The sequence below is a fragment of the Macaca fascicularis genome, chromosome 4 (genome assembly GCF_037993035.2).
Source record: "Macaca fascicularis isolate 582-1 chromosome 4, T2T-MFA8v1.1".
NCBI lineage: Eukaryota > Metazoa > Chordata > Mammalia > Primates > Cercopithecidae > Macaca > Macaca fascicularis.
Window position 1 is genome coordinate 169,899,338 of NC_088378.1, and position 142,482 is coordinate 170,041,819.

Sequence of the window (142,482 nt, forward strand, 5' to 3'; positions counted from 1 at the left end):
TTGTGCAATCAGAAGTGACCGATGTGCATATGTTTCCACACACCTCTCTGATGTCTATGCCATCACCAAAAATATTCAGACTGCAAACCAGGAAATGCATTGAATGGCCACTATTGTCCTTATACTTCCGTTTAAGGACACTCCAGGCCCAACGTCTCAAGGCCTTTTAGGCTAGCTTCCTTCAAACCTCAAATCTTGGTTACTCTCTAATTTAACTTTTAACCCTTTTCCCATTTACCCTGAGAACACTCGCCAGCAGCACTTCCGGCTGCAGCATTTACCCTAAGATAACTTTGCCAAGAAAGACCTTGGTTTTATTATTACTTTTGCATTTCTCTGGCATATTGATGTTGGAAACAAAAGACATTATTCTATTTATAGCATTCTGTTTTTAGTAGTGGTATTTCCATTTACAAAATATAGTAATCCTTGATCGCTAAAAATGTCAGAGCCTAGAAAACGTAGCATTCCTATGCGTGATGTTAACATCATTAAACGGCTGTTGGCCGAAGACTCATGTGATGAATCCAATTTTTCTAAAATAGATGGCTCAGATGATTCCAATGATTCTGATATTAGGTCTGTTTAGAAATAGAACTTCAAAAACAGTTTTTATATTTTCCTTCCACATTGAAAATCAGTCAGATTTGCTTTGGCCTCAAAGCATGTGTTTATGTAAAATTAAATGAGCACTAGCAGCCAGCTGTACTTTCTTTTCTTTTCTTTTCTTTTCTTTTCTTTTTTTTTTGAGATGGAGTCTTGCTCTGTCGCCCAGGCTGGAGTGCAGTGGCCAGATCTCAGCTCACTGCAAGCTCCGCCTCCCGGGTTCACGACATTCTCCTGCCTCAGCCTCCGGAGCAGCTGGGACTACAGGCGCCCACCACCTCGCCCGGCTAGTTTTTTGTATTTTTAGTAGAGACAGGGTTTCACCAGGTTAGCCAGGATGGTCTCGATCTCCGGACCTTGTGATCTGCCCGTCTCGGCCTCCCAAAGTGCTGGGATTACAGGCTTGAGCCACCACGCCCAGCCTGCACTTTCTTTTCTAAATGGAAAAAAGGATTAATAATTATTATTTTAAACATATGCTAGGTATACCTCTCTTAAATGCTGATCTCTAAGACTCTCTAACAACTGTCATTCTAGAACACAGTCAGCAGATGACACAGCTAGATCTTCCGGGCCATTGAGAACGTGAAGGCCAGCCCACCCCTGAGACCTGACTGAACCAGCCTCAACCTTACAATGAAGGTTATTCCATCCCTAACAGCATTGAAGGACAGATTTTGTCTGTCTGAAACAATGAAAGAATAACCACAGGCTCACAGTTGCCAATTTTTTACCAATGACTTTGGCTTGACCAAACTTTAATTGGGTTTTTACCCATAAATCCCAAATGTTGCCTTTCATGCAAGCACTCAGAGGCACACTGTCTTCCTGAACAGCTCAACTGCAAAATCAGCTGAATATAGAGAAAAATATTTCCTGTTGAAGAGACCTGATTTTGCCACCTGTCTACTATCCATTTACCCTCCTCCATAACAAAGCTTCTGCAAGTCCTGCTTACCCCACCCTACTAAAGAAAAGCTCTATCTAGTTAATTTTGGATGCACACAGGTTAATAAAACCAGAGCATTCTCTGTATTTCAATAAGCCTTTTGATTAATTTCTTTTTTCTTTTTGTTTTTTCTGAGACAGAGTTTTGCTCTTGTTGCCCAGGCTGGAGTGCAATGGTGCAATCTCTGCTCACTGCAACCTCCACCTCCTGGGTTCAAGTGATTCTCCTGCCTCAGCCTCCCGAGTAGCTGGGATTATAGGCACGCGCCACCACACTCGGCTGATTTTGTATTTTTAGTAGAGACGGGGTTTCACCATGTTGTTCAGGCTGGTCTCAAACTCCCGACCTCAGGTGATCTGCCCGCCTCGGCCTCCCAAAGTGCTGGGATTACAGGCCTGAGCCACCTTGCCCGGCCTAGTTTCTTTTTATCTAAGTCTGAATTTCCTTTTTTTTAAGAGACAGGGTCTCTCTGTGTTGCCCAGGTTAGATTTGGACTCCTGGGCTCAAGCAACTCTCCCACCTCACCCTCCTGAAGAGTCGCAAGTCCAGTCGGAGGCCATTGCTCCCAGCTTGGATTTGTATTTATTTGACCACAGGGTCATCTGACGCCCACAGGCGAGGGTGTCAGATAAACTCCCTTGCTCAGGCACTGTCTAGACATGATGACATATACCATGATGCTCTTGCTGCCCATCCCCAAGGCAGCAGGTGACAGCACTGGGTGGGGGCTATAATTACCAAGCCCAGCAGGGGAGGCAGCAGCCAGACTGGTGCACGGGTGGATGTGGTCTCTTTGAGAACCGCCATGTGGCCCATACAACCTCCCTACTGCAAATTCACAGTGGAGCCAGCGCCCTCACCATGGCCAGCTCCTTCCACTGCCACCCAGGCGCCCTCCCAGGCTCCTGCTGCCCTTCTCCACTCAGTCCCTCTGGTGGTCAGTGCCAGCATGTAGATTGGTGGCATAAACCTGCACTGTTGCAGGGGTGCCTGGGATCTGTATCAAGAGAGCTTGATCCCTGGAGGCAGCCACAGGTGGGTCCCCCCTCTCCTTAGTCCTGCCACGACCCGTCAATCATCCCGGATGCAGTGGCATTCAGCCCTGCCTGGGGTGACAGAGCCTCCCTGTACCCCTTCTCGATTTCTCTACCCTCCCCACACTCTCCCTAGAAGGGCATCTGCTGTGCCCCCTCCTCCTCCAGGGCCCCTCCCAGCCTTTCAGTCTATCGCCATAATATGGCCGATGCTCTGCAGATTTTCAAGCCCCTCAGCAGCGGCTGCTGCAGGAAATAGGGGGTGCAGCTCTTTGCTCTCTGTCTAGCACTTACTGTCTGACCACAAAAGCCCCTGTTCCAAGGACATGGGAGGAGGACAAGGCCATCCTTAGTGACATTCAGGATGCAGAGCCATGGTGTGGTTCTTGTTTCATTTCAGTTTTGGGAGGTCATCAGTGATGAGCATGGGGTCGACCCCACAGGCAGTTACCATGGAGACAGTGACTTGCAGCTGGAGAGAATCAACGTGTACTACAATGAGGCTGCTGGTGAGTAGCAGGATGTGTGTGCCCAGGAATCCTTGTTTTCCATGATGTGGGAGATGAAATGTCCTAGGAACATGCACGTGACAAAGGCATGCTTCTTGCATATTCATTTCAAATGCCAACTGCTGGAAAAACACGCTTTATGGTTACCTAAGGGTCCTGCCTGTTTGCCACAGTTAAGCACGCTCAGGACCTCCTTTTTCTTAAAAGCAGAAAATCTCCTGTTCTCCTTTTGTCTCAGATGCTGGAATTGAATGCTGCTGTGAGTCCATCCCTAAGCACAGGTCTGAGTCAGTTCTCATTCCCCACAGGTAACAAATACATACCTCAGACCATCCTGGTGGATCTGGAGCCTGGCACCATGGACTCCGTCAGGTCTGGACCCTTCGGCCAGATCTTCAGGCCAGACAACTTCGTGTTTGGTATGTAGTCATGATCACTGGGAACTGGCCAAATGACACCTTCTTCCTAACAGCCCTGCAAAGCACAGTTCGTAGTGTTCAGTGCCAAGGTGACACTGTGTCCACAATGGCCCTGAATCCTGGCCTAGCTCCACACAGTCCACGGGTGGTCATGGCTCACAGATCAACGCCAGCCTGCAGAGGGCTGCCGCAGCCCTTCCGTTGCAGAGCAGCCTCAGACTGGAAGGAAGAAAGAGCAAGGAAAAGCTTCAAGCCAGGCTTCATAGGCTATAGGCAACTTCAAAGGACTTCAAAGAGTCAGGGGCCAAAAGCACAGGTTATGACCAGAGCTAGACAGATGCTGAGGCCACCTTCTCTCCTAGTCACACTGCTTTCACCTTGCCTGTTTAATTGTACTTGAGTATAAAGAGAATGCCTGTTAAAAGTGTATGTATTTCAGAACCAATTAAGTTTTCTAACCCTATCCTCTTCCTCAATCAATGGCCTCAGATTTGCTAAACTTCTAACTTTATTATGATCCCGAGTGTTTTTGAGAGTTACTGACATACAAAAATATTTCCGGCCAGGTGAGGTGGCTTACTCCTGTAATCCCAGCACTTTGGGAGGCCAAGGTGGGTAAATCACCTGAGGTCAGGAGTTTGGGACCAGACTGCCCAACATGGTGAAACCCTGTCTCTACTAACAATATAAAAATTAGCTGGGCATGGTCACAGGTGCCTGTAATCCCAGCTACTAGGGAGGCTGAGGCAGGAGAATTGCCTGAACCTGGGAGGCAGAGGTTGCAGTAAGCCAAGATTGCAATGCTGCACTCCAGCCTGGAGGACAGAGCATGACTCCATCTCAAAAAAAATACAAAAAAGAAAAAGAAAAATATTTCTTTAGGTAAAAGAAGAGTATTCAAAAGAGAAGAATCTGCCAGTCTAAGACTAGTCCTACCTTCTCCTCTGTAGTCAAAATGACATGTTTTAGGCAGGCCAGAGCGGAGCTGGGAATAACTGGGCCAGAGGGAGCCGAGCTGGTTGACTCAGTCCTGGACGTGGTGAGGAAGGAGTCAGAGAGCTGTGACTGTCTCCAGGGCTTCCAGCTGACCCACTCTCTGGGGGGCGGCACCGGGTCCGGGATGGGCACCCTGCTCATCAGCAAGATCCGGGAAGAGTACCCAGACCGCATCATGAACACCTTCAGCGTCATGCCCTCACCCAAGGTGTCAGACACGGTGGTGGAGCCCTACAACGCCACCCTCTCTGTCCACCAGCTGGTGGAAAACACAGATGAAACCTACTGCATTGATAACGAGACCCTGTACGACATCTGCTTCCGCACCCTGAAGCTGACCACCCCCACCTACGGGGACCTCAACCACCTGGTGTCGGCCACCATGAGCGGGGTCACCACCTGCCTGCGCTTCCCGGGCCAGCTGAACGCAGACCTGCGCAAGCTGGCGGTGAACATGGTGCCCTTCCCGCGCCTGCACTTCTTCATGCCCGGCTTCGCGCCCCTCACCAGCCGGGGCAGCCAGCAGTACCGCGCGCTCACGGTGCCTGAGCTCACCCAGCAGATGACATGCCCTTGCCTAGCATCCATACGCTAAGAGGAGAGGGCGGGGAAAGTGAAATGTTTCGCAGCAGCTGCACAAAGAACCAGGACAGCTTCCTGTGAGTCGCCAGTGCGCTGAGGCTCTCCAGTGTGTGAGTCGCCAGTGCGCTGAGGCTCTCCAGTGTGTGAGTCGCCAGTGCGCTGAGCCTCTCCAGTGTGTGAGTCGCCAGTGCGCTGAGCCTCTCCAGTGTGTGAGTCGCCAGTGCGCTGAGCCTCTCCAGTGTGTGAGTCGCCAGTGCGCTGAGCCTCTCCAGTGTGTGAGTCGCCAGTGCGCTGAGGCTCTCCAGTGTGTGAGTCGCCAGTGCGCTGAGGCTCTCCAGTGTGTGAGTCGCCAGTGCGCTGAGGCTCTCCAGTGTGTGAGTCGCCAGTGCGCTGAGGCTCTCCAGTGTGTGAGTCGCCAGTGTGATGAGGCTCTCCAGTGTGTGAGTCGCCAGTGCGCTGAGGCTCTCCAGTGTGTGAGTCGCCAGTGCGCTGAGGCTCTCCAGTGTGTGAGTCGCCAGTGCGCTGAGGCTCTCCAGTGTGTGAGTCGCCAGTGCGCTGAGGCTCTCCAGTGTGTGAGTCGCCAGTGTGATGAGGCTCTCCAGTGTGTGAGTCGCCAGTGTGATGAGGCTCTCCAGTGTGTGAGTCGCCAGTGTGCTGAGGCTCTCCAGTGTGTGAGTCGCCAGTGTGCTGAGGCTCTCCAGTGTGTGAGTCGCCAGTGCGCTGAGCCTCTCCAGTGTGTGAGTCGCCAGTGTGCTGAGCCTCTCCAGTGGTGACATAATCAGACCTGCATCTTCCCAGCCTTCAAACAAGAACGACTAAATGAGTGAGAGCTTCATTGGCCTTTGCATTCAGTTCTGAATCCAGTGCCTCTCTAGATTACAAAGTATTTAAAATCCTGCTTCATGGTGGGTCCAGAGAGGGACTGGAAATGCTTAGCTAGTGAGGAGAGCACTGCTGCAGCATGAAAATGACAGGAATCTGAATGGCAGTGCAGAAGACAGACGTGTCAGCTAAGGGGACACAGCAGGACCAATCGCTGAAGGCCACTGTCAGTAGACACAAGGACTTTCCCATCAACCTTCTTTGTAGCAGACACTGTTGGACCCACTCTGTGCCTTTGGCCATGGTTTTTCTCAGACCTGCCGATGGCTTCTTACTGAAAGAAACTGTGACCTGCCCCAGGGCTCATTTGTGCAGCAAGGTAAACCCCTTTGGAAAGAGGCCCCATTTACTGACAGACTGGAGGCCAAATAGCGAGTTCCCGTCCCCTCAGGCGGGGCAACGCCGAGTGCAGTTCTGCCTTGTCTCTGACAGATGCCCCTGGGTTGAACCCTTGCCACCTGCAGCAGTAACCTGTCCTGAGGCAGCCCCCTGGCTTCCTTCTCCTTCTTGGCTCTGTTCCCTACAGCACTTCCAGCGCTTCCCAGGACAGACACTGCCCTCATCAACTTCCACTCAGATCCTAGCCTCAGGGTGTGCTTTGGGGCACCTGACCTACATCACTCATCAAAGAAGAAATCGTGTACTAGTTTGCTATTGTAACAGGTTACCACGAAGTCAGCAGCTTAACACACCACCTCACAGTTTCCATTGGTCTTGGTCTGGTCGGGAGTGCAGCAGGGCTGGGAGGGCTGCACTCATCAGGAGCTCAGGGGCCTCTCCCATGCTTGTTCACATGCTCAGCAGGGTCCAGGTCGTCAGGGTCATAGGCCGAGGTTCCTGTTTTCTTGCTGGCCTTTGACCAGAGGCTGCTTCCTGCTCCTAAGGGCTGCCTTCTGTTCCCTGCCACGCGGCCCTCTCCGTAGCAGGCTAGCTGATCCGTCAAGGTCATCAGGAAAGGGTCTCTACTGCTTCCAAACTCGAATATCCTTTCTGTCAAAGTGTGGAGAAATCCTCTTCTTCAGAAGGGCTCAAGTAATTAGGGGAGGCCAATGAGATCATCTCTCTATCTGAAGGTCTTGGAAACTTAACTGCATCTGGAAAATTCTGTCACAGCAGTACCTAGATTTATGCTTGATTGAACAACCGGAAAAAGGTGAGTGTTGTAAAACAAAAATAAAATTCTAAGGCCCCCCAGCCATCTGAATGGAACCCTCCTCTCAGCCGAGGTCTTTCAAAGTTAACCTGAAAAACTAATTCAGGCAATGATGGGAAGTGGGAGCTGGACATGTCTCTACATTCCCTCCTCCCTTTTGGAATTGCTGATAGAACAGACTCTCAAGTCTGATGAGAAATATTTACAATCTATTCTCTCTGAGGCCAGCTACCTGAAGGCTTCATCTGCATGATAAAACCTTGGTCTCCACAACCCCTTATCATAACCCAGGCATTCCTTTCTATTGATAACTCTTTCAACCAGTTGTCAGAAAACCTTTGAATCTATCTATGACTTGGAAGCCCCCCTCCCTCCAGTTGTCCTGCCCTTCCAGACCAAACCAATGTATATGTTATATGTATTGATTGATGCCTTGTGTGTCCCTAAAATGTATAAAAGCAAACTGGACCCTGACCACCTTGGGTACATGTTCTCAAGACCTCCTGAGGACGGTCTCATGGGCCATTAGTCACTCATGTTTGGCTCAGAATAAACCTCTTCGAATATTTTACAGAGTTTGACTCATTTTACCAACAGTATATACCATGAGCCCGGTGAATCTTGGGCCACCTTAGAGTCCTGCCTGCCCCAGAGTGGAAACAGCACAGCCTCTGGAACAGGATGAAGCTGCGTTCCTAAAGTAAGTTATGTTTTTTACTTCCTAGTTATATGGCCTTGGGCAAGGATTTTAATCTCTCTGAGCCATAACTTCTTTGTCCCAAAAACGGTGATCATGGTGGCCACTTCAGAAGGGTATTATGAGGATTAAATGAAATGCACATGTAAATTACTCGTCACATGTGTGTGCAATAACTAGCTCTGTAAGAGCACCTTGTCAAGGGAGGTGTTCAAGGATAGGCTATATAACTTCCTGTCAGGGATTCTGCAAAGATAAACCATGATAATTTTGGAATATCTTTTAATTTTTTTTTTTTTTTCGAGACTGAGTCTCCCTCTGTCAGGCTGGAGAGAAGTGGTGTGAACTCGCTCACTGCAAGCTCCGCCTCCCAGGTTCACACCATTCTCCTGACTCAGCCTCCCGACTAGCTGGGACTACAGGCACCTGCCACCGCGCCAGGCTAATTTTTTGTATTTTTAGTGGAGACAGCGTTTCAATGTGTTAGCCAGGATGGTCTTGATCTCCTGACCTCATGATCCACCACCTCGGCCTTCCAAAGTGCTGGGATTACAGGTGTGAGTTACCGCACCCGGCCGGAATATCTTTTAATTTTTAAATCTACAATCTTTAGGTTCTTTACAACCAGGAAAAGTCTGTGGCTCCATGTAAACATTCTTGAAAGAGCTTTTCGTCAGAAAAAGGGCTTCATTGATTGGTATTCAAGTATTTCCTTGGGGCCAGGTGCAGCGGCTCACACCTGTAATCCCAGCACTTTGGGAGACTGAGGCAGGAGGATTACTTGAGCTCAAGAGTTTGAGACTGGCCTGGCAACGTAGTGAGTAAAATGTTCTTGTATTGGTTCGAACCCCGAGAGTGCGCCAACAGAGAACACGAGGCGGTTTGGAGCCACACACTGTTTTAATGAGTGCCTGGGTGCAGGCAGGCTGAGGCCTAAAATGTCCTCAGCACCAAATGAGGACAGGGCAGGGGTTTTATAGTCTCTTGTAAACAAGAATTGCGTCAGTCTGATGTAACTGCTCCGTGGTACCCGGATAGCCTCTCTCGGTCTTCAGGGGATACGTATCTTCCAGCCAGCTCTCGTCCTGCTTCTACTATCTTGCTGACACACACTCTGGCACAACGGGCCTGGCACCTTGGGACTGGGCCTGGGAAGGGAGGAGTTATTCATTCCTTTAAGTTTTCAGGCCTCGGGGAGAACCTTTCAGTGAGATCTCCTCTCTACAAAAACTAAAAATGAGGCCTGGCGCAGTGGCTCAAGCCTGTAACCCCAGCACATTGGGAGGCCGAGACGGGCGGATCACGAGGTCAGGAGATCGAGACCATCCTGGCTAACACGGTGAAACCCCGTCTCTACTAAAAAAAAAAAATACAAAAAACTAGCCGGGCGAGGTGGCGGGAGCCTGTAGTCCCAGCTACTCAGGAGGCTGAGGCAGGAGAATGGCGTAAACCTGGGAGGTGGAGCTTGCAGTGAGCTGAGATCCGGCCACTGCACTCCAACCTGGGCGACAGAGCGAGACTCCATCTCAAACAAAACAAAACAAAACAAAACAAAACAAAACAAAACAAAAACTAAAAATGAAAGTATTGGCCCGTTGTGGTGGCTTGCATCTATAATCCCAGGTACTTGGGAGGCTGAGGCAGGAGGATCACTTGAGCCCAGGAGTTCAAATTTGCAGTAATCCATGATCATGCCACCACACTCCTTCCTGGATAACAGAGCAGGGCACTGTCTCTTAAAAAAAAAAAATTATAGGCCGACGGCAGTGGCTCATGCCTGTAATCCCACCACTTTGGGAGGCCAAGGTGGGTGGATCATCTGAGGTCAGGAGTTCAAGACCAGCCTGGCCAATATGGTGAAACCCCGTCTCTACTAAAAATACAAAATTAGCCGGGTATGGTGGTGCATGCCTGTAATCCCAGCTACTCAGGAGGCTAAGGCAGGAGAATCGCTTGAACCCAGGAGGTGGAGGTTGCAGTGAGTTGAGATCGAGCCATTGCCCTCTAGCCTGGGCAACAAGAGTGAAACTCTGTCTTAAAAAAAAAAAAAAAGTGTGTCCTTAGAGTACAGAATTTAAGGGGGTGGAGCCTGTTTGCCCAGTATGGTGGTAGGAAAGTGAGAGGTACAAAAGAACTCTAAATCAAAGAAAATGACCAAGGTGAGTCTCAGTCATTTTAGAGGTTTATTTTGCCAAGGTTGAAGACACACTTGGTGGGGGGGATAAAGAACACAAAACCACGGGAACCTCTGTGATCTGTGCTTTTTCCAAAAAGGGTCTGGAGACGTCAATATTGAAAGGAGAAAGAGTGGCAGTGGGGGAAAGAGGAAAGAAAAAATGGTCGGGTAGATAAAAGGAGAGCATTTCACTGAATGCACATTTTACGTCTGAAAGGAGGAGGTAGAAGGCCAGTCAATTATGCATTTGTCTCAGTGAATCTGCAGTTTTACATTAGATAAAGTAATCACAGGGTACAGGAAGCAGCCAAACATGCATTTGTCTCTAGCGAGTGGAGGGAGGATCTAGTCCTGTCTTTGTCCTTTACCTATGAAGATGAGCTGTGAATTCACGTTGTCAGGGTGAAATTCAACAGAACTGTTTTAGGCTAAAGATCTAGGGACCTACATGGAATTTCTTCGTGGGCAAATCACGTGGAAGGTCCCCTAGGGAGGTTTGTGGCCTTCTATCTTTGTAGCTATCTACTTAGGAACAGAAGGAAGGCAGTCTTTGCACGACTCAGTTCCCAAGCTTTTCCCTTTGACTTAACAAGTTTGGGGCCCTGAGATTTTTATCTTCCTTTCACAGAACAAAAAGGAGATGTAACCACCCTTACTTACAATGTCACTGAGGACTAGTCTGGATCAGTAAGCTAAATTTACAACTGCAGGTAGCTACAATGGAAATCTCTGTCTCAGGCTGGGCTCAGAGTACCAGCAACCTAGGTTTCTCTGAGTCAGCCCTGCAGGGCAGAGGTCTCCTTGTAACCCACCTCTGACATATACATCCTAGTCTCTTGGTCCTGCTTCCCCATCAAGGCCTTTCAGCCAGATCTGAGATTGTGTCACAGATTCTGATTCTTGCATTAATCTCTGGTCATTTTTAGCAGCTCATTTGTTGACTCAGCTCCGGAGCCGCTCAGCCTCTGTCCTCACTCCCTCGTCTCATCCTCAGCCTGGGCGTTCCCCACCATGGATGGCCTCAGCCTATGCTGTTTTCAGCTTCATTTCTCGAAGGTCAGTGTGATATTGTGAAGTATATGTTCAAACTCGTTTTCTGGCATACAACTCCTAAAATCCTTAAAGTCTCCAAAGTGATATCTTTTTATGCTAATGAGTCAGCTGGTGGCTGGCAGTCCCTAGATAGCTTCAGGACGGGGCTGGTCACTGGAAAGACCATGGCATGATCAGAGGGTTGGGACTTTCAGCCCTATCCCCCACCTTCCCTGGAGAGGAGAGGGCCTGAAGCTTAAGTTGATCACCAGTGGCTAATGATTTAGTCAATCAGGCCTACATAATGAAGCCTCCATAAAAAACTAACCCAAAAGGACTGGGTTTGGAGACCTTTAGGTAACTGAAGATATAGAGGCTACTGGGGGTGGGGCATGTCCTGGGAGGGCATGGATCCCTTGCCCATACCTCACTCTAGGCACCTCTTCACCTGTAACCTTTGTAATATCCTTTGTAATAAACCAAGAAATGTAGGTGAGTATTTCCCTGAGTTCTGTGAGCTGCTCTGGCAAATTAATTGAACCCAAAGAGGAGACCCTGGAATCCCGGATTTACAGCCAGTTGGTCAGAGGCACAGCCTGGCACTTGCAGTTGGCATCTGAAGGTGGTGGGGAGAGCCTGGGGGACTGAGCCTCACCCTGTGGGATCTGACACTATCTGCAGGTAGACGGTGTCAGAACGGAACGGAAGTCGAGGACAGCCAGCTGGTGTCTGCTGCAGAATCGATTTCCTGCTTGGTGTATGGGGAAACCCCCCTACACGCTGGGTCACAGAAATCTTCTGTGTTGGGTGTTGTGCCGTGAGAACAGAGAAAAAACAATTGGTGGTTTTTCACTCATAGAGTCAGTATTGGCCTCTCAATGAGATCCACAATGCCTCATTAATTACAAAACTATCCAACCTTAAACGGTATCTGTAAATTATGTCAGTATGCAAGTATTCATGAGTTAGCAAATTTTGAATTTTGAAAGACCAAGTACATAGAAATATCCAGTTGTACATTGCCTCTCTATCCTATCATGCACCCTAACTCTCCCCTCTTCCCTAACCCATGTACAGCAACCAAGTTGCTCTTGGCCTTGAGGCCCCTGAGGGTCAGTAAGGGGAATGACTGCCCGCAACCCCTGACCACCTACCCGATTTCCTCCCAAGGAAACTGGGCATAAAAGGAGCACCTCCCCTTCCCCTTTCCACATTCGCTGCTCTGTTAAATTGCCCTCAGAGGGTGTTTCTCCTGCATATTTGTCTGCATCTTCCTTAATCTTCTTCTTTCTTTCAGTTATTAAAAAAATTCTGGGCGGGCCCAGTGGCTCACACCTGTAAGTCCAGCACTTTGGGAGGCCGAGGCCGGCGGATCACTTGAGGTCAGGAGTTTGAGATCAGCCTGGCCAACATGGTAAAACCCTGTCTCTACTAAAAATACAAAAGTTAGCCAGGCATGGTGGCACACGCCTATAGGCCCAGCTATTTGGGAGGCTAGGGCAGGAGAATCGCTTGAACCGGGGAGGCGCAGGTTGCAATGAGCTGAGATGGAGCTATTGTACTCCAGCCCCGGGGTCACAGCAAGACTCGGTCTCAAAAAAATAATTCTGCCCATTTCTTCATAACCAGAAAATGATACTAAAAGTGGGTGATGAATGGAGCCAGCTGGAGCTCTGGAGGTCACTGGCACTCTTTTGGAGGAACAGTCTCAAATCATATTAAACATGTTTCATTTTCTATTTTAGCTTTTTACATTAATTATAATTTATACATTACAATATAAAAGTTGAGTTGTCTTTGACTAATTGACATGATATATTCTATAGACATTTAAATTAACATTCATGGCCGGGCGCGGTGGCTCAAGCCTGTAATCCCAGCACTTTGGGAGGCCGAGATGGGCGGATCACGAGGTCAGGAGATCGAGACCATGCTGGCTAACACCGTGAAACCCCGTCTCTACTAAAAAATACAAAAAATTAGCCGGGCGAGGTGGCGGGCGCCTGTGGTCCCAGCTACTCGGGAGGCTGAGGCGGGAGAATGGCGTGAACCCAGGAGGCGGAGCTTGCAGTGAGCTGAGATCCGGCCACTGCACTCCAGCCTGGGCGACAGAGCGAGACTCCGTCTCAAAAAAAAAAAAATAAAATAAAATAAAAAATAAACATTCATTTTACTATTGCAATTTTCCTTTCTTATTTTGGAGTCATCAGTACCCTTATACCCCCCACACCCCAATTCTGATCTCAAACGTTTTCTTAGGTCTGGAAAACTAATTAGCACTGTGCTTGTGGTGACTAATGGTAAAACTGACCATGCCGGGCAAACTTGAGGTAATGGAAGGAACAAATGTTCTTCCTAATTAAGAAGAGACACAGAATATATACATTGGCAGCCAGCCATCGGTGGCATTTCATTAACACTAGCAACAAAATGTGGTGGCATCAAAAAGTAAATTTAACAAAATTAGCCCACCCCCCATTAAAATGTTCCCTATTGTTATTTTTGTACTACAGGGCTGTTAGGCGAAGGCGGAGGTTGCAGTGAACCCAAATCGCGCCATTGCACTCCAGCCTGGGTGACAGACCAAGACTGCACCTCTCAAAAAAAAAAAAAGTACTTTGATATTCTCTTATAGCTCCAAAAAAAAAAAAAAAGGCACGTCCTATTTTGAGCGCATTTCCCGCCTGGTATTTCATGAATTTGTGGGAATGGTTGTTGCTCCCGCTGCAAAGGCCGTCCGATCTTGACACAGAAGCTCAGGCCGCCCCGGCGACGGGCAGGGTGGGGCGGCGGCGGCCTCCAGGCGGAACCCGGGTCTTAGGGCGCGACGAGGCGGGACTGGCAGGGCCTCCAGGGGGCGCAGCCCCGCCCTCCCTCTGCGCCGCAGGCCCCGCACCCCAGGGCCTCTCCCGCCCGCACGAGGCCCCGCCCCGCCCCGCCCCGCCGTGCCGCGCTCTCACTGCGGGGAGGCGGCCAAGCTCAGCCTTTCCCGAACCGCCGTTTGTCTAGAGCGTGAAATGGAGCGGGTCGCGCGACCCGGCGCTCCGGAAGGAAGAAGGCAGCGTGGTGGCCCCACCCCGAGTCCCTGGCAGCCCAGCCCCGGCGAAGGGTGAAGAAGCCTGGGTCCAGAACTAGGTGGTCAGGGAGTCAGGCAGCAGGAAGCCACGGAGCCGGCTCTCCCGGGTGCCTCGCGCCGCCCGGCGCCGCCCAGCGCCCTCTGCCCTGGAAGGTGCAGAGGTGGGGCAGAGGGACCCTGGACCTGCAGACTTTCGGGGTCTGGGTGGGGGCAAGAGCGTTCCGATGGCGCCTCGGCTCGCGCTTAGAGATCCTGCGCCCGCTCACGCTGCAGCGCCAGCCTCGGGATTAGGGGCGAGGAGCGTAGTGCGGAGCTGGGTACAGAAGAGCGTGCGGCCGGAGGAGACCGCAGTCTCGCCGCAAGGGAGCCTCGTAAGTGGCTCTGGAATTGAGTCCTGATTCATGAAGAAGAGCTCCAGGGATGGAGGGGAAGGAGGGAGAAAAAAAGGGAGGGAAGGAGGGGGGAGAGGACGGGATTAACCAGTTATAATAGCTAATATTTATATAACACTGGGGCAGGTGGTATTGTAAGTGCTTTCACATATTCATTCAGGCTTTATCACAACCCCAGGAAGCGGGTACTATTATTACTATCACTTTGCAGATGAGGCAACTAAGGCAGAGCGAGGTTAAGTAACTTGCTGAGGTCACGAAGCTAAGAAGTGACAGAGTGAGGATTCGCAGCCAGTCCATCGACTCTAGGCCCTGTGCTCCTCAGCAGTCAGGGAACACGGCAGGAGGGCACTGAGGTAGGGACATTTATTCCAGTCCTCTAAACGGCCTTAGTCACGGGAAGCAGAGATGAGTTTGCTCAGATAATTCAGTATGGTCTGGACACCTCAGATTATGGGGACGATGATAGTTGGGAGTACGTTACATGTTTTTGAGAATTTGTGAGATTATGTCTAAGTCATAGCATAAGAAGATATAGTATTTTCTTCATTCTTAATGTTGAAGGCAAAAAAAAAAGTTATAAAGGAACAAAAACATCTAAACAGCCCATGAATAGGACAAACAAAAAGGAATATAATACATCAAGCATTAAAAAAAATCTCGAGAACAGTGGGAAGATACACTTGTACTCTTTAGTACTTTCTAAGTGTTTCTAATTTTATAATCAGACAATATGTATATAAGATATATGTATATATAATTGCTGTGTACATTGTATTTTTTTAAAAAATTTTTCGGGTATAGCTTAATGAGAATTTGACATCAAGAATGACATCTTTGAGACCAGCCTGGCCAACATGACGAAACCGTCTCTACTGAAAATACAAAAATTAACCGGTCATGGTCGTGCGTGCCTGTAATCCCATACTCCGGAGGATCGCTTGAGCCTGGGGGGCAGAGGTTGCAATGAGCCCAGATCATGCCACTGCACTCCAGCCTGGGCGACAGAGACTCCATTTCAAAAGAAAAAAAAAAAAAAGACATCTTCAGTTTTGAAAGGCCCCAGATTGACACTTGTAATATGAATGTCACATTCTGGGACATAGCCCATCCCAGAAAGTGGCTAAAAAAACTTCTGTATATTTACTCTGTATTATTATAGTCATCTGAAAAAAAAAAATTGTAAACTTTGGTGGGGTTGATATTTTAAAATTAAATTTAATTGGAGTTCAGACTTTTATTTTAGGTAACCTTTTGAAAAGGTTACATCCTCTTACATGCTTTGAACAAAATTCTTCCATCTTCATAAAGAGATGCTTTTATTTAAAAAATAGCAGACAGGGGCTACAGTGGATGAGTTTCATGGGAAAGAAGTTGGAGCGGAGAGTGCAGCTAGTTCCCTGGGCCTCCTCTGAGGGCACAAACAGGATGCAAGACTGTTCCATACGAATTTAGACAATTGTGTTGCTCGGATGGTCCTTGGGTTTTCGTCATTCTGCTGAAGAAACTGGTGTTTTCGAAATTCCAGGACTCTTTTACTTGGACCAACTAAATCTGTTTCAACTAGATCATAATTGTCACCCTTAGAGATGGCATCAATGAACAGTAATGATACCATCATAGCACCACATATTCACAGGGTACTTTTCACTAGAACATTCTTGCCAGGACCCTTCTTGTTGGGCCCTCTGAAGCAGGAGGCAGGAAGGGCAGGCAGAAGGGTAAGAGATTATGTCCTTCTGTAAAAGACAGATGTGGCTCAGCCTCCTACCAGGAACACATTCTCTAGTCTGAATTTTGTCATTACACCTGCCCTTCCCTTCCCCTCCTGCCCCCCTCCTCCCGCGCCAATGATGCCTTCAGGGTAGGGGTGGCTCAGACACTGCGCGTGGCATCCTGTCTAAAGCAGGAAGTGCCTTGAGGCTGGAGGAGGTTGGTTCCCTTCCCCTTCCCCATCCCCCGCCCACCCAACAGCCAGTGGAGCTGCTCCTCTTTAGACACCGAAAAATGGATGAAAGGGGAGCGAGTGCTCCTCAAAAGCCTATTCTAGGGAAGGGGAGAATTAGCAGGCTCCATTTCGTCTGTTATCTGCATCGGTGCTGCACAAGGTGGAGTTGCTTAGTGACAGCAAGGTGGGGTTGGGGATATCTACACTTGCCGCGAGGGAGGGGAGAACAGGAACTCACAGCCTCAGATGAGTCACCGTAGGCAGGGCAGGCATTATTTAAAACTCCGCGTGTGAGTTTGTCTGATTATACACTAACACACATCACGGGCGGCGCCGAGGGAGGAGGGCGCCAGAGAGAAGTAGTCTGGGCGTGAGCTGCCAGGCAGGAGAAGGCTGACTTGGGCAGAACATTCACTGCCAGCCATCCAGAGCAGACAGTCAGGTGCCTGGCCTGCGCCCATGAGCCCTGCCATGGATTTATTTTCTGTGCGCTCACTGATGTCCAGTTCACAGACAGTGCCTCTCAGCTTCCCAATGTAAGAAAAATCCATTTCCATTCTTCAGATATGGTGAGAGAAGCTCAGAGAGGTGCAGTGACTTGCTGGAGGACTGAGCTAGGAACAGCAGAGTGGTCACATGCTCCACAGGCCAGGAAATGCCCAGCTGCTAGGGGTCCCCGTGTCCCCAGTGCTGTCCCTTTCAGGTCTCATCCTCTGCTCCTATTTGGCCTCAGATTTCACGTTGAATTAAAACACAAAGGCCAAGAAGCAATTATCTCCGGAAAAACCTTTTCAGAACTGTGTAATGAGTGAAGGTACCCCAAGAAAAGCCATTCTCTGGAGAGGTTCTGGAAGGCTCCGGCTGGTGGTGAAGAGCCAAGATGTGGGAGGTGGGGTGGAGGTGGGGAGAAGGTGGAGTCCAAGCTCTGGGTACCTGGGAGCGGCATCCGAGGGACAGGCTGTCCACTGGGGGCCCAGCAGCAGGGAGAGGGGAGACAGGAGGAGAAGTTCTAGGAAATCTGTCCCCACCCTGTGAAGAGGCACTAGGCACCTGCCTACCTACATGCTGGGAGGATGCTGGGCACTTCCTAAAGCTGGGGTGATTAAGACCTGACTTGGCCTAAGAGGCTACTCATAGACATCTGGCTTTATTTTCCACCTCCGATACAGACCAGCTATTGAGGTGGCAAGTAGGGTGCACATTAAGAATGACGGCATCACCTTGGGTTTTACCAAGGCATTTTTGCTCCATAAACTCAGTGTGCTTTCATATATGGCTTCTCATTTCCTACCACAAAGCCAGCTCCAGGGCATCTGTAATTATCATCATTATATAGTCGGAATGTGCTGGGAACCAAAGGCAGTCCCCAGGCCCCTGTTACCTAGTCCACTGTGCAGGGCCATCTTTGTGAATAATTAAGACTAGTCCTTACCACAGCCCACCCAAGCCTTTAAAACTCACCTGGGCTTTCTCTTTGTACAAAGACTTTAGATTCCTTCCTTTACTAGCTTTGTGACTGGTCAGGTCTTTCAGCCTCGCTTTCCGAGCTATGAAATTGGGGTAGTAATAATGCTTACCCCAAGCCAGTGGTAGTCAACAAAAATATGCATAAGTGAGCAGCAAATGGAAACCAAGTATGTAATTTTATATTTTCTAATCTCAAAACAAGTCATTTAACACAATGTATCCAAAACACTATTATTTTGATAGATCAATATTTAAGAATCAATAATGAAATATTTCACATTATTTTAACTTACTGAGCCCATAAAATCCAGTGTATACTTCACACTTAACAGCACATCTCAGTTCAGACTACCTACGTTTCAATGTTCGGCAGCCACCATGCCTAGGGTCTACGGAACTGGACAGCCTAGCTCCGAAAGCTTCCCTGAGGATCAGGTGACCTAAGGGGTGTAAGGGGCAGGGCCATCAGCTGACACATCAACGTGGCAGATATATTCCTCCTGTCTTTCCTCTCTGACACACACACACACACACACACACACACCCGCAGAATTTTCCACATTTAAAAGGCCTTTACAAGGACGCAGGAGCCCAAAGCAGACATGTGACAAATCCAGCCCTTTTCTAGACCCCCCAACTCCCACCCCAGACCAAGCCATCTTCCTTCCCTGTAGGGGCGAAAGGGCGCCCACCCTGCCATCCTGCCATTCCTTTCAGGCAGCTGCCCGTCGGCTCCCCGGGGCTCCACACTCCTCTCCACGCTGCCCACCGCCTCCCAACGGCGCCCTGGCCCCTGCCCAGGATGCGGGAAACCTTTGCTACCCGCTGGAGAGCCCAGTGCAAATGGGTCTTCAATTTCCAGTTCCCCACTCCAAAGGGTACTCGACACCTCTCCCCGCCCCCTAGGAGGCGAGGACCCTGTTCCGAGGCAGCCCCTCCCCCTGGTTCCGGGGCCCCGGTCTCCAGCCCTCCTTGAGGGTCCAGAGTGGGCGGGGCGGGGTGGGGACTGCGGCGTAAGCGAGGAACCCAGTCCCAGGGGTCGCCCGCGCCCGTGGATCCGGCAGGGGGCTGCGGCGGGGTCCGAGGTCCGGGCACCGCGGTGACCGCGGGACAGCGGGGCCGGCGGCCCACCCCAGACCCAGCGGCAGCCGCAACGGGCCGAGCGCCCCCACACCTCGCACCGCGCCCCGGCTCCCCCTCGCGGTGCCGCAGTCCCAGCCGCACCACCCCCGCGGCCGCAGCCCCGCCCGTCATGACGTCACCGGGCAGGGCGGGTCCCCGGGTATAAAAGACGGAGCTGGGGGGCGGCGGCAGGTCTCCGCGCAGCTAAGCCCGCCTGTCCACGCCGCGCACCGCTCCGAGGGCCAGCGCCACCCGCTCAGCAGCCGGCACCATGCGCGAGATCGTGCACATCCAGGCGGGCCAGTGCGGCAACCAGATCGGCGCCAAGGTGGGTGCGCTGCCGCGGAGGGACCTGGGGTGGGGACCGAGGGTGCGGGCTGGGGCTGGGGCTGGGGCTGGGGCCGGGGCGGGGGCGGGAGGCCGCGGCGACCCCGGGCTGGCTGGGTGGCACATTCCGCGGCGAGGCCGCCGGGCGGGGCCCGGGAGGCTGCATGACCCGTCAGGATGCCCGCAGCGCCGCAGCTGTGCGTGCGTTTAATCCGGGCCCTTTCGATTTCCCTGGGACACAGCCCTTCTGAGGGACGCGGTTGGCATTCCGCTGGGTGTATTTGTCTCAGAAGCTTGGGTCGGGGCTACGGTCACATTTATTGCGCTAGCTTCATATGAATTTAATTTGTGTATTTATCTCTACGGTTTGAATGAAAACATGCAGTGTCACTGGACTGACAGATGTAACAGAGGCTTCCCTTTGGGTCGTACAGGCGAGGGTGTTAGATAAATTTCCTTGCTCGGGCACTGTCTTGACATGATCACATACAACGCGATAGTTTTGCTGCCAGTCCCCGAGGCGGCAGGTGACTGCGCTGGGCGGGGGCTGCAATTACTGACCGCTGTGTGGGAGGCAGCAGAGGGCCTGGTGCATGAGTGGGGGCGGGAGCCAGTACAAGGACGTGGTCTCTTTGAGAACCGCCATGTTGCCCACCCAGCCTCCCCGCCCCCTCCCTGCCGCAAATTCACAATGGAGCCAGCGCCCTCACCATGGCCAGCTCCTTCCACTGCCGCCCAGGTGCCCTCCCAGGCTCCTGATGCCCTTCGCCCAGTCCCTCCGGTGGTCAGTGCTAGCATTAAACCTGCACTGTTGCAGGGGTGCCTGGGATCTGTGCCAAGAGAGCTTGATCCCTGGAGGCAGACACAGGGTGGGTCCCCCTGTCCTTGGTCCTGCCACGACCCATCAATCATCCCGGATGCAGTGGCATTCAGCCCTGCCTGGGGTGACAGAGCCTCCCTGTACCCCTTCTCGATTTCTCTACCCTCCCCACACTCTCCCTAGAAGGGCATCTGCTGTGCCCCCTCCTCCTCCAGGGCCCCTCCCAGCCTTTCAGTCTATCGCCATAATATGGCCGATGCTCTGCAGATTTTCAAGCCCCTCAGCAGCGGCTGCTGCAGGAAATAGGGGGTGCAGCTCTTTGCTCTCTGTCTAGCACTTACTGTCTGACCACAAAAGCCCCTGTTCCAAGGACATGGGAGGAGGACAAGGCCATCCTTAGTGACATTCAGGATGCAGAGCCATGGTGTGGTTCTTGTTTCATTTCAGTTTTGGGAGGTCATCAGTGATGAGCATGGGATCGACCCCACAGGCAGTTACCATGGAGACAGTGACTTGCAGCTGGAGAGAATCAACGTGTACTACAATGAGGCTGCTGGTGAGTAGCGGGATGTGTGTGCCCAGGAATCCTTGTTTTCCATGATGTGGGAGATGAAATGTCCTAGGAACATGCACGTGACAAAGGCATGCTTCTTGCATATTCATTTCAAATGCCAACTGCTGGAAAAACACGCTTTATGGTTTCCTAAGAGTCCTGCCTGTTTGCCACAGTTAAGCACGCTCAGGACCTCCTTTTTCTTAAAAGCAGAAAATCTCCTGTTCTCCTTTTGTCTCAGATGCTGGAATTGAATGCTGCTGTGAGTCCATCCCTAAGCACAGGTCTGAGTCAGTTCTTGTTTCCTGCAGGTAATAAATACGTACCTCGGGCCATCCTGGTGGATCTGGAGCCTGGCACCATGGACTCCGTCAGGTCTGGACCCTTCGGCCAGATCTTCAGGCCAGACAACTTCGTGTTTGGTATGTAGTCATGATCACTGGGAACTGGCCAAATGACACCTTCTTCCTAACAGCCCTGCAAAGCACAGTTCGTAGTGTTCAGTGCTGAGGTGACACTGTGTCCACGGCAGCCCTGAGTCCTGGCCTAGCTCCATGCAGTCCATGGGCGGTCATGGCTCACAGATCAACGCCAGCCTGCAGAGGGCTGCCGCAGCTCTTCCATTGCAGAGCAGCCTCAGACTGGAAGGAAGAAAGAGCAAGGAAAAGCTTCAAGCCAGGCTTCATAGGCTATAGGCAACTTCAAAGGACTTCAAAGAGTCAGGGGCCAAAAGCACAGGTTATGACCGGAGCTAGACAGATGCTGAGGCCACCTTCTCTCCTAGTCACACTGCTTTCACCTTGCCTGTTTAATTGTACTTGAGTATAAAGAGAATGCCTGTTAAAAATGTATGTATTTCAGAACCAATTAAGTTTTCTAACCCTATCCTCTTCCTCAGTAAATAGCCTCCGATGAGCTAAACTTACTTCTTAACTTTATTATGATCCCCAGTGTTTTTGAGGTCGCTGACACAGAAAAATATTTCTTCAGGTAAAAGAAGAGTATTCAAAAGAGAAGAATCTGCCAGTCTAAGACCAGTCCTACCTTCTCCTCCATAGTCAAAATGACAGATTTTGAAATTCCTTATGTTTTAGTGTCTAATGTTCACTTTCCCTCTGGCAGGCCAGAGCGGAGCTGGGAATAACTGGGCCAAGGGCCACTACACAGAGGGAGCCGAGCTGGTCGACTCGGTCCTGGACGTGGTGAGGAAGGAGTCAGAGAGCTGTGACTGTCTCCAGGGCTTCCAGCTGACCCACTCTCTGGGGGGCGGCACCGGGTCCGGGATGGGCACCCTGCTCATCAGCAAGATCCGGGAAGAGTACCCAGACCGCATCATGAACACCTTCAGCGTCATGCCCTCACCCAAGGTGTCAGACACGGTGGTGGAGCCCTACAACGCCACCCTCTCTGTCCACCAGCTGGTGGAAAACACAGATGAAACCTACTCCATTGATAACGAGGCCCTGTACGACATCTGCTTCCGCACCCTGAAGCTGACCACCCCCACCTACGGGGACCTCAACCACCTGGTGTCGGCCACCATGAGCGGGGTCACCACCTGCCTGCGCTTCCCGGGCCAGCTGAACGCAGACCTGCGCAAGCTGGCGGTGAACATGGTGCCCTTCCCGCGCCTGCACTTCTTCATGCCCGGCTTCGCGCCCCTCACCAGCCGGGGCAGCCAGCAGTACCGCGCGCTCACGGTGCCCGAGCTCACCCAGCAGATGTTCGACTCCAAGAACATGATGGCAGCCTGCGACCCGCGCCACGGCCGCTACCTGACGGTGGCTGCCATCTTCCGGGGCCGCATGTCCATGAAGGAGGTGGACGAGCAGATGCTCAACGTGCAGAACAAGAACAGCAGCTACTTCGTGGAGTGGATCCCCAACAACGTGAAGACGGCCGTGTGCGACATCCCGCCCCGCGGCCTGAAGATGTCGGCCACCTTCATCGGCAACAGCACGGCCATCCAGGAGCTGTTCAAGCGCATCTCGGAGCAGTTCACGGCCATGTTCCGGCGCAAGGCCTTCCTGCACTGGTACACGGGCGAGGGCATGGACGAGATGGAGTTCACCGAGGCCGAGAGCAACATGAACGACCTGGTGTCTGAGTACCAGCAGTACCAGGACGCCACGGCCGACGAACAGGGGGAGTTCGAGGAGGAGGAGGGCGAGGACGAGGCTTAAGAACTTCTGAAATCAATCGTGCATCCTTAGTGAACTTCTATTGTCCTCAAGCATGGTCTTTCTACTTGTAAACTATGGTGCTCAGTTTTGCCTCTGTTAGAAAAATGCACACTGTTGATGTAATGATGTGGAACTCCTCTAAAAATTACAGTATTGTCTGTGAAGGTATCTATACTAATAAAAAAGCATGTGTGGAAAACCTTGTGGTCTCTGCTCTCCCTTCAAGTAATTTTTATTCTTTCTCTAAATGCTTAAGTATAAAGTTTCAAGGTTTAACTTGGTACTGTTTTTATTGTGGTAATCAAAGTTTAATAGCAATGTAGGATTTCTGCTTTAGTATTTTAATTAATAGCATTCCTGCCCTTTTAGTACAGAGCCATGAAAATACGTATTTTGTTCGCCTTTACTGGCCCAAAGTATTCATCTCTCAAAAGTGAACCAGGAGTAAAGAGGGATATGGGGTAAAGCAAACCTGCTTCTATCTGCTGCTGGTCTGGACATCCTATGATCTTAGAATTGAGGACCTCAGGCACGGACTCTCCCTACTTCTCTTTGAATATGATAAACACAAATAAAAACACAAGTGAAGCTTGAACCTCTCAGATAAAAGGTACAGTATAAATTCAAGACGTCTTAAAATCTCCAACATTGACACTACACATTCTCCAGGTAAAATTTATTTGAAAGTAAATTATGGCAGGAATTCACCTGTTAAGACAATGGTATAACCTATCACAACTTCATATTAGAAAATCAGATTTAATTTTCATAGCTATGAAATTTAATTTTCATAACATAGAAGTTAGAGGCTTTATTCCTTTTTTTTTTTTTTTAAAGACAAGATCTTACTCTGTTGCCCAGGTTGGAGTGCAGTGATGCAATCACAGCTCATTGCAGCTTTGAATTGGTTCAAGTGATCCTCCGCCTCAGCTTCCGGAGCAGCTGGGACCACAGGTGTGTGCCACTTCGCCTGGCTAATTCTAAAAAACTTTTTTTTTTGTAGAGCCAGAGTCTCCCTATATTGCACAAGTTGGTCTTGAACTCCTAGGCTCAGGCAATTCTCCCGCCTCAGCCTCCCAAAGTGCTGAGATTATAGCGGTGAGCCACCGTGCCCAGTCTGAAGCTAGAGGCTGGTTTCAGTATGTCATTGTTCTCATCTGGTCAGGATAAGATTGAAGGGAGGGGTAGAAAGTTTCCAAGGCGGAAGGTTTCAAAGGCATCATGGTAACAGGCAGCAACACGATGAAGCCCCACGCGAAGGAGCCACCGAGACTCCAGTGCGCACTCTCACTGCAGGAAGCCTTCTGCTAACCTGTTGAAATCATTTGCAAAACGCAAATGCAGGTTGTGTTTGCCTTCTGGCATCAAATGCAGCCTAAAAACAGGAAGAAAAAACGCTTTGCGTCAATGGCACACCATGTAAGAACAAACCCCTCACTCTCCCCAACACTTCACAAACATCTAAAGTGAAAAATTGCCACATTTTCCCCATGAGCACTATCGAGGAGAAAATGGAACCCATCAGCCTTCTAAGAATACAGACAGAAACGTGAAACTTGGAGTTTATGACGACCCCTGAGGCTGACTGTAAGGCGACGACTTAACAGTAGCAGACACATATTATATTTGGAATTGAATCACGTAACAAATGGTTTGACCAGAAAAAGACTGAGAGTTGGGGAGGTGATTTGGTGGTTACTCTAGAAAAATCCATTTTAATGAAGTTGATTTTAAGAGAGGTTGGTAAGATGATAAAAAGAAGAAATGTCCAGAATGCACTGGGCTGGAGCAGGTGAGTTTCTTGGGCTGTCAATGTAGCGGGCAAGTGCAAAGCAGAATGCACAGCCGCCCTCAGCCTGCTGCTCAACGTTCCAAATCACCCTTCCATTTTTGGATTACTGAACAAATCCATCTACATACAAGCCGCCAGACAAATGGCTGTGAGGGTGGTGAGCCCACGCCAGCAGGCCTGTGCTCCAGGAGCCGCTGCTGCAGCTGTCACGGCTCAGCGCTGTGGCAAACACACTGTCCTCGTAAGGCTTCTTCCTTTCAACAGGATTGTGATAAAATGGGACAGGTTTACAGTTTCCTGAATAAATGCAGCCTTCTCTTTGTTCTATATTTGACTTATTAGCTACAAAAGTATAGAAACAGTAAAAGTGTTAAAGGTTCTAGGATGAAAGCCTAAGTTCAAGCCACTTTGTCTACAATGATAACTAGACATTAAAAGGACAATATTGGGGCAGAATGCGTTACCATGTTGCCGAATTTTTTGACTTTCAATACTTGGGGACTGACAGCTCAGAACCTCAGCAGGCTCCAGGGAGGGACTGTGGGGCAGGGAGCTGTCCTTGGAAGATGCTGGGCCTCTTCCAACTCAGCCACCACATTGTGGGTGGGAATGGGGTACCAAGAGAATCAACTTGAAAGGAAGACATATTGTTGGGACCTTTCCAAGGGCCTTGGAAAATTAGTAATGCTATTACTAACAACCAGAACATTCTAAATTCAAATTTAACACTATTCAGAAAAGAAGGATGAGTTGCACCTACCCCAAAGATAGGATCCCAGTTGCCTACACAAGGAACAGGGTTTGCAGGGACACTCAAGGCCTTTGTTTTCAGGAAACAGGAAAGAACCAATTGCCAAGGATGCTGAGAGGTCACAGAAGGTCACGTATAGGCTAAATTGCATCCCGTAATCTGCACTAAGCTGGATTGGGAGGCAGGGAATCCCCAGCCTGCCACACGTGAAGTCCTCCTCTGTAAACAGCCCAGCCCATCTGGCTACGATTTGTTGGTTTCCCACAAGGAAGGAAGGAGACCCTCGCTGTGAATCCTTTCTTTTTAGCTGTTCAGCACTGTCTGCACTCTTCCTAATCTCTAGATCTTGGGGAAATAAAAATTAGGTTCCCTTCATTAAACTGTGGGAGACCTGCTCTGAATGCTGGATGGATGAATGGACAGATGCACAGATAGACAGAAGAGAATATGAAGACAACTGTTCTCCTTGATATCTTTTGAGGGTCATTTCAAGCTCCTTCGCAGCCCTTGCCTCCCTTAGGTCTGACCCAGGTTTCACTGCACGGAAACTCTACTGTGTTCCTCTTTGGGAACAGGACCACGAGAGACCATCATGAATATCAGCTGTCAAGGCAAGGCAGGAGCTCTGTAGCTGCCCTAGATTCTCACCCAAAAGGATGTAATCACATGCTTTGTGGAGAGTGCTTTTCAAACAATAACATTCTCCAGAAAAATGAGTACGAAACCCCCCACTGCTACACACATGGCCGAGTGGGACATGAAGGGGCTTCAGAGGATGAACACGAGTTCCTCTGCCCGGGCAGGTTCCTCATTGCATGTTGCACCTTCAGAAACAAGACATGATTCCAGATATTTTGAGGAACTAGAAACTAACCCCAAGATAAATGTATGGGTCACTTTACCTCTGTCGATACAGCTCTTTTAAGTCAAAATGGCATAGGTGAGATGCTGGCCTCGTGACGCTACCTTTCCTGCCCCGCCTGGAGCCCTTTTCATCTTTAGCTGAACTTTCTTTTTTTTTTTTTTTTGAGACGGAGTCTGGCTCTGTCGCCCAGGCTGGAGTGCAGTGGCCGGATCTCAGCTCACTGCAAGCTCCGCCTCCCGGGTTTGCGCCATTCTCCTGCCTCAGCCTCCCGAGTAGCTGGAACTACAGGCGCCCGCCACCTCGCCCGGCTATTTTTTTGTATTTTTTAGTAGAGACGGGGTTTCACTGTGTTAGCCAGGATGGTCTCAATCTCCTGACCTCGTGATCCGCCCATCTCGGCCTCCCAAAGTGCTGGGATTACAGGCTTGAGCCACCGCGCCCGGCCATTTAGCTGAACTTTCACCTGTAACTCAGGGAGTTAGACAGTAACAAGGCCACAAGTAATGCGCTGTGGCGTGTCTTCACCTTGGATCAATGTAACAAAACTTGATCTATGAATCCATAAAGTTGTCAGTAAGTCTGTAATCCGTAGAGTGCCAGTATTTCACACTTTTGTTTTAACTGGAACCCAAAGCAGGCCGCTGGATCTTTGCACAGCATATCTTCCAGTGTGAAACTGGGCAGCAACATGGATATCACTTCTTCAGGCATTCCTTCTGACACCATCCAAACCTGGTTGCCAGTAGCCCCTTTTTATTCAGAAACTAAATATTGTCCTTTTTCATTCTGCTTCTTCTAGAAAGCACCATCTAAGAAAAAGGTACTAGACCAGGCACGGTGGCTCACGCCTGTAGTACCAGCACTTTGGGAGGCCGAGGTGGGTGGATTACTTGAGGTTAGGAGTTCAAGACCAGCCTGGTCAACATGGTGAAACTCCATCTCTACTAAAAATACAAAAATTAGCCAGGCATGGTGGTGCATGCCTATAATCCCAGCTACTTGGGAGGCTGAGGCAGGAGAATTACTTGAACCCAGTAGGCAGAGGTTGCAGTGAGCCAAGATCCTACCACTGCACTCCAGCCTGGGCAACAGAGCAAGGCTCTATCTCACAACAAACAAACAAACAAACAAAAAGGTAATGGTGGGCCAACCACAAGCTCCTTGCTGCTGCTGAAGCTGGGGGCTGCCTGGCTGGACAGGCTCTCCTCTAGTTAGGGCTGACCAGGCATTTGGGGATGGTGGAGGCAACAGCTCACCGAGAGCTCCTTTTCGCAAATGCGACCATCTCTCAAGCAGTAGACACAAGCATTAGATGCAAAACTGCCCCGGAGGCTACCTTCTGGGCGGTGTGTCGGCTTAAAGGGGGCTGCTAGAGGACCCTCGGGCTGCTGGGTTGGTGCTTTTAAGTGGTGTGTGGAGGACAAAGCCTTTCCAAGTCTGCTGTGACTGTGGGGACCTAGTCAGGCCCTGGACTGCAGGAAAGCTTTCTTCCTCTGACAGTTGGATGTAAACTGGAGGCATCATCGCGGGAGGAAAACACTGGCTTTATGGGGCCAGGACATGTTTTGTCTAACCAGCACAGAGTCCGAACTGACAGGCTACATCCATCTCCCTGAGTCACAATTCCTCATCTGGAAAATGCGGACAGTCACAGAATCTACCCCGCAGAATCATTCTGAGGATGAAATGAGGTAGTAGATTCAACGTATGCAGCATAGGGTCTGTGGGTACGTGGGAAGCTTAACAAATGTCTGCTGTTATTTTATTAGTGTATTTGTATTGCACTTTACAATGTGCAGAATTCCTTAAGGTGTTAACCTGTGCGGCACATTAAACAATGACTGACTCAGGGGAGCACAATTAATCTACATTTGTTGGCTAACACAACACCTCCAACTGCAGGCTTCTTCTCTTAAGAGTGGTTTTAATATAATCTTAGGTAAGATTTGTCTGGAAAGGTTCAGACCACACTGTTTGAAATATTAATACAAAGGACTCAACTTGATAAGCACTGGCTAATTCTGTGTGCAGTAAATCCTGTCATGAGCCCACAAGCAGTGTCCGGAGCTGACGGTTTTCCCTTCCACCTGAGCAGCAGCTGGGAGGAGCTGAAAGCAGCACCTGGGAAGAGGAGGGCTGGGATGCCAGTGGCGGGGAACTGTCACCTGGGGCGGTAGCAGAGGAGCGGGCGAACCACTGCGTCCAGGCTGGAGGCAGTACAGAGCGGAAGCTGCAGCCCTGCCTGCCGGCAGCGTCCACCTCCCCACCAGAACCTGGCTTCACTTTTCTATGGCGCTGAAAATGAACCATTGTCACTGGTGTGAATCTTTTCCACCTAAGCCAATTCATTTCACTCCACCAAGCGGTAAGGCTCCCACTGGCCGGCCTGGGAGGACTAGGGCCGTCTCACCGCCGGCGGCCAGACCCGAACAGCCAAGGAACCTGCAGAAAGAGGTACTTCCTTCCGTTCTGTGGTTCACACAGAGGACAGGGACTGGCCACTGCACAGACATCCCAGCACACCCTGACGCCTCGCTGCCAGCACACCCTGTGTGAACCCAACACAAGGCCCAGACCTTTGTAGAGATGGCATCTCTCAGCCCTTCACCCTGTGACTGTACACTTTGTGTCAACTTGACTGGGCTACAGGGTGCCCAGATATTTGGTCAAACATTATTTCTGAGTGTGTTCATGAGGGTGTTTCTGGATGGGTTAGCATTTGAATCCATGGACTGAGTAAAGCAGAGGCCCTCCCCAGTGTGGTGGGTCTCCTCCAATCTGCGGAAAGCCTGAGTAGAACAAGAAGGCTGAGAACAGGGAATTCCTCCCACCTGGTGGCCTTCAATCTGCGATGCTGGCTTTTTCCTACCTTTGGACTCAGGCTGAAACATTGGCTCTTCCTGGGTCTCAAGCCTCCTGGCTTTCACACTAGAACCACACCATCACCTCTCCTGGCTGTCAGGCCTTCAGACTTAGACTGGTACCACACCTTTGGCTCTCCTGGGTCTCCAGCTGGCCAACTCACTCTGCAGACCTTGGGACTTGTCAGCTTTCATACTCCATGAACCAATTCCCTGTAATGAATCTCTTTCTTTCTACCTATATATACATACACACATATATGTATTGTTGGTTCTATTTCTTTGGAGAACCCAAATATGCCCATATACCTACACTAATAATGGTGTTGTCTTAGCTATTCAGGAGACTGTAATGAGCCGTGACCACACCACTGCACTCCAGCCTGGATGCCTGGATGATAGTGCAAGACCTGTCTCTTAAAAAAAAAAGAGAAGGCCAGGTGCAGTGGCTCACACCTGTAATCCCAGCAATTTGGGAGGCCGAGGCGGGCGGATCACAAGGTCAGGAGATCGAGACCATCCTGGCTAACACAGTGAAACCCTGTCTCTGCTAAAAATACAAAAAATTAGCTGGGTGTGGTGGCGGCGCCTGCAGTTCCAGCTACTCGGGAGGCTGAGGCAGGAGAATGGCATGAACCCGGGAGGCGGAGCTTGCAGTGAGCCGAGATCGCGCCACTGCACTCCAGCCTGGGTGACAGAGTGAGACTCCATCTCAAAAAAAAAAAAAAAGAAAAAGAAAAAAGGTATGAATAAGGAGCCACATGACCTCAGATAGGTGAGTGAGCAACTGGAGGGGCAGGCAGAGGCAAGGAAGCCTCACCGAGGAGCTGCCTGAGTCCTGGCCTAAGGGGTGAGCACACACCCAGGCAGGCAGAGGCAGGGCTGAGGGGTGGCGAGTGGCTGCAGGCGAGAGGCAAGGGGCTCATCATTTGCAGCCAAGTCTGACACCCAGAACCAGGCATCTGGTTCCTGAGATCCGAGCACCTCCTCAGAAGCACTGTGATGGGCTGAACTGTACCCCTCATATTGATATGCTTAGATCCTGACTCCTAGCATCTCAGAGTGTGACCTCCTTTGGGTAGGCCCGCCACCACGCCCAGCTAATTTTTTGTATTTTTAGCAGAGACAGGGTTTCACCATGTCAGCCAGGATGGTCTCGATCTCCTGACCTTGTGATCCGCCCGCCTTGGCCTCCCAAAGTGCTGGGATTACAGGTGTGAGCCACTGTGCCTGGCCTTCTTTTTTTTTTTTTTAAGAGACAGGTCTTGCGCTGGTTCATGGGTGTTTAAAGAGGTAACTAATTTGAAATGAAGTCATATGAATAGGTCCTAATCTATTACGACTGCTGTACTTATAAGAGAAAATCTGGACACAGGAGGCAGAACGGCAAAGCCTGCTGTCACCGCTGTCGTTTGAGCAGCTCTCACTGTGTGTTTCGTATCTCAGACTTCGGCGTAAGAGCTTGTTAGAGGAAGGGCTTCAATCGACTAAAAACACATGTTAAAACCACTGAGCTTGAGTGATCTCTAAGGCCTCTTTGCTTAAAATAAAAATAAGCGATTCTTATTTTTCTTCTACCACAAAGAGAGGAGAGAAAGAGAAAATTAACATAAGCTGGAGGCAGACCTGCTGAGCAACTCCACCCTTTGTTCAGCCTCCTTCTGAGGCAAGAAAGGCAGTTTGGTGTTTGCTTTACACATAATCTGTATTTCTTGGTAAAAATCTGGGAAGGGATGTCTGTGCCTTTAAGTGTTTTTTTGTTTTTTTTTTTTTTTTTTTGAGACAGGGTTTCGGCTCTTGTTGCCCAGGCTAGAGTGCAGTGGCGTGATCTTGGCTCGCTGCAACCTCTGCCTCCCAGGTTCAAGTGATTCTCTGCCTCAGCATCTTGAGTAGCTGGGATTATGGGTGCCCACCACATCTGGCTAATTTTTGTATTTCTAGTAGAGACGAGGTTTCACCATGATGGCCAGGCTGGTCTTGAACTCCTGACCTCAGGTGATCTGCCCACCTCGGCCTCCCAGAGTCCTGGGATTACAGGTGTGAGCCACCGCGCCTGGCCTGTGCCTTTAAGTTTAATTAAAAGTGTACCTGGCAGCCGGGCATGGTGGCTTGTACCTGTAATCCCAGCACTTTGGGAGGTGAGAGGATGGCTTTAACCCAGGAGTTCGAGGCTGCAGTGAGGTATGATCCCACCACTGTACCCTAGCCTGGGTGACAGAGTGAGACCCTATGTCAAAAAAACAAAAGTACCTCGCAAGGCAATGAAATATCCAGTTCACTGGAAGCTTGCTACACCAAGTTGTTTCCCTGCTGTCAGATGGCTGTCAGATGTGCACACAACACAGTCGGGTTTTGGTACTCAGGGAATCTGCCTTCGTTTTGTGGATACCAAAATAAACCAACCACATTCTAGGTAGGCTCATGCCCAACATAAAGGGCTCTTACAGCAGAGGAAGGTAATAAGTAGAAAATACAAGCCAGTTTTCTTCTCGGCTCACTGCAAGCTCTGCCTCCTGGGTTCACGTCATTCTCCTGCCTCAGCCTCCTGAGTAGCTGGGACCACAGGCGCCTGCCACCACCATGCCCGGGTAATTTTTTGTATTTTTAGTAGAAACGGGGTGTCACCATGTTAGCCAGGATGGTCTCGATCTCCTGACCTCGTGATCCACCTGCCTTGGCCTCCCAAAGTGCTGGGATTACAGGCGTGAGCCACCGCGCCCGGCGCTACAATCCAGTTTTCGACAGTCATTGCTAATAACACTTTATACTCCACCTATTTCCTCCACAGAATATTGCTTTAAGAAAGTGATCTTCCATAAAATAGTCTACCAAAACAATTAATATCTGCATAGTAAGGGTGGTTTTCTCCTATACTGATGTATTCTGTTGCTAGGAGATGGGCTTAAATTAAACTTTAATTCCTAAATTAAACGTTCTTGTAGACTGACTTTAATTGAACCTGGCTGTTTAAGGGCACATACCACATTTACTATGTATGTCACTGTGAAAAACCTGTCATTTCTGAAGCTGGAAGACAATTAACCAGGTCACCTGGTATCTTATTCTGGGCACGTTACCATCGTACATATTAAGAGAGAAGTGGCAGCTGTACTATGGTGGAAAAGCACCATATTAGGAGAAAAATCTAAGATTCATTATTTACTAGCTATGCAGCCTTGAAAGATTGCTTAACATCTCTCAGCCGTGATTTCTCACCTGTAAAATGGGTAATTTTTTTCATAAGTGTGTCACAAACTATAACTAGATACTATGTAAAAAATACCTTTAAAAATATTAAGTGCTATATGGAGACACCACTTTGCACACTGCAAACACACACAATCAAAAGCACAAAAACTGAGATTGCACAAAAAACTTTTACAGGCTGGGCGTGGTGGTTCATGCCTGTAATCCCAGCACTTCGGGAGCCCGAGGCAGGCGGATCATGAGGTCAGGAGATCGAGACCATCCTGGCTAACACAGTGAAACCATGTCTCTACTAAAAATGCAAAAATTAGCTGGGCGTGGTGGCACACACCTGTAATCCCAGCTACTCAGGAGGCTGAGGCAGGAGAATCACTTGAACCTGGGAGGGGTTGCAGTGAGCCAAGATTATGCCATTGCACTTCAGCCTGGGCAACAAGAGCGAAACTCCACCTCAACAAAAAAAAAAAAAAAAAACTTTTGCAAGGATTAATAAGAAAGTATACTATTGGAATTTTGTACCATGACCATGACTTAGTATTATAATTTTGTAAAGTCTAGTTTGAAAATACCTTTTATTGCCTACTAAATACATTTATTTTTATTTATTTATTTATTTATTTATTTCTGAGACGGAGTCTCACTGTGTCACCCAGGCTGGAATGTAGTGGCATAATCTTGGCTCACTGCAACCTCTGCCTCCCAGGTTCAAGTGATTCTCCTGACTCAGCTTCCTGAGTAGCTGGGATTACAGGCGCCTGCCACCATGCCCGGCTAATTTTTGTATTTTTAGTAGAGATGGGGTTTTGCCACGTTGGCCAGGCTGGTTTTGAACTCCTGGCCTCAAGTGAACCGCCCACGTCAGCCTCCCAAAGTGCTGGAATTACAGGTGTGAGCCACTGTGCCCAGCCCCTACTATATCAATTTAAAAACTCCAAGTGAGGCGTGGTCGCTCACGCCTGTAATCCCAGCACTTTGAAGGCCAAGACAGGCAGATCACGAGGTCAGGAGTTTGAGACAAGCCTGGCTAACATAGCAAAAACCGTTACAACTAAAAATACAAAAAATTAGCTGGGCGTGGTGGCGGACACCTGTAATCCCACCTACTTGGGAGGCTGAGGTGGTAGAATCGCTTGAACCCGGGAGGCGGAGGTTGCAGTTAGCCGAGATCACGCCACTGCACTCCAGCCCAGGCGACAGTGCGAGACTCTAGCTCCAAAAAAAATAAATAACTTCTCCACTAAACCTCTTTGTCCACCCACAAAATAATCCTGCCTAACTCCCACCTTTGCTCTTCACTGACTCTACGCTCTCACCACATGAATTATTTGTTATACAGGCTCATGTGCATTTTTGATTCATGGTTGAAGTGGCATAGGAGGAATGTGTGGAATAAAGAGATGCCTTTTAACTTAAAAAATGCTAAATGGATATAGCATTATCCATTATGGATATAGAGATTATAAAGGTTTATGGTAATTGTATTTTATTATGGAACAGAAACTTTTTATCCTCATTTACAAATTCTCTGAGAAATCCGTTGTTAAATATACCACAGAACAGAGTGATAAGGAAGCAGTGGAGCTGTTTCTGTGCCTGCTTTCCCGGCTGGCCGGAGGGCTTTCGGGACAGGGAACACTACCATTAGCCGTGCTGAGTGGCGCTGCCTGTCAGCAGACATCAGAAATTTGGTTTAACAGATTTTTTTAAATTGGGTGGTCAGTGCTTTCATAATGATAAAAAACTAAACTGAAAATTCCTAAATTGTGTGAAATTATTTCGGTTAATACTGATGGAAATAAACCTGAACTATTACCAAGTGACAGGACTTAGCACCTATGAGCATGTCTGCCACTCATAAAAGTAAGAGCTGACTAGCTGAGCGTGCCTTTCCTTCCGGTTATCAATCACCCACAGTTCAGGGCTTCTGTCCTCCGTGGTCCCCTAAATAAAGCGGTGCTACTGACTGCACTGGCAAACGGGGGGCCGTGTACTCTAAAACTCCAACTCCTCTTGGTTCTTTTCCTTCCAGTAGCTCTGCCCATTGACTCCGAGGCTCTGTGGGGGGGAGCGTGAAGGTGGTGACAGGACTTACCGTGAGCCTTTCACGTGCTCATGAATGAAGTTGGCATGAAACCGCGGGACCAGAGGATCCTTCTCACCGTGCACAATCAAGGTGGGGCACTGGACCTGGGGCAGCAGGTGCCGGCAGATGTTACCTGAAGGATACAAAGCACAAGAAATCTGCTTTAGTGCAACCAATCTACGCTGTCAGAGGAAGCAAAGCTCGGCGCGCCCTGCCCCTCCTTGGCCCTCAGTTTGCCTATCTGTAAAAACCGTGGTTTGGATTTGACCATGCCTGGGATCCCTTCCAGCTCTAACATTCTTTGGATTCCCTTTTCTGATTCTGTTTCTTGTTTGTTTGCCTGTTTCTGAGTTCTACTAGTAAATAAGCAGCCTGATTTAAATTCACATAAAATAGTAGGAAAATCAAATAAACACCCCACCACTATATTCCACAGTGGCAGTTCCCAATGTGAAAACAGGGGTAGGTGCTGGACACCTGTAGAGCTTTTCCCTGGAAATCACATGTCAGATGAGTGTAGGGGCCCCGGCCAGTCCTCAAAGCATATGAGCCTCACAATGAATTCATTATACAACTTGCACATCACTGATGCCTTATCACTGATGCTTCTGTGACACTCCTGACTGACATCCTTTGGAGAGACTGTAAGGACTCACCCCCATTTATGAGAACTTTCCGGAGGCAATGATGGACAGCCTGGGCCCTAGTCCCTGTACTGCAGTTTCCTGCCTCTGTGAGACTGTGGTGGCCCCTTAACCACTGGGAGCTTCAGCCACAAACAGGAACAATCCTAGTTCCCGGGGCCTGTCGTGGGGCTAACAGGAGAGCTGCTTCTACGGTTCGGGCATCCCTAAGCTAGCTCTTTGCTTCTCCTCCCTCCCTTCTCCGTGTGTGTCAAGAAGAAGATGCTGCAGCTCTGAGAAGGCTGGGAGCTGCCCCCACAATGCAGTGCTGCCCTGCCTTGCCCTGGGCCTTTCCCTCCTCTTCAGTGGGAAGTCCCCGCCTGCTAAGTGAGAAAGGGACCCGGTGACTAGGGAAATACTTCTCCAGGTCTCTGACACTTCCCTCTCCTGTCCCGAGATGACACACACTGGCCAACTGCTTCATCATGTGATGATCAAAGTCAATATTCCTGAGTGCTCACTTTGTACCAGGAACTGTTTACACAATTTCATATCTGTTAAACCCAGTAGTTACATGTTTTAACTCATTCAGCATATAAAAATGTTTGTCTGTTAAGTACTTTTGTAATAACAGTAACGCCAACCTTTCATTAGGCACTTACTCTGTCTTTGATCCTGCACCAAAGCTGAACAGATCATATCTCATTTAATCCCTACAACAGCTTTTCCAGGTCACAGACAGGAAACTGAAGCTTCAAGAAGCGAAGTTACCTGCCCAGATCCATTCTAATAGCAAGCCAGGGGCACAGCCAGAATGCACACTCCGGCCCATCACACGCCAGAGCCGTGCAATGAATCCCTGTGCTATACCAAGCATCCACAAACCTGAGAGGACAGTGAGGAAAACAGGGCTCCTACCAAATTAGCCAGCACAGAAGGGGGACAGAGCATGAGGGCCTCGCTGTGAGAGAGTTTATACACTGCTGCAGCCTCTGTATCAAGAACGTATTTTTGAATTGCTGATTTAACCCTATTTCCACCTTTAAATCTTCCTATCTTTTCACTACTCTCTTAATAAAATATAAAAGTTTACATTTTACAAATGTGCCCTCTTTAATGGAGAACTGTCTCAAACATTGCTTTATGGCATTTATTTTTTGTTTTCAGAGCAGAGATTTCCAGGGCCTGTTTCCACGGGAGGATACTGCATCTGAACAGGAGCATTATAAGGCATATATTTGATATATTTGCTGCTTTCAACTCAAACCAGAAGAGTAACATTTCCAAACGTCCTTTTCATTGTGAAAGTTCTGGCAGATGACTCACGCAGGAAATGATTACCTAATAGATCAAATTGGTCCTTCAATCACAACCATTTTGTAACAATGCACTCCAAGATTAGATCTCAGCTACTGTTTTCTCAGCAATTAAAAAAGAAAAAGAAAAATGATATTATAAACATAAATAGCTGTATGAAAATAAACTATAATTCAGAATTTCTCTTAAAGATGTCAATTCTTACTTTAACTGGAAATCTTGGTAATTTTTCAGATAAAGAATAGGAGGCTAGGTGTGGTGGCTCAGGCCTGTAATCCCAGCACTTGTGGGGGGCCAAGGTGGGCAGATCACGAGATCAGGAGATCAAGACCATCCTGGCCAACATGCTGAAACCCTGTCTCTACTGAAATACAAAAAAAATTGCCTGCATGGTGGTGCATGCCTGTAGTCCCAGCTACTTGGGAGGCTGAGGCAGGGGAATCGCTTGAACCCGGGAGGCAGAGATTGCAGTGAGCTGAGATCATGCCACTGCATTCCAGCCTGGCGACACAGTGAGACTACATCTCAAAAAAAAAAAAAAAAAAAAAAAAAAGAATAGGAGATATTTGTTCATAGTTAAGGTCATATCACTTAGTTCTAAAGATGGGAAAAAATTATATTTTCTTCCTCATATTAACTCCATTGAGATTAAAGATTAACAGTGTCCTTGTGGGGTGACACATCTAAAAGTGTAAAAAGGAAAAAATATTGTACATATTGTGGTCTATTTATTTTCGAATGACTCATTCTGGAATTAGAAAATAGAAACTGTTCAAGGCTTCTGGGTAATTATTTTGTCATCACACACACACCAAGGATAAGAAGGAAAAGAGAACAGTCTGCTATTAAAGACTCAACAATGTGAACCTTTGGACGTGCAGCCCTATCTCTACGTTAAGCCAGATTGACTACACAAGAACTGGCACAGTACACAGTAACTAGTATTCTCTGTTCTGTTCACACATGAGCGTGTGAGGGCGATGGGCAGATTCATGAATCACTGAGCAATTCTGGAACACTGGGGAGGAACTCGCGCACCCTCTATAACAGGCAGAGAGCCCTTCGAGCCCAGTAACCTACCATCTGGGAGATGTTTAAACTGTCTTATGCCATCCACCCACTTTTCACAGGTTCTGGCAAAGTAGTCATACCCATAGAGGGCTTCTAGAGGCTTTCTTGTTCTCTCACTCCATTTAGAAACATCTCGGATGCCTGAAAAACAGAAGTGTAGGCAAAGAAACATTTAGTTTCATACTGAAGTATTGTCTTTAAGTATTCCGAGCAAGAGCCACTTCTGAGCCCATGCGCTCACTGCCTCGTCTGCTGGAATGCCTCCCTCCCTCCCTCTGCTCGGGTTTAGCCCTGGTTGCTGCTTTGCAGTGCCTTCTGGACCCATGACTGAGTGCCTGCCTCCCACTAGGACCTGGTGCAGTGGAAGGGACTTTGCTTTGCTCCTCACTGTACCCCAGGGCCTCCCACAAAACAGGCCCACAAATCAGTGCTTACCAAGTGAATGAAATTAAGAGCTGCACTTACTGCTCTCCTTTAAAGAAACAAGATAAAAGAAAATATGACCCTAACAGGGTCACCTGAGTAAGAGCGACAATATTTGCAAAAGAGGAGTTTCTTCTGCATTGCATTTGTATGGACATTGAAAAATGCACACAAAGTATTCATTCTAACTTCTGCTACTGAAGAAATATGGGTGTAAAAGGCTAAGAACCAAACTTCAAACTATATTGTAGATGATTCATTAGTAGGGAAGAATAGCTAAAAACAACCCTTAACATGAACCAACAAATACGATTCCTTAGGCCAATCTTGTCCATATTTCTTTAAATACACTGTGGTAAGTAAAGATTCTAATGTTCTTGGGCATATTAAATGTTGCTTACTGAGAGCTACATGTTACCCATGGAAGAAATATAACACTAATGGCATGAACTCATATGAACACAATACGTACAGGGTCCCGGACAACGTCAGGCGCCTGGCAGGCACTCACCGTGTGCTTAGTGAATTCAAATCACCAAATAGAGGAAAAACTGCTATTGACAATCACAACTCCCTTCCGAGGAGGGAGGACCCCCCATTATAGGCCAGTGCCTGGTGCCTGCCTTTGCTTCTGCTAATTGGCTTAAAAATTCAGAGGTAGGCCCCGCGTGAGTTGAAGATAAAGGCTGAAGAGGATGAACTGCTCTGCACAAGAATGAAAAGACTTGAGTGAGGTACTAGAGACAGGGTGAAGAGGTGGGGAGAAGATGTGGGAAGAAGAAAACGTTTGGGGGTGGGGGTAAGGGAGAGAGAAGCAAGACAGTGTGAAGATGGCTAGTAAAACGGCCCCGCACAAGTTTCTGCTTGTGGCTGTATGGCAGACCGCACCCTCTGAAAGGCCTTTTTCCAGGGGAATAACTAGATCTTTAACAAAACAGAATTTTGTGGCATTGCTGAAGTTGCCGTGTTAATGGAAACCAGGGTGTGAGCGTGTGTGTGTGTGTGCGCGTGAGTGTGCGTGAGTGTGAGTGTGCGTGAGTGTGTGTGTGTGCATGAGTGTGAGTGTGTGAGTGAGTGTGCGTGTGTGAGTGTGCGTGTGAGTGTGTGCGTGCGTGTGTGCGTGCGTGTGCGTGAGTGTGCGTGTGTGTGAGTGAGCGTGAGTGTGTGCGTGTGTGTGAGTGTGCGTGAGTGTGCGTGTGTGCGTTGAGTGTGAGTGTGCGTGAGTGTGTGCGTGTGTGTGTGCGTGTGTGTGCGTGTGTGTGTGACTGTGCGTGTGTGTGAGTGTGCGTGTGTGTGTGAGTGTGCGTGTGTGAGCGTGAGTGTGCGTGTGTGTGTCTGCACATGAGAAAGAGAACCCTGAAAATACAGCAAAGGAAGTAAGCCAGCTCCCAAGGCAGGCCTGCCCTGGGTGGAGATGCAGTGTTCACGGGCAGGCTGGGGGCCCAACCTGAGACTCCTGGATTAAGCTGAGCTAAAAATGGCCCCAACCTGGTATGATCCTGTAGTTCCCAAGAGCAGCAAATGCAAATCTTCTCGGAAGGAAAGCGCTCTCGATGTATGCTCACCGTTTTGTTTGTTTTCAGATTAAGAGTAAGCAAATATTAGCTCCTAACCAAAGGTCACGAAACAAACAGGATTTTTATAAAGTTGATGGAAAAACTAGAAAATTGGAAGAGACATCTAAAGAAATGATGCAGAACACCATGCAGACACAAGATGAAGAGATACGGAAGACGGAAAGACGAGGTCTACAAAAGTCCACTCGTCTCAGAAGAGAATAAGGAGAATGAACGAGATGCCTACTTGAAGAAATAATGGGTGGGAGTATTTTTCAAAATGAATCAAAGAATCCACAAACAAAAATGCAATGTATTCCAAACAGGATAAGTAAAATGAAATCTGCACTTGGACAGAATATATTAAAACAGCAATATACCAAAGGTAAGGAGAAAATGTGAAAAACAGCCAAAGAGTTAAGACACATCACTCCAAAGCAGGAACCATGTAGACGGACAGGAAACATCTCAACAGCAACGATGGGAGGCAGAAGACTGCAGAATGGGGGAGACGATGATTTTCCGCTTCCATTTCCACACTCAGCTAAACAGACTTGCAGAAAAGGTGGGTGAAAGAAAAGACACTTGTTGGTAAAAACTCAGTTGACCATTAACAGGCTGCCCTTAAATAACTTCTAAAAATAACTTCAGGAAGAAGAGAAGATAAATGCGTTTAGAAGGAACATTTGTGAGGAAAGAACAGGTGAGTAAACAGGCAAACATGTTGGTGGATCTAAAACCAAACAAAATCAGTCAAACCAATGAGAAAATAAAACATTGTGAGGCCGGGCGTGGTGGCTCACACCTGTAATCCCAGCACCTCGGAAGGCTGAGGTGGGTGGATCACTTAAGTCCAGGAGTTTGAGACCAGCCTGGGCAATGTGGCGGAACCCCATATCTACAAAAAATACACAAATTAGCCAGGTGTGGTGGCACACGCCTGTAGTGCCAGCTACTTGGGAGGCTGAGGCAGAAGGATAGTCTGATGTTGAGCAGGTTGCAGTGAGCTGAGATGGTGCCACTGCACTCCAGCTGGGGCAACAGTGTGAGACCCTGTCTCAAAAAAAAAAAAAAAAAAAAAAAAAATGAAAAGGAAAGAAAAGAAAAAGAAAAAGGAAAGAAAAATAAAACATTGTGGCATTTCATTAAGTACTTCTGTCCATAAAAAGGCAAGCCACCCACTGTGAAAGGGTGTTTGCAACACAGTTACCCTAAAAGGGGTTATGAATTAGGATCAGAATATTTTCTTAAAACTGCACAGCAGCAACACTGGGATAACATGTTCTGGTGCTGAGTTGGGTGGAGAGTCGGGGGTTGTTTCATTGTTACATTTCATACGTATACCTAAACATACTGTATTGCACGTATCAATTATTACATAAAAAACTTTTAGCCAATAAAAATACATGAATAGATATAATACAGAAGAAACTCAAATGGTGGATAAACACAGATTTTCAATCTTATTAGAAATACGAAATGCAAATTAAGACCCCAATAAGATAATATCTGACACCCATTTGATTGGCCAGTGAATTAAGAAGTCTGAGAATTTCAAGTTTTTGTTGAAGAGGTAAAAGTTAAGGAATCTCATCTATTGCTGGTGGAAGTGTAAATTTATTTTGCTGGAAAATAATTTGTCACTTGTAATGCAGTATATCTGTGCACAACACTCAGCAATTGCACTCATGGACTTAGACCCTGGGGAGATACTGTTGCTCCTACAGCCAGGAGACAGGTACAAGCGCCAGCTGTCCGTCTGCAGCAGAGTGGCCTGTGTGCTCACACGGGCAACGGAGAGGGTGTGGCAGCGGTGAGGGCTTCCTAGAGGATGGAGTGGTTGGGCCATTCTGGGAGAAGGGAAGTCAGCAAACAAGTGAAGGAGTGGGAAGGGAGCGGGAAGGGCCCACACAAGGAGGCAGGAGCCCGCCACCTGCTGCAGGGGGCCAGGTGGTCTCGGATGGCTGGACACTGGTGGTTGGGAGGGGAAAGTGGGGGGAGGGGACATGGAGAGGCAGAGGCCGGGCCACTCATTCTGTGAGCAAAGTGAAGGAGCCTGAACTTTATCACGAAAGTCGTGGGGAGTCCTGGAAGGCTTAAAGTAAGATACCATGAGATGCACATATTGCTGAATTGCTCTCGGAGCATCATGGAAGGCAGACTGGTAGGAGGCAAAGACCTGGACCGGTTGGAGAGGCACAGAATCAGCCCAGGTGGGATCAACGAGGCTGGCGGGAGCCTGGTGGTGGGGGGGGAGGGCAAGATGGGTCCACTCAGAGCCCAGCAGAGGAGCGGAGTGGGCTGCAGGCTGCAGTGCGGGGCATGTGGTCTGGAGGGTTTCCTCACTTTTGTGAGCCCCTGTTTTTTACCTGATAAGCAGGCTGAGTATCAGAGATCTTACAGGGATAACACACGGTTATAGACTTTAGCTCATGGCAGGCACTCAATAAATAGTAATTAAAATACTATTTTGAGGGAGAAAGTATATTCCGATAAGTATTATTTATAAAGACAAGAAATGTAGCAGAAGGGACAGGCCTAGAGGGAAGATCATGAATACGGTATTAGACAGACTGAATTTAAAGTATGTATGAGACAACCAGATAAGAAAATTGAATAAAAAGTTGAATAAGGCAACATAGTGAGAATTTAACTCTTTTTCTTTCCTTTCTTTTTCTTTTTTTGTTGGGACAGGGTCTTGCCTCTGTCACCCAAGCTACAGTGCAGTGGTGCAATCACAGATCGCTGCAGCCTCAACCTCCCCGGATCAGGTGATCCTCCACCTCAGCCTCCCAAATGGCTGGGACTACAGGCACATGCCACCATGCCTGGCTAATTTTTGTATTTTTTGTAGACACGGGGTCTTGCTATGTTGCCCAGGCTGGTCTTGAACTCCTGGGCTCAAGTGATCCTCCCGCCTCAGCCTCCCAAAGTGCTGGGACTACAGGTGTGAGCCACCACACCCAGTGAGAACTTGTCTCTTAAAAAAAACAACAAGTCGACTATGTGGGGTTTGGGAGTTAGGTGAAGCAAGGAGCTGAGTGAAGCTACTCAGGTGTGAGGGTGAGAGGGGAGCAGAGCACCGAGGGTGATGCCTGGAGGACCCCAACACTGTGGCCCACGTGGGGGAGCAGGCACGTGTCAGCCAGGGAACAGCCTGAGAGAGGAGGGGAAGTCGGGAGAAGACGGTGGCAAGAATTTCCAGACAGAGAAAGCTTCAAGAAGCGGGGCGTGACCGATGGCGCACACATCATAAGCACGTTCCCAAACGCTGCAGAATGAACAAGGAGCCAAGAGGAGGTGAATGGTGGGGGATTGGTTATTGCAGCAGACTGGCGGGCCACAGCCATCCTGACACAAGTTAGGAGAGAATGGGGGATGAGAAAGAAAGGGTGGCCAGGAGGGGAAGTAGACAGATGTCAGAGAGTAAAGAGTGCATGCTACTGAGAGACTCTTGCTTTCATAAAGAAAGGAAAGTCAGAGCAACTGCACGTGGTGAGTTCCCACTGCAGTGACCGAGGCAAGGGACTGAGTGACGACAGTGTCCAGGATGAAGGGCCGTGACACAGGCATGTGCAATGTGTGGCAGGGTCCAGGAGGGAGAGCACTGCCAGGTATCAGGGCTCCAGGATGCCTTCCCAGACGCTGAGCCCCAAGGAGCTGTGTCGGGGTGAATACGCCCTGGCAGAGGATGTGGCTGAGGGGAAGGCTGGTGTGAGGTGGCACAGCAGCAGTTCCAAAGGCGAAGAGGCATGAGGGGGTAGCTTGTTCCGGGAATGGCCGTTTATTCCATGTGGGAGAGGCACCGGAAGGATGAGGAGAAAGGGGAGATGGGAGAATGCCCAGTGAGGGGCTGGCGGGAGGGGCCAGCCAATCGGCACAGACTTTGCTGGATAGTGAAGGATTTTAAGTCCTCTAGTAGAATTAAGTGATTCGATTTTTGCCTTACAAAGGAAACTCTCCTACGGAGGACAAACTATCATAAGAAGTTAGCGGCCTAAACCAGGAGAATGGGGGGGAGAAAGAGAGGTGAGGATGACCAGAGGGGTAGTATGCACGTGGTGACAACAGAAAGCATCACAGTTCAATGAACAGGGCAAGGTGGGCAAATGAAGAGGGCAGAAGAGGACTCTGCCCTCTGCCCTCGAGGGATGCGTCTGGGGCTCTACCTGGATGCCAGGTCATCTGCAGGCCATGAACTGAGATAGAGATTATGGGAAAGAACAAGTGGGCAGCGGTCAGTGAGAAGAATTTCAGTAGAGGGGGCCAGAATGGGCCAGAGAGGGAGATGGGGCAGAATGGACTAAAGAAGGAAGGAGAGGAGGATCCCTAGAAGCAGGGAACGCAGGTGGCTCTCTCCATAAGTTTGTGGGAAAGAATAAAGAATGGGAAGATAGCAAATACAGGTAGGAGTGGCAACTTTCTGGAGGAAGAATTGTGCCCACTTTTGCAGGCTGAGAGGACTGACCCAGTGGAGAGAATTCAAGGACACAGGAGAGGGAGGAAGAACTCAAGGCAGCCTGTCCTAGAGGCCGCGGGAGGAGACAGATCCGTAACAGAGCGGAATGGCTTACTCTGCACAAGACGGACACCAGGCAGCAGCACAGACAGGACTGGCAACCACATCAGACTCACCGTAAAAGCTTCATATTCATTTAAAACACAGAAAGACTGTGAAGAACTACGATTCTACAATAGAACACTGCCACTAAGTAGCTTACTTCAAAGTCATGTGAATTGCAGGAGAGCTGAAAAACACTAGACTTCTGATATTCTAGTGAAGAGATCTGTACACCTTTTATGTAAAGGGCCAGAGTAAATGCACATTGTAGGTTCTGCTGACCAGAAACAAAATCAGAGACATTATGCAGATACTCACACACGAGGAGAGAAAATACCTGACACACCTAGTCCTACGTGTCTGGGGCAGGCCATCTGGGATCCACTAGATCACACTTGGGACAAAAGCTAGTGGCCTGAGGAAGAGGGTCCTGGTGGGCCACGCTGGCAGGTGGGGGTAGTAAGGTAATGCAGCTCAGGTTTACTTCTTGTCCCAGCAACCCCTAGATCCTGGTGCACACTTCGCTCCTCCCAAGAGCCTGGTCATCTCAATGTGGGCAGCTTGCTGGAGGCTAAGCAACTCCTGAGCTGCTGACTGAAATTCCATGACTAGTCACCCCTGTGTAGTGACCACCAGTGCAGGTCTGGGGCAGCAATGCTGGGTGATAAAGGGATACCCCAGCTTGGTCTCTGTGATTCACAGCACTAGCCGCCTTGATTGGTACATGGGCTGCACAAAAGTGGGAGGCAGGCTAGGTGTAACGCACAGGCTACAGTTCGCTGGCCCCTATTCCAGTGCCCGTAAAAACCTCAGGCTGGGGGCGGTGGCTCATGCCGGTAATCCCAACACTTTGGGAGGCCAAGGTCGGGAGTTCGAGACCAGCCTGACCAACATGGAGAAACACCGTCTCTACTAAAAAATACAAAATTAGCCAGACGTGGTGGTGCATGCCTGTAATCCCGGCTACTTAGGAGGCTGAGGCAGAAGAATCGCTTGAACCCAGGAGGAAGAGGTTGCAGTGAGCTGAGATCACGCCATTGCACTCCAGCCTGGGCAACAAGAGCGAAACTCCATCTCAAAAAAACCAAAACCAAAACAAAAAAAACTCAAAGACAGGCTTGAAGGACAACCTTAAAGCATGCAAACAGCACAGAAATTATTTTAAAAGGTTTCATATTTGAATACAGTGATTCTTTTCCACACTCAACATTATTTTCTTTCCTCCCCCATCTCTGTCTCTCTCACTCCTGTCACCCAGGCAAAAGTGCAGTGGCACAGTCATGGCTTACTGCAGCCTCGACTTCCTGGGCTCAAGAGATCCTTCTGCCTTGGGCTCCCAAAGTGCTGGGATTACAGGCATGAGCCACTGTGCCTGGCCTCACATTATTTTCAATGAGGTTATCGATAACACTTCACACCACCCCCTCCTTCCTTAAAGTTCATTATCAGTAGTAGTCAATGGAAATAGTGATTTTCCTGAGCCTTTTCCTGAGCCATGAAGTTTCACTCCTGGAAATAGAAAGCTTTAAAACTCAGACTGGTTAAATTGCATTACTTTTCTGAGAACTCGTTATTATTCCTACCTGAGAGTTGAGAACTAGAAGCAGAAGAGATATGACTTGTCAACATATCTCACAACAAGAGATGAGATGCGGAGAGAGGGGAAGGATCTGCTGTCCCAGCATCTCCACTTCGCAGAACCTACCCTCGTATATCATGCTGTCTTCGTCGGTGACGTAGGCATTGGCGCCCCAGATCACCATCTTGTGGATGTAAGACGGATATTTTGCAGCGGCAATGAGTGCGGTTATGCCCCCATCACTCCACCCCAGCAGAGAAACCTTCTTAAACTTCAGCGCCTACGATCATACGATAAAACGCATAGCACAAGTTATTGCTCCTGTCTGTTAAAAGAAACTGAGTCACTAATTATCAGAATCAATACAGGTGTGGGTCTGGAGTAACAATTAGTCAGAAAAGAAAAATCCTAGAGTCCACCATTTGATGACATCATGTTTTCTCTTAATTAGTTTTAGTGGAAATTGTCAAAAAACCTGAGTATATGGTATGGGTTTGAATTAGGAGGGAACTACATCTTCTGGTTGGATAAAAAGCTCAAGGAACTAGAATCAATGGAGACCAACTACTTAGATACGACAAATATAGCGTGCATGTGTATGTGTGAGCGCATATGCATGCCTGAGCAAGGACCTTGAGAACAGTTCCATAGATCAGAGAGGGGACCCTGAGCTCTGCTGGATGAAGTGAAGCAGGGTATCTGGTAAAGCAACTGTGGGAAGAACTGGCAAGAGCCAGGCTGTCAGAGAACAGTGTCATGGGGAGGTTATGTGAGCCCGCGGGTGAATCAGCCAGGGTCTGCACATGTGTTTGGCAGGGAAAATGGACAAAGATTACATCTTAGAGGGGCTGCCAAGAAGAAAGAATAGAATGACTGGAAAATTAAAGGTAAAGAATTAATATTAGTCCAAGATATTTGCTGCCTGGACCATAAAATGGTGTAACTACTCTGGCACTATCCTGTAAAATGAACATCTGGAACTTCTATCACCTAGCAAATTGTCTCCTGAATTTGTATGAAATTCTCCCACATGTGCCAGGAGCTCAGTCCAGAATGTCCACAACAATACTGTTCATAGTAGCAAAAAAATGAAAATGGCCAGGAGCAACAGAATATTCACTGCCTGCTATTTATAACAGCAGAAAAAGACAACTTAAAAATTAAGTCAATTATCTACTATTAGAAAACTGGTGAAATAGGCCAGGTATGGTGGCTCATGCCTGTAATCCCAGCACTTCGGGAGGCTGAGGTGGGTGGATCAGGAGGTCAGGAGATTGAGACCATCCTGGCTAACACGATGAAACTCTGTCTCTACTAAAAATACAAAAATTAGCTGGGCGTAGTGGCGTGTGTCTGTAATCCCAGCTACTTGGGAGGCTAAGGCAAGACAATCGCTTGAACCCGGGAGGCAGAGGTTGCAGTAAGCCAAGATCACGCCACTGCACTCCAGCCTGGGTGACAGAGCAAGACTCTGTCTCAAAAAAAAGAAAGAAAATCGGTGAAATAAGATACAGTACATCCATACAATGGAATAATATGTGCCTATCATACAACTAGTATAAATGCATATTGATTGACATGAAAGTTATTTCCTTGAAAAATTGTTCAATAAAAATAGTAAGTTGGAAAAACGTTAGGTATAGTACGATGGCATCAATATGAAACTGCGTTTGTGATAGAATAAGACTGGCCAGAAAGCAGAGCCGCTGAGACTTGGTAGTGTCTCTGGAGAGCTGGACTGTGGACTATTCCCACTTTCTTCTTTATACCTATTTGAACTCTGAGTTTTCTATAGCAATCACATGGTATTATTTTGTAGAAAGATATAACAACAAGATTTAAACAAAATAAATGAACACAGGCCCAGCCACCCTTCCTCCCCTAGCCCTTCCCTAAGAGACCCACCTTCATCAAATCAACAGCATCTTTTGCATCCCTTTCAAAAAAGTCTGCTGGGAAATCGCGATCTGGGGGCCTGGAATGTCCATAGCCTCGAGGATCCCAGGCGACCACTGTGAAGAGCTTCTTATTGAGGTTCTTGAGCTGAGGTCCAAAATCTGTCTCTCCACTTCCTAAAAACAGCCACTTGGTTACCCTCAGGTGATCGCTTATCACCTGTCAAACACATTACAGTGAACACAGAAGCAATAACAATCTTAAAGCAAAGTAACTAATTTCTACTCAAAGCGGTCAGAATATAATCAGGAAAGCAGCCTTGCAATGACTTAATCCATCTACTCAAAGAAAGGAGGCAGGCTAGTCGGGTGCGCCTGTAATCCTAGCACTTTGGGAGGCTGAGGTGGGCGGACTGCCTGAGCTCAGGAGTTCGACACCGGCCTGGGTTTCTACTAAAATACAAAACAAACAAACAAACAAAACAAACTAGCCAGGTGTGGCGGTGTGCATCTATAGTCCCAGTCACTCAGGAGGCTGAAGCAGGAGAATTGCTTGAACCCGGGAGGTGGAGGTTGCAGTGAGCCGAGATCCTGCCACTGCACTCCAGCCTGATCACAGAGCAAGACAGTCTCCAAAAAAAAAAAAAAAAGGAGGCGGGCTTCCTTTCCCGGCGGAGCGCAGGCCCGCTCCGACCTCCCCCTGGTGGCTATTTCGAGAAGGACAGAGGCCCTGGGTCTTCCTTTGGTTCTGTATTATTTCAGCACTTTCGAAACCTCTTTGGCTTAATCTTCCTTTCCTAAAGAAAAGAATTAATGAAACTGTATAGAAATTAATTTACAGATATGCTTCTGGTTTCTCTTTTCTTCTTAAAACAATGACTTACACATGAGAGGGATCTCTATAATATCTGCAAGCAAATTTATGAGATTTGGTCCAAGTTATTCAAAGTAGAATTCTAAAATTCCAGATTTAATTTTTTTTTTTACTAAGCTAAGGTGAATAGCCTAAAGATTTTATTTTGTAGTTATATTTAAAAACCAGAAAAACTAAATGAAAACACTGGAATGCAGAAGAGGTGTGGAGGAAAAAAACCAAATCAGTTTCATCAGAAGAGTATGAAACAGCCTATGCTAAAAGCCGAATTCTATTAGTGGGCCTGCAGGGAGCTTGGCCTGCTAGTCCACAGCCCACCACATGTCACTGTAAGTGTGGTGTGTTCACACCTAGTGTGCACAGTGCAGAAGGCCACTCTCACAGAGCCCAGTCCAGGGGCAAGTCAGCATTGTATCAGTGAAGTCTGCTGATTTCTGAGGACTTCTATCTCAGGCCACAAATGACTACTAACCACTTTGCCTGATAAACTATATTAGAAAATGTCTTTCACGGTGGTGCAGGATCATTTAACAACGTGAAGGCCTATCATTTTTCCTGGCAAGATATATCTTTCTCGAGATCAAGTAAATCATCAGAAAATTCAAGCCAAAACCAAATGAATGGATCTCCAGCCCACATCTGCTGCTGTGGCCCCTGAGCCTTCTCTTCTGCCTCTGACCTGGAGGGTTCTGGCGAGGGAAATACCCTGAAGGAGGGGCAGGAGGTGAGAAGATGGGAAAAAAGAACAGTCTAAAAGACCAATTTCAGAAACAAGAAGGCATTTGCTCCTGGCACACACGTACACATTTGAAGACCAGTGCCAAGAATATAAAACTTTAAAAAGCGTTTAGGGAATATATGTACCTAGTTATCAGCATGTGACACCTGAGAGGCTTGTGGGGAGGGGAACTGGGTGCTGAGGATCGGACAGGAGAGAGAATCTCCTCTGGTCCATTTTTTTTTATGTTGGAATCATGCTAATATTTTACATAAACAAAAATTAAATTGGGGACAGGCACAGTGGCTCACGCCTGTAATCCCAGCATTTTGGGAGGCCGGGGCAAGTGGATCACCTGAGGTCAGCAGCTTGAGACCAGCCAGGGCAACATGGTGAAACCTCATCTCTACTAAAAATACAAAATTAGCCAGGCGTGGTGGCACACACCTGTACTCCCAGCTACTCGGGAGGCTGAGGCAGAAGAATCGCTTGAACCTGGGAGGTAGAGGTTGTGGTGAACCGAGATCGTGCCACTGCCTCCAGCCTGGGCAACAGAGTGAGACTCCCTTTCAAAAAAAAAAAATTAAATTGATAAGTTTTTAGCACCTGGACAATGACTGCAACACTGAAATAATGGAAAGCTAAGATGGGAAATGCTTTTACAGATAACTTTAGCTCCACATCAGCCATGAAAGTCAATGTCCTCATTCATCAGCTTAAGGCAAACAAAGGTGCCCAGCACCATTTGGACGCATGCGCCTCGCTAGCTGCAGCCGTGCACAGTCCGCTGAGGCTCAGTCAAGTGGAACTTTTTCAGCACTTTACTTTTCGAAAGAAGCAAATCACAAAGAAATAAGTACAGTCAGCCTTCCTATCCACGGGTTCCACATCTGTGGATTCAACCAACCTCAGAACAAAAATATCTGGGGAAAGAAATGGATGGTTGGGTCTGTACTGAACATGTACAGGGTTTCTTCCTTGTCATTATTCCCTAAACAATCCGAGATAACAATTATTTACACGGCATTTACACTGCATGAGATATGGTAAGTAATCTAGAGATGACTTAAAGTATACAGGAGGACATGTAGCTTCCATGCAAATACTGCGCTATTCTATATCAGGGACTTGAGGACCCTCAGATTTTGGGATCTGAGGGCTTCCTGGAACCAATCCCCCATCGATACTGAGATTAAATATTAGGATTATTTTACCAAATCAAAAATAAAGCAACAATAGTAATGCCCTTAAAACCAGATTTGGGATATCCTGGAATCACTGGAAATTTTTCCCTTGAACTTTCTACATCTGAACTCTAGTTATGAAAATGAGACTAAAATCCAGTAGGTTTTATTATGGCCCATATATCGAGAGAGGGTAATATGCCAATCTAACTCTGATTTCTAACAAGATTTAAACTGAGTTTTTTTTCTTACCTCTTATTTTAACTGAATATATTATCAACCACAACAAGTGACCAATCCACCCTAGTTTTAGCACTGAAAGTCCCACATCCTGGAAAATCCCCCCATGCCAGGCAAACTAGGATGACTGATTACCCACTCACCTTCTTCCTTTATCTACACCTTCTTCCCACACCCCTTTCCTTGACCCCTGTCACCCTCCCAAATTATGGGCAACTGTGATTTCATAGTGTACTTGCACAGGAAAACTGGGTACTTTACTAAAGGAATAAAAAATTCAATTCTGAACAGCAGTAGAAAGTTACCTACCTTTCTAAGTCATTTAAGTTTGATTGTAGCAAATATTAAAACATTTCAGAAAAGCACTAAAACTAATCATCAACATTTGGCATCTAGTATTGTGAATGCATCATAGATTTTACAGCATGCAAAAGCATTCCATTAAAAAGTGTCCAGACCCAACATCCCAGGAAGTAGCAGGACTGCATGACCTCCCTCTCCAGTCTGCTGATAATGCAGTTGAACGCCATTCACAGCCACTTTGGCAGAGGTTACCGAGGTTCTAGAAGAGAAAAAACCCATCCCCACAGGGGGAAAGGGGAGACGGAAGATTTCTTAGTTGATTCACAATTCCAGGTAGACAGGAGGAATAAGTGTTAGTGTTCTGTGCCACTGTGGGATGCTAACAATAAGAGATCTTTTCAAATAGCTAGAAGGAAGATACTGAATGCTCCCAACACAAAGAAATGAGAAGTGTTTGAGACGATGGATATGCCGATTACACTGATCTGATCACTACGCTTTGTATGTATGGAAACATCACTGTATACCCCAAAAACAGGTACAATTATGTCAATTAAAAAATACAACTTGAGAAATGTTTAAAAATGCACCCCCAAAGGAAAATCATTTAATTTAAGATGATAAAACTGTCTGCATACGAATGAGTCGCTTCCACATCGCCTCGCAGGCTCCTTGGGTTATTCTGATTTTTCCAATTCTGAACAGTGACATGAGTTTGAATCTTCTTTACTAGACTGCCAATCTGAACTGTACTCTCATGCTTGAATATGCCATTGTGACCAGCCTGGGGCTCACCCTACAAAAACCCTAGCAAGCTTGCTGAATCAGCCACAGAGGCTCACGGCACACGCTGGTGAGCTGGAAGCTGAGGGTACTCAAGTGCAGGCTGGCATGGGGCCTGGTGCAGTGAAATACGGGTGGACATCGGGGCAAAAACCCTGGAGCCACTCATGTGCACCTCAGCAGACGCAGAGGACCCACCCAGACCTTCAGCAGCCTTGGTGACATTTCCAAAGATGCGATTGGTCTCAAGGTGCTGATCTCCAGGCTGTTCCTTAGCTGTAGGGTATCCTGTGTTGTCTGGCCTGCGCAGGAGGGCCATAGTCAAGACTGCCCATCTGCACTGATAAGGCCTACTGTTTTATAAAATGTTAAAATATGTCTGTGTCAACTACTAAGTAGCCCTGTCCATAAGCCTCCATCTCAAGAGCCTCCTTCCTGCCACTCACCCGCCTTGGCCTAAGACCTCCTAGGATCCAGCATCTAACTGGACCACGCTTAGTACAGGACAACGCCTCAGGACAGGCACAATGCCGGTGTCTGTCCTGCCTGAATTAGGTGTGCTGTACAGGTGTTCTGATTAACCTCTCCTCAGCTGCTCTTCCAGGAGCGCCAGACTGTCCTGGGATATACACCAGAGGGGCACACGGACGGCACCTGCACCAGGACCAGGCTCCACCAAACTTCCCACAGCTTATCAGACAGATGACTGAGTGAAGCACAGGAGGAACATGATGGCAAGTCAGGACAGATGCCAGAAGGAGGCGCTCCTCTTCTCCTGGTGGAGTGCCAACACAACGAAATCAACCACCATCTCCTTTACTTTTCTTTTTTTTTCTTGCTCTGTCGCCCAGGCTGGAGTGCGTGGCACGATCTCGGCTCACTGCAAGCTCTGCCTCCCGGGTTCACGCCATTCTCCTGCCTCAGCCTCCCGAGTAGCTGGGACTACAGGCGTACGCCACCACGCGCGGCTAATTTTTTTTTTTAAGTAGAGACGGGGTTTCACTGCGTTAGCCAGGATGGTCTCGATCTCCTGACCTCGTGATCCGCCCGCCTCGGCCTCCCAAAGTGCTGGGATTCCAGGCGCGCTCGGGGCATCTTTTTCTTTTACATACTCCCTACCCCTACCTCTGCCCTTAGTCAAAAGATAACTGAAACACAGCCCCTGAAAAAACGAGGTCCTCTTTTCTCTTTTGGTTTAATCTTATTTGCCAATCTCAAGTAAAAAAGAAACAAACGTGGAAACAGATGTGTTGAATACAGCTACATCTAATCTTAACACACAATTTCTGGAAAAATAAAAGACAGAGTTGGGTAGTAATAAGTCTGACCAAACTCTAAGCTCCTTATCTACAGAAATATTATTAGAGGGGCATCAATGAAGCCAGCAAACAACGGCAATACTGACCCTGCCATTTACTTATTATGATTCCTGCCCTATTCCTCTGAGAAATTCATTTCTATGGTTAAGATAGCTTTGGATCAGCCGGGCGTGGTGGCTCACACCTGTAATCCCAACGCTTTGGGCGCCCCAGGCGGGTGGATCACGAGGTCAGGAGATCGAGACCATCCTGGCCAACATGATGGAACCCCGTCGCTACTAAAATACAAAAAAAATTTGCTGGGCGTGGTGGTGCGCGCCTGTAATCCCAGCTACTCCGGAGGCTGAGGCAGGGGAATCACTGGAACCCAGGAGGTGAAGATTACACTGAGCCGAGATCGTGCCACTGCATGCCAGCCTGGCGACAGAGAGAGACTCCATCTCAAAAAAAAAAAAGAAACTGCTATTACAATATCATATGTTCAGCTATTTCTTTTGTGTATGTTTTGCAAAGTAGCCTACAATAAAGTATTTGCTACTTTCAGGGCTTGAATTTACGTGAATCTTGATGAATTATTTTTACATTTCTTTTTTTTTTTTTTTTTTTTGAGATAGAGTCTCGCTCTGTCCCCCGGGCTGGAGTGCGGTGGTGTGATCTCGGCTCACTGCAAGCTCCGCCTCCCGGGTTCACACCATTCTCCTGCCTCAGCCTCCCGAGTAGCTGGGACTACAGGCGCCCGCCACCTCGCCCGGCTAGTTTTTTGTATTTTTTTAGTAGAGACGGGGTTTCACCGTGTTAGCCAGGATGGTCTCGATCTCCTGACCTCATGATCCGCCCATCTTGGCCTCCCAAAGTGCTGGGATTACAGGCTTGAGCCACCGCGCCAGCCTACATTTCTTATATATTGTACTATTATATAAATATTCCCATTGTGCCTACTAATTACTTCATGTTTATTATATCCCCAGGCTTTTACATTCATTGTTTCAAATGCTCACAAAAACACTGCAAGGCAAGAGGCTCAGAGAGGTTGAACAATCTGCCCACATTCACATAGCTAGGAAGTGGCCACGGGGCCATCAGAACTCCAGAGGCCATGATTCCTCTCTAACCTCATGGCTGAGCAGAGTCCTAAGAGGGCTCAGGCACTGGGGCCATACTCTGACTGCCAGATACAGTGTGGTGCAGGCGTCAGCAAGACAGTCTCTGATTCTCTGGCAGGGCATCCCAAGGTTGAACTTGGAAAATGTTTTTTAGGAAGATTGTTAGGTTATGTGAATTATTAATATCTGTAACTGTACATAATACACAATTTCAGGTAGAAAAGTTTTTTTTTTTTACCTGACCCAGGAATAAATCACCTTACAGATTTTGAAATAAGGGTCAAAGTTCCAAACAGCAGACTTACAAACAAGTTTTTGGAACACAAGTCAATTGTAGGTTGGGCAGTGGCTATTCTGAAGCTAAGTTTTTACATGAATCCTTTTACCTACTGACACTGAGCTACAGCTGCGTTTCAGGATTAACTAACACCACTGCCTGTTTTTCCAGATTATATGTCATATCAACTTGCAGCTGCATGTATAAAATGGCAGTACGAAATCCAGAGAAACCTGTTTTTTCAGAGATATTTTAGGAAGAATGACCTGCAATGCAACTCGGTGAATGGGGCCTTCCTCAACCATTAAATAACCTATCAGAACTATATTGGTAGGCCGAGAGCGCCTGTAATCCCAGCACTTTGGGAGGCCGAGGTGGGTGGATCATTTGAGGTCAAGAGTTCGAGACCAGGTTGGCCAACCTGGCGAAACCCCATCGCTACTAAAAATACAAGAATTAGCCGGGCATGGTGGCGGGTGCCTGTAATCCCAGCTACTTGGGAGGCTGAGACCACGAGAATCCCTTAAACCTGGGAGGCAGAGGTTGCAGTGAGCAAGATCACACCACTGCACTCCAGCCTGGGCAGTAGCGCGCGAGTCAGTCTCAAGGGAAAAAAAAAAAAAAAAAAAAATATATATATATATATATATATATGTACAATTACAGTAACCTTACTTATTTCAATGCCTTTCTACAAACAGGAAACGGAAAAAAAATCATCTTCACTGTTAATTTATACAGCTGTAGCCATTGACATGTTTTTCCATCTATCAAAATAGCCCTGACCATCTTATAATAATTCTAAAATTAAAGGAGCTAGTCAATTGCAATATGAAATTTTAAAAGTTGGTCAGTTTTGCCCTCTTTTCTCCTTCTAAATCAAGTTTTCAAACTAAAAGTTTCTATGTTGGATCAAGTAAAGTTCTAAACGCTGTGTACCTATCTAGTATTGACTTCATGGAAATAGCCCATCAACAGTCAACAGAGCACATGCACTGTGTACGTTCGTTGTATACGTGCGTTTGCATGTGTGTAGGGATGTATGTAGACAATAAAGTAAAACAAGCTTCATGCCGCTGTATCCACATTTCTGCCCAGTATCTCTGGGGACCAAGAACATTCATTTTCAAGACGGAAGGTCAGAAATTAATCCAGTTTTTTGTTATTGTTTTACCTGAAATGGGGGAGAGGTGGGACGACAAATGAGAATAAAGCAGGTTCCTGGGCATCTCCACACATGTAGATCAGATCCTCTGGGAGTGAGGCCCAGGATTCTGAATTTTCACAGTTCCCAATGTGATTCTTTTGCACGTTAAGGTACGAGATCAGCAAGCAAAGAGAAGACTTAGGGCTCTCGTGACCCGGGATTAAGGCCTTAGCGGTACTAGAGAGCTAATGGGCACAGTCATTCTCAGGCTGATTTCTGACATAGGAGGAAGAAGAGATTATTGTCCTTATGCCCTTACAGTGTGGACTCTGGACAGAGCAATGGACTAATAAGGGTGTTGGGATTCTAATCCGTGCTTCGTCACGGGTGAGTCTATACTGCGGGCAAAAGTATCTCCCTGGGTCTCTCTGGTCTGCACACTGAAGGGGCTGCACTCCACGGCCCAAGGCCTCTACTGCTCCGGACTCTTTGAACTTAGGCTGACCGAGGCGCATGCACGATCGAGGGACTCGCTCACCAAGCGCGGCTGCACCCCAAGATCGGGGTCTCGCGGCACAAAGGGCGGCAGGGCGGCCGGACCTCGCCCACGCCCAGTGCCCACACGCCTGGAACTCCTGCGGTCGGCACGCGCCCCTCCCGCCGCCCCTCGAGCGCGCGGATGCTGGGGATCCCAGGGGCGGGGTGGCCGCCATTACCCGAAGGCGGCCGCGGGTCCGGCCCGTGGGACGTGGATCCCGGGCTTCAGCGCCGAAAGCAGCAGCCGCAGCCGCAACACGCCTCGGCCACCCAGCACAGCCACCATGGTCACAAGTCGCGTCACCGTCGGAAGCGCGCATGCGCTGAGACCCAGGGCGGTCCGCGGCCCACTCCGCCCACCCCGCCCACCCCGCCGCTCCATCCTGCTTTGCCCTCTACCCTTCCGGCCCCGCCCCGAAGCCCCGCCCCGAAGCCCCGCCCCGAAGCCCCGCCCCGAAGCCCCGCCCCGAAGCCCCGCCCCGAAGCCCCGCCCCGCCGGGTGCTTTTCTGTGGGCGACCGAAACTCGGCTCGTGGTTTCCCAGTCCTGGAACTGCCTGCACCTGCATAGGCCGTCCCCTCTCGTGCTGGCTCTGGCTCCCGGGCTGAGTGTCCCAGTCGGCGCTGCCCCGCCCCCGCTCGTCGCCTCAGCGACCGTGGCCTTTCCAGGAGTCGAGGCTGCCAACCATAGCGCCCTCGCTGGGTGGGCGTCCACGCGGGGCTCCGGCTCTAGGCCGGCTACTAACGGTGGAAGTGTATTTGCTTTTCAGAGATGATGAGATCTAAATTTTCTTTATACAACTTCACACCCATTAGGATGGCTGCTAGCAAAACCCCCAGAAATTATTGTTGGTGTAGATGTAGAGAAATTGAAGCCCTTGTATATTGCTGTTGGGAATGTAAAATGGTGCAGCCACTGTGATGAACAGTACTGTTGTTCCTCAGAAAATCAGTTATATGATCCAGTATTTTCTTTCCTGGGTATATAACCCAAAATAATTTAAAACAGGGTGTACAAGAAGAAATGTTTTTACACTCATGTTGACAGCAGCACTATTCACAATAGCCAAAAGAGTGGAAGCAATTTAAGTGTCCAAAACCAGATACATGGATAAACAAAATGTTGCCTGTGCATGCAATGGAGCATTTTTTAGCCTGAACAAAGAACGAAATTCTGACACATGCTACTACATGAACCTGGAGGGCACTATGCTGAGGGAGGTGAGCCAGTCACAAAAAGACATACTGTGTGATTCCACTTATATAATAAGGTGCCTAGAGGAGTCAAACTTCTAGGGACAGAAAATACAGTGGAGGTCGTCGGGGGCTGGTGGAAGTGGGAATGGAAAGTTGGTGTTTCCTTGGGACAGTGTTTCAGTTTGGGGAGATGGATTTTCGTGATGGCTGCATAACATTGTGAGTGTACTTAATGCCACCGAACTATACACCTAAAAGTGGTTTAAGTGGTAATTTTATGTATGTTTTACCACACTTAATGTTTGCTTTGACTATATAATTCCAGCTTTATAAATGTTATAGACATTATCTAATTGAAAGCTCAGTGGAGAAAAAAAACACTATTGCTTTAAGCCTATCGTTGTGCCTTAATTGGAAATAACTGGCAGATTTGTGGCTACTGTTGTAGCCTTGGCTTGAATAATTGGAGACAACAGCTTCTTTGCATATTGCATGACTGTCCCTCCAAGAGACCTTTTTGGTGTCAGTCAGTCCTGTGGGCACAGTGCTTGTAGGTGTTACTCATGGAAATGTCTGCCACCTGCAGTGTCCTCACTGGCCCTTTGGAGTTTCTTGAGTAGTAAAGGCAGTTTTGGCCTAAATACAGACTATGCAAAAGTTTTCATATACTCTCAACATAACTCTATCACATTAATTCCTGAATAAAAGGAAAGAGACATATATAATGTTTGAGTGGAATTTAATCATTTGACTTTCAGCAATCTTTGGTGAGGTATTTCCTTTTTTCCTGATATGTTGATTGGGGTTTCATCTCAGAAATGATAAAAATAGCTGTCTGTACAGTTTCAACACCAGTTACCCTAGTGCTAAGCAAAACAGTAGCACTGAGTTTTTAGGTCTTTGGTGTCACTATTTTTTTCTTTTTTTTGAGATGGAGTTTCACTCTTGTTGCTCAGCTGGAGTGCAATGGCGCGATCTCAGCTCACTGCCACCTCTGCCTCCCGGGTTCAAGCGATTCTCCTGCCTCAGCCTCCCGAGTAGCTGGGATTATAAGCACCCGCCACCATGCCAGGCTAATTTTTGTAATTTTAGTAGAGATGAGGTTTTGCCATGTTGGCCAGGCTGGTCTTGAACTCCTGACCTCAGGTGATCCACCCGCCTCGGCCTCCCAAAGTGGGATTACAGGTGTGAGCCACCGCACCCAGCCTGGTGTCACTATTTTTAAGTAACATATCTGACAACCAGTTCTTTATATACAGCAAGATTGTGCAGCTTAAAAAACTGCCATTTTGTGCCACGCATCTTATGATGCATATTTCTTTAATCTTCACATCAGCCTTTTGTGCTATTGCACTCCCCATTTATAGATGAGGCATCTGAGGCTAAGAAAAGTTAGGAAGCAAGCCCTGGGTGACACAGCTGAAAAGTAATTTTGAGCTGCTCAATTTCAGGACTCTATACTTGGATAATGATGGTGAAAGGTTAGGAAGCAAGCCCGGGGTGACACAGCTGAAAAGTGACAGAGGGGAGTTTTTGAGCTCTCAGTTTCAGGACTCTATACTTGCATGATGATGATGATGATGATTGAGACATGGTGTGATCACAGCTCCCCACAGCCTCAAACTCCTGGGCTCAAGTGATCCGTCCACCTTAGCCTCCCAAGAAGCTAGGCCTACAGGCATATACCACCACACCTGGCTAATTTTTTGTTGTTGTTGTTTTTGTGGAGATAGGGTCTTGCTATGTTGTTTTATGCTGGTCTCCAACTCATGGCCTCAAGCAATCCTCCCAGCTTGGCCTCCCAAAGTGCTGGGATTACCAGCATGAGCCACGATACCTGGTCATATACTTGGATTATTACATATTGTAAAAATCACTGTAGTAGCATTAACCTTTCAGTGATTGCTCTGCAGCCCCGTTTCAGGGGTGTGTATGTGTCTGCTAGAGTTGAGGGGGTTCACAGTCAGAATCAACAACACTGTTATCAGCCCAAGACACCAGAATCCGTTCCGACAGCCAGACTGACCATCACCACACCCTTCTCGTCCTCCCTCTGGGGATAGCTAAGCACACGGCCTTCCCTGTCTGTTTAGCAAAATGCCAGTGGAGACGCTGAGCGGCCCACCCAGCTTCAGTCTTCTGAAGTATTCTAGTTCCTTCATCCACCCCCAGGTTTCAGGTGGACTTTGAAAGGTTGGGTGCTACAGGCACAATTCCCACAGTCAGGAGTTGTCCTTCTTCACTCTGGCACACAGAAAAATATGAAAATACTTTCACGGTACAGAGTAAACCGAGGAAGCCACTCAACAGTGTCAGCCCTGAGGTTCTGCTCTCACCCAGGCGTAGAGATCAGCATTTCCTGTTCCCTCTCCAGGGCACCCAGGCTGGGTGAAAGTACCAGAATGCCAGGAAGTAACTTTCAAAGTCAATCAAGAATTTCTGCTGTAGTCACAGTTAGTAGCATTTCCTTGCAACAACTGGGAGATCTGATGTTTCCCCCCTCCTTGGTACCCCTTTAAATCTGTTCGGTTAATTTGAAAACTGAATATAAATTCAATTAATTTAAAAAATAATCGATAATTTAATGGAGTGAAGACTGCATGTGATTCTTAGAGCCTATAGTGACTGATACGGTATTTGATATCCATGTTAACAGACTCTGTAACGTGGCAATGAGCTGCAGTTGTGATTCAAAAAGTCTCTGAACAGGGCTTAGAATTTTACTGTACTTTGTTCATAACAGGAGCCTACGTGAAGAAGAGAGCACACAATTTTAAAAGTTGATTTTATGTTCTCTGAGTTTTTCTTCTTGCTTCAGCAAAATTCTAGGAAATGCCATAAGCTGAAAGCAAATGACCTTCCTCAGACATCTCTTCTCTCCCTTTCCAAACCCAATCAGGAATCATTTTTTGATTGGTGCTAGGCCATTAAGAGGTCTTCCTGCTTACGCTTTCCTCGGAGCGGATTGTTGGCTGGGCACAGTGGCTCATGCCTGATATCCCAGCACTGTGAGAGGCCGAGGCAGGAGGATCACTTGAGTCCAGAAGTTTGAGACCAGCGTGGGCAACAGAATGAGACCCCTTTGCTGCAGACTTCTTTCCCCATTCCCCAGCTATGAAATACAGGAAACAATATTTCTGCAGACACAGAACCCCCATCAGTGAGGACAGAATTCTGAATGCTCTGAGGCAGCCAGCTTTCTGGGGTTATTCACTAAGTGAGGAGTCCGCTTCAGCTGCCATAGCCCATCCAGGGTTAGTTCTGGCTGACGTAAATCAAGTGGTTCAGAAGGTCGATCCTGGCACACTGGTGGAGCACCTGGGCCAGCTTCCCCACTGTGGCTCCCTTAATGCCTTCCCTCATCACCCACTTTTGGAGCATCTGGTAAACCTTTTCTTTTAGTCCATCTCGCTCATAGTCATGGTCAATTTCATCAATCTGAGACTGTGTGAAGCCCAGTTTCCGGGCACAGTTTTTCCAGTGCTTTCCCAGATTTTCCCTGATTGGGTCCAGGTGTTTATCGGTCAGACTAGTGGTATTATCTGCCAAATGGGAAAGAGAAGAAGGTGTCAAGCTAAAGCCCATTCAAACATTCCAGCTTCCTGAACTGCTAAAAAACCCAAGTGAAACGAAGAGTACCAGAAGACAGGGCAAAGATAACTTCTTAGTTCTACAGCTGTTGCCGCACTGGAGACACTTCACACGCCTGCTAGCCCACATGCAGTCTTTATGTGAATTACAATAGGGCATTCCTGGCCTGGCGTGGTGGCTCATGCCTATAACCCAACACTTTGGGAGGCCAAGGCAGGAAGATCACTTGAACCCAAGAGTTCTAGACCAGCCCTGGGCAACATAGCAAGACCCTGTCTCTATAAAAAAAAATTTTTTTTTTTAATTAGCTGGGTATGGTGGCACATGCCTGTACTCAGTTACTCCTCAGTTACTCAGGAGGCTGAGACAGGAGGATCACTTGAACCCAGGAGTTCAAGGCTGCAGTGAGCCATGATTGTGCCACAGTACTTCAGCCTGGGCCATAGAGCAGGATGTGGTCTCAAAAACAAAACAAATAAAAAAGAATAAGGCATTCCTTCCTCCCAGTAGACACATCCCTGAACCACAGCTGATGGCTCTGTGAACAAAACCCCTATGTGGCTACCAGGTTGGGTGTTCTATTCAATCTTAGCCCGTGACCCTGTTGGTATTAGACGTTCCTGGATGTAAAGGGAAAAACCACCATTTTTGTTCCTTTTAGACATTTTCCACTTACATCTGGCCAGAGTGAAAGCCACGCAACTCCTGACCACCACCCCCGCCCAACAGTTCACTTTCCTCTTACTTAATCAAGGAATTGTCCAGCAGGTGTGAACCCATTCAGTTACAATGCCTTCTTTGTCTTTCAAGCGATGAGGTAACTACTCTTCAAGGTCTGTTTCTGGACCCTTCCCCTCCTTTACTCCACCCCGCCGCCAACTGACATTGCCTCTTCTCAAATAGCCATAACCTCTCTCCTTCTACTGGTTCTTTCCCTTAGCCCTTCGTAAAAATAATAAAAGGAAACAAAAATGTAAAACAACCACAACAAAATTCCTTAATCCCCACACGACCTCATTAAACAGAACATAAGGAAGAAAATATTTCATTTTTCCTTTCAACCTATCTTCTTTCCTCAGCCCTCCATAATGTGGCTTGTATTGCCACCAGTTGATTGTCAGCAGTCCAAGAACTTCCCAACATACTTTCCAAATTTTGTCAATATTTCTGTAGGGGGTAGATCCCGCGTTTCATTAGATTCTCACAGGTGCCCTTGACCATTCAGAATTTCTGTTCTAGGTATTTTAAAAGCAAACTATGGCCTGTGGGCCACATCTGGCTCCCTGCCAGTGTTTGTAAATAAACTTTTATTGGAACACAGCCGTGCTCATTCACGTGTGTATTGTCTGTGGTTGCTTTTGCACTACAATAAGAGAGTTGAGTAGTTCCAAGAGAGACCTCAAAGACAGCAGGGCCTAACATTTCCTACTGGTTCCTTTACAGAAAAAAAAAAAAAAAAAATAGCCAATCCCATGGTTAATTAGAAAGCTGGGTTCTTAATCAAGTTGTTTTGGCCTCATGACTTTTTCCAGACTGTACTTTGGGATTAGCATTATGGGCCTACACAGTAGAACCCTGTAAGAGATAGTCCTCTTGATTTTATTACAGAAGTGCTGTGGAGGGCACAGTCTTCTATCTTGTACAGGATCTCCTTTGATGAGGGCCTGACACAGCTGTTTCTTCCAGGTCTGACCAGTAATACTGATGATGCTAATGATGAAAGTTTAACACTTTTTATAGAACTTACTATGTGTCAGGCAGTCTTCTAAGCTTTTTATACATACCAACTCATTTAATTTTCACAACAAATCCATAAATACTGTGATTATCTCCATATTAAAAACAAATAAATTGGCCGGGCACGGTGGCTCACGCCTGTAATCCCAGCACTTTGGGAGGCCAAGGCGGGTGGATCACGAGGTCAGGAGATCGAGACCATCTTGGCGAACACAGTGAAACCCCGTCTCTACTAAAAATACAAAAAAAATTAGCCGGGCGTTGTGGCGGGCGCCTGTAGTCCCAGCTTCTTGGGAGGCTGAGGCAGGAGAATGGCGTGAACCCGGGAGGCAGAGTTTGCAGTGAGCCGAGACCTCGCCACTGCACTCCAGCCTGGGCGACAGAGCGAGACTCCGTCTCAGAAAAAAAAAATAATAATAAAATAAATTACAAAGGAATTATATGGAAATTACAAAGATATTTTGCAGAAGTAACATGAGAAAACTTTCAAGAAGAATTATCAGAGAAATTTTAAGATTCCACTATGTCCTTCTCACAAGTAAGAAAGTTCAAGGTTGCTAGACATGGGGTCCCTCCAGGGTATCTTACCAAAGATAGCTTGGTACTTGGAAGCTGGCTCTTCTTTAAAGTTCGTATTTGTGCTGTCTAGTAGTGATGAACTCGTCCCACCAACCTCCATATAATTGTAGGCTCCAATCTGAATGCCAGTACTATTGTATATAGCATATTTTATAGATTCATCTGAACAAAGAGAAACACACAGGTAAGTAATTCTAGATCAAAAGCAAGAGAAAAAGTACAGCATGGCAAACAAGCAGGGCTTTACCCCAAACATTAAGTTCATTATCCTATGCCACAGTTCAAACTATTCTTCTTTAAAATCTGGCTAAACCACCTCATACCCATTAGGATGCCTACAATTAAAAAAAAAAAAAAAAGACAGAAATAACACATATTGACAAAGATGTGGAGGAAATGAAGCCCCTGTGCACTGCTGGTGGGAATGTGAAATGGTGCAGCCACTGCTATAAACAGTATAGTGGGCCGGGCGCAGTGGCTCACGCCTGTAATCCCAGCACTTTGGGAGGCCGATGTGGGTGGATCACCTGAGGTCAGGAGTTCAAGACCAGCCTGGCCAACATGGTGAAACCCCATCTGTACTAAAAATACAAAAATTAGCCAGGCATGGTGGTGGGTGCCTGTAATCCCGGCTACTCAGGAGGCTGAAGCAGGAGAATCACTTGAACCCAGAAGGCGGAGCTTGCAGTGAGCCGAGCCGAGATTGTGCCACCGCACTCCAGCCTGGCGACAGAGCGAGACTCTGTCTCAAAAGAAAAAAAAAAGAGTTATCGTGATTCTTCAAAAAAATTAAAGATAGAATTACCATATGATCCAGCAATTCCATTTCTGAGTATATACCCAAAAGAACTAAAACAGGTTCTAAGAAATGTTTCTACCCACGTGTTCATTGCAGTGTTATTCACAAGAGCCGAAAGGTGGAAATCAGCCAAGCACCCATAAGCAGATGAGTGGATAACCCAACTGTGGCCTAGCTACACAATGGAATAGTCAGCCTTGAAAAGGAAGGGAATCACATCACATGCTACAACATGCATGAACCTTGAGGACCTTTCCTAAGTGAATGAAGCCAGCCACAAAGACAAATGCTGCACGATTCCACTCATATGAGGTACCTAGAGTCAGAGTCACAGGAATGGAGAGTAGAATGGTGGTTGTCAGGGGCTGGGAGGGGAGCTGGGGAGTTGGTGTTTAATGGATACAGAATTTTAGTTTTGCAAGATCAAAACAGTTACATAGATGGATGGTGGTGATGGTTGCATAACAACATGAATGTTAGGTAATGCCACTGTAAAAATGGTTAAAATGGTATATTTTATGTTTTTGAATTTTACCATAGAAAAATGTGGCTGTCAGAAATCAGAGGTGGATGAACAGCACAGCACAGCTCAGCCACACTTCCCAGCAGGATCCCACGACTCTGAACATCTGTGAAGGGTCCTCCTCCTTTACCTGATAAACTCAAACCTCTCAGGTTCAGTATTCAGTAGCTAGCCACAGCTCTGCCCTACCCTCTGTCTCTGATCTTCCTTTCACTGTCTCCGCCCTCTCTCCACTCCAGAGACTCCAGTCCCACCAGATTTCCCACTGATCTGCTGACATGGTGCTCCTGCCTCTGCCTGGACTGTTGACCTTCCGACATGCTTCTCCCTATCTGTGATTTTCTGCCACAGGCCCAGCACAAATTCCCCCTCCTTCCGTGAGCCTGCACTGTAATCCTAGACTCAGCACTCTGCCCTGGGCCGCTCTGTATCTGAGCTGGGTCTGTCTGACTTCTCCACTAGAATGTGAGTCCCGAGAGGGCAGCAACCATACCCACTTGTTTTTGTATTCCTTACACTCGCTAGCCTGGGACTTGGTACGGGCATGGGTTCAGTGACATTCATGCTGAGCTGAATTTGTCAAGTGTCGGTACTGTCCCTAAAGAGCACTTAGCATATCCTTGTAGGAGAGAGAAGGTGGTCGAGAAGACAGTTCTGAGGAGGGAAATGAATAGCAGCTCCAGGTACCTTTGTCAGCACACCTGACCCTAAGATAGGCCGCCTTCTGGACCAGGCACCGTGCTCATTTGTTGCATTTTCTCTGAGGAAGCCAAGGAAACTAGGGACCCTCTCTAGAGACAGGTGTAAGAAATATAGGATGTGCACGCACACACCATCTGTATGTAGTTCTGGGTGTTTATGAAGCTGCTGAAACTGGGGTCCTTGGAATCCTAGCAAGGAACCGCTGTGACAGTCTCTGAGGTACCTTCCAGCGCTCAAGGCTGTCTAGGTGTTCTTGTTAACAGTGATAATAACAGTGCCAATAACAGCAGCTACCATTTACTGAGCACTTATTCTGTGCATCGGCAGGCACAGTGCTAAGCTGCCTTACCCTGTTGAATCCTCCTGGCCCACCACCTCCAGCTTGTACTGACACTGTGTTTGTCACTCACAGTCTGCGTTCACCACGGGCTTACATGGAGGTCTACCCTGCACCTCTCTACTTGGAGATTTGTTTTCTTGAATCAGTGCTTTCTGCCCAAATTTGGCCACTGGAAAAGCCATGAAAGTTATGAAACGGAGCAACGAATGCAATATTAGAAACACACTAGAGCTTACAATGTATAAATTTTCACTCGTAACATTTTCATTGATAATTGAGGAGAATGAACTCTGGAAAGGCAAACGACTTTCCCAAAGTCACCCACTGCAGTGACTGGCACACGCAGGACTCGACTTGGGTCTCCTGACCCCTAGCCCAGTGAGCTTCCCTTTTCTAACCTCACTTCAAACAGCACAGTGAATAGAAACAGTGGGTCTAGGAGCTCTTTCACTGAGACGAAGACTTTTATTTTCCTTTTGTACTTACTGGATACACACGCCCTTCTTCTATGGCATGGCAAATTAGAAAACTCACATTTTGGTACAGAGTTGGGACATTTTGATAACAAAAGCAAGCAAAAGACTTATTTAAATTTGCAAGGAGAAACTCAGCGTGTTCATTTACTAGCTCAGTACTTAGCAGGATCATCTTTGGGAGCAGAAACACAGAAAATTCTATTATTTATTATAGATCCAAGTGCCCCCTCCCCCCTGAAAGCATCTCAGAATCCTGAAGAAGCTGGATGCCTGTACATCTGTCACTGGCAGAATCAGGAACCACAGCAAGAGTGAAAACAGAAAGCGATTTTGGCACTAAACTAGTGTATTTGGGTTGCTCATGTAGAAAGAAGATAAAAAATTACACATTAAATATTGGTTTAGGGTCTGCCTTCTGTCTACTAGGATTTAAACTATATGAGGGAAGGGACTCACTCAGGCTGTTGGCTCAGTTATAGCTCCAGTGCCTGGAGAACTGCATGGCACAAAGTGGGAAGTGCTTTGGAATTTTTTTTTTCTTTTTTCTTTTCTTTATTTGAGATGGAGTCTCGCTCTGTCACCCAGGCTGGAGTGCAGTGATGCGATCTCGGCTCACTGCAACTTCTGCCTCCCAGGTTCAAGTGATTCTCCTGCCTCACCCTCCCGAGTAGCTGGGATTACAGGCGCGTGCCACTATGCCCAGCTATTTTTTTTGTTTTTTTGTTTTTTTTGTATTTTTAGTAGAGATGGGGTTTCACTGTGTTAGCCAGGATAGTCTCAATCTCCTCACCTCGTGATCTGCCTGCCTCAGCCTCCCAAAGTGCTGGGATTACAGAATTTTTTTTTTTTTCCCTGAGACACAATCTCACTCTGTTTCCCAGGCTGGAGTGCAGTGGCATATCTCAGCTCACTGTAACGTCTGTCTCCAGGGTTCAAGTGATTTTCCTGCCTCACCCTCCCTAGTAGCTGGGGCTACAGGCATGCACCACCACGCCTGGCCAATTTCTGTATTATTTAGTAGAGACAGGGTGTCACCATGTTAGCCAGGCTGGTCTCAAATTCCTGGCCTCAAATGATCCACCCACCTCGGCCTCCCAAAGTGCTGGCATTACAGGCATGAGCCACCATGCCTGGCCAACCATGGCCCCAGCTGAAATTTTTATTGACTTAATCATGAATGAACAAAATGATATGGCAATACTAATGAAAAATTTTATCCCCAGACATGAAGGAAACAAAAGGATATTCTGCTCATAGGATTATACATGACTTGGATACTGCTTAATGTCTAATCCAGTATTTTGCATTCTACAGATCTTAATAATAAAACCTATGGAAAAAATCGAGGATGTTTTCAAAGGATGTTTTTGGAGAATTTGGCGTTTTGAAAGAAATTGTAACTAAGCTCTGTGGTTCTCAAAGCTTCCTGTACCTGAGTTGATTTCAGGATCTCCAGGACACTTGTGGGTATCACTGGTAGATGCCGTTCAGGTGGTTAAGGTGATGCTGGTGAGTATTATTTGATAAAAATGCTGGATATTACATTAAATCACTTCCATTCTAGACTGCCAGTAACTACTATCACGTACCTTTTACTTCACCTGATAGATATATGGGAGTTAAAAAAAAGTTTTTCATCACTAATGGTAGTCTTTGAGCTATATAAGGTAAGAAACAAAAATATCCAAAACTGATTTCTTATCTTCAAAAAACAGCAAGCAAGGTAAAAGCAAATAAGCAGATAACTTCCCATTGATCAGAGATTGGGTGAAATAGGACTACTATGCACTCCACATTAGAGTCAAAGGCGCCTGCCAGTCACAAGCACCTCCTGATGCTTGTGGACATGTGTGATGAATCCTAGCCCCAGATGAAACACTCCCAGACCAAGTGGCCTGGCGGAGTCCATTCCACAGCGGCAACTTGCATCTGGCCGTGGACGATACCCTCTGTCCCCATCACAACCCACAATCTACAATAGAGCTGGTTGGTTGCTTTACTTTCTGAAAAATAAAAAAAGACAAGGTTGTGACTATCAAAGACCCATTTACCTGTTAGTGGCAAGGAGGTGAATGGCATCGTGGGTGTGTTTCCTAAATAGTTGGTCTCAGGCACCGGGATTTTATACAGACTAGACATAGGACTTGGAATTGGCCCATACCAAACTCTGGGACCTGCTGTTCCTGGATCCAGCGGTCTTGTTCCAAAGCCATGTGAGCTATATAAAACATTGTTCCGATATGGCACTTGAGGTTGGCTGCTAAGCCCTGAGGGCTGGGGCACTGCATTACCATGACTGGCTGCACTAGAATAAGCGGTGCCTTTTACCTCTGTATTCTGAAAATTCTCATAAGGTCTTTGCTGTGCAAAAGGGTCATGGGAGACCCTTCGTCTCCTTTCCTCCTCTCTGTTGTAAGCCACATTCTGTCTGGGCTGCTGTTTCATCTGCCTGTCCATGCGGCTGCCATAGAGATGGTAGTTTGCTTCCTCTTGGAGTTTACTCTGCAGACTGGGCTCATTCTCTTCTTGCTGGTGCTCCAGGGAGGGGGCAAACCAGGACTCCTCCACAGGACCCATCCCAAGTCCCTGGGAACTGTGCAGTGAACCAGGCTGTTCTGTGGCTGAGAAGAAATGATCAACATTAGAATGGGGTTCGTGAAACATTAAAACGTAAAATAAAATCTGAGCGCCATCATGAATCTGTATCTCAGAGGGACGCACAGAAAATAAGTAAGAGACCAGTCCGAAGCATTTAGGAGATGGTCCTCTTCCCACAAGCTTTACAAATAATAGGAGCTCCTCGCTGGCAGTGAGAGAGTACTAGGAAAATTATAGCAAGCAAGAGAAGAGCGGCTGTTGCAGGGATGATCAAGGAAAAAAGGGACTTGGTTTGGAGCAGAGAAGGTAGTTGTCTCCTTGGAGCGATTCAGGTGGAAAATAAGATCTGCGACCAGGCACAGCACGTTGGGAGGCCGAGGCGGGCGGATCACCTGAGGTCAGGAGTTCGAGACCAGCCTGGCCAACATGGCAAAACCCCGTTTCTACTGAAAATACAAAAATTAGCTAGGCATGGTGGTGCATGCCTGTAATCCCAGCTGCTTGGGAGGCTGAGGCAGAAGAATCGCTTGATCCTGAAAGGCAGAGGTTATAGTGAGCCAAGATCACACCACTGCACTCCAGCCGGGGTGACAGAGGGACTCTGTCTCAAAAAAAAAAAAAAAAAAAAAAAAAAATCTGCAGCAGCTCTGTCCTAAGCACGTCCCATGAATTCTTTCATTCTTGAAGAGCCCTATGAGAGGAGGAGCAATGATGATGATTTGATGGGTGAAGTTTAGGAGAGGTTAAGTAATTAGCCACAGATCAGGTAGCTAAGTGGCTGCAGTATCCTATACTCTGCCATCCTTTCTGTTACAGTGGAAAAACTATTCCTACTTGACCTGAGACGAGCCTCTCTGCTTGTAGTCTGGCTCTAAGTCACTACGACCTCCTCAGGGACTTTGCTCTCACATATGTCCCTTACCTTCTTCTGAATCATCACTTCTCCCCATCAGGTATGTTAGGCCTTTTGTTCAGAACACTGACTGGTGAGCACACTGTTACTTCGTATTTCAAATACATGTAACTTGACTCTCGAATATTATAAATTCCTTTAAGGCAGGTGTTCACTTTTATAGTTTCTTCTGTTTCCCATGTGGTCCTGAGTAGCATTTTAGAGCGGAGTGAATGAGTAACCAAACAAATAAATGAATGGATTTTGAGCACAGTGTAATTTACCTGAATTTGACCTGCTCGGAGGCACTGGCACACAATCAAGTTGGAGAGACTGCATTCTCTTCACAACTGCATTTTGGTTTGAATACTCTTTCTGTAATTAAGAGCATAAATACACACTTTAACAACAGAAAAGATTGAGTCCCAGAAAATCATAAATGAGAATTCATATTTTCAGAAGGTAGAAATTTCACATAGATCTTACAAGTAGTAATTTTTTTTCATTATTGTTTTTCCCAAATAGCCAAAATGACCTTTAAAAAGAACAAGGTTGGAGGACTCACAGTTCCTGATTTCAAAACTTACTACAAACCTACAGTATTCAAAACGGTGTAGTACTGGCATAAAGACAGGCACATATGCCAGTGGGGCAGAATGGAGAGCCCAGGAATAAACCCTCCCATAAACAGCCAATTGATTTTTGACAAGGTTGCCAAGACCATTCGATGGGGAAAACTGAATATACACATATGAAATAATGAAGTTGGACCCTTATTTCATACCATATAAAAATTAACTCAAAATGGATCAAAGACTTGATTTAAGGGCTAGTGCCACAAAAATTCTTAGAAGAAAACACAGGGAAAAAGCTTCATGACACTGGACTTGGCAGCGATTTCTTGGTTATGACGCAAAAGCACAAACGAAAGTAAAAAGTAAAAATACATCAGAATTAAAAGCTCTGTGCATCAAAGGATACTATGAAGAGAGTAAAAAGATAAGCCACAGAATAAGGAAACAATACTTTGGGAGGCCAAGGCGAGTGGATCACATGAGGTCAGGAGTTTGAGACCAGCCAGGCCAACATGGTGAAACCTTGTCTCTACTAAAACTACAAAAACTAGCCAGGTGTGGTGGTGTGTGCCTGTAGTCCCAGCTACTCAGGTGGCTGAGGCAGGAGTATCTCGAACCCGGGAGGCAGAGGTTGCAGTGAGCCACCATTCCGCCACTGCACTCCAGCCTGGGTGGCGACACAGTGAGAGTCTGTCTCAAAAAAAAATAATAATAATAAAATAAATAAATAAAATAAAATAATGGGGAAAAATAGCAAACCATATATATCTGATAATGGATGAAATCCAGAACATTAAAAAAAAAAAATCCTACAACTCAACAACAAAAAACCAACAACCCAATCAAAAATGGGCAAAGAACTTGAATAGCAGTTTCTCCACAGAAAATATACAAATGGCCAACAAGCCATGAAAAGATGCTCAACATCATTAGTCACAGGGAAATGCAAGTCAAAACTGCCATGAGGTACACTTTCATACTCCTGAGAGTGACTGTAATATGAAAATGATAAATAAAAACTGCTGGGAAGATGCTGGAGAAATTGGAATCCTTGTGCATTGCTGGTGGGGAATTTAAAATGGTGTAGCTACTGTGTAAAACAATTTAATAGTTCTTAAAAGTCAAACATGGCCAGGCATGGTGGCTCATGCCTGTAATCCCAGCACTTTGGGAGGCCAAGGCGGGCAGATCACCTGAGGTTAGGAGTTGGAGACCAGCCTGGCTAACATGGTGAAACCCCCATCTCTACTAAAAATACAAAAAAATTAGCTGGGTGTAGTGGCACGCGCCTGTAATCCCAGCTACTCGGGAGGCTGAGGCACAAGAATCACCTGAACCGGGAGGTGGAGGTTGTAGTGAGCCCAGATTGTGCCATTGCACTCCAGCCTGAGTGACAGAGTGAGACTGTCTCAAAAAAAAAAACCAAAAAAAAAAAAACACCAAAAGAAACCCCAAAGATTCAAACAATGCAGAATCACACAGAATAACACCCAAACATTCCTTGAGCGCCTTCTTCCATTCCCCTGAGGCAAGCCTTATCCAGAGTGTGGTGCATATCACTCTTATTCTCTCTCTAGGAATTTGCACACACATTCCAGAAATATACTATATATATGTGTGTGTGTATATATATGTGTGTGTGTGTGTGTGTGTGTGTATATTTATATATATATATATTTTTTGAGACACAGTTTCACTCTGTCGCCCAGGGTGGAGTGTAGTGGCACGATCTTGGCTCTCTGCAACCTCCACCTCCTGGGTTCAAGCAATTCTCATGCCTCAGCCTCCTGAGTAGCTGGGATTACGGGTATGCACCACCACACCTGGCCAGTTTTTTGTATTATTAGTAGAGACAGGGTTTTGCCATGTTGGCCAGCTGGTCTCCAACTCCTGACCTCAAGTGATCCGCCCACCTCGGCCTCCCATAGTGCTGGAATTACAGGTATGAGCCACTGCACCCGGCCTATATATATTTTAACATTAAAAGGACCACACGGTAAGTATTGTTATGTGACTTATTTTTTCACTAACAGCTAATCTTGAAGATCTTTCTATATCATTACATGTTAGTTGCCACCTCTTTCTCTTAAATGGCTATTAGTATTGTGTAGTTTAGATGAATCATAATTTAGGGCATTTACTTACGGGCATTTGAGTTGTTTGTAATTTTTCACTCTTATAAACTAAGGTGCAAAGAATGGAAGCTACATCTTTGAGTGTACATGTGAGTGGTACAGATAATACTGAGAGTAGAATTGCAACAAAACTTATGGGCTTGTGGCGTTTGTTGGATGCCACACCTTCTAATAAACTTCTCCAATTTACACTCTTACCAATAGTGCAGAAGACTGCTTGTTATTCTGCATTTTCACCAACACATTGTATCATCAATCTTTTGAAAATTTCAATCTAATGGATGAAAAATCGTAACAGGTTCATTTTGCCTTTCTCTGTTGGCAAGGCCAAATATCTTTTCTGAACTGTGTTGTTCAGTTTATTTTTTGAATTGTCTGTGTTCTTTGTCTATTATTTTTCTTTTGAATTATTTTTTTGTTTGTTTGTTTGAGACGGAGTCTCGCTCTGTTGCCCAGACTGGAGTGCAGTGGCGCGATCTCAGCTCACTGCAAGCTCCGCCTCCTGGGTTCACACTATTCTTCTGCGTCAGCCTCCCAAGTAGCTGGGACTACAGGCTCCCGCCATCATGCCTGGCTAATTTTTGTATTTTTAGTAGAGACGGGGTTTCACCATGTTGGCCAGGATGGTCTCGATCTCCTGACCTTGTGATCCGCCCGCCTCGGCTTCCCAAAGTGCTGGGATTACAGGTGTAAGCCACCGTGCCCAGCCTATTTTTGTTTTTTATTTGTAGGCATTCTATTAAATATTCTAGGTATTAATCCTTTGCTAAACACAATTTCTCCTTTTCAACTCCCTTTCCATTTTCATGAGGTCATATACAATAATCTTAATACTTTGCAAATTTTGTGTGCAGCTTAAGAAACATACATGGATTGATTCTGGACTTTGTGGTAGACACAGTGATGGGCCTGTCAGATTCCCCAGCAAGGAGGGAGTTGCTGCCCTGTTGCAAGGAGCTGAGTGAACAAACAGCCTGTAGCTGTGAACTTCTTTGCCCCAGGTACTCCCCTTCTGAGCCAGTGACTGAGAAAGGCAAGGAGATAAAGCCTTGGCCATTTCAGCCTGACGTGGAATAAGCCAGAGGGGCATTTGCTCAGCGCTCCCTGCTGCCAGAGCTCTCTGTTCAGGCTTCGTTGCCCTCTGACTTCTTCCTCTGCTCATTCCTGCTTCCCACTCCTTCCTTGCACCCCAGTCCCCAACTCAGTGGCTGCTTCTGGAAAACCCAACCTGCAAAGACTCACCTTTTCTATTAATCTATTTGATTATCCTTGCTCTAGTCTACACTGTTCTGATCTCCTTCTTCAGAATTTTCTTGGCTATCTTTGTACATTTTTTCTTTCACATAAACTTAAGAGTCAGCTTGTTGAATTCCATAAAGAATTGGTTGTGCTTTTAATTAGGATTGCACTCCTTTGTAAATGACGTTGGGGAGAATAGACAGCTTTAGTATGTCAAGTCTTTCCATCCATCAACACATTTCACTGTTTATTTGGATTTATTTCTTGTCGTTTAGAAAAGCCTTGCCATGTTTGCCAATGTTTAGACACATAATATTATCTTATTGTGGTTTTAATTTGCATTTCTCCAATTACCAGTAAAGATGTGTGCTTTTTTGGTATATTTATTCTCTTTGGTGAAGTGCCCATTCAACTATTTCATCCCTGTTTTAACTGGGTTGCGTATCTTTTCCTTTCTGATTTATAAAATTTCTCTAGATTTTATGTATTCAAGTACTTGGTCAGTTATGTGTGTGTCGCACTTCTCCCATTCTGTGACTAGTTTGCTTGTTTATTATTTATTTATTTATTGGATATGGGGTCTCGTTCTGTAACCCAGGCTGGAGCACAATGGCGCAGCCTCCCAGGCCCAAGCAGGCTTCTCATCTCGGCCTCCTGAGTAGCTGGGACCACAGGTGCACACCACCATGCCCAGCTAATTTCTTTTTTTTTTTTTTTTGAGACGGAGTCTAGCTCTGTTGCCCAGGCTGGAGTGCAGGGGCACGATCTCGGCTCACTGCAAGCTCCGCCTCCCGGGTTTACGCCATTCTCCTGCCTTAGCCTCCGAGTAGCTGGGACTACAGGCGCCTGCCACCATGCCCGGCTAATGTTTTATATTTTTAGTAGAGATGGGTTTCACCGTGTTAGCCAGAATAGTCTCAATTTCCTGACCTTGTGATCCGCCCGCCTCGGCCTCCCAAAGTTCTGGGATTACAGGCATGAGCCACCGTGCCCGGCCCTAATTTCTTAATTATTATTTGTAAGGAGGTCGTCTCACTATGTTGCCCAGGCTAGTCTCGAACTCCTGGCCTCAAGCGATCCTCCCACCTCAGCCTCCCAAAGTGCTGGGATTACAGGCATGAGCCACCATGCCCAGCCTCCATTCTCTTAATAGTTTATTTTGATGAATAAAAGTTTTTAAATGAATTTATAAATTAATTTAAACATTTTATAAATTTATAAATGTATTAAATGTATCTATAAATTTATAGAATTTTACAATGAATTCATTTACAAATTCATTTTTAAAATTCATTTAAAATTTTATAAATTTTAAAATTTATCAATTCTTACCATTACAGCTAATGCTTTTGTGTACTGTTGAGGATTCCCTGTCCTGATATGAAGAAACTCTCCTATATTTTCCAATAGCTTTATAATTTTATCTTTCACATTTCTGTCAGTAATCAACCTGGAGCTGATTTTTTGGTATGGTGTAAGGTAGAAGCCCAATTTCATTTTTGTACCGTGCGGATACCCAGTTGTCTCAGCACCATTTATTGAAAAGACTGTCATTTCCCCAGATGGCAGTGCCATCTCTGTCACAATCAAGTTTCTAGGTATGTGTAAATCTATGGGTTTTCAACTCCATTCCAACAGTATCTGTCCACCCCACACCAATACCACTGTCTTTTTAATATAGCTTTATAATTCTTGATAAGAATCTGATAAGACAAGCCCTTCACTACTAGTCTTGTCCTTCCTCAAGGGCATTTTGGCTGTTCTTACTCTCTTCTTTACCTTTTCATATGGATTTCAGAGTGGGTTTGTCAAGTTCCACTCCTCACACCCACTTTCCACACACACAAAACTAAGTTTGAGATATAGGCCTGGCGTGGTGGCTCACACCTGTAATCCCAGCCCTTTGGGAGGCCGAGGCAAGTGGATCATTTGAGGCCAGGAGTTCAAGACCAGCCTGGCCAACATGGTGAAACCCCATGTCTACTAAAAATAAAAAATTAGCCGGGGATGGTGGCACATGCTTTTAATCCCAGCTACTTGGGAGGCTGAGGTAGGAGAATCGCTTGAGCGCAGGAAGCAGAGGTGGCAGTGAGCTGAGATTGCGCCTCTGAACTCCAGTTTGGGCAACAAAGCAAGACTCTGTCTCAAAAAACAAAAAACTTGACTGGGCACAGTGCCTCACGCCTGTAATCCCAACACTGGGAGGACAGGGCGGGCAGATCATGAAGTCAGGAGATGGAGACCATCTTGGCTAACATGGTGAAACCCCGTCTCTATTTAAAAAAAAAAAAAAAAAAAATTAGCTGGGCGTGGTGGCAGGCACCTGTAGTCCCAGCAGCTACTCGGGAGGCTGAGGCAGGAGAATGGTGTGAACCCAGGAGGTGGAGCTTGCAGTGAGACAAGATAGTGCCACTGCACTCCAGCCTGGGGGACAGAGCGAGACTCCATCTCAAAAAAAAAAAAAAAAAATTCTTCTTCAGTTGTAATTGTGGATTTGTCTGTTTTTCTTTGAGTTCTGTCACTTTTTGCTGCGTTGACTTTGAGGTCATGTTATTGACGGTGGATTCACATTTAAAGTGGTTATACTTTCCAGATGCATTGGGCCTTTTATCATTATGAAATATTCCTGATTGTTTGAGGGAATGCTTTTTTGCCTTAGAGTTTATCTTAGCTGATTCCAATCTTTTTTTTAAATTATATTTTAAAATCTGTTTGCCTGTTTCATTTGCCGTAGCCTCCTGTTCATGACTATGGGGGTAAGTTGCTGGAAGATGTATGGCAGTAGCTTGATTCCAGAGTCGGCGGGGGCGGGGCAGGGTGGTCTCCATTCTCTTAGTTGATTGGTTCCTAATGAGGCCTTGTCATGCCCGTCTCACCCCAGACAGCACCTCCTTGCTTCAGTCTTGGGCAGATGCTACTGCCATCTGTTGCTAAGTACAGGAGAAGTAGGGAGAGAAGCCAGCTTTCCTAACTAGCATAAATAAGGTTCTCGAGTGACTCCCGTCAGCGTTCCAGGTGACTGTGCTGTTACTTCTGTACACTGACCCAAGACTGCCCCTCCGGTACTTCTTCCTCAGCATTATGTCTTGGGTTAGTATTCCTTTTCTGTTGTATGTCTCCGCAGAATAAATCTGTGGTCTTTCTATCTTTCAAGAATTCCTCAAAATGACTGATCCACTTATGGTGTTTTCCATTCTTTGCCAGTGACACTGTGCTTTTGTTTTCATAGTGCTATATATTTGTTCTCTCATTTCATGAGTTTTGAAGGAGAAATGGGTCCAGTATGCCAACAGGATGATATTTGCAGACAATTGCTCATTTTGTTTTATATGTTTACCAAGCTAGCTTACCTCAAATCTCAATAACAAATCACATTGTTTTGGTTTTCACGATTGACAGTATATATTTTGATATGTTAATATTTCAAGCATCTGCTATATTGCCTACCTTTAAACTCTTCACATCCTCTTCTACACTTTCTTCTAATTGACTTAAATAAAAAGGCCTAAATTTTTCTTCAATGCCTGTAAGAATAAAATGTACTTTAAATTTCTTAATTATTTTCTCACATAAAATAAAAAATATTAGCCATCTATTATCTTTGAATTACTTACCTCAGTCTGTGGGCAAAGCAGTAAAATAAAAACTTAAGCTCCAAATCACTGACTCTGATAGAGACTAATAAGATGAATAGAACAAGGGATGGGCTAACACAGGAAACCAGGGGTTTCTGCTGAAATAGCCTGTGCTCTTTGTGCTTTTTATTCGTGCTGCAGTTTCTCCGGCTGCAACACAAACCGCTCCCCGATGTGAGTCCATCTCCAGCTGGACAGGGATGGGTGAACTCCCTGTTTCTGTCCCTCTGGCATCAGATTTATGAGAGGTCGGGATACTCAGAGCAAGGATTTAGAGTAATGGGTTACAGCTGTTAGCCTTCAAAGAAAAAAGAAACTTCCAGTTCCAGGAAGATGGAGTGGACATACTTTCTTCTTATTCTTCCTTCTAAGCACAACAAACACATCCTCTATATTATTTATAAAACAAACGTACAGAGTCTCTGAAAGGAGAAGAGAAGAAGGCAGACCAGCGGGAAACCTCGGGATCAGATGAAACACACGATAGCGAGTTCACTGGATTTTCTCTTTTCCTCATAGCTCAGACTTGGCTGAAAAGGTGGCAACCTCAAACCATCAACGGCCACAGATAAAAAAAATCTCCAACCAAAGCCTGCTCTTTCTAGCCAAAGAACTAAGCAAGGGGCAGACAGAAAACTAACTTTAGTCAGTCTACAGCCATGCCATCCTGAATGTGCCCAAGCTTGTCTGCCCTTGGAAGTTAGGCAGGGTCAGGTCTGGTTAGTACTTGGATAGGAGAAAACTTTTAGTCAACAACCACTCTATTCCAGCCAACCCCCACAGACAAACCCTGTGGCTGCACCCCGACCCACAGCAGCTAAGGCCAAGTGCAGAGCCTCCACATCCAACCGGTGAGACAGTAACAATGTAACTCAACAAACTCAACAAACTCAACATCCCCACCGGGGTAATGTCAGAGAAGGCCCAACAGGAAGCCAGGGCTGTCCTACCTGCCAGCTGATAATGAGCCCCTCCACTCCTATGGTGTCAGGAGAACACAAGAATAGCCTGGATTTGCCCCACATGGCAGTAACAAGACCCCCCTTCCCCACTGGGGAAGTGTCAGAGGAGGTCTAGTGGAGAATCAGGACTTTTAACATTGTCCAGTCGTAATGAGGTGCCTTCACCTCTGTGTCAGTGGGGACTATGTGGACTCTGCCAGAATTCCCACCCCTCACCAGCAGGGAAGAGGAGCCTCTGACCATGGGCGTCAATAAGGGCTGAGTGGAGAGGCTGAACTTCTACCTCCACCCAGCACTAGTAAGGTGGCCACCACTCTTCCCTTGTCAGAGCAGTCTCAGAAAAGCTCAGCCAAAACAGAAGGCTTAAAGAGGATACAGAATCTCACAACACAGTAAGAAAATGTACAAGTTTCAACAGAAAAATTACTCCTTATATGAAGAACCAGAAAGGTCCCAAACTGAATGAAATAAGACAATCAACAGATGCCAATACTGAGATGAGAGCAATGTTAGAATTACCTGTCAAGGATTTTAAAACAGCCATGATAAAAACAATTCAATTAATAGTTATGAACCTGCTTGAAACAAATGAAAAATAGTCTCAGCGAAAAAGGGGAGAATATAAATTTTAGAGCTGAAAACTTCAATGACCAAAATATAATAAAAAGCTCAGTAGGCCGGGCGCAGTGGTTCACGCCTGTAATTCCAGCACTTTGGGAGGCCGAGGCAGGCGGATCATGAGGTCAGGAGATCGAGACCATCCTGGCTAACATGGTGAAACCCGTCTCTACTAAAAATACAACAAATTAGCCGGGCAGGGTGGCGGGCGCCTGTAGTCCCAGCTACTCGGGAGGCTGAGGCAGGAGAATGGAGTGAACCCGGGAGGCGGAGCTTGCGCCACTGCATTCTCCAACCTGGGGGGACAGAGGGAGACTCCATCTCAAAAAAAAAAAAAAAAAAAGGCTCAGTAGATGGTTCAACTGTGGAATCAAGGAGAAACAGAAAAATCAGTGAACTGGAAGACAGAATGATAAAATTATCCAGTCTGAACAAGAGAGAGGAAATTAACTGGGAAAAAAAAAAAAAATAGAAAGCCTCAGGGACCTGTGGGACTATAACCAAAGATACAGTTTTTGTTGTCACAGTTCCAGAAGGAAAAGAGAAAGAGAGTGGGGGCTAAAAAGTACTTACAGAAATAATGGCCAAAAGCTTCCCAGATATGGTAAGAGGCATAAACCTACAGATTCAAGAAGCTGAGCAAAACCTAAACAGAATAAACCCAAAGGAATCCACACCAAGACAAATAACTAAATCTCTGAAAAATAAAGGCAAAGTCTTGAAAGCAGCAAGAGAAAAATAACACCTTACCTATAAGGAAAAAAAATTTGGAATGACAGAGTTCAGACATATCCTAAAAGAATGATTAAGGAAAGTTCCCTAAACAGAAAGGAAACAATAAAATAAGACACCTTGGAGAATCAGAAAGGTCTGGTTTTGTTCATGGCAGGTAGCACCTAAAATCCTTGGAGTCTTCTAAGAGTGTCTTTTGGGTGGGGTCAGAAAACTAAGCAGCTTCAGAATGGGGGCTAGCAACCAGAAAGACCAAGCTATAATTAGAAGGTTGGGACTTTGAGCTCCACCTTTGACTTCCAGTGAGGAGAGAGGGACTGGAGATTAAGCTCAAGCACCAATGACCATGATTTAATCAATCATGCGTATGTAATGGAACTTCCATAAATCACCTTAAATGGGAAGGTGTGGAGAGCTTCAGGTTGCTGAACACATAGAAGCACCAGAACGTGGTGTGTCCTGAAAGGCTGTGGAAGCTCTGTACACCCTCCTCCCATACCTCACCTTGTACACCTCTTCCATTTGGCTGTTTCTGAATTGTACCCAGTACAGTAAAAGGGGAGACATAAGTAAAATGTTTTCTTGAGTTCTGTGAGTCTTTCTAATGAATTCCCAGACCTGAAGTGGGGCTTGTGGGAATACTCAAATAAATTTGTAGTTGGCTGAGCAGAAGTGTGAGTAGCCTGGGTACCCAATGCTGGTGAGGATGCAAGAACCTGCATCACGCAGACACCGAATATAAAATGGCACAGCCCCTCTGGGAAAATGTTTGGGAATTTTTTAAATAAACTGTACATGAAACTACCATACAACCTAGCTACTGCACTCCTTGGTATTCCAGAGAAATGAAGACTTATATTCACACAAAAACATGTACATGAATATTTACAGCTGCTTTAGTCCCAACAGTTAAGAACTGGAAACAAGTCTTTCAAGGAGTGAATAGTTAAACTGTGGTACATCCACACCATAGAATACTGCTCAGCAAACATCCAGGCACCTTTCCCCATCCCTGTATGACAGGGCCAGTCTAAATGGCAAAATACTTTCTAAAGATGCCAGCTAAACAAGGGAGGGGATGGAAATAAAAGAGGTGAAGAAGCAAAGAAGGCTGGTGAAAGCCCATACACGGATGAATGGAGAAACGAAATGCAGTCTATTCATACAATGGAATATTATTCAGCCTTGAAAAGGAAAGAAATTCTGACATCTGCTACAACACAGATGAACCTCGAGGACATCATGCCAGGTGGAATCAGCCAGACACAAAAGGACAAACATTGTATGGTTCCACTTATATACGGTACCCAGTGCAGTTAAATTCGTAGAGACAGAAAGTAGGATGGGGGTTGCCGGGGCAGGGAGAGAGATGATGGAGAGTGAACGTACTGTGGGACTGTACTTACTGCCCCTGAACAGTGCACTTGAAAACAGTTACAATGTTAATTTGAAAGTTATGTATATTTAAACCCAAGTTAAAAAGTTAGTTACAAAAAAAGGAAACAAGAAGGCCTTATGTGCCTTCATGCTTTTGAGAGATGGCTTCTTTGCACTGAACAACATGTTTGAAATCTAGAAAATCAGTTTAAAACCACAAGTAAAGTTGAACTCAGTTTTCTGAGGATTCAAACCAAGTTCCTAACAACATCTTACTGGGAAAATCACCACACAGGATGCATCCTACACAGTCAGAAAAGATGCTCTTACCAGGAAATGTCGGCCGAGCTTCTGGATTCGCTTCCCAGCACAGCTTCATGAGGCTGATAATTTCTCTTGGGCAGTACTCAATGATGTCGTCCACATCTGGCCTGTTCCCCGATTTTATGCACATTATCAGCTGCTGCTCACAGATAGCATCTGTAAAGCAAAGAGGAGCTGAGGTTGAGACTTTCAGGTCTTGCTCCTCTCTCAGGCAGGAAGGTGACAGAACTTGAACAATACTGCTCATTTTTTTCAGCCTCTGGTATGCCTGTGGTACGGCTGCCTCATTCTATAGAGTGGAATATGTCAGCTCTTTGTCTGACATATTCCACTACAGAGATGACCAAACAATAGCTTAATGTCTGCAGATAAAACAAAATTCTCAACAAAGCTACCTGCTGATGGAACAGAGATTATGTGGGCAAGGCCAGTGGCACGCTCCATGTGCAAAGGCAAATATGGGACAGTCCTTGCCTTTAGGAGCTCAAGTTAATGAGAGTGACTTAAAACACAAGAGTGATCATTGCTATTCAAAAAGGATGGGGCTGGGCACGGTGGCTCATGCCTGTAATCCCAGCACTTTGGGAGGTTGAGACAGGCAGATCACGAGGTCAAGAGATCAAGACCATCCTGGCCAACATGGTGAAACCCCATCTCTACTAAAAATACAAAAATTAGCTGGGCGTGGTGGTGCACACCTGTAGTCCCAGCTACTCGGGAGGCTGCGGCAAGAGAATTGCTTGAACCTGGGAGGTGGAGATTGCAGTGAGCTGAGACTGCGCCACTGCAATCCAGCCTGGTGACAGAGTGAGATTCCGTCTTAGAAGGAAAAAAAAAAAAAAAAAAAAGAATGTACAAGGGGCTCCAGTAGCACAACCCTGACTAAAAAGATCCAGGAAGGCTTTGTTGAGTCCAGAAAAATTAGCAGGTAAAGAATGGGAAAGGGGGACTTAAGGAGGAGAACTCCAGGCAAGAGAAGCAGGATATCAACAGACTAGAAGTCACAGAGATCATGACACATCCCAGAAATTCCTCACTCAGTCTAACTGACAAAGAAGGGAGGGTCAGGGATGAGGCCAGTAGAGAAGCAAAGGCCAGAATATTCCACACTAAGGAATTCGAACTTCATCCTGAACACCATGGAGCATCTGGGAAGGATTTCCAGTATGTGAGGGAAAGGGTCACATGTGCCTTTTAGGACGACCATTTTGGCTGCCACATGAATGGTGGACAGTGGAAGGAGCCTGCCGCAGAAACAGTGAGGGTTTGAACTAAGCAGAGGCCAGTGGGGACAGAGAGAGGCAGATGGGTTGCAGATATATCTTGAGTCATATATATATCTTGAATTCATAGGTTTTGAGATCTGATAGAATGTGGGAGAGAGAGGCAAGGGCAAGTCTGGGATGACTCTAAGGTTTCTTATTGGGCAACTTGGTAAAAGGATGGCCATGCCACTTCCTGAGCATATGAAGAGGAGTGAAGCAGGGCGAGCTGCAGGACAGTGTCGACAAGATGGGTGTGTTTGGGGGATGCTGCTTTGGAGGTTCCTTTGGTGCCTGCAATGGATCTGACCATAAGACAAGTGGATATCCAGGCCAGAGCCAGAGACACAGATTTAAGAAGCATTTGCAAAGAGATGATCATCAAACCACGGGAGCTGATGATCACCCAAGATGAGTATGTAGGGAAACATCCATTAGTTTATGCACTTAACAAACTGAAGAGTGTCTCTGTTCTCCTACACAAGCCACGACTTACTCATCTTTATATTCCCGGTGCCGACTAAAGTGCCCACAGTAGGGACTGAAAAGAAAGAATTCTTGAATGAAGGAGTAAGTGAATGAGTGAAAGTATGAAGTGTATGCCTTGTAGTGTGAAAGACTAAGTCCTCACAAGCAGAAACAATCAACTTTCCTGTCTAGGAAGAACCCTGGAATTTTACAGCATCTCTCAAGCTAATGACACGTTATCAAGAGTCCTATTCATCCTATGATCACTGATTCCTAAATGGGATTACTCATTCATTCAACAAAAATTTACTGGGCACCTATTAGTTCCAGGCACAGTGAGTGTAGATGCTGAGGAGACAGCAGAGGATAAATCAGATATGGTCCTTGCCCTCACGGAACTCACAGTTTAGCAAGCAAGACTGACATTAAAAGAATAAACAATTATAAACCTTAACTGATTTCACTGAAGCCCATTACTTCATATGGCAGTGTTGGTTCATATCAAACCCCACTCCTCTAATGCCTTACTTTCATATGGCTCCTTATTTGCAAATATCGCCCAAAGTACGACGGCAAAGCTGTACACATCTGACTTCTCCGTGGGCTTTGCGTTGACGTCGTTCAGGTGCTCGGGCGCCATGTAGTAGAGGGTGCCGCCGTTCTTCTTAGAGGTGCCGTCCACTTCCTTCAGCTCATTGTGCTCTTCTTTACTCAGTTTGCTCCACATCTTAAAGGAAGCAAGGCCGAGGTCTGCGATCTGCGAAAGACATCGAGCCACGGGGATTATTTGGTGAAGGCCATAAGCAAATCAGATCTGACTTTAAATCTAGGGCTTGTCCAGTATACATAAGGTATGGTAAATTTTCCTGAAACGGTTTCACTGGGCAGGTTCAAAATGGCGACTTCTCAACAGACTCATAGAAACTGTGTGTCTCCTCAGCCATTTGTAAAATCTCCCCGCAGGAAACGTTACATGAAATTCTGGTATCGCATTCCTTATGCAATAAGGGGGAGGGGAAAAGCAGAAGAGGTTTCTGACAAGAATAGTAACAACCAAATATATTTGTTCTAATTCCCCATTGACTCTGCATATGTTTTTCAACTATTTCTGGGGCTTGGGGGAAAATGGTTATTTTCTTCTCTGCACATTTATGTAGCAGACAGTGGCTAAGTACTACACCTTCTATTTCCCCAAATGGCGTCCAGAGGCCCATGGATGCGAGTGTCCAAGGATCCCAAAGACACGCTGAGGATAAGGACTGCAGTGTTGCTTGTTTTGAGCTGTAGCCTGAACCTAAGAGAAGAAGGGGTGGGAAGGAGGAGAAAAACAGACAAAAAGCAGAGAGAAAAATACCAAGGTCAGACGCAGAACAAGAACAGAGTTGGCAGGGCAAAATGACAGAGCAGTGCAGTGAAGAAGAGAACACAGGTGCCAGTTCCACTTCTGCCTGCAGGAATCCAAGCGAGCATGTGGGGATGAACTGTGGCACATGATTACCTAAAATCCACAGATTCTAACCCACGACATAAGAGGGAAGTCACGAATTTGAAGATAGGTTATGAAGGAGGAATTTTTATTCCCAGGCCTTTTTTTAAAGGCCTGTCCAAGACTAGGACAAAGCACTAGACGTAGAACCTGCTGGTGGAGAGAGGCCCCTGTGTCAGCAGCTCCTGAGTGCCTCCCCCAGGGCTGCCTCCCCCAGGGCTGCCTCCCCCAGGGCTGCCTCCCCCAGGGCTGCTTCCCCTTTTGGATGCTTGTGCTTGGATTCCTGCTGCGAAAGCCAATTAGATATGACACTCCCCGCTAGCTAAATCCTGCCCTTGAATGAACAAAAGAAAAACCCCTTTCCCTTGTTCCCTTTATGACAATGGAAAGAACGTGTTCAAAGGAAACTGATTTTTTAAAACACAGAAGCAAATAATCAAATAAAAATATAAAACAAAATTTCAAAGTAGAAGTTTTTGATGCACTGCTGATCTCTTTTTTTTTTTCTTAGAGGCAGAGTTTTGCTCTTGTGGCCCAGGCTAGAGTGCAATGGCACAATCTCGGCTCACCACAACCTCCGCCTCCCGGCTTCAGGTGATTCTCCTGCCTCAGCCTCCCAAGCAGCTGGAATTACAGGCATGCGCTACCACGCCTGGCTGATTTTGTATTTTTAGTAGAGATGGGGTTTCTCCATATTGGTCAGGCTGGTCTTGAACTCCCAACCTCAGGTGATCTGCTCACCTCAGCCTCCCAAAGTGCTGGGATTACAGGCATGAGCCACCGCACCCGGCCGCTGATCTCACTCTTAGGCCATATCTGAACTCTAAAGATTTTCTGCACGCACCCTCATTCCCCTGCATTTCCAGAGGAGGGGAGTCTTGGTGACACATTATGGCACCAATGGCCCATTCCAGGATGTAAAGGGCAACTTTTGAATGTTTCTAACAGAGGAGAAAAACACAATCTAGGAAAGAGGACTTCTCATCTCCCCCACTCAATTCCACTCCTCCCCAAAAGATATGAGTTATCCTGACAGTTATCTCCTGATCCCATCAAGCCTGCGTCTTTCCTTTCAATCGCTGGTAGAGCCCTTCAGCACCATCATCACCAGTTATAAGCTGAGCTAGGTCTTCCTTTAGCTTCTCCAGTTTACAAGAATGGGTTTACATTGGAGAATTAAAACTAAAATCACCCAACTTTCTGGAAGCCTACAGATGATGGTTTACCTTAATGTGGAAGTCATCATCAACAAGGATATTTTCAGGCTTCAGGTCCTTGTGTATCACGCCTTTTCCATGTAAGTAGCACATCCCTTCAATGATTTCCACAATTATCCTTCCTTTTACAGAAAGCGGGGTACTCATCTAAAACAAGTGACATTAAGTCTATGAAATGGAAAGGTAATCAAATAGGCCAAAGCAACTGTTTCATGAAAGGGTGGTGGGATCTGAGCCTGAGGAGAGGGTTACAGGTTTCCTTCCAGCAGACGCACCACAGCACTGCTGTCACTGGAAAACAAGAAAGATTTCATTCTTGGAGGGCAAAAGGTATTCATGTTGTATTTTGTTAGTGTAAAAACAAAAATCCCACAATAATTTGGTAATGTATAAAATACTATAAAATTAAGCTCCTTGAGAACAAAAATATATATTATTTAGGACTGTATCTTTAGAACCTAGGATTATACCTGGAATGCTTGCTGAATGAATGGATGAATAAATATATAAGCAAGCATTTTCTATGGGATACTCATACGATGTCATACTAAGTTTACATTAAGGACATGAACAATGCCATGGAAATGTCACATGTAAAATAACATTAAGAGAAAAAAGAATACAAGGGAACATGTTCACACTGATTACAATCATAGAAAAATCTGAGATAAACATGATGTTAAAACGACAACGCTTCAGTGAATTAATATCTATTTGATGACCTGGTAGCAGATACTTCAGGCTTTTGTAGAGTCTCAGGTCACTGGTTCCTATAATTGTATTCTTATTATATGAACATCAATATTAACAAACAATTCCAGTTTCTATTATAGTGGTTAAAATAGTTTTGCTTCACAACAAAAAATCAGTATACAAACAAGATGTTTCCTAAAAATTTATATGTATTTTGGTTGTTGGTTAACAGGAAAAAAATTTTAATGACAAAAGTGAGATTCCAAGTCTATCCCTCAAACCATATTTATGACATAGCGCAGCTGAGCGACACTGTTAATAGCTTGCTCACCACCAAACAGAAAGGAGCAGAAGAGCAGCTGAGCGACACTGTTAATAGCTTGCTCACCACCAAACAGAAAGTAGCAGAAGAGATGTTTGCCCTTCCTCTTTGGTATACCTTTGGACTTAGGGAACACTTCGGAGCAAGCAAAGTAAGTTGGTCCTCCTCTCTCTTCTCTTTCTGCTTCTCTCTCAGGTCCTCCTGATGTCCTGACCGAGTCCAAACAGGCACACCTGAACTCTCCCTGATCCTGCAGAATGCCTCATGTCCCAAATGACTTCTCTCTCATCTCAGAAGCTAAGCAGGGTTGCGCCTGGTTAGTACTTGGATGGGAGACCAAAGACTTATTTCCCAATCAAAATGTTTACTTCAAACAGCTGATTTTCTCTCGTGCTGGGGTGGAGAGCAATCTGATCAAACTATAATACCATGAGTGTAAGTGATCACCGCTTCTCCTTCCCAAAGGTATTTTTGTGAGGTGCCTGTTGGCTTGGCAATTGTGGGATAGGAGAAGAAAGTGGAAAAGTGGGAGTATTTGCCACAAAGGCAGCCATATCCCGCCACCCCTCCCCATACCTTGTGCAATCTATGCTCTAGCCAAACCCAGGAATTTACAGTTCCCCAAATTTGGCAGTCTCTACATGGTATTCTCTCTGCCTAGCACACTTGTTCCCTAATTCTCTGCTTCAAAACATCCACCTGTCATTCACATCAGAAGCCCTTCTTGTCTATCCCAAGCTGAGTGGGTGCGTCTCGTCTGCACTCCCACAGCGGACGACGAGTACGTCTATCAAAACACCCTCAGCTGGGAGCGGTGGCTCATGCCTGTAATCCCAGCACTTGGGGAGGCCAAGGCGGTTGGATCACAAGGTCAGGAGTTCAAGACCAGCCTGACCAATGTGGTGAAACCTTGTCTCTACTAAAAATAAAAAAATTAGCCAGGCATGGTGGTAGGCGCCTGCAATCCCAGCTACTCAAGAGGCTGAGGCAGGAAGATTGCTTGAACCAGGGAGGTGGAGGTTGCAGTGAGCCAAGATCGCACCATTGCACTCCAGCCTGGGTGACAGAACGAGACTCCTCTCAAGAAAAAAAAAAAAAACCACCACATAGCTGGGTGCAGTGGCTCATGCCCATAGTCCCAGCTACTCAGGAGGCTGAGGTGAGGGGATCATTTAAGGCCAGGAGTTCAAGCCTGCAGTGCACTGTGACTGTGCCACTGCACTCCAGCCTGAGCAACACAGTGAGATCTCGTTCTCTTAAAAAAGAAAAAAAAAACCACCATCACACCATATCACTCATTTAGTCACCTGCCTCCTTTTACTGCCTGCGTCGCATTAGCTATTGATTTATAAGCTACTAGCGCAAGGCCTTCATCTTAACAGGCACATTAGCTTTTAAAAATGTTGTCAAATAATTTGATTTTGGTAAACAATTTTTATTTTTGTTTTAAATCCTATCCAGTGTTGTTGCCGCTAATGTTCTATATTTATTTTAAAATAAAACTTTGTTGAATGGTTTCAAAGTGCAACCGCTAATACTCTGTCTGCTCTTACGGTCATTTACAGTGTACATCCTTTCATTAATCAATCCATATTTAATTGTCATCCCATCATGCATATACTCCACATCAGATGATGTCTGCAACGTGAAGACAGGGCCTATCTCTGAACTGTAGATTGTAGAACAGCAGACAGGTATGGTAAACAGCCAATCACATTCCTAAGACACAGACTACGGAGGACTGTCCGCAGGATCGAGAGGATGAAGAGACCACTCTCAGGGCAGCAAAAGGCAAGGAAGATTTTGAGACAGGGTCTTGCTCTGTTCACATGCACCTTGTATTTTTTGTAGAGATGGGATTTCACTGTGTTATCCAGGCTGGTCTTGAACACCAAGGTGCAAGTGATCCTCCTGCCAAAAGTGCTGAGATTACAGGAGTGGCCCACTCACTGGGCCGGATCAAGGCAGAGATGTTTTAAGGAGAAACTGACTTCAGGAAATTGAGCCTGTAATCCCAGCTACTTGAGAGGCTGAGGTGGGAGGATCGCTTGAGACCAGGTGTTTGAGTTCAGCCTGGGCAACATAGCAAGACCTTGTCTCTATAAGAAAAGGAAAAGAAAATTCAAACTACCAAGCAATTTGCAAATTTTATACTAATGAGCTGCAAACACACACCCCAAGGGCAGCCATAACAGACAGCCAGGGCCCAAGCGCTGGGGATCCCCGTGTGGGGGGGCACTCTCTACCTCGGCTTTTAGCACGTGCATCAGGTTGCCCCTCTCCATGTACTCCATCACCAGGGAGTAGTTCCCTTCCTCTATGATGACGCCCAGGAGCTTTACCACCCGGCTGTGTCTCAGTCTGTTCATCATCTTCGCCTCCTCCAGGAGGGCCTCGTTGTGCCTGTGGGCAGGAAAGGTGCTATGCTGAGGTTGGCAGAGCCAGCACCTCAAGAGCCTGGTGTACACTTCCAACGCATCACTCCCACCTGCTGGGGTCATGCTTGAGTCTGTACCTATCTCTTCCAGGCACAGGCCAGAAGCATTAGAAGGCAGAGCAGTTTCTCACTTCTCCACAGTTCTCCTGCCCAGTAACTGGCAGTGCATGCTCAAAAAATGTAAATCAATGAAGGAATGAATGAATGAATCAATGAATGAAAAGTACATGAACAGCAGCAAGGTAACCTGAAAAAAGACCGTGCTGGACCGTGTGACTGAAAAAACAAACAAACAAACAAACAAACAAAAACAGCCTCTCTCAAAACCACTCTGACAAAGGAGGGATAGGGGTAAAACCACTCTACTGGTTGCTTTCAAGGGAAGGTTCTCAGAACCTCTCAGGAATGAACTGCCTTTTTATTTTCATACTTAGGGCTGGTCCTCACTGAAAATGTGAAGAAAGTGAATAGGTCTGTCTTCACCCATCCTCCTGTTTCCTTTTCATTGTCCCCCTCACCACACTTCTCTCTTTGTCTTTCTCTATTTCCTTCTTGTTCATGTCTCTTCTGTTACTTACTAGCTGTGAGCCCTTCACCACCCAGCCTCGGAGTCCGCGTCAGCGACAATAACATAAGAGCCGTCGTCACCCTGACATCTTGGCAGGCTCTCTCTCACTCTACCCACCAGCGGCTCTACGGCAGCCAGCGTCCCCATCCCGCTCCGAGCTTGCCCACCCACTCACTCTACCCACCAGCGGCTCTACGGCAGCCAGCGTCCCCATCCCGCTCTGAGCTTGCCCACCCACCCCTGCCCCCACTCACTCAATGCAGTTGGGCCCCCTGTACACTGTTTTCATGATCACGAAGCCCTGGGTTCTGTGGAAACACAGAGACACCTTCCCGAAGCCTCCGCTGTCCAGTTCTGCCCTCTCCAGGAAGTCACTGGATTTCATCTTAATGACATTCAAGGACATGTCTGGTTGCATTCTGAAGCTCAAGAACACCCAAAATGCTGCCACTTTTCTCCCCCGGTCAGAGCTGTACCCTGTGAAGAAAACAGAGACAACACCTCAGGGCAACAAGAATATATATATAATTATTATTATTATTATATTTTCTCCTTTGGAGACAGGGTCTCACTTTGTCACTCAGGCTGGAGTGCAGTGGCACAATCACAGCTCACTGCAGCCTCGACCTCCTGGGCTCAGGCAATCCTCCCCCCTCAGCCTCCTTGAGTAGCTGGGGCCACAGGTGCACCCCACCATGCCCGGCTGATTTTTCAATTATTTGTAAAGAGTTGTGGGGAGGCAGAGTGGTCTCACTATGTTGCCCAGGCTGGTCTCGAACTCCTAGGATCAAGGGATCCTCCCACCTCAGCCTCCCAAAGTGCAGAGATTACAGGTATGAGCCATTGCCCTTGGCAGAAAAGATCATTTTTAAAAACTTTTGTAACATTCCACATGCTTGATGTGCCTTGGATTTTTGAGGATAGACTTACAGTCATCTGATGAGCTATTTTTCATATTTTTAAGAATCACAGAAGACTATAATATTTATTCCCTCAGCCTTTTTATTTCTGGCAATATGGAGCATTAGAAAATTTTAAGAACTCTCCGGCTATAAAGGACATAAGTATGTTGGACAACATAATACAAACATTCACTGAAATGCATACCAGAACTCCGTGGAAAGGAAAAGAACTGTAGGGACAGAAACGGCACCAGAGGCAGGCAGTAGCTCACACAGGGCAGTGCCAATCTTGCCATCCAGAATTCGAGGTTTAGAGCCCAGCTGAGGTCAAGGAATGCAAGAAAAGCAGGTAGAATGAAGACTCCCTGCTTAACACTGCACTGCTCAATGTGCTACCCCTTGATGAAAGGATGAACTAGAAAAAAAGCAGCCTGTGGCAAACAAACATATTTGTTGGACTGGGCACAAGGTATTTAAAAAAAAAAAAAAAGTCTGTGCAAATTTATAACCTTGGGCCTGTCTTCAAATAGATACAGACTTTGAAATGAGAGGATCCCCTAAACTATGAACAGGAAGTGGTCACAGGCTGATGCCATCCTGAGGTTATTGGCTAAAGCAAACAATACCCTCAAGCCAGGCTAGACAGAATTCCCACAAATACAAATTTAACATAAGCTCCCTTTCCAAAATTATAAAACACAAAAGAAAAAATTCGCCGTGAGACAGACCCTGCAGCTACAGCAAACAGCAGTAGTAAGCACCAAAGAACTTCAGTAAATTAACAACTGAAAGGCAGTAGAAAATGAATAGGTTTAAGAAATTATGAACAAAAGGAATCTGAAGAATATAAAAAGAACAATGCAAACTCTAAGAAGAAAATGTGAAAAAGGAGTAGAATTTGGAGAATATCCATCAGGGCTGTGAAGTATATAGCGTCAGATCTCAAAGCACAGCTATTTGCTTCATCCTTCCTCCCTTCTTTTCTTCCATTCATTCATTTTCCCCAAACTGAAATGAAGAATAAAAACCCATGGAGAACCACAATGAGACACCACTACACAACTACCAGGATATCCAAAACTAAAGACTCATAGCACCAAATACTGGCAAACATGAGAAGCAACCAGACCTCTCAAACATCAATGGTGGGAGTATAAAATGGTACAAACACTTTGGGAAAAGGGCTGGCAAAGAGCTTCATGGCAAAACAGAAACCCTATGCAAACCAACAGGACACGTACACACTGGTGTGTGCATGTGAATGTGCATGTCTGTGTTTTGATTTGAGAGTAGGAGGAGGGCTATGAATGTTTTGTATTCCAGAAATACCCAAATCCCAGCTGGGCGCGGTGGCTCACGCCTATAATCCCAGCACTTTGGGAGGCTGAGGAAGGCAGATCACGAGGTCAGGAGTTCAAGACCAGCCTGGCCAAGATGGTGAAACCCCGTCTCTACTAAAAATACAAAAATTAGCCAGGTGTGGTGGCACGCGCCTCTAATCCCAGCTACTCGGGGGGCTGAGGCAGGAGAATTGCTTAAACTTGGGAGACAGAGGTCGCAGTGAGCTGAGATCGTATGCCACCGCACTCCAGCCTGGGCAACAAAATGAGACTCTGTCTCAAAAAAACTAAAATTAAATAATAAATATGTACATCCAAATACAGACCATGAAAAATAACCTTTCTGGGGCATAAAATACTCATAGAAATTTCATAGGCATAGATTTTGTTTATAAAACCACGAACACCTGCACTATGACCCAGCAATTCCAATCCCAAGAGAAATGAAAACGTATGTCGGAAAACACTTGTAAAATGTGCATAGCAACTTTATTCATAATAGCTCCAGACTGGAAACAGCTGTCCATCAATAAGAGAATGAGTGAACACAGTGTGGTATATGAACACAATGGGATACTACTCAGCAATAAAAATGACTGCTGATACACATGAATGAAAACAGCATGAACGAAATGCAAAAACGTGATGAGTGAAAGTATATGAAAGAATACATACTATGTAATTCTATTTATATGATGGTTCAGAAGTCAAAACCAATCTGTGCCAGAAAAAGAACACTGGCCACCTGTGAGCATGGTGAGGCTGGGCGGGCAGGGGCATGAGGGAACTTTCTGGGGTGATGATAATGTTCTAAGATATCAGTGGGGGCTAGGGTTGCAGGCATACGCATCTGCCCATACTCAGCAGATGTACTCCTAACAACTGAAGGTAAATTTTACATCAAAATACAAACCTGTGAACATGTTGAACTCTAGCTAGTGGTATGCATGCTGAAGTATTTAGAGATGTGTACCTGGAAATAGATCAAAAAGTCAGATAGAATGATGGACAGATGACGGGAAGGGAGATGGAGAATTACATGATGAAGCAAGCGGTGTTAAGATGATACTCGTGGTGGACGTAACCTTCGGACTTTGGTGTTTTTCATGATAAAATGTTGGAGGGCGGGGAGTTAAAAATGAAAAAAATAAATACCTTGGGGAGAGGGGATTCTGGAAACCCCTTGGCTGCCCATGGTGTTGTGCAGTGGGCGGCTCCAGGTGACTCAGGTAACCAGCATTCTACGCCTCATCTAAAGGCTGTGGGCCAGCTCTGTCTAGCAGAGGAAGCTCACACAGCAGCATCTATGCGCCTTCTTTCCTAGGACATAAGACATTACCAAACAAGAGGAAGTGCCCTCAGGAAACAAGTACATCGGTGGGACATGGGCAGTGGGTGGAGGTGAGGGGCTGCCTAGATGAAGGCCTGAAGACTGAGGGGTGGGGTTAGGCAGGCGCTTGAGGTAAGAGACCAGGGGCCATAGCTCCAAGAGCACCGGCCCTCCACTATGAACGTGAACTCTAGCTCTGTGACTCACCAACCTGTGACCCTGGGTCACTTGTGACTCAATTTCCTCATCTGCAAAATGAAACAATGACCGCCTCACAGAAGTGGTAAGGATTATGAGAAAAAAATATGTATACATTTATATACGTATACATATAAATATACATATATTTGTATATGTATAAATATATATAATACGATACATGATATAAAATATATATTTGTGCATATATATGTGTGTATATATATTTGTGTATGTGTATATATACATATATTTGTGTATGTGTATATGCATATATATTTGTATACATAGATATATAGCTATATTTGTATATATATACACATATATGTGTATTTATTTATATATGCATATATATGTACATATGTATATATTTGTGAAAACACGTTTGTTACCTGCTTTATGTCTCTGGCTATGGCTGGCCCAGCCACCCACGTGTTTATCCACACGGATGGTATTTCCTTGGGCTTTGAGAATGCCAGCATTCTCAGCTGGGATCACTGTCAGCAGGGCCCTACTGAGCAATCCTAGTGAGAATGAGGTAGGAGGGGGTGGAGACAGCGGGCTTAAAAGATAACATTGATTTTAGGCCTCCTTTTTCATTCACTACAGATCACTGGAGCATGCAGAACTGCAAAGTCTTCCCCATTCCATAAAGGTCATCTGTCCCACCCTCTTAGGCCACATTCTTCCAACTTCTTGCCTGGTTAGGTGTCAGAGAACTGTCATTTTGTCAAGGAAGCCATCCTAAGTCTTCCCATTAGACATTTTCACAGGTAAGACAGTACTGTAATTGAGAATTATTTCTCATGAAGTTCACAGAAGGCAGGAAACTTGTCTTGTGCACCGTTTCCAGAGCCTAGCAGAACCCAATGTATGCCGGTCCATCATCAAATGAATAACTATTTTAAAAAGAGAACTATGTAATTGTCTAAAAATAAAAAATATTGTTAAATGAATTACAGCACACTCCTAACAGAATATTGTATAGCCATTCAAAATTGTTTTTGACGAATAAATCTGTAAAAATTATATTCACATTTGTGTGATATATATATATATATGTAAATAAAGATGTAAGTACAGAAAAAAAAGACATAAAGACGCCAAAATGTTAACAAGGATTGTATCTTGATGGTAGGGTGATTTTTGCTTTCTTCTTTACACTTTTACTATGTTTTCCAAATTTTCCCCAGTAGACATGAATTAAATGTAAAATTAAAATTTTTTTTTGAAAGGAATAATTCCTTGACTCAGTATTTCTTTACTCTGAGGGATCAAATCAGAGATGCTGATAAAGATTATGTGCAAAGCTGTTCCTGGTAGCATTACATAGAACAGCAAAAGTAGGTAAAATACTTAGTATGTACAGAGAAGAGAATCAGTTATGTCCATCAACACTCTGAAATATATCTAGCAGTTTGCAAAAGCGATGCTGTAAGAATGTTTAATAATATTAAAAATGCTCACAGACAGTAAAGAAACAAGCAGGAACTACAACATGCCCTGAAAAATGCCCTTTTGGGTAAAAGGTTTCTACTTTATGAGGAGTCCTATCTGGTATCTCTCCTTCAGTCTCCACCACATCTCCTCAAATTTGTCAAGACCAACTAGGACCTGCAGGTGCTCCTGAGTGTGGTGGAGCTTGGGAAGGCCTCTAGTTGGGTCCACCGGATTTTGGGAGCTTAACTCCTGACCCAAGTCAGTTCTCCTTATAGTCTTGCGGTTTGCTAGTTTAGTCTGATGTTAATCTTAGGCATCTTTTGCATGATTTTCAGTGATTTCTTTTGTTTTTGCTATCCACCCCTTTTTTTCCCACATGAAAGATTCAACTTTATGAGCACTGTATATCTTAGGAAGGCCTTGTGAGTAGTTGAATGAAGGAAATCCAAAAACACTGAATTTAGGCAGCTTATATAGACATATTGCATAACCATATTATTACAAAGCCATGTTACAGAGTAAGAAAGACATGCTGGCCTGTTATATCAACTAATTTTAAGTAATAATTATGTCCATTTGAATGCAATTTGTAAATGTTTTCCATAAATAAATATTAATTCAGGGACTCAGGACAGTGAATTTTTTTCTATTGAAATTAATGTGAAATCCCAAGGAATTTCACAAATTACCTTCTAAGGCAGGGTGAGTATACATATCAAAATATTCTAATTAACTTTTCTCCATTTTTCTGTGATGACTACACATAACAAGAGAATGGCAGAAAATGCTAGTTGCCCACCTGCCATTGCCCTCTTTCTTCCCACTAACAGAATTGATTTTGCTCAGTTATCCAAGTGACCAGAGGATTTCTCCAACTTCCATGATTACAGCAGCCTGATGCTTTCCCTGGATAAACAAAAGTTCTGAGCAAGGAAGAGACTTAAGGACCAGCAAGGAAGGACCAGCAAGAGACAAGAATTGAAACAGAGTTTAAACAAGCATCATGACCCCTGAAGCAAATTTTATCATGATTTCAATTTGCAAATAAAGAAACTAAGATTTGGAACTAAATGATCCACCTAAAGTGGCAGGATCCTGGAATGAAATCTTTGTCCCTTCATTCAAACTTTCACTGTTGGCTCACTAATACATGCTACTTCTCTAGATAGCAAATAATCTGTCTTTGGAAAAATCCAGATGCAGAGACCCACTCTTACAGCCTTACTCATCTATGTTAAATGAATATGCCACAGTCAGAAACACGGAGAAAGTGCAGAATAAATTTTTTAAATACAGGAAGGCGGGGCGAAGGGGCTCATGCCTGTAATCCCGGACTTTGGGAGGCCGAGGCGGGCAGACTGCCAAGAGCTTGAGACCAGACTGGCCAACCTGGTGAAACCCTGTCTCTACTAGAAATACAAAAATTAGCCAGGTGTGGTAGTGTACGCCTGTAATCTCAGCTTCTTGGGAGGCTGAGGCAGGAGAACTGCTTGAACACCAGAGGCGGAGGTTACACTGAGCCACGATCGTGCCACTGCACTCCAGCCTGGGCGACAGAGCAAGACTCTGTCTTCAAAACTAAAAATAAAAATACAGGAAACATATGGCTCAAAATCAATGTTCTACAGATTAATACAGTCAACCATTTTTGCCAGAATGTAATATCCAACTAAAGCATGGGAAGTTAAATATTTTCTTCAGATTCTCAGATCATATGGGTGTTAACAGGTTATAAATCAATAAGCACCAAAATGTAAGCTGCCCAGTTTGAAACAGACTATTTAAGAACTTTTCTTAATACTCATTAATATTCACAATCCAGAAAGTACAATATATCTCTGGGGCTCAGTATAGTGCAGACAGAGGAAAATGAGTATTAAAGTTATCATTTTTGCCATTTTATCAGTAATAATGATACACTCCAAATTTCATTTTAAACAAGCCTAGTCTTCTCTTCACTTTTTGTGAAGAGTTGCAGTACTCCACATTATTTTATTTTTTTTTGAGACAGAGTCTCCCTCTGTCGCCCATGATAGAGTGTAAGTGGCACCATCTCTGCTCACTGCAACTACCGCCTCCTGGGTTCAAGCCATTCTCCTGCCTCAGCCTCCTGAGTAGCTGGGATTACAGGGACCCGCCACCACATTCGGCTAATTTTTGTATTTTTAGTAGAGACGGGGTTTTGTCATGTTGGCCAGGCTGGTCTCGAACTCCTGACCTCAGGTGATACTCCCACCTCGGCCTCCCGAAGTGCTCGGATTACAGGAGTGAGCCACCGTGCCCGGCCCAGTACTCCACATTTCTAATATGACAATTTCCTCTTGACTCAATCCATCTTCCTAGCAGTCACAGAACGCAGATGAGTACTAAGTCACTGCACATTTCAAAGTTCACCTCCTGCCTTGGCTTCTTCAAGTGTAAATCAGGGAAGAATTAATCGTTGGAGCAGCCTCCTTCTTTGCCCAAGATAAAAAAAGCTCTGATTAAGGGAGAGTCAAATGGTCAGCAAGAGAGAAAGAACAACCCCAGACCTTCCCCTGCCCCCGCAACCCCCGCGTCCCTCTGAGGCTTTGTCAAATGCTGAGGGAAGAAGGATGCAGCCTATCCTCTTCCCAACCCTGAAGAGGGTCTGCAGCACTTCACAAAAGCACATGCCAGTGACCACCAAAGCAGCCTGCTAGGGTTACCACATTCGTCCCCTCAGTCGTCTAAGATCAGGCAGAAAAGGTTTTGTTTTTGGAACCTGCTGTGGCCTCAAGTGCAACAGTAAAAGGCCCTTTCAAAGGGTTGGTGGGAAGAGCCCAAACTGTTTTTTCTTAATGATAGGGCAGTAGTGGCCCACCGTCTCCACCAAAACAACAACGACATTAACGGCGTGTGGGACGGCCTATTCCACCCTCACGCCGTAATCGCGGCCCAAACGCAGGTCTCCGCCCGCTACCAGTCCAGCGCCCAGACCTCCGGCGCAGAAGCACCCAGCTGACTCCGGATAAGCTGGGCTAGAGGCGCACCTCCGACTTCCGGGAGCGCCCGGGAGCGCCCGGCCCCGCCCACTACCCGACTTCCGGTACCGGCGGGGCCCCGCCCGCCGCGCGCACGCCGGGCGGAGTCCCTCTCCTTCCCGGAAGCCCGCGGCCGCCCCGGCCTCCGCGCAAGCACCTGAGTTACTTTCGTTTCCGCGGCAAACGTCTGGAGGCCCGAGTGAGGGACGAAGCGACGGCGGAGGGTTGGGGATTACTCCGACGCTGCGGCAGCCTTGCCGGGGCGTGCTGGGGGACGGCGCGCGAACCCCGACCAGGGGGTGCCGGGACTGAGCGCGGCGGCCTCCGGAGTGTTTCCCGCGCGGTGCCAGCCCGCTCACTGCGCCCCTCTCCGTGGCCGCGCCGTCCAGCCGAGTCCCGCCGCGCTCCCTCGGCCCCGCCCGGATGGCCGCGCTCTGGCGCCCCAGCTGTGGGTCCTCTGGGCTCGCCGCGCTCCGGGAGCTGGTCAGCCGTCCGCCGTCCGCGTCGAGCGCGCCGGGCAGGAGGGCGTGGACTGCTCGCGCTGCCTCCTCCCCCTGCCGCGGCACTTGCCAGGGAGGAGGACTGCGACAGCGCCGCCCCGCCGCTCGCGGGACCTGGCGCCCAGGATCTGAATCCCGGAGCTCTCTTGCGGGCTAGAGGATCGCGGACTTTGTTTTACGAGTGGGGCGGCCTACGTAAAAGAGGAAACCGAAACCTCCGCGCGCACGAGAGGGAGATGGGCCTGGAGGGAAGCACTGGGTGAATTACAGCGGAGGCGCTATCCGGAGGATTCGGAGCTGTGCCGGTTAGCATTCCTCTCCCTTCACCTGTAAAGTTGGGCTGTCGAGGAGGAAATGTGATTATTTTGCAGCCCTTTAAAGTGGTAATTGTGAACTCTCGAGCAAAATTGGAACTTCATGCTATTCATGTTATATTAAAAAGAAAGTAACAGGCCGGGCGCGGTGGCTCAAGCCTGTAATCCCAGCACTTTGGGAGGCCGAGACGGGCGGATCACGAGGTCAGGAGATCGAGACCATCCTGGTTAATACGGTGAAACCCCGTCTCTACTAAAAATACAAAAAACTAGCCGAGCAAGGTGGCGGGCGCCTGTAGTCCCAGCTACTTGGGAGGCTGAGGCAGGAGAATGGCGTGAACCCGGGAGGTGGAGCTTGCAGTGAGCTGAGATCTGGCCACTGCACTCCAGCCTGGGCGACAGCGAGACTCCGTCTCAAAAAAAAAAAAAAAAAAGTAATAAAATTATATGCACAACAGCCCGGGCGCGGTGGCTCACGTCTGTAATCCCAGCACTTTGGGAAGCCGAGGCGGGCGGATCACTTGAGGTCGGAGTTCGAGACCAGCCTGGCCAACATGGTGAAACCCCATCTCTACTAAAAAATACAAAAATCAGTTGGGCTTGGTGACGGGCACCAGCAATCCCAGCTACTTGGGAGGCTGAGGCAGGAGAATCGCTTGAACCTGGGAGGCGGAGATCGTAGTGAGCCGAGATCACGCCACTGCAGTCCAGCCTGGGTGACAAGAGCGAGACTCCATCTCAAAAGGAAAAAAAAAGCACAACAGGATTACATACTGTACAAAGATATGTTTGTCAAGAGTTCGAACGAGCCACATTCACAACACAAGCCACAGACTGGGAGAAAATATTTGCAAAAGACCTGATAAAAGACTGTGACCCAAAATATGCCCAAAAAACCCTCTTAAAATGCAACAATATGGAAATGTGCAACCTGATTAAAAGTGGGCAAAAACTCTGAACAGACACCTCAGCATATGTATATGCATATGAAAAGATGCTCAACATCATAGGTCATTAAAGAATTGCAATAAAAAACTGAAATACTATTACACATTTATTAGAATAGCTAAAATTCAAAACACAACACCAAATGTTGATGAGGATCTGGAGCACAAGGAACTCTCATACATTCCTAGTGGGAATGCCTAATGTTAGAGTCACTTTGGAAGATGTTTTGGCAATTTTTTTTTTTTTTTTTTTTGAGACGGAGTCTCGCTCAGTAGCTCAGGCTGGAGTGCAGTGGCGCGATCTCGACTCACTGCAAGCTCCGCCTCTCGGGTTCATGCCATTCTCCTGCCTCAGCCTCCCAAGTAGCTGGGACTACAGGCGCCTGCCACCACGCCTGGCTAATTTTTTTTTTTTTTTTGCATTTTTAGTAGAGACGGGATTTCACCGTGTTAGCCAGGATGGTCTCGATCTCCTGACCTCGTGATCCACCTGCCTCAGCCTCCCAAAGTGGTGGGATTACAGGCGTGAGCCACTGCGCCCGGCCCATTTTGGCAATTTCTTAACCAAGCTCTTCTTACCATAATATGAAGCAACTCCACACCTTGATATCTACCCAAACGAGTTGAAAGCTTACGCCCAAACACCTGTACAAGAATGTCTATAGCAGCTTTATTCATAATTGCCAAAACTTCAGGGCATCTAAGATGTCATTTAATAGGTGGACAGATAAGCTGTGGCACATCTATACAATGGAATATTAAGGCTCAAATGAGCTCTGAAGCCACAAAAAAAAAAAATTCTGGAGCAATCTTAAATGTATAAATCTAAGTGAAAGAAGCCAATCTGAGAAGACTACATAATGTATGATTCCAACTATGTGACATTCTGGAAAAGGAAAAACTATGGAGATAGTAAAAAAGATTAGTGGTTGCCAGGGATTTGCAGGGAAGGAGGGATAGGTAGGTGGAGTACAAGGGATTTTTAGGGCAGTGGAATCTGATATTACAGTGTTGGGTACATCTCATTATACATTTGTCAAATGTATCTTGAATATACACAAAGAGCAAAACCTAACAAGCTCTGGACTTTGACTGATAATGTATATGTTTTATCCATATTGGTTCATTTTTATAACCATGTATCTATGTTGGTTCATCAGGTGTAACAAATACCCCACACTAATGCAGGATGTTGATGGTAGGGGAGGCTATACAGTCCAGGATGTTTGTGGGAGGGGATATTTTCTTTCTGCTTTGTTTTGCTGTAAACTAAAACAGCTCTAAAAGTCTATTCATTATTTTTTAAAAGATGTATACATACCAAAAAAGACAAAAGGCAGAGCTATTCACTCAACAAAGCTTTCTACTGTATGCCAAATAGGTACTAGATACAAGAGTATCTGGTGATAGATACAAGAGATACAAAAAGGAATTCATTCCTTTAATAAATATTTACTGAGCATCTGTTCTAGGCAGTGAAGCCTCGGTTGTGAATTAAACATAAAAAATCTCTGTTCTGGCTGTGTGGAGTGGCTCCCACCTGTAATCCTAGCACTTCGGGAGGCTCCGTCGGGTGGATTGCCTGAGCTCAGGGGTTACGGACCAGCCTGGCAAACATGATGAAGCTAAAAATACAAAAATTAGCTGGGCGTGGTGGCGCACATCTGTAGACCCACCTACTCAGGAGGCTGAGGTGGGAGAATTGCTTGAACCCAGAAGGCGGAGGTTGCTGTCAGCCAAGATTGCACCACTGCACTCCAGCCTGGGTGACAGAGCAAGACTCCGTCTCAAATAAAAAAAGATAAATAAATAAAAATCTCCGTGTTCCATTTGTGGAACTTGCATTCTAATGGGGAAGACAAAAAGTCATTGCCCATCACTGTCCTCTGGACATCATGTGATCTTGGAAGATTGGAAATGCATTGTTTTTGCTTCATTTTGTTTTCAGTGCTCTAACTCAGAAACATCTATTTGGGAGCTTTACTCATTACTCCCAGCAAAAGCCATGAGTGTAGATGGTGCATGAGACGAAGGAACTGGTCCTTGCAGAACGCCAGAATGGAAAAGGCAAGAAACAGCCCAAGGTGAGGAAGGAAAACCAGCGAGAACAAAGAGCTAGTACTACCTCTGAAGCTAGTGGAAGCCAAAGTGTGAATGTGAGGGGGTGGGTCTCTTCGCCACAGGTCTGAAACCAAATGAACCCCCACCCCCAGGCTGCAGTTCCCAGTGCCCTTGGAAATGAGACCCTCACTCCTCCAGGTGAGCCTGGGAGACCTCCCTGACCCCTTTCCATCCCCCTCGTCCCCCACACCCATCCCCAAGGCCTGCCCTCTACGCCCACATTTCGCCCACATTTCTTTCCACTTCGGATCCTGTGCCTGGCCTAATGCGCAGGCCCCCTCCCGAGCCTCTGCTCACCTTAGAGCCACTCCTCACTGTCGGGACACCTCATGTGTGCTCCCCGAAACGCCACGCAAAGCACTGGAGAGCCTTGGACAATGAACACAACCCGCTTCCCCCAGCCACCACCGGGCCACAGCCACACAGGATCCTCAGAAAGCCGTGTCTTAATCCTCTTGTCCTTCCTCCTAAATCTCCCAGAACCCTTAGGATCCGCTCAAAGCCACCTTGTTAAAACGGTTTCTTCTCCACCTGCCCCCTCCCTTGATCCAGCCTCGCTCAGGTCACAGCCTCCACCTCTGGCCATCCTGAACCCCTCCCAAAGTCACCTCTTCACAAACTCCTGGTCCCCCTTACAAGGCCCCATGTCCATCACGGGATTAATTCTACTCACCCTCAAACACCGCGGCCTGGAGGCTTGATTCCCACCCTAAAGGAGGTTCCCTTGACCCCGCCGGCGCAACCCTCCCCAGCACGACCGTTCGTCCCGAAGGTGACTCCTCATCTTGCTGGCGGTCCCCACAGACCGCAGGCCCTGCAGGCGACGGCTGAGCCTGGCTCCGCGGATTCACAGTCCCTGGAGGAATGCTCCGGGGAAGGACGGGCCCCATCCGTTTCGCTGAATTATTGAAAGAATTAGGATGGGTAAGAGTGCTCGGATTTGGAACTGGAGACTGGTGACTTTGAAAGAGAAGTGCCGTCATCCTGCGGATCCCAGAGCAGAGAGGAGCAGTGAGAAAACAGGGCTGGCAGGTGGGGAGGGGCTGCAGGGGAGAGCTTCGGCCGGAGAAGGGCAGCGAGGAGGCGTGGGGGAGGGCGGCGTCCGCGCTGGCGGGGAGCTGCGGAGGCGGAAACCGGCTGCGCGCTGCAGGGGACCCCCCAGAGACCGTTCCTGACCCGCCGAGACACCACCGCTTCCCCGGGGCTCTTGGATGAGCGACCTCTCCTGTCCTCAGGTCTCATCTTTCGGTGGCAGCCGGGGGACCTGAAGCTCGCCATTCCCGTTCCCGACCCCGGCCCAGCGCGGGGATGCCCTCACCTGCCACCTCGTCTCCGTGCCGCGCTCCGAGCCTGGACGCCGATCCCCAGGGCCCAAGACGTGACTCTGCTGCTGCTGCTGCTGTCGCCGCGGACTCCCGCTCGGGCCTTGGCGGGCACCGCCTTTTAAACTGTCTGGGAGACGGGGGTTTTTAGGCTCCTTCCATACTTGACAAGCCGCCTGACTGGGGCTGCGCCTGCCGGGACTATCCTGGGAGGCGCGCGCGTTCGCGCGGTGGCGGAGGGCAGGGCTAGGAACATGGGAAGGTCAGGGTCCCCCCAGTTCGCCCCGCCCAGGGCGAAGTCCGCGAATGTTCCCGCCGGTCTGAGGTCAGCCAGGTTCCCAAGGCGCGCACCCGGCCTCGCCACCCGCAGCGCCCTGCGCGGGGACGCCCGCACCTACCACCTGGTCCAGCGCCGCCGCCGTTTCCGTGCCGCGCTCCGAGCCTGGACGCCGATCCCGGAGGCGCAGGACCCGGCCCTGCTGCTGCGCTCGCCGCGGACTCCCACTAGGGCCTCTGCGGGCACCGCTTTTATACCGCAGGGTCGGGCGCCTGCCACGCTTCCGCCTAGCGGGAATAGCTGGGCCGGCGCGCGTGGTGGCCGAGGCGCCCCACCCCGCCGCCCCGCCCCGCTTTCTGCCTTCAGGCGGAGCCTGGCGGGACCAGCGGGGGCGGCGCGCGTGGTGGCCGAGGTCAGGGCTAGGGGAAGGGGCAGGCCAGGGTCCCCCAGTCCTCCCGGCCCAGGGCGAGGTCCGCGAATGCTCCCGCCAGCCTGAGGCCCGCCAGGTCCCCAAGGCGCGCGCCCGGCCTCGGCCACCGGCAGCGCCACGGCCGCTTCGGGATCGGGTTCTGAACCCAGAGAAGTTCTGAGCCCAGAGAAGTGGGTGGGAGCCTGCGGGGCCCAGGGCCTCCGCGCCAAGAAACAAGGGGTCTGCGGGAAAGGAGACAGAGCCTGGAACCCTGGGCTTTTCTACCTCAGGAAGCGAAGGTCGGGTGACAGCCAAGCTCCATGTTCCAGTGGGAAGGCCCCATGGGTCTGTGTTCCACGCCTCATGTCATGAATATGAGGGATTCACTTAGAACCAAAGCGTTTGTTCCAGGTCCCACCACTAACTAGTACCATTTGTTCCAGGTCCCACCACTAACTAGTACCGGTCCCGGGCCCAGAACCAGGCTCCTCACTCCTGGCGCCCGAGCCCCTCTCCAGCCACAGGTGCTTGGGCTGCGGTGCGGTGTAAGCAGCCCCATTTTCCCGCGAAGTGATGGGAAGAGACACTGAGTCACATGGGCTCCGGACACTCCTTGTGTCCTCTCTCGGGGGTCCAGAGGCAGGGACTCGGGGGAGTTGATGCAGCAGTTCGTAATGTCACCAGATATCCTCCCCACCCCGCTCCATCCTAGGCTGGACGCAATTGGAAGCATTTCATGTCGGCACGGTGACGTCCAGAGGAAGAGAACGGACCAAATGCCTCTCTCTGGAGCACCGAGTGTCTCCCAGAAGCCGTGTCCTCCTGTTGCGAACTGACCAGAATTAGGGCTTTCTCCTGAGGGCCTGAATTAGGGAGAGCCAGGTGCCTAAGGCACAACATTTCAGGAGGGCCACACTCATAGGTGCCAGCCCTGCATTTGCGTGGCCCTGAGAATCAGAGCCTCCTTCAATTTTATACCCTAGGTGCCTAGCTTGTTTTTTTAATTAACACCCTTATTAAGGTTGGGTAGGTGGTTCACGCCTGTAATCCCAGCATTTTGGGAGGCCAAGGTGGGCAGATCACGATGTCAGGAGTTCTAGACCAGCCTGGCCAACGTGGTGAATCCTCGTCTCTACTAAAAATACAAAAATTAGCCGGGCATGGTGGCGCATGCCTGTAGACCCAGCTACTCAGGAGGCTGAGGCAGGAGAATCGCTTGAACCCAGAGGCAGAAGTTGTAGTGAGCCGAGATTGCACCACTGTACTCCATCCTGGGCGAGACAGGGCAAGACTCCGTCTCAAAAAAAATAAAAATAAATAAAAAAATTTTAAAAAACACCCAAAAAATAAATAAATATATAAATATATAAAAGAACACCTTTATTAAAATACAGTGCACATACCATAATATTCATCCTTTTAAAGCATACAGTGGTTCTTAGTATATTGATGAAGCTATCCAACTCTTACTACTATCTAACTCCAGAAGATTTTCATTACCCTAAAAGCAACTGTGATACCCATTAGCAATTATTCTCCATTTCCTCCTCCCCACAACCCCTGGGAACCATAGATTTATTTTCTGTCTCTGTGGATTTTCCTAGTTTGGGGATTTCATGCAAATGAACCATACAATATGTGGTCTTTTGTGACTGCTTCTTTTACTTAGCATAACGTTTTAAAGCTTCATTCATGATGGTTCCAGGTAGCATTTATCAGGCTTTATTTCTTTTTATGGCTGAATAATATTCATAACAATATGTATACATATATCCATTTTGTTCATTCATCAATTGACAGACATTTGGGTTTTTCCATCTTTTGTCTATTACGAATAATGCTGCTATCAACATTCATGTTTGAATATATGTATAGATGTATGTTTTCTTGAACTTATCATGGATATATACCAATGGGTAGAATTGGTGAGTCATATGGTATAACTCTATATTTAACGTTTTGAAGAGCTGCCAAACTGTTTTGCAAAGCTACTGTGCAAGTTTACATTCCCGCCGGCAATATACAGGCATACCTCAGAGATATTGTGAGGCAGGTTCCAAACCACCACAATAAAGTGAATACCACAATAACGCAAATCACACAAAATTTTAGCAGCCCTATGCATATAATAGTTATATACTATACTGCAATGTATTAAGTGTGCGTTATGTCTTAAAAATGTAGATACCTTAATCGTAACACATGTTGTCACCAAAAAAATGATGACAGTCATCTGAGCCTTCAGTGAGTCATAATCTTTTTGCTGGTGGAGTGGCCCACCTCAATGTTGATGAACCTGACTGATCAAGGTGGTGGTTGCTGAAGGCTGGAGTGGCTGTGGCAATTTCTTTAAGTTTGCTTCGTCAATTGATTCTTCCTTTTCTGAAAGATTTCTCCGTAGCATGTAGCGCCATTTGATGGCATTTTATGCACAGTAGAACTTATTTCAAATTGGTATCAATCTTCTCAAACCCTGCCACTGCTTTATCAACTTAGTTTATGTTATATCCTAAATCTTTTGGTGTTTGTTCGTTTGTTTGTTTTGAGACAGAGTTTTGCTCTGTCAGCCAGGCTGGAGTGCAGTGGCAGAATCTTGGCTCACTGCAACCTCCATCTCCCGGGCTCAAGCAATTCTCCTGCCTCAGCTTCCCGAGTAGCTGGGATTATAGGCATGTGCCACCACACCTGGCTAATTTTTGTATTTTTAGTAGAGATGGGGTTCCACCTTGTTGGCCAGGCTGGTCTTGACCTCCTAACTTCAGGTTATCTGCCTGCCTCAGCCTCCCAAAGTGCTGGGATTACAGGTGTGAGCCACCACACCCGGCATGTTGTCATTTCAACAGTGTTCACAGCATCTTCCCCAGAGGCAGATTCCATCTCAAGAAACCACTTCCTTTGCTCATCCGTAAGAGGTGACTCCTCATCTGTGAAAGTTTTGACATGAGATTGCAGCAATTCTGTCACATCTTCAGGTTCCATTTCTAATTCTAGTTCTGTTGCTATTTCCACCACATCTGCAGTTACTTCCTTCACTAAAGTCTTCCATGAGCATTGGAATCAATTTCTTCCAAACTCCTGTTATGTTGATATTTTGACCTCCTTCCGTGAATCGCAAATGTTCTTAATGGTGTCAAAAGTGGTGAGAATCTTTCTAGAAATTTATCAATTTACTTTGCCCAGATCCACCAGAGGAATCACTATATCTGGCAGCTAATAGCCTTATGAAGTGTATTTTTTTTATTATTATTATTTATTTATTTATTTTTTGAGATGGAGTCTCACTCTTGTCGCCCAGGAAGGAGTGCAGTGGCGCGATCTCAGCTCACTGCAACGTCCACCTCCCGGGTCCAAGTGATTCTCCTTACTCAGTCTCCCAAGTAGCTGGGATTACAGGCACCCGCGACCACGCCCAGCTGATATTTGTATTTTTAGTAGAGACAGGGTTTCCCCATGTTGGCCAGGCTGGTCTCAACCTGCATACCTCAGGTAATCCACCCGCCTTGGCCTCTTAAAGTGCTGGGATTACAGGCGTGAGCCACTGCGCCCGGCCGGAAGTGTATTTTTTAAATAAGACTCGAAAGTTGAATCTACTCTTTGATCCATGAGCTGTAGAATGGACGTTGTGCTAGCAGGCATGAAAACAGCATTCATCTCCTTGTACATCTCATCTCCATCAGAGCTCTTGGGTAATCAGGTGCATTGTCAATGAGCAGTAATATTTTGAAAGGAATTTTTTTTTCTGAACAGCGAGTCTCAACAGTGGGCTTAAAATACTTAGTAAACTATGCTGTAAAGAGACATGCTGTCACCCAGGCTTGGTGGTTCCACTGAGAGAGCACAGGCAAAGTAGGCTTAGCATAATTCTTTCTTTTCTTTTTTTTTTCTCATTAAACTTTTTAAATGGGTCTCAAAATTCTGTGACAAATTTTTGGTCAAGTTGTTTTCATTAAAAAGTACTGATTTAAAAAACTAATAACTTAAAACTGCCACACGCAAAAAAGAAAACCAAAGTGGTCCACAAAACATTCTCCTTTCCTTCTGAAGGTTTTACGAGGCATTGTTACCATTAACCAGTCTTTTACTACTAAACTTAAATGGCCAATTGAAACAAACAGTTCTGAGACCGTTCTTCCACCACTGATTAAGAGTGGGGTGGCAGGTATTAGGGATAATATTCATTTAACCTTCTGAGCTTTCTGGACAGACTTGGTGACCTTGCCAGCTCCAGCAGCCTTCTTGTCCACTGCTTTGATGACACCCACCGCAACTGTCTGTCTCATATCACGAACAGCAAAGCGACCCAAAGGTGGATAGTCTGAGAAGCTCTCAACACACATGGGCTTGCCAGGAACCATATCAACAATGGCAGCATCACCAGACTTCAAGAATTTAGGGCCATCTTCCAGTTTTTTACCAGAACGGCGATCAATCTTTTCCTTCAGCTCAGCAAACTTGCCTGCAATGTGAGCTGTGTGGCAGTCCAATACAGGGGCATAGCCAGCACTTATTTGGCCTGGATGGTTCAGGATAATCACCTGAGCAGTGAAGCCAGCTGCTTCCATTGGTGGGTCGTTTTTGCTGTCACCAGCAACGTTGCCACGACGATCATCCTTGACAGACACGTTCTTGACACTGAAGCCCACATTGTCCCCAGGAAGAGCTTCATTCAAAGCTTCATGGTGCATTTTGACAGATTTTACTTCAGTTGTAACATTGACTGGAGCAAAGGTGACCACCATACCGGGTTTGAGAATACCAGTCTCCCCTCGACCAACAGGAACAGTACCAATACCACCAATTTGGTAGACATCCTGGAGAGGCAGGTGCAAGGGCTTGTCAGTTGGACGAGTTGGCGGTAGGATGCAGTCCAGAGCCTCAAGCAGCGTGGTTCCACTGGCATTGCCATCCTTACGGGTGACCTTCCATCCCTTGAACCAAGGCATGTTAGCACTTGGCTCCAGCATGTTGTCACCATTCCAACCAGAAACTGTCACAAATGCTACTGTGTCGGAGTTTTAGCCAATTTTCTTAATGTAAGTGCTGACTTCCTTAACAATTTCCTCATATCTCTTCTGGCTGTAGTGTGGCTCAGTGGAATCCATTTTGTTAACACCAACAATTAGTTGTTTCACACCCAGTGTGTAAGCCAGAAGAGCATGCTCTCGGGTCTGCCATTCTTGGAGATACTAGCTTCAAATTCACCAACACCAGCAGCAACAATCAGGACAGCACAGTCAGCCTGAGCTGTCCCTGTAATCATGTTTTTGTTGAAGTCTCTGTGTCCTGGGTCATCAATGATAGTCACATAGTACTTGCTGGTCACAAATTTCCACAAGGAGATATCAATGGTGATACCACATTCCCGCTCAGCTTTCAGTTTATCCAAGACCCAGGCATACTTGAAGGAGCCCTTTCCCATCTCAGCAGCCTCCTTCTCAGATTTTTCAATGGTTCTTTTGTCAATGCCACCGCATTTGTAGATCAGATGGCCAGTAGCGGTGGACTTGCCCGAATCTACATGTCCAATGACGACAATGTTGATATGAGTCTTTTCCTTTCCCATTTTGGCTTTTAGGGGTAGTTTTCACAACACCTGTGTTCTGGCGGCAAACCCGTTGCGAAAAAGCTAGCATAATTCTTAAAGCCCTAAGATTTTCAGTATGGTAAATGAGCATTGGTCTCAAAGTCACCAATTTGCATTAGCTCCTAACAACAGAGCCAGCCTATGCTTTGAAGCTTTGAAGCCAGGCATTGACTTTTCCTCTCTAGCTATGGAAGTCCTAGGTGGCATCTTCTTCCAATAGAAGGCTGTTTTATCTACATGGACAATCTGTGTAGTGTAGCCACCTTCATCAATGACCTTAACTAGATCTTCTGGATAACTTGGTGCAGCTTCTACATCAGCACGTCCTGCTTCACGTTGCACTTTTATGTTACAGAGACGGCTTCCTCCCTTAAACATCATGAACCACCTCTGCTAGCTTCCAACTTTTCTTCTGTGATTTCCTCACTTCTCTCTTCCTGCATAGGATTGAAGAGAGTTGGGGCCTTGCTCTGGATTCGGCTTTGGCTGAAGGGAGTTCTGTGGCTGGTTTGATATATGCAGACCACTAAAATTTTCCCCACATCAGCAATAAGGCTGTGTTACTTATCATTCATGTGTTTACTAAAGTAGCACTTTTGATTTCCTTCAAGAACTTTTTCTTTGCGTTCACAACTTGGCAGGTTGTTTGGTGCAAGAGGCCTTGCTTATGGCATATCTTGGCTTTTGACATGTCTTCCTAACTTTAATCATGTTTCACTTTTGAATTAAAGTGACAGGCATGCAACTCTTCCTTTTATTTGCAGGTTTAAAGGTCATTATAGGGTTGGTCAATATTGCTGTGTTGTCTCAAAGAATTTGGGAGAGGGAGAGAGATGGGGAAATGACTGCTCGCTGGAGCAGTCAGAACACACAGAATATTTATCCATCAAGTTTGTCAACTTATATGGTATAGTTTGTGGCACCCCAAAACAATTATAATAGTAACATCACAGATCACTATAACAGAGGTAATAATAATGAAAATGTTTGAAATATTGTGAGAATTACCAAAATGTAACACAGAGACAAGAAATGAGCACATGCTGTTGGGAAAATGGTCCCCAAATCCTGCTCGACACAGTTGCCACAGACCTTCAATATGTAAAATACACAATATCTGTGAATTGCAATAAAGCAAAATGCAGTGAAATGAGGAATGTCTGTATAAGACAAAGAGAAAATCACAAAAGCAGCAAGACATGTACAAGGGATCCTCAATAAACTCATATATCTGTGGCCAAGGGTGCTAAGCGGTATTCAGTGTGAGAAAGAGTAGTCTCGTCAATAGATGACAGGGAAGGACTGTATTTCCACATGCAAGAGTAAAGTGAGACCGTGCTTCACGTCTTGTCAATAGATGATAGAGAAGGACTGAATTTCCACATGCAAGAGTAAAGTGAGACCCTGCTTCACATCTCGTCAATAGATGACAGAGAAGGACTGAATTTCCACATGCAAGAGTAAAGTGAGACCCTGCTTCACATCTCGTCAATAGATGATAGAGAAGGACTGAATTTCCACATGCAAGAGTAAAGTGAGACCCTGCTTCACACCATATAAAAAAAACCCTCACGAGTAATGACCTAAATATAAAAACTAAAATCATGAAATTCTTATAAGAAAACATAGAAGTAAATCTTCATAATTTTGAGTTTGGTAATAGGCTCTTAATGTGATACCAAAATCTCTGTCAAAACAACAACCAAAAAAACAAAAAGAAACAAAATCCATTGGGAGTATACTTCATTAAAATCTGAAATTTTGTGTATCAAAGGATATTACCAAGAAAGACAACCTACAGAGTGAAGGAAAATGTTTGCAAATCATATATCCGATAAATTCAGAATATAAAGAACTTCTACAACTCAACAGGAATAGACAAACAATCCAATTAAAGTATAAGCAAAGGACTTGAATAGACATTTCTCCAACAAAGGTATACAAATGGCCAGTAAACACATGAAAAAATGATTCAAGTCATTAGTTATTAGGGAAATGCAAATCAAAAACACAATGAGATACCACATCACAGCTGCTAGGATGGCTATAATTTAGGAAAAAAAAAGCAACATAACAAATGTTGGTGAAAACATGGAGAAATTGGAACCCTCATACACTGTTGGTGGGAATGTAAAATTGCAGACACTGTGAAATGCATTTTGGCTATTCTTCAAAAAGCTAAACATAGGATGACGATAGAATTGTTGTAGTAGCAATTCCATTCCTTGATAGAGATAAAAACTATTAAACGCAGGGAGTCACACAGATACATATATGCCAATAATCATTGGTACATTATTCACAAATCTCAAACGACCTGTGCATTTTTAATATTCAGCCAAAAAGAAGTGAAGTTCTGACTCATATTACAACACTGATGAAACTTGCCAACAAGGTTTTCAAGGGAAATAAGCTGAGTGTAAAGGCCCATTGTGTAGGATTCCATTTATGTGAAGTACATGAGATAGACAAATCATGGAGATAGAAAGTAGATTAGAGGCTACTGGTGATGAAAGGAGGGGGGAATGGGAAGTTACTATACAATGAGTACCGTGTTTTTATTTGTTCTGTTGAAAAAGTTTTGGAAATAAGTAGCAGGAAAGGTTGTACAACATTGTCAATGTAATTAATGCTTCTGAACTGTACACTTAAGAATGGATAAAACAGCATATCTTATGTTGTACATATTTGACTACAGAAAAAGTTAAAAAGTACAAAAAACTCTGTTATTAAGAGTCAGTTTCCCAAAGGGATGGGGATGCTGGTAGCAGAAGGGAAAGAAAGCTCATTAAATAAAAACAAAAGCAATGACCTCTTCAGGAGGTGGCTCAGCTAGTTTAGCCTTACCTTAGCTCCACAATGGTCCATTTTATTCGGAAGTAGAAACATGGGGCGTTGGGGAGAAAAGATGTGTACCTGCCTCAGCTGCCTCCCTGCCCAGAATGCCGACTCCGACTCTTGCATTCCACTAAGGCTGGGGATTAAATGAAAAGTGAGAATCTGGAAACCCCCAGATATGATGTTTGTCGTTGGAGCTGATTTTGTCTAGTTTTAGCAGCATGACCTCCTCAAACTCAGGATGCAATTATGGTCACATCTCATTTGTTTGCAGTAATTGCTCAGCTCCAATACCAGATTAGCAGGAAGTCCTGTTATTTTCCTTTTGACGATGGGCTCCTCCTGAACTGTCCTGGAATCTACCACCGTTCAGCTTACATGACTCAAAAGACCCAGGGAACTAGGCCAGTCCAGCTTCCAACCCCAACCAGGGAGCAGCTTGCTCAGTCCACGTTGTGATCTCTCCTCGCTGCCACAAGGTGGTGACGTTGCGTCACAGACTCGCATGATGGGCGCGCAGGCGCCAATGCTCCCAGGACCTGCCGTTGCATTCCTAAATGAAAGCTGCTCTCAGGATCTGGACTCACGAGACAAGGCAGCCTGCTTCCCGCTGGGGAGGTTAGGGGCAAGAGGGCATCTCAGAGAGAGGGCACATTCTCACCTCTGAAGACAAGGAGAACATCATCAACACATAGACCAATGCCAGCACTGCACCTTAGGATGGGCAGGGCCACTGTGAGTTAAAGCAAAATGAACGAAAGAATGAACCAATAAGTATATGAGAGGGAAAGTCCCAACGACCCTCAGGAAGTGCAATCAACAGTTGCATTTGTTTTCGTTAGGCACATTCTAAACACAGGGGAAACCTTCCTTCCTTCTGCTCTGTTGTTGGAGTGGGACATCAATGGTTCTGGTCTCTATTTGTAGAGACACCAGAAATCAAGGTATAGAGTTTGGAGTTTGGAAAGGGGTCTTGGGGAGGTCACAGTGGCAGGTGACTGCCAAATGAGGTGGCAGAAGCCAGCAAGCTCTAGAAAAAAAGACAATCGGCCCAAACTGTTCACCAGCACCGCCCCTCCCCCAACCCCCCATTGGCTCTGGTTCCAAGACTTTCCATTTTCTAGGTATTTCCTTGTCCTTAAACCATTTTCCTTTAATTGAACTTTTTCTGTGGAGCCATGCACCCTTTATCCGGTTTCCCACAATGGTGGCATCTCACAAAGGAACGTCTGGTATCCCAACGGTGTGTTGCATTCCGCGGGACGCAGATTTCCTTCACAGGCACCCCTTGGGTTGCCTTTTTATAGCCACACCCACCCGCCTCCCTAACTCCTGGGCACCGCTAAGGAGTCCTGCATTTCTCTCCTCTGTTCTTTGGAGAAATTGATCATCCGTCTGTGATCTTTAGGACTGGTTTCTCTCACCAGCGTAACTCCCAGGGAGATCTAGCAGGCTGATGGGTGCGGAGTACCAGTGGCTCATTCTTTTTGTCTCACCGCAGACTCTCATTCTGTAACCTGGATATCTGCCAGGGATGGGGAGGGGAAGCACAGGGCAGGGGTGTCCCTCCCCGCACAGCATCAGCATCCCAGCACTCCAATTTTTTTTTTTTTTTTTTTGAGATGAGTCTCACTGCACTCCAGGCTGAAGTGTAATGGCGCCATCTCGGCTCACTGCAACCTCCGCCTCCTGGGTTCAAGCAATTCTCCTGCCTCGGCCTCCCAAGTAGCTGGGGCTACAGGCGCCCGCCACCACTCCCAGACTAATTTTGATATTTTTAGTAGAGACGGGGTTTCACCGTGTTGGCCAGGCTGGTCTCGAACTCCTGACCTCAGGTGATCCGCCCGTCTCGGCCTCCGAGATTACAGGCGTGAGCCACGGCGCCCGTCCTCTGCGATCCATTCCTGTGGGTCCAGTTTCCACCTTCTCGAAAGCCAGCAGGGTCCTCCCCATCCCCAAAGGGCTGGACGAGACCGGGGGCGGACTGCAGTGGTGTGGCGTGGGCGGAGCTTGGGGCCGTAGGCGGTGTGGGCGGGGCTCGGGGGCGGGGTGCGGCCTCGGCATGGGCGGGGCCTGCGTGTGGCCGGCGAGCTGCGGAAGCAGACCTGCAGTCCTGCGGCCCTGGTCCCGGGTTGCTTGGATCCGTGCGGCTACTGGTCCCCGCGGGTGGAGCCGCAGCGCTCTTGCCTGCTCGGCGTCTGCGGAACGCGGCCCTGTAGCTGGAACCTGGCGCATCTCCGAGAGCTCCTCGCAGAGGCGCAGGTTCCAGTCCTGCGGCTCCTACCCGGGCTTGCGCTGGCCTGAGGGTGAGCGCCCTACCGGGGACCGGGGGACTTGGGAGGGGCAGTTCCCTCCTGCAGCCTCCCCGGAGGTTCTACGCCACCATTCACTGTCCCTGCTCTGAGGCACCTTCCTGGAGCACTTACGTAAAATAGCAAACATTCCCCTGCTGTTTGATCAGCTAGAGTACTTTATTTGCTCATCACTATTAGGTGCCATGGTTCTGGTACTTACCGCCACCTGGAATTTTGTGGTGCTTTCTTTGCCGGCTTTATTGTTTCTTGCCCGCCCCCGCTCCCCCCCCCCCCCCCCCCCCGCCGCTTACCCTCCCCGTAGAGTACAAAGTCCATTCCTATCTCTTGTGGCCCCAGCACCTGCCCAGAGATGAGCCCACCTGCCAGGAGGGGTCCAGCTGAACCAACGTGTGTGTGGGTTAGGAACGGTGTCCCTCTCACTGCTAGTAGCAGAGTCAACTCCAGCGGCTTTCACAGAACTCGTAAAGAGCCTGGAGCTTCTCGGAAACCATCACCCGCTCCGGAACCTCCGTGACTCCGGGCTCCATACTCACCTTCCAATCTTTTTTTTTTTTTTTAAACAATCATAGCTATTTTTAAAAATTATTATTATTATACTTTAAGTTCTAGGGTACATGTGCCCAACGTGCAGGTTTGTTACATATGTATACATGTGCCATGTTGGTGTGCTGCACCCATTAACTCGTCATTTACATTAGGTATATCTCCTAATGCTATCCCTCCCCGCTCCCGCTCACCTTCCAATCTTAGTTTCGCCTCCACGTTGACCTTCAACCCTCCTGGGGTCCTGTCCGTAATAGTGCTTAAGATTCTTCCCCTGGTTTTGGCCGGGCGCAGTGGCTCACGCCTGTAATCCCAGCACTTTGGGAGGCCGAGGCGGGCGGATCACGAGGTCAGGAGATCGAGACCATCCTGGCTAACACGGTGAAACCCCGTCTCTACTGAAAATACAAAAAATTAGCCGGGCGTGGTGGCGGCGCCTGTAGTCCCAGCTACTCGGGAGACTGAGGCGGGAGAATGGCGTGAACCCGGGAGGCGGAGCTTGCAGTGAGCCGAGATCGCGCCACTGCACTCCAGCCTGGGCGACAGAGCGAGACTCCGTCTCAAAAAAAAAAAAAAGATTTTTCCCCTATTTTTAACTTAAGAGCACCTGCCTCACCTTAGACGTGCGCTCCGCTGGCCTCAGGGTCCCTCCATGGTGTGCGCGGTGGGCAGCCGCCTTCCCTCTAGCTTCCCGATAGATTGAGAGTGAACTGAGAAGGTGGCCACGCAGTGGGGAGAAGCAAGTCCTGAGCTTCCTGGTCAAGCCCGCCCGTGGGGTCAGGAGAAAGCCCCTCCTCCTCGGCCTCACCGACCAGACTTCTGCTTCCCTAGGCTGTGCCAGGCCTCCCTATGCGCTGTGACAGCCAAAGTTTGCTTTCTACAAAGTCACCTCCAGGCAGTGACTGTCTACCAGGGCACTCCTGAGCCTCCCAGCTAATGATGAGGTCATTCACTGCCCTTTGTTTTTCCTTTGAGATAAATCCCTTTCCCGACCCGCTGTTTTGGCTCACAGCCCTACTTAAGTTACAGTCCTACTTCTCACTGCCAAGCGTGGGTGTCACTGCTGGCTCGGGGAGTGTGGATCCTGTAAACTTGCCTCATCGGGAGGCTTTGAGGAGTGACCTCCAGGGACCAGACAAGTAGCTTGTTCTTCACAATCAGTGCCCTCCCAAGAACATCCAGGGTTTCAGCCTCAGTGCTAAGACAGCTGTGTCTCCCTGACGTATGCTCGCTGTTGGTAATTCTAGGGAAAGCAGAGGGCTGTGCAGGTGCCCCTGCCCCAGGCTAGGAGAGCTGGCAAATGCCTAGAGACCCAAAGGCCTCATCCTCAGGGAGGCCAGCTCTTCTGTTTTAGTGATATTTTATTGTGATTTACAGTGCAACTGACCGGTTCAAACAATACCACCTGTATTCATAAACTTTCTTTTTCCTTTCCTTCCTCACTGCCCAGCTTTAAGTTCATTCTTGTAAGTGTTGCTGGTGTCAGAATAGGAACCTCCCTGCACTTTGAATGGATGAATGTGACCTCTCCCACATTCTCCGGTGCTGTGATTGCCTGAAACACAGCGCGGTGCTTGGACACAAAGCCAGTGGCCAGAGCCCTTATGCAGTTTCAGACTGACAGGCCATAGCCCTCCCTACAGACTCAGTGCCATTGTAGAAGTTCCTGCCTGGAAAATACATAAACACAAATATCTGCGGTTAGCAATCCACCACTGTCTTGCAGCCCCAAGAGAGCCTCAGAAATCCAGGTTCCTTTGGTATTTCTGCTCCCTGTCCTTGGCGCATAGCCTCCATCCCCAGGACGACCCACAGTCCAGCTGGGAAGAGAGCCAGGGACAAAGCCGGAGGGAACTAGCTCCACACCTCCCAGCCCCAGCTGAGTTAGCTTCTTGAGGGTATTTCCCGGAAGCCCTGCCTGTCACTTCTGCTGACACCTCACTGGCCATCTCAACTGCAAGGCAGCCTAGGAAGTGTAGTGTTTCCCTGGACGCATGGATTCCTGGAATCAATTCAGGGTCTGTCCTTAGGGAACCAGAGTGGGGATATTGAGTCACCAAAGATGCAGGTTCCCAGCTGTCCAGTGAAGTCAAGAAAACGGGGAAGGGTTTGAACTCACCTTTGGGTGTTTGGAGTGATCAGATCTGTCTGCCTCCTCTTGAGGGGTGACAGTGCCCCACTCTGTTAAACCCCATATTTGCCCCCAACTCAGCTTCAGCCACAATTAGGCTCTTTTCCTTTATGTCCACAGGGCAGCTGGCCTGGATGGAGCCCAATCCTCTGCACCCACCTCACTTCTTGCAGTATTTTGCAGACCCCAGCCCTATGCCTGTGCTCTAGACAGCTGGAGATAAGGAGTGGGCCCTGGAAGATGCTCAGTCAGGCTCTGCTCCAGATTTTAGTTTAGGAGATAAGCACAACTATGTCTGTCTGTTCTTTTTGTTATGCTGTAAAGAGAATTGATAGGTTAAAATTGTTGTTTGGACACAACGTGGATCATGCAATGTCTTCACATTAACCCCTAGTCACACACTCTAAGTTGTCTGTTTTCTTCCCCCAATATTTTTATTGTCATAAAAACATGCCGAGTATAAAAACCTTAACCAGGCCAGTTGTGGTGGCTCAGACCTGTAATCCCAGCACTTTGGGAGGCCAAGATGGGTGGATTACTTGAGGTCAGGAGTTCAAGACCAGCCTGACCAAAATGGCGAAACCCTGTTTCTACTAAAAATACAAAAGTTGGCTGCGCACGGCGGCGCCCGCCTGTAGTCCCAGCTACTGGGGAGGCTGAGACAGGAGAATCTCTTGAACCGGGGAGGCAGAGGTTGCAGTGAGCCAAGATCATGCCCCTGCACTCCAACCTGGGCAACAGAATGAGACTCTATCTCAAACAAACAAACAAACACCGTAGCTATTTATCTTTCGAGTTGTGTTCTCCCTGTGTTTTCCAGGCTGGAGTGTAGTGGCTGTTTACAGGCATGATTATGGCACACTGCAGCCTCCACCTCCTGGGCTCAAGTGATTCTCCTGCCTCAACCACCTGAGTAGCTGGGACTACAGGCATGTGCCACCATGCCACGGTATTAACAATTTAAACAAAAATATGATCATCTCAAAGATACAAAAAAAGCATTTGACAAATTCCTACATCCATTTCTGATAAAAACTCTCAGCAAACTAGAAATAGAAGAGAACTTTTTCAACTTGATAAAGAGCATCTGTGAAAAACCTATAGCTAATATCACACTGAGGAAAAAATGCCCTTTGCTGTAGGTTCTACTCAGTGCAGTAAGCCAAGAGAAAGAACAGATTGGAAAGGAAGAAGAAATGTTGTCATTAGTAGCAAGAGATATAATTGTCTATGTAGAAAATTCAATGGCATCTACAAAAGGCTACTAAAATAAGTGACTGTCGCAAGTTATCAAGGTTGAAATACACCTGCTGTGTGAATGCCTGGCTGTCCTCACAACAGCTGGCACTGCACCTGAACATGAGACCCTGCATGTTCTGCATGTTCTCTCTTTCCAGACTCTTCACCGTGGAGTCCACCACCTCCTGTACCTGCAGCTGCTGCAGCTCCACCATGGCGACCCTGCGCTGCCCTGCTCTGCTTAATTTTTCTAGAAATCTAAACTATTCTAAAAAAATTAAGTCTTGCCAGGCACAGACTCACAGTGGCTTATGCCTGTAATCTCAGCATTTTGGGAGGCCGAGGCGGGTGGCTAGCTTGAACTCAGGAGTTCAAATCCAGCTTGGGCAACATGGCAAAACCCCACCTCTACCAAAAATAAAAAAAACTAGCTGGGCATGGTGGTGCACACCCATGGTACCAGCTGTGGGAGGCCAAGGTTGGGAGGATCACTGGAGAGCAGGAAGTCGAGCCTGCAGTGAGCCATGATTGTGCCACTTCAGTCCAGCCTGGGCAACAGTGAGATCCTGTCACGAATAATAATAAGTGTAATAATAATAATGGTCTATTAATTTTAAAAAGGATTAAAAAAGTCTATTGGCCATATGTATGTGGATCTATTCCTCTCACTCTCCTCTCTCTACTGTTTCATTTATCTTGCATCTATTCCTTTGCCAATATCATACTGTGTTTGTTAATTAAAGTACCTTTAGAGTAAATTTTAAAATTGTGCAGGGTAAATCCAATCTATTCTACTTTTTCAAAATTGTTCTAACTATTCTAGCTTCTTTGCTTTTCTGTATAAATTTTTTGAATCAACCTGTCTATGTCTCCCAAAAATTCTCTGGGATTTTGATTGCAATTGTATTAGTGTATATATAAATTTGGGAAGAATTGTCATCTTTTTAATATTGATTCTTCTAATTCATGAACACGGTGTCTTTCTCCATTTATTTAGACCTTCTTTGGTGTCTTTTATCAGCTATTTTTAGTTTTCAGCATAGAGAGCATGTACATGTTTTGTGAGATTATTTTATTTGAGGATCTACTGTGAATTTTTGCTGGTATATAAAAAGACAATTTACCTTTACACATTGACCTTGTATCTTGCTAAATTCTCTTATTAGTTCTAGAAGAGTTTTTTCTTTTTCTTTTTCTTTTATTTTCTTTCCTTTTTTTTTTTTTTTTTTTTTTTTTTTTTTTTTTTTTTGAGACAGAGTTTTGTTCTTGTTGCCTAGGCTGGAGTGCAATGGCACAGTCTTGGCTCACTGCAACCTCCGCCTTCTGGGTTCAAGTGATTTTTCTTGTCTCAGCCTCCCGAGTAGCTGGGATTACAGGCACCCTCCACCACGCCTGGCTAATTTTTGTATTTTCAGTAGAGATGGGGTTTCACCATGTTGGCCAGGCTGGTCTTGAACTCCTGACCTCAGATGATCCACCCACCTAGGCCTCCAAAAATGCTGGGATTACAGGTGTGAGCCACCATGCCTGGCCTTGTTTTGTTTTTTCTTTTATATATTCCTTGAAATTTTCTACATATACAACCATATGATCTGCAAATAGGGATAGTTTTATTGCATACTTTCCAATTTGTGTAACTTTTTGTAAATTTTCCTTTTCATTGCACTGACTAGGTGAGAATGGACATCCTTGCCTCATTCTTAATTTTATGAGAATAGCATAATGATAGCTGTAGATATTTAGATGTCTGTTGTCAAATTAAAGACATATTTTTCGGCCCAACATGGTGGCTCTCACCTGTAATCCCAGCACTTTGGGAGGTTGAGGCAGGTGGATCACCTGAGGTCAAGAGTTCGAGACCAGCCTGGCCAACATGGTGAAACCCCTTCTCTACAGAGCAAGACTCTGTCTCACAAAAAAAAAAGACTTTTTTTCCTATTCCAAGCTTGCTAAGATGTTCCTTTTCCCCATGAATGGACATTAAGTTTGGTCAAGTGCTTTTTCTACATTAATTAATATGATCATGTGGGTTTTTTTCTCCTTAGTCTATGGTAGATTACATTGGTTGAGATCCAAATATTGAACCATACTTGCATTCCTGGAGTAAACATTATTATGTCTTGCTGTGCTATTCTTTGTATACATTGCTAGTATAATAAACATTATATCATGCTGTACTATCCTTTTTTTTTTTTTTTTTTTTTTTTTTTGAGAAAGAGTTTCACTCTTGTTACTCTTGTTGCCCAGGCTGGAGTCGGGTGGTGTGATCTCAGCCCACTGCAACCTCTGTCTCCCAGGCTCAAGTGATTCTCCTGCCTCTCAGTCTTCTGAGTAGCTGGAATTACAGGCATGTGCCACCACACCCGGCTAATTTTTGTATTTCTAATAAAGACGGGGTTTTGCCATGTTGGCCAGGCTGGTTTTGAACTTCTGGCCTCAAGTGATCCGCCCCTCCTCAGCCTCCCAAGATGCTGAGATTACCAAAGTAAGCCACTGTGTCTGGCCTATACTATTCTTTGTATACATGGCTCATATAATAAACACCATTATATCATGCTGTACTATTCTGTTTATACGTTGCTGATTTGCAAATATTTTGTTGAGGATTTCTTTGTATTCAAAAACACATAATGGTGTAGGTATAGTGGTCTATAATTTTCTTTTTTGTACTATCTTTGTTTTTGTTATAATAGTAATGAAAGCCTCATAAAATGAGTTGGAAAGTATCCCTTTTCTATTTTCTGACAGAGATTGTATAGAATTAATGTTTTGTTCTCATTTAAATAGTTGGTAGAATTCATCAGTAAAATCATATGGGCCTGGAGATTTCTTTTTAGAAGTCTTTTAACTATTCATTTGATTTCTTTAATAGTCATAGGATTATTTAATTATGTCTGTTTCATCTTGTGCATGTTTTAGCAGTTTGTAGTTTTCTAGGAATTGGTTCATTTTATCTAAAGTTTATGTGCATAGAGATGCTCATGGTATTTGTTGTGGGGAGCAACGATTATCCAGGACAGTGGTGTGGGAGTATAAGAATTTACCAAGACAGGCCGGGCAATGTGGCTCACGCACTTTGGGAGGCTGAGGCGGGCGGATCACCTGAGGCCGGGAGTTCAAGACCGGCCTGACCAACATGGAGAAACATGGAGAAACCCTGTCTCTACTAAAAATACAAAATTAGCAGGGCGTGGTGACGCACGCCTGTGATCCCAGCTACTCTGGAGGCTGAGGCAGGAGAATCGCTTGAATCTGGGAGGTGGAGGTTGCGGTGAGCCGAGATCACGCCATTGCACTCCAGCCTGGGCAACAACAGCAAGACTCTGTCTCAAAAAAAAAGAAAAAAAGAAAAGATTTACCAGGACAGTTGTTGGTACAGAAAGGCAGATTTATTAGAGAAAGTAGGAAAATACATTGCCAGAGAGACAATGGACAAGTCAGCAGAAGCTGACTGCAGAGAAACAAAGACTTGTGGAGATTTTCTAGGGCAGTGCTTGTGCTGAAGAGGGTTTGTGTAGTACTGATAATACCAAGATTGCAGTGAGTTAACTTGCAGGTGTCCTGTGATAGCTGGGTGCAGGAAGACTGTGAATTATTTGCACAGGAGGGCTGTGTATCCCAGACCTTGAGAAAGGCAGACTTGTAGCTTATCTACTTTCTCTTTTTGCTTTCCCTTGGTCCTGCAAACCTGACTCCCTTCCCCTGGTTAGGACTCCACATCTCCCCACTAACAGAGCAACAATAAGAAGTCTTTAGCATGTGGGTGAAGATTTCATCTTCCAACTGCTTCCTGCTGACCAGAGGCATTGAGCTGGCCCGACCTAATCCTGTTAGTCTGTCAGGAGGTTACAAGGGCCGAAATCCTTGGCTTGGGAGTTAATTGGGCAGAGTCATTGTGTAACCATGGGGTTGGGGGCAGCATTTGTAGCCTAAAATTTTGTCCTGCTGTATCCAAAGGAGAGTCATGGAGTTCTTTTAGTGGCTGATACCCTCACTGCAGTGACATTTTAGTTTGAAATTGTTGTCTTCTAGAAGACACAAAACAAGATATTGCATTAATAATACATAATACAAATAAGCTAATATAAGCATTATTATAGGTGGGAGAAGTGGGGCCTGAGAGATAAGATTTCTAAATGTTAATTCAATAAGAGAAAATCAAGGAAAAGTTTGTAGATGTACTAGTGAGGAGTTAGTTTAGTTTGGACCTTTATTTCTATATATTCCATTCCAGTTGCTGAACTATGTACAGGTATGAAAGAATTACTACACATTTTGCTGGCATTAACTTCATTGTTTCCCCACTATAGAAAAAACCTGTGGAGGTGCACCGTGAACTTGTCTCCCATTCCTGGTGTGTCTGATTATAGTTGAGGGTGTAATTGCAATGGGCTCGAATTAAAGCCCCTAGGACAGGGCCAGACCCCTTGGAGTTTGTGGTGTAGAGGTGAGCCTTACAGCCTCTACATATGATGAAGGCAAACAAATTTTTAATAAGAGGCATTTTTATGGAAACAGAAGAAAAAAACAAATATTAACATTGGGCACAATTTATCCAGATGTTAAACTCAACGCATTTTTAGTTACAGAGGAGGAAGGCAGTGGCCATCTTACCCTTTTCATTCTTTTGCTTGTATTTTAAAGAATGAACTTCAGTTTGCAGGACCTTAGGAAAGAGGTAATAGCAACTCCATTTAGTTTAAATTAGAAAAATAAAAGGAAAAAAATGTTGAATGCATTGGGAACTTGTAGCCCAGAAGGAATTCAGGATTTGGTTAAAATTGTAGAAAATAATAAAAAACTTTGTAACAGTGGACAAGACTAGAATTTGATGACAGATGTACTACAGCTTTTTTGAAACATAATTTTTCTTTCCAGTTTACTAAAAACAAATTATAATGGAAAAAATCTATTGGTAAAATAAGTTTTCGTCTTAGTATACTTGGCTTTAGTATTTGCATAAAGTTAGCAAGAATAATTGTTTTGCATATAGACTCTTCTATTTTTTAAATTTGGTTTTGCTGAAACTTTATTCCATAGAGAATCTCAGATTTAACTTTAATGTCTTAAGCTCAGTTATGGGTTTGTGCCATTAAACACCTGTATGAGTTGGGTAAATTCTTTTCCTCTTGAGGTCCCAAGACAATTTGGGGCTCCTGGGTCTGTTAGAAAGTGACATTCTTTACTTATCACAGGTTAGGAACCCTGCACAGGGACTGCGTAGATAAGGTATGAGGCCAGCTTTTCCAAGGAACTTTTATTGGCTTTATAAGTTAGCTTTGATTCCGCCTCCCCACCCCTCAAAAAAGCATGCCATTCCAGTTAAAGCTTGGTAAAAATAACCAGTGTCTCCAACTGTGACCTGCTACAAAAGAAAACAGATCTTTTTTCTTTTCTTTTTTTTTTTTTTCGAGACAGGGTCTCACTTTATCACCCAGGCTGGAGTGCAGTGGTGCAATATCAACTCACTGCAGCCTCGACCACCCAGGTTCAAGCAATCTTCCTGCCCTAGACCCCCAAGTAGCTGGAACTACAGGCATGTGCCACCATACCCAGTTAATTTTTTGTGTTTTTCGTAGAGACAGGATTTTGCCACATTGCCCAGGCTGGTCTCGAACACCTAAGCTCAGATGATCCACCTGCCTGAGTGCTGGGATTACAGGCATGAGCCATAGCACACAGCCAGAAAATAGAAAATAGATTTTCACGCCATGGTGTGAGCCATGGCACACAGCCAGAAAATGGGCCATAGCACACAGCCAGAAAATGAGCCATGACACACAGTCAGAAAATAGATTAATGAATATATGCAAATAACTATAGTTTTTAGTTTTTTTTGTTTTTTAGTTTTTAGTTTTCCATTAGTTTAGTTTATGTAATTAACTTCTGTTCTGCTCGATATTTATGAACACATTAGCTTTTAATGGGAGTCTGGGAAATTTCTTTCTTTATTCTAACGTTACAATTTCCAAAGTTATTAGAAACTTGCACTCAAGAGCACCTGTTAGAGTTCTACAGGTGATTATAAAACCACCTTGATCTAAGGCAGACAGAAAAAGAGGACAATAAAGAGCTTTAGAAAGCTTTATTTAACTCTATAAGGCAAGTTAACCATTTGAGCTCTGAATTTTTCTTGTTGCAACTTGCTCATAAGTTTAAAATGTACATGAAAACAGGCCACAATATGCAAGCAGCTGGAGTTTTAAAGAGAACAATAAAATCAAAGATTAGGATGTTAGAAACTGTCTTTCCCTTTTAAGGCTGAATCTTTGGATTGAACAGAAAAAGAGAAAAGGAAAAGAATGAATGGAGAGGCAAGGGTTCAGCTGTACAGGAGGGTTTGTGAGCCTCCCAGTTACTGCACGGTGTGGAGCTAGCACTCTTTTCCACTTTATCTCCGTCACGGAGAGCTTTAGCACTTCAGACCCGCAGAATGTGGAACAAATGTGTCCCACCTCCACAGGTTACTCGTTAAGCTGCGCTGCTTTTAGCTGGAGCAGAGAGCGCCTTTAGATTAAAGCCACTGGCGGTTGAATTTAAGTTCTGGGGGTCCTTCAGCTTTCAGGGCAATCCTGTTTCCAGTGGCCAAGCTTGTGGCAGAGTGGGTAGGCTGTGCACAGCTTCTTCCCATTTATTTTATGGGGTAAGTTGCCCTTTAGTGGCCTGACCTTTTGCACAGATGGCAGTTATTTGGAGGAGTGTCCTTAGGGAAACCTGGAGAAGCTGGGGGCTTGTAAAGCAGCCAGCCATTGAGTCTGCCTCTTGTCCCTGCATTTTCATTTTTTTCTTTTTCTTAGCCCTGTTTTCCTTATTTTGCTTTTGATTATAAAGACTGAGGAGGTTCATTTGAGGATTTCCTGAATAGGGGCCACGCTGTGTTACAAAAGAAAATTAGATATTTCTTTTTTTGAGAGTCTGAGGGTTAAATTTGTCTTAATGCTTTAGGATGCAGCCTAGCGGTGAGTCTGAAGGAATAGAAGGGGTGTGTCCCATGGTGGAACTGGAAAACACACGCCTTGGGGGCAGTGCCACTCAGGGTCATGAACTGCCCTTCTGCTTGGGACGTCCTGCCAAGACGAATGCGGAGATGTATGCCAAGTTCCACGGACGTCTGCTGAGGGACTTGGCGTGCACCTTATAAAGGGGCATTCCCACCTATTAGTAAAGATCATCCAGGGGGCCCTGCGGCTGGACAGCCAGTCCAGGTTCTCACTCACGCCGGGTGATCAGCCCAGGTATGAGGAAGGAGGGGTGCAGGACGATCTCCACCGGTGCTGGTCCAGGAAAGGGAGCGGGCGGGGGATCACTATTCTGAGGCTGTCTGAAATTACCTAATTTGGCAACATCTGGAACAGGATGGCTGGGTGACTCTCCAGAGTTTTTCTTTGTTTATTTCTTAAGGTATAGGCTGATATTATTGATTCAAGACCTCCTTTTCTAATATAAGCCTTTTAATGCCATGAATTTCCCTGGAAACTTTAGTTGCATCTTACGTATTTTCATATGTTGTATTTTCATTTTCATTCAGTTAAAAATACTTCTAATCTCTCTCAAGACTTCTTTGACCCATGGGTCACTTATAAGTATGTTTAATTTCCAAGTGTGTGGTATTTCTTCTATTGTCTTCCTTTTATTGATTTATAGTTTAATTCTATTATGGTCAAATGACATATTTTGTATGATTCCAATTTTCCTAAATTTGTTAAGCTGCAGGATATGATCTATCTTGGTAAATGTTTCAAGTGTGTTTAAAAAGAATGTGTATTCGGTCATTGTTGGATGGAGCGTAATATACGTGTTAATTAGATCTAGTTGATTAATGATTGCGTTAGTCTGCTTTGCATTGTTATAAAGGAATATCTCAGGCTGGGTAATTTATAAAGAAAAGATGTTTATGTGGCTCATGGTTCTGCACGCTGTACAGGCACAGCCCCAGCGTCTGCTTGGCTTCTGGGGAGGCCTCAGGAAGCTTCTAATCATGGCACAAGGCAAGGGGAACCAGTTTATCACATGGTGAGAGAGGGAGGAAGAGAGACGGAAGGGAGGAGGTGTCGGGTTCTTTTAAACAATCAGCTGTCATGTGAACTGGATAATATATAAGCTGGATAATAGAGTGAGAACTCACTCATCACCAAAGGAACGGCACCAAGCCATGCATGATGGATCTGCCCCCACATCCCAAACACCTCCCACTAGGCCCATCTCCAACATTGGAGGTCACATTTTAACATGATATTTGTAAGGGACACACATCCCAACCACACCAATGATGGAATGTCATCTCCCTGATGATTTTCTGTCTCTAGTTCTATGTATTGCTGAGATAAACGGTTTCTGATGAGAAATCTACAGCCATTTGAATTGTTGTTCCCCTATGGGTAAGATGTATATTTTTGATTTGACTGCTTTCAAGAGTTTTTCTTTATCCTTACTTTCATGTGTTTCTCTATGATATATCTGGATGTGTATCTCTTTTGGCTTATGTTGTTTGGAGTCTGAGATTGTATTTTGGTTATTGTATTTTTCAGTTGTAAAATTTCCATTTGTTTCTTTTTCCTTTATTTTCCTTTTCCAGACAGTATAACTCTGTCACTCAGGCTGGAGTGCAGTGGCATGATCACAGCTCACTGCAGCCTCATACTCTTGGGGTCAAGCAATCTTCCTGCTTCAGCCTCCCACGTAGCTGTGAATACAGGCACGTGTCACCACACCAACCTAATTTTTTTTTTTTTTCATAGAGATGGGTTCTCACTGTTACCTAGGCTGGTCTTGAACTCCTGGTCTCAAGTGATCCTCCCACCTTGGTCTCCCAAAGTGCTGAGATTAGATGTGTGAGCTATCGTGCCTGGCCTGTTTCTTTTTTATATCTTCCATTTCTTTACTGAGACTTTCTCCTTTCCCCTGGTTTCTAGAATATTTGTAATTGATCATTGGAGGGTATTTTTGGTTTTGGTTTTGTTTTTTCTGTTTCCTTTCCTTCTTTTAATGACGGAATTTTATTGTCTTATAGATCTGGCCAGAAGTCTGAAGTCAAGATGTCAACAGGACTGGTTCCTTTTAGAGGCTGAGGGTAGATTTGTTCCATACGTCTCTCCTGGTTCCTAGTGGGCGTAGGTAATCATCAGCGCCCTTGGCTTGCAGCAGCCTCACTCCAGTCTCTGCCTCCATCCTCACATGGCTTTCCCCTTGGGGGCTTCTCTGGGTCTCAAATCTCTCTCTGCTTTCTCTTATAACAACACAGCCATTAGGTTTAGGGTCCACCCTAAATTCAGGATGGTCTCATCCTGAGATCCTTAACTTATTTATGCCTGCAAAGACCTTGTTTCCAAATACGATCTTATGTCGTGTTTCCAAATACGACATTCTTAGGTATCAAAGGTTAAGACTCGTGCGTGCCTTTTGAGGGGGATACAATTCATCCCACTACAGGGAATAATTTACATATGATAAAACTCAACAATTTTAAGTGGCCAGGCATGGTGGCTCTCCCCTGTAATCCCAGCACTTTGGGAGGCCAAGACAGAAGGATCGCTTGAGCCCAGGAGTTTTGAGAGCAGCCTGAGCAACACAGAGAAACCAGACCCCACTTCTACAAAAAATAAAAGATAATATTTGCCAGGCGTGATGGTGCATTTCTGTAGTCCCAGCTGTTCAGAGAGATCTCTCACCCTATTTCCACCATGTGAGATAGAACGAGCAGTTGGCAGCATGCAATCTGGAAGATGGCCCTCACCAGGACCGGACTGTGTTGGCGCTCTGATCTTGGACTTTCAACATCCAGAACTGTAAGAAATTAGTTTCTGATGTTGATAAGCCACCCAGTCTATGGCATTTTGTTATAGCAGCTAGAACTGACTAGGACACTCTATTAAGAAATCTGTACTTGACATTCAGAAAATACTGAGAAAGGCAAATACGACCAATGCCAAATTTGGAGCCAGATGAAATTGTTTCTTTCTTTTATTTTAAACTAGAGACTGGGTCTCACTATGTTGCCCAGGCTGGTTTTGAACTCCTGGGCTCAAGCAATCCTCCTGCCTTGGCGTCCCAAAGTGCTAGGATTACAAGTGTGTGCCACCACACCTGGCCAAGGTTGTTTTAGTCTAGTAATGATGAAAATGCATCTCAGGCGCATAAGCTTGGCAGGTACCTCCTGAGTAGTGGCTGAGGGCATTTATTTGTCTGCACTTGAACTATGGGTGTATATTTTTACCTTGGAAATGTTAAGGAGTACCATTAGTTCCTTTCTCTAAACCCCTATTCCTGGCCCTCGTTCTGCCATTCAGTATGTGGTCATAGTTGGACAGTTTCTTATGAAGAAAGAAAGTGAATCCTTAAGGAAGAGACTAAGACGTTAATTAATCCAGTAATTCACCAGCGATGTCTTTCCTTATAGCCCTTGGCTCAAAGTCCATGGCATGTAAATCAGACACAGTGACTGTGCAGCCCTGCCTGCTCAGTTCACCCACACCCATGTTATTCAAGGATGCACATAGATGTACACAAGAGGGCACGTAGATGATGACCACTTTCTTACCTAAGTTACGAGCAGTGAAAGAACCTCATGGGAAAAAAGTTCCTCTTAGTCATAATTCAAGGAAGAAGAATACCATTAGCAAATGCATCGCTGTAGTCAAAGCTGAAAAATAAGACTTTTAGTACACACTCTTAAAATGGTGATCGTTTTACACTATTTTAAGGGATAATTTATAAGGTTTACTTTCAGCTAATTTTACAATACACAGTCTTGGAAAATAAGATGGAATAAATCTATGCCCTCTCCAAGTGAAATTACTAAACTTTATGAAAAGTCTGATATAATGTGGCTATTCTAGGTGAGAGGTTTTAGCCTTGTCCTTCTGAGAATAATAATAGTTCATGCTGCATGTTGAATTCACCAGGGCACTGATTTTTGCTCTTAGCCACAGTCCAACCCTGACAAATATCAATCTGATCATAAGAATGTTTAGGTTTTCTTCTCCTCCAAGCACAGGGGAATTTGGTACCTAACACAAAGCAGAAAGAATGGCCAAAGGTCCTGGGAGCCTGAGGCCCATCCTCTTTGGGTGGTGATACAGGTAACGGGGAGAAATCTGGCAGTGGCAATGTCTCACGGCTTCGATTATGTGGGCACCTCACCCACCCCTAGTGTGGCGCATTCTCATTTCAGAAATCCCTATAAGACTTCTCGTCTTTCTGGAAGACAAATGGGCAAACAGCTTCTGTGCCAGAGAGAGTTGAATGAAAGGCAAAACGCTGAAGTGTGAGCTAGGGCAACTGCGATTATAATGACAGAGTCTGGATTTGGAACCATCTGTTCAGGCCCTTCAAAAGAAAAAATATTGTACATAACGCTAAAATCACTGGTTTCAGTCCATCCTACCAACAATAGGAGTTGAGAGTTAAGCAATGTTAGTGTTAAGGTTTTTAATCCTGATCCCCAGAGTCCATGTTTCATGTCTTCTAAAAGTAGCTTAATTTCTTTTCCTGAGAATTTAATTTATGGCACCAGTCTGAATATCGCAAAAAGGAGGAGCCCCTGATAGATAGGCCAGCAACAACCTCTCTAGGAGCCAGCCTCGGTGGGGCGGGTCTGTGAGGTTGTCCCAGGGCTCTGCTGCCACCTGCAGCCCGTGCAGCTCAAAGGCATATTCGTGACAGCCAGCCGGATGTCAAGTGCTCCTGGCGTCCTCTGCGGCACAGGAGTGGGGATCGGATCCTGGGAGGTCCAGGCTGCAGTGGGCCATGATCGCGCCACTGCACTCCAGCCTGGGTGACAGAGTGAAACGCTTGCCTCAAAACAAAAACGGAAACAAAATCCAGTGAATCTCTTCGGTCCCTAAATGCCCTTAATAACCGCCCTTCCACCCTTAATAGCATAAGAATGCTGAGTGTTTCCTTTCAAACCTTGAGAGGTGAACTGATAGCAAAGTCTGATATAACCACGAGCACGGGTGCTTTGACCCTGCCATTCTGGGGTCACTGTTGAGTTTACATCCTGCACAGTCTCATGGACATGGGTCCACTAGGGTGGACATGCCCTTGAGTGCTCAGGGCTCACACTCCTGAGGAGACCCCGTGTGAACTCTAAAGGTGCCTCTCTTTCAGGTCCATTGACTCAGCTGTTGTCCCCAAAGCAACATGCCCTGCCTCAGTGGTAGGCCTCAAGAGGTTTGTTTTGGCAGGGGAACGAGTGGTGTTTTGTTTTGAGACAGGTTCTCGTTCTATCACCCAGGCTGGAGTACAGTGGTGTGATCATGCCTCACTGCAGCCTCAACTTTCCAGGCTCAAGTGATCCTCCCACCTCAGTCTCTCAAGTAGCCGGGACCACAGGCATGCACTACTATGCTCAGCTAACTTAAAAAATATATATATTTTGTAGAGATGGGGTCTCGCTATGGTGCCCAGGCTGTTTTCCAACTCCTGGGCTCAAGCAATTCCCCTACCTCAGCCTCCCAAAGTGGTAGGATTACAAGTGTGAGCCACTATGCCTGGCCAAGAGGATTTTTAACACAATATGCACCCAGATTTATTTTATTATTATTACTCTTTCTTATCACAAACTATTTCACATGTACAAAAGTAAGCTTTATAGAAATTGATTTATACATGACAGTGAAATGAATACTTGAATACTCACCATTTAGCTGAAGACAAAGATCATTAAAAATACCTTTAGGCCGGGCGCGGTGGCTCAAGCCTGTAATCCCAGCACTTTGGGAGGCCGAGACGGGCGGATCACGAGGTCAGGAGATCGAGACCATCCTGGCTAACACGGTGAAACCCCGTCTCTGCTAAAAAATACAAAAAACTAGCCGGGCGCGGTGGCGGGCACCTGTAGTCCCAACTACTCGGGAGGCTGAGGCAGGAGAATGGCGTGAACCCGGGAGGCGGAGATTGCAGTGAGCTGAGATCCGGCCACTGCACTCCAGCCTGGGCGGCAGAGCCAGACTCTGTCTCAAAAAAAAAAAAAAAAAAAAAAAAAAAAAAAAAAAAAAACCTTTAAAGACCTGTGTGCCCCTCCCATCATATTACTATTCTGAATATTTAATTATACTTTTCCACATGAATTTGGCAGGTGATTTTTTATTTGGTATGTTTTTATACTTGAACTGAGTGATATCTAAAACCTGTATTTTTCACTCAACTTTATAATTATGAAATATACACATCTTGATGTGTGGACCTGTAGTTAATTATTTGTTAATTGGGTAGTATAGTGAGATGTGTAAATGCTCAATTTTACAGTCAATTTTTGAACAATGGACACTACCCACCAGTGGACTATGAATTCATCTGTTGACCCACAGTCTTACTAACACCTGGTATTGTCTACATTGCTGGGTGCAGTGATTTTTTTATACCTATGAGATCAATTTTGTTCAAAATTTTTTTAGACAGAGTTTTGCTCTGGTTGCCCAGGCTGGAGTGCAATGGTGCGATTTCGGCTCACCGCAACCTCTGCCTCCCAGGTTCAAGCAATTCTCCTGCCGCAGTCCACTGAGTAGTTGGGATTACAGGCATGTGCCACCACACCCGGCTAATTTTGCATTTTTGGTAGAGACGGGGTTTCCTCCATGTTGGTCAGGCTGGTCTCAAACTCACAACCTCAGGTGATCCGCCCACCTCGGCCTCCCAAAGCGATCGGATGACAGGCGTGAGCCACCGCACCTGGCCAATATTTATTATTTTAATGGCATCCACTTGACTACCACTTACTAAGAGATGTGTCCTGAAATCTACCACTCTGAGAGTGGATTTGTCAATTTCTTTTCATGATTCAGTGTTTGCTTTATATACTTCAAAGCTGTTTATTAATGCATACCAAGTTTGGAAGTGGTATAGCTTCATATTGAATTGATACATTCATCATTTTTTAATTCCTAATCATGATTGTTGCTCTAATGTCTATTTGTGCTTGATATTAATACAATGATCCTACCTGCTTTTGAGTATTTGCGTGGTATATCTTTTTACATCCTTTTACCCTTAACTTTTTGTGTGGATGGCTTAGATATATCTCTTGTAAACTGAAGGTAGCTAAATTTAAGCTTTTTATCCAGCTAGACTCTTTTAACTGATATTTTTGTCCATTGACCTTTTTTGTGATTACAGATATATTAGGATTTTTTTTTCCACCATTGTATTTTGCATCGCCAATTTGTCCTTCTTTTACTGTTGATTTTTTTCCCTTCATTCTTGTCTTCTTTTGGATGATAGCATTTTTTCTTATTCCATTTTTCTCCTCTACTAATTTGACCTCAATTTCTATTGTTTTAATACTTATCCTAGAAACTTGAATATACATATACCACTTAAAAATCTAAATCATTAGCATTATCCCCCCTCCCTGAAAAAAGAACTGACTGTTTTTATTTGGATTATACCCTCTATATGTTATTTTTGCCCAGGATTATAGTTTTATCTGCTTTTTAACCCTATAAATTAGGCTATATTGTTATTTATTTACTTTTGAGACAGGGTCTCACTCTGTCACCCAGGCTGGAGTACAGTGCAATCATAGCTCACCACAGCCTTTAACTCCTGGTCTCAAGGGATCCTCTCACCTCACCCTTCCAAGTAGATGGGACTACAGGCGAGCACCGTCACAGGCAGCTAATTGTTTTTAATTTTTGTAGAGATGAGGTCTTGCTATGTCGCCCAGACTGGTCTCAAACTTCTGTTCTCAAGCTGTCCTACCACTTTGGCTTTCCAAAGTGCTGGGATTACAGGTGTAAGCCACCGTGCCTGGCTGCTAATCTACCGTTTAATTTATTCAGTCTTTAATTTCAATGTTTATGCATTTCAATTCTAGACGTTCCTTTTAGTTGTGTTTTAAATCTGGTCACTTTTGAATGTCTTTATTTCTTTAAACATTTTGTACGTGGTTATTTTGTGTCATGTGTCCCATAATGCCAATATTTGAAGATCATAGGTGATTAAACCTATTGCTTAGTGTTTTTATTTCCAATCATAATGTTTTGTTTCCTCATGTGTTTGGTCATCTTGCAGGGCATATATTAGACTCCGCTTAATCAAAGGGAATCCTGATAGGCATGAGGTCATGATTTTCTCCAGAGAGAATGTGTGTTTACTTAAATTACTTACTATACTGAAGGTGGCTATCACTTGGGATCGCTTAACTTCTTTAGATTTTGCTGACTTGTGGATGTGGGTAGAATAAATTCCAAATCCAGACCCTATGGAATAGGAGGGGTTTGTTTTTCTACCCAGAGCTGAGACGGAGATAGGCTACCTGCCTGTCTCCCTGTAAGGGCGAACGTATTTTTCTACCCACCTTGGAGCCCCTCTACGAAGTCTTGATTCCGCTGCCCACATGGCACAGCCCCCAGGCCTGGTCTTGCTCCCTTTCGCTCGGTTATTGGTACCAGTATTTGATGCCGACGCAGCCTAAGGTTCCACACTTGCTTTCCAGACCGCTGGCAGCAACTTGTTTATTGTTGTGGTGGCGATGGGGGTGGTGGGGTGAGGGGTGGGGCATACGCTTGGGTATTTTCCTTCACTTTTTATGATCTTAGTAACACATATAAAAGTATATTTGTTGTGATTTACTTGGCATCTAGAAGTGTTGCTTCAGGAGAGCTTTTCAGATGTCTTGTCTGCCACGGAACAGGAAGTGAAAGTCTCTGCGTGGTTTTGACCTCACCCAGCCATGACACAGAAGAATCTCTGACCCACAAAACATGAGGCCCTTGTAGACCCGGGGACCCCGCCTTAGGTTTCTGCTGTTCTCACTGCGAACTGCCCAGGAGAGTCTCTAAGGGTCGCTTCTTAAAAATGGCCTTTGTTCCGTGCTGCTTCAGTTCCCCGAAGGGTTCCTTGCCCCAGTGGAGCAGAGCACAAGCTTTGGAAAAGGCCGCCTGGGTTTTAGTTTCCACGCTGCCTCTTGTAGGGGTGGAGCCTGGGTCAAGTGACTTGAGCTCTGTAAGTTTCGGTTCACCGTCCGTAAAATGGAGATAACAAAACCTTCTTACAGATTGTCAACTCAGGCTGCCAGACATCAACAGAGGACATACCTTCCATCCACGATTCAAGAGTTCAGATGACACACACTCGGATTCTGACCAGCTTTACCTTCAATACATTCTCATCGAACACATCACTGGCTGCATCGACGTTCCAGCATATCAGCCCACTTTACGGTAAGAAAGAAATGGGGAGAGATGAGCAGAAATCAGACTTCCCAGCAGACACAACCCGAGGCAGGGTCAGCACCTGGGCCGTCGGGATCCCAGACAGGATTTCAAGCTCCACCTGGGATCCTAGAGGGAAGGTTTCTCGTGACAGGACTGAGGACACGCTGGCACCTAGCGTATCAGGTGGGGCAGCTATGGAAGCCAGACTCCTTTTCTTTCATAGATGGGGAAACTGAGGCCCAAAGAGGTGGGGGAGCTTGTTCAGGGGTACTCAGCTGCTGGCAGAGCTGGGCCTGGATGCAGGACTGCATCAGCCTCTTCTCCCTCTGTCACTTCCCCACAAGGGCAGATTCTTCCTCACCTTTTCCCCCTCCTTCTTTGTGTATATACTTAACCTGCTTCATGAGGAGATATGCTACTGTAAATTTTGTTACAATTTTTTTTTTTTTTTTTTTTTGAGATAGAGTCTCGCTCTGTCGCCCAGGCTGGAGTGCAGTGGCCGGATCTCAGCTCACTGCAAGCTCCGCCTCCCGGGTTTACGCCATTCTCCTGCCTCAGCCTCCTGAGTAGCTGGGACTACAGGCGCCGCCACCACGCCCGGCTAGTTTTTTGTGTTTTTTAGTAGAGACGGTTTCACCGTGTTAGCCAGGATGGTCTCGATCTCCTGACCTCGTGATCCGCCCGTCTCGGCCTCCCAAAGTGCTGGGATTACAGGCTTGAGCCACCGCGCCCGGCCCTTGTTACAATTTTTATATACCTCTATGAATGTTTTTAGATTATGGTCTTCAGATTCCAAAATTAATTTGTTTTGTTTTCACTGGAGTACTGCATATTCCCATGTAGATAGTCACCATGCTTGCAGCATTATTCAGGATTCTTTGATTGTAACTGCTATATGCTCAACTCACAGCACTAAGCAAAAAAGGCAACATCTTGCCTCACATAACTGAAGAGCTGAGGAGGAAAAGCTCCAGTTCAGGCAGGGGTGGATGCAGGTGTTCACAGCGTGTCACTAGGAAGTTGTCTCTCGGTGTGGCTTGGCCGCACCGTCCTCTGCCTGGGCGCGTTGGTGGGCCAGTGCTCTCAATGTGTTGGCCCCTGACCCACTTGCCTCATCATAGCTCCAAGTCCAGAAGCAAGAAAGGCCTCTCTTTCCTGATAGGTCCAGTGAACCCCTGAGTTCAGTCTCACTGCCTGGGGTGGTTAGGCAGTGCCTGGGCTAGGCCACGGAACACTGTGGTCAGTCAGGGCTGTGAACTGCCACTCCTGGGTTCGGAGGAGGGGCTAACCCTACGAACACCACACAGCTTGGTGAAAGGACCTGGTTCCCCCACACGCAAAACAAACCAAGGTGTTGCTATCAGAAGGAATGGGAATAGATATGGGACAGGCAAAGATGGCTCCTCACAGTATCTGCCCTGTAGCAGCTCCGAGTGCTTCGTCACTACCCCAATCACAGGCACTTTGGTTGCTTCCAGAGAGGAACCAGACACCCTGGGTTCAAACCACATCAGCCCCTCTACAGCTGTGACCCTTGGGCAAATGTCTTTTCTTTTTTTTTTTAGATGGAATCTCACTCTGTGGCCAGGCTGGAGTGCAGTGGCACGATCTCACCTCACTACAACCTCCACCTCCCGGGTTCAAGTCATTCTCCTGCCTCAGCCTCCCGAACAGCTGGGATTACAGGTGTGTGCCACCATGCCCAGCTAAGTTTTGTATTTCCAGTAGAGACAGGGTTTCACCATGTTGACCAGGATGGTCTTGATCTCTTGACCTCATGATCTGTCCACCTTGGCCTCCCAAAGTGCTAGGATTACAGGTGTGAGCCACTGCGCCTGGTCTCCTTGGGCAAATGTCTTAGCTAACTTTGCCTCAGCCTCCTCACCTGTCAAGTGGAGACAGCAATAGCTCTTGCTCTGAGGGCTGTTATGGGGACTAGATGGGCCACTAACACACAGAAAGACTGCATCAGCCCTGGCACCTCGAGTAAGCACCCAACATATGTTAGCTGCTGCTTCTCACTTACAATCAGCATTGCTAAAATCAAAACATTTGATTTGCAAGACAGTGTTTACTTTCTCTGTATTTCCCTAGAATCCCTTTCTGCACATGGAATTACCTGGCTAAAGGTCCAGCTGTGTTCAGAGTGCTTGTATTTCACTGCCGGATAGCTCTCGGCTGCACGAGCTGATGATACCGTCCTGGCACGGTGCCTTGTACGGTACAGTACACATGACCTTGAGGCCGAGAGTCTTGCAACACTTTTATCATTGTTTTATTTTCCTTTTTTTTTTTTTTTTTTTTTTAGACGGAGTCTCGCTCTGTTGCCCAGGCTGGAGTGCAGTGGGGCAATCTTGGCTCACTGCAACCTCCGCCTCCCAGGTTCAAGCGATTCTCCCACCTCAGCCTCCCAAGTAGCTGGGACTATAGGCGTGTGCCACCACGCCCAGCTTATTTTTGTATTTTTTAGTAGAGACGGGGTTTCAGCATGTTGGCCAGGCCGGTCTTGAACTCCTGACCTCGGGTGATCCTCCCGCCTCAGCCTCCTTTCAAAGTGCTGGGATGACAGGAGGGAATAACACTTTCATTTAAGGGCCAGCAAAATCACTTGAGCATGCATCCATCAGAGGGAGGGCGGCTTAGGAGAAGTTCCACACAGTGTCCACTGCTGAACTGTTCATTAGCTAGCTTTTTTTCTGCATCCCCATCTTATTGCCATTTTCTGGGGCTCGGTTTTGCCCTCTTGAGAAAGAAATAGGCCTGTGCTTATTTCCCTCTGCCCTGGAACAAGGCGCCATCCACTCTCCTGAGCTGCCGGGAACTTCTCCAAAATTCCTGGTGCTTTCTCACATTGAGCAACATGAGTCTCTTTCCTGTTTTTACCAGCCTCCGCCCATGCAAGGCTCTGAGACAAACTGCGCGACCGAAGACATCTTTCTGAACCACAGAGCCCCGTTTGCCTAAGAAAAAGGTCGCGGGCTCAATCACACACACCTGGCTGCAGTCAGTTCCAATTTTCTTTCTTTCTTTTTTTAATGGCAATTCCTGCTGCCCTGCTGATACTGAATTCATTTTCATTCTAAGTTTTTCAGCAATAAGATCTTTTTTTTTATTTTTTATTTTTTATTATTATACTTTAAGTTCTAGGGTACATGTGCATAACGTGCAGGTTTGTTACATATGTATACTTGTGTCATGTTGGTGTGCTGCACCCATCAACTCGTCAGCACCCATCAACTCGTCATTTACATCAGGTATAACTCCCAATGCAATCCCTCCCCCCTCAGCAATAAGATCTTAAAAACTGGCCGGGCATGGTGGCTCACACCTGTAATCCCAGCACTTTGGGAAGCCAAGGTGGGCGGATCACCTGAGGTTGGGAGTTCAAATTTAGCCTGACCAACATGGAGAAACCCTGTCTCTACTAAAAATACAAAATTAGCTGGGCGTGGTGGCACACGCCTGTAATCCCAGCTATTCGGGAGGCTGAGGCAGGAGAATCGCTTGAACCAGGGAGGTAGAAGTAGCGGTGAGCCGAGATCGCGCCATTGCACTCCAGCCTGGGCAACAAGAGTGAAACTCCGTCTCAAAAACAAACAAACAAACAAACAAACAAACAAACAAACTTAAAAACTGGCAGAAAATGTATCAGGGTGCCCGGTACTATGGGAGATGAGATATAGGCTAGAGCCCAGCCCTCGAATTGCTAACAGTTTTGCTTGGGAACCAGAATTAATGTCTTCCGCATACTCAGGCCAAGGTGACAGCACCCGCTCTCAGAGCAGTTGGATTTCAGGAACTTCCCATCCTCTCAACCCACACGGGAAGGGACAGGCCCCTCGGCAGTTAGAGAACGCACTTGGTCACACTTCAGGGTTGCCGGAGGGAGGGTGGAGGACTTCCTACCTCACGGTGATCTGAGGTCCAGCAACCCTAGGGACCCCAGCTTGAGGCTCTGAAGGGCTGCGACAGCCTCTTTGCCTGCCAGCCCCGCCCTGGATGCAGCCTGCTGAGCGAGCGTGGAGAAGGGGAGCTATGTGGCCAAAACACTGAGGCACTGAGGAGCACGAGGGAGCCACCCTTCCTGGCATTTCTCCTGAGGCTGTCTGTCCTTCCCCAGCCTCTTCGGCCTACAGTCCCAATCAAGAGCCAGGCCGGTTTCTGCAAGTCCAGGAGCAGAAGAGAAACCGGTGAAGATTTCACCACTACATATCAGACCAATGATGGCTGCTCGGTGATGGCGCTGCTCTGCTGCAAACACACGATTGCAACACTGAGAAACTGCCACCAAGAAAAACCCCAAATCCACTGATCCCACAAAGAGGGGAGAAAAAGGAAGGCTTCATGCTGAAGAAGAAGAAATACAAATGTGTATGTGCCGGTTTGCCTCTCGACATTACCGTGGAGGCATTCACACGCCTGTCCATTTGGTATCCTCACGAGCGATCCCCAGAGGAACCAAAGGTCAAGTTTTACAAAGATAACCAAGGACATCTTAAAGGAGACGGGCTTTGCGATCGTTGGAAGAGGGAAGCTGTAGATCTTGCATTCATGCGTTTGGATGAAGATGGGACATTAGAAACTGCACGTTGCGGGTTGAGGTGGCCAAGTTTCAACGGAATTGGAAATATGAGGCTTCAGGAAGGAAATACACGAACCACAAGAAGGCTCTGTCTCTACAGCAGAAGCGGCCACGCCGCGGGCCATCCAAACGCCATGACATGAGTGAGTTGTCCTCATCGAACACATTTCATCCTGTGAATTTTGAGGATGGCCAGAGAAGACCTTCAAGGACAGTCAAGTTTGGGCCAACTCGGAGGCTCATTCTCTTTGACAGACACCTGGCTGGTGAACCTGTGTCCTGGAGGAATGCAGGAGCAGCTGCTCACTGTATTCAAACCTTTGATGGAAGGTGGTTTGAATGATACGGTTGAGCAGACTCCAAGGCTGAGAGGACGGGCGGCTTCCTTCAGTGTCCCTGAGGCCAACACACTCAGTGCTTCAATTCCACAGAGGGGGTCTTTGGGTGGTGCTGGGGGCGTTGAGGAAGAAAGGGCCCTGGGCACAGGCAGCAGCGCCGTCCTCAGTAGTGGGCACAGGCAGCAGCGCCGTCCTCAGTAGTGGGCACAGGCAGCGGCGCCGTCCTCAGTAGTGGGCACAGGCAGCGGCGCCGTCCTCAGTAGTGGGCACAGGCAGCGGCGCCGTCCTCAGTAGTGGGCACAGGCAGCGGCGCCGTCCTCAGTAGTGGGCACAGGCAGCGGTGCTGTCCTCAGTAGTGGGCACAGGCAGCGGTGCTGTCCTCAGTAGTGATGACACGGAGGAGGAGGAGAAGGGAAAAGAGGAGGATATGATGACAAAGATGACATTTAATCCCTTAAACTTGCTTTTAGGGAAGTTCCTCCATCTGCATGTGCCTGTGTCAGGGTTATTATTGGTAGTGTTACGTGAACACATGCACAGTGGTACAATGCCATCAGACTAAATTTTTAAAAAGTTTTAAATTTTCATTGTAACTGGCAATTAATGATTTTTAAATTATTTTTATTTATTTATTTATTTGTTTTTTGAGACAGGTCTCATTCCATCACCCGAGGCCGGAGTGCAGTGGTGTGATCTCAGCTCACTGCAACCTCTGCCTCCCAGGCTTGAGCGATTCTCTCACCTCAGCCTCCAAAGAACCTGGGACTGCAGGTGTGCGCCACCACACCTGGCTATTTTTTTTTTTTTTTTTGTAGGGTTGGGGTTTTGCCATGTTGCCCAGGCTGGCCTCAAACTCCTGAACTCAAGCAATCTGCCCATCTTGGCCTCCAAAAGTGCTGGGATTACAGGTGAGAGCCATCACGCCTGGCTATTTTTAAAAAGAGTCTTGCTCTGTCATCCAGGCTGGAGTGCGGTGACACAGTCATGGTTCACTGCAGCCTTGAACTCCTGGGCTCACGTGACCCTCTTGCTTCAGCCTCCTGAATAGCTGGAATTACAGGTGCATGCCACCATGCCTAGCTAATGTGTAGTTTAAAATTTTTTGTAGAGATGGGGTCTCACTATGTTGCCCAAGCTAGTCTTGAACTCCTGGCCTCAAGCAATTGTCCTATCTCAGCCTCCCAAATTGCTGGGATTATAGGCATCACCCACGGTGCCCAGCCATTAATTTTTTTTTTTTTTTTTTTGACGGAGTCTCTGTTGCCCAGGCTGGAGTGCAGTGACGCCAATCTCGGCTCACTACAAGCTCCGCCTCCCAGGTTCACGCCATTCTCCTGCCTCAGCCTCCTGAGTAGCTGGAACTACAGGCACCCACCACCACGCCCGGCTAAATTTTTGTATTTTTAGTAGAAATGGGGTTTCATTGTGTTAGCCAGGATGGTCTTGATCTTCTGACCTCGTGATCTGCCCACCTCGGCCTCCCAAAGTGCTGGGATTACAGGCGTGAGCCACCGCGCCCAGCTAAGCCAATGAGTTTAAAATACTTTAAATAAATAAATTTTGTAATGTTTCACTTAAAAAAAGAGATACAGTCTGAGAAATGTATCATTAGGTGATTTCATAATTAGTTGATTTCATTGTCAAGCAAACATCATAGAATGCACTTACACAAACCTAGATGGTACAGCCTACTACACGTCCAGGCTTTATGGTACAGCCTATTGCTCTTGGCTGTAAACCCATAGAGATGTTACTGTACTGAATACTGTAGGCAACTGTAACACAATGACAGGTATTTGTGTATCTAGATATAGAAAAGCTACAGTAAAATTACAGCATTAGTCCAGGTGTAGGTGGCTCGTGCCTGTAATCTCAGCACTTGGGGAAGCTGAGGTGGGTGGACTGCTTGAGACCAGGAGTTCAAGACCAGCCTGGGCAACATAATGAGATCCTGTCTGTACCAAGAATTAAAATAATTAGCCAGGTGTGGTGGCATGTGCCTGTAGTCCTAGTTACTAGGGAGGCTGAGGCAGGAGGATCACTTGAGCCCAGTGAGCTACGATCATGCCACTGCACCCAGCTGGGGCAACAGAGTGAGACCTCACCTATAAAAATAATAAAATAAATCTTAAATAAATGTTAATAAATAAAATATGGCATCATAATCTTAGGGGACCACTGTCACACGTGCAGTCCATCACTGATCAAAACATCATGCAACACATAACTACATGTGTTAATTGGCTGTTCAATTGAAACTTCATAGTCATAATGTAAATTTAAAAAACAAGAAGAAGAAGAAAATTAAGGAACAGGCCCAAACATGGCAATAAAACAATAGCTATGAATAGATTAAACTTTTCTATGAAAAAATAGAAACTCTCAAGTTCAGTCATAAAATAAAAAAACTAGCAAATCCAGCTCTATGCTCAGAGAATTACCAGAAAATAAAATTACATGAAGCTTGAATATAGGGAGATGGAAAGATATTAGACAAATATTAAAGAAAATCTGGGTCAGGTGTGGTGGCTCACACCTGTAATCCCAGCATTTTGGGAAGCCCAGGTGGGAGGATTACTCCCAGGTGGGAGGCAAAGGTTTTGAGACCAGCCTGGGCAACACAGTGAAACTCTTTAAAAGTCTCTTTAAAAAAGAAAGAAAAGAAAAGAAAGAAAAGAAAATCTCAGTGCCTGATGGTCAGAATAGAATTCAACATAACAAGCTCATTATTAAAATAATATTAAAATATTATTAAAATATTTGATCTGGCTGTATAAAATTCGGAAGACACTCATTCACGTACTTCATTAAATATTTCTAGTTTGCTAAAAATAGAATTACCCTTCAGCAATCCCATTACTGGGTATCTACCAAAAGGAAAAAAAAATCATTCTACAAAACGACGCCTGCCCTTTATGTTCATCACAGCACTATTTACAGTAGCAAAGACATGGAATCAACCCAGGTGCCCATCAACAGTGGACTGGATAAAGAAAGTGTGGTACACAGACACCATGGAATACTAGGCAGCCATAAAAAAACACGAAATCCTGTCCTTTGCAGTAACGTGGGTGCAGCTGGAGGCCATTATCCCAAGCGATTTAACACAGAAATAAAACCAAATTCCCCATGTTCTAATGTGTAAGTGAGAACTAAACATTGGGTACACAGGGGATCAA

General features: G+C 46.4%; 3 protein-coding genes, 2 long non-coding RNA genes and 2 pseudogenes across 37 annotated transcripts; 4 read left to right on the top strand and 3 right to left on the bottom strand.

Moving 5' to 3' along the window:
* The first annotated feature begins 2,775 nt into the window (after positions 1-2,775).
* LOC102134185 (tubulin beta-1 chain-like) lies at positions 2,776-5,123 on the top strand (annotated as a pseudogene).
* Positions 5,124-7,009: 1,886 nt separating this feature from the next.
* On the top strand, positions 7,010-11,045 carry LOC141410183 (uncharacterized). Its single transcript, XR_012434333.1, has 3 exons — positions 7,010-7,130; positions 7,728-7,830; positions 10,930-11,045. It is a non-coding gene; the product is annotated as an uncharacterized lncRNA (long non-coding RNA).
* A 2,971-nt stretch (positions 11,046-14,016) lies between these two features.
* LOC141410182 (uncharacterized) lies at positions 14,017-15,735 on the top strand. Its single transcript, XR_012434332.1, has 2 exons — positions 14,017-14,482; positions 15,308-15,735. It is a non-coding gene; the product is annotated as an uncharacterized lncRNA (long non-coding RNA).
* Positions 15,736-19,230: 3,495 nt separating this feature from the next.
* Positions 19,231-23,122, top strand: LOC102114855 (tubulin beta-2A chain). The gene is made up of 4 exons (XM_045389929.2): positions 19,231-19,368; positions 20,635-20,743; positions 21,052-21,162; positions 21,863-23,122. Exons 1-4 carry the CDS (start codon positions 19,312-19,314, stop codon positions 22,921-22,923), a joined length of 1,338 nt encoding a protein of 445 aa, XP_045245864.1. The 5' UTR covers positions 19,231-19,311; the 3' UTR covers positions 22,924-23,122.
* Positions 23,123-23,584: 462 nt separating this feature from the next.
* Positions 23,585-56,294, bottom strand: BPHL (biphenyl hydrolase like). 24 transcript variants are annotated; one of them, XM_074038926.1, is made up of 8 exons: positions 56,172-56,294; positions 50,833-51,085; positions 49,547-49,665; positions 47,518-47,684; positions 45,739-45,892; positions 37,503-37,634; positions 34,492-34,615; positions 23,585-24,298 (listed from the first exon to the last, which is right to left on the bottom strand). In XM_074038926.1, the coding sequence occupies exons 4-8, from the start codon at positions 47,521-47,523 to the stop codon at positions 24,211-24,213; spliced, it is 504 nt and encodes a 167-aa protein (XP_073895027.1). In that variant the 5' UTR covers positions 47,524-47,684; positions 49,547-49,665; positions 50,833-51,085; positions 56,172-56,294; the 3' UTR covers positions 23,585-24,210. The 24 variants fall into 24 exon arrangements, 20 of the variants coding, with proteins under 20 accessions (XP_073895027.1, XP_073895030.1, XP_073895029.1 ...); XM_074038929.1 differs by having other exon boundaries at positions 50,982-51,085; positions 55,483-56,294; XM_074038928.1 differs by having other exon boundaries at positions 55,483-56,294.
* A 1,615-nt stretch (positions 56,295-57,909) lies between these two features.
* Positions 57,910-103,393, bottom strand: RIPK1 (receptor interacting serine/threonine kinase 1). Of its 10 annotated transcripts, XM_065544489.1 has the most exons (12): positions 103,289-103,393; positions 102,242-102,466; positions 89,729-89,951; positions 88,716-88,872; positions 85,464-85,601; positions 83,280-83,508; positions 81,028-81,177; positions 76,821-76,897; positions 69,709-69,799; positions 67,986-68,555; positions 63,104-63,256; positions 57,910-60,729 (listed from the first exon to the last, which is right to left on the bottom strand). In XM_065544489.1, exons 2-12 carry the CDS (start codon positions 102,456-102,458, stop codon positions 60,443-60,445), a joined length of 2,292 nt encoding a protein of 763 aa, XP_065400561.1. In that variant the 5' UTR covers positions 102,459-102,466; positions 103,289-103,393; the 3' UTR covers positions 57,910-60,442. The 10 variants fall into 10 exon arrangements, 8 of the variants coding, with proteins under 8 accessions (XP_065400561.1, XP_065400566.1, XP_065400565.1 ...); XR_012434327.1 differs by lacking the exons at positions 102,242-102,466; positions 103,289-103,393 and adding an exon at positions 97,844-98,210 and having other exon boundaries at positions 68,263-68,555; XR_012434326.1 differs by lacking the exons at positions 102,242-102,466; positions 103,289-103,393 and adding an exon at positions 97,844-98,210 and having other exon boundaries at positions 68,263-68,555; positions 88,716-88,890.
* A 4,044-nt stretch (positions 103,394-107,437) lies between these two features.
* Positions 107,438-109,203, bottom strand: LOC102118463 (elongation factor 1-alpha 1 pseudogene; annotated as a pseudogene).
* Between the last annotated feature and the right edge of the window lie 33,279 nt (positions 109,204-142,482).

What these genes read in the sequence shown, in the direction of transcription:
- LOC102114855 (XM_045389929.2), top strand. Translation starts at nt 19,312, where the DNA reads ATGCGCGAGATCGTGCACATCCAGGCGGGCCAGTGCGGCAACCAGATC. An exon ending in GTACTACAATGAGGCTGCTG is followed by an intron (nt 20,744 to 21,051) that starts GTGAGTAGCGGG and finishes TGTTTCCTGCAG; the next exon opens with GTAATAAATACGTACCTCGG. An exon ending in GCCAGACAACTTCGTGTTTG is followed by an intron (nt 21,163 to 21,862) that starts GTATGTAGTCAT and finishes TCCCTCTGGCAG; the next exon opens with GCCAGAGCGGAGCTGGGAAT.
- BPHL (XM_065544488.2), bottom strand. Translation starts at nt 56,278, where the DNA reads ATGGTGGCTGTGCTGGGTGGCCGAGGCGTGTTGCGGCTGCGGCTGCTG. An exon ending in GGACCCGCGGCCGCCTTCGG is followed by an intron (nt 49,666 to 56,171) that starts GTAATGGCGGCC and finishes TTTTTTTGAAAG; the next exon opens with GGAGTCTCACTCTGTTGCCC. An exon ending in CCGAGTAGCTGGGAGTACAG is followed by an intron (nt 47,685 to 49,546) that starts GTGTGTGCCACC and finishes GGCTGTTTTTAG; the next exon opens with GAAGTGGAGAGACAGATTTT.
- RIPK1 (XM_065544489.1), bottom strand. Translation starts at nt 102,458, where the DNA reads ATGGGGCCCGTCCTTCCCCGGAGCATTCCTCCAGGGACTGTGAATCCG. An exon ending in AGGGGGCCCAACTGCATTGA is followed by an intron (nt 88,873 to 89,728) that starts GTGAGTGGGGGC and finishes TCCTGCCCACAG; the next exon opens with GCACAACGAGGCCCTCCTGG. An exon ending in TCCGAGCAGGTCAAATTCAG is followed by an intron (nt 68,556 to 69,708) that starts GTAAATTACACT and finishes ATTTCTTCTCAG; the next exon opens with CCACAGAACAGCCTGGTTCA.